Genomic DNA, 116,952 nt, shown 5'->3' on the forward strand with positions numbered 1-116,952 from the left:
AATCATCAAAATTAAACGAAATAAACATTTGAAATATATGAGTTTGTATGTAATGTATGAATATAATATACAAGTTTCACTTTTTAAATGGAATTACTGAAATCAATCTACTTTTTCATGATATTCTAATTTTATGACCAGCACCTGTAGATGTTATCACTTTTTATAGCCTGGTGAGAATCTCAGACATGTTAAGGGTGCTATATAACTTTATTATGTCTTATTTTTTATTATCGTTTTAAGGTTTCATTTTCCGTCCTCATTTGATCCAGTCATTCTGCGGTCAAAAGGTAACTCGCCTTGAATGAAAGTGGAAGCAGACTAACAGCTGCGCTTCATTGAATCTGTTGTAGTTATGAGAAAATGGTTGAGAAATAACTGTTGTTTTCGTTTCATAAACCAAACAAGATACTGATAAACCTGTCTGGATAATGATCTTGTTGCGACGTCTGGGTCATGTGAGGTCAGGTGCCCTATAGACTTACTGTAACAGACGAATGTGAAAGCAAAACGTGTGTGTGTCTTCCTTAAAATCCTAATGTTGATGGGAAGCACGAAAAAAAAAAAAAAGAAGATTCTTACTACAGGCTAATAAAACCTCTGGCACAACAATATTCCTATTCTGCCTGATGTTATACCAAATTATTTTCACAAGCCATAAATGTCTACCTAAAAGTGCAGTCTGCTTAAATCAAACTATGTTTGTTACGGTCACAATTTCAAAACTTTAAAGTAACTCCTTTTGCCATAACATCTGGTTCTTTAGGCTTTCCTTGACTTCATCTGTTTTCCCAGAACAGCCGCTTTTCGAAGCAGATACTCATCCTGTAGTAGGAAAAAAAAAGGAAGTCGCTGCATTTTTCCTAAAAAAAAAATCCTTTTTAAAAACTGCTGTGATTTCACAGTTTATTATTTGAAGCCTCATTTGTCAGCCCAGTCTCGTTGTCCTTTGTCCTGGAAACAGACGAGTCTTTGCTTCCTGTGCTCCCAAACCAAACAATGCGCCACCTTTAACACTCAGACTCCAAGACAGCAGAGAAATTCGACAGAAAGTGACTCTGACAATCATTGTTCACTTCCTTGGAGTAGGCATCTGGAAGCGATGAGCTTTGACGTGTCTTAACAACCAAGTCCCTCTTGCACATGGAAGATGCAGAAGGGCTCTTAGCAACTGAAACGGTTTACAGTAATACACCTGCAGCAAATGAAACGGCACGTTTACACGAAAAGTCAGTGTGTCTCCAAGAAACCAGTCAAACAGCACTGCTTAAGTTTCCCCTAATTCTGATGAAATGATCTCTGGAGAAGCATACACCCCCTTGAGAAGGTAACATGGTGGATTCAGCGATCCAGAAAACATGTTTTCCTCTCCTGCTAAGGCTGAGCTTTTATTTGTTTGTTCTGTTGGCATGTACGGTGAATCTCATTGGTTCAGACGCTAACGAACGCCACTCTGAACAACCTCAGTTTGTTAAAAAGATAAGAGTCTGAATGTGACAGGTGGGACGAGCTGACTGCTGGTCCGTGTTTAGCCAAGAAAAAGTGGATTGATGTGTCTTAAAGCAGCTCCAGTCTCAAAGATTTAACGGCGGGGTTCATGCGAACAATATTTTATAAACTTTTACACTGCCGTCAGCTTCACGCTGCGCAGTTATCCCAGCAAAATGATTGTGACGTTCCCACAGGAAGTGCTACAGCTAGCCACTGATTGCGCTGTTAGCTCTTGCAAATGACTGTAGAGTTATTTATAAATAATTGTGCAGCGAAAAATCAATGTCAACGTAAAGGTTTAAGAGCAAATTTTCAATATGAAATAGAGTAACAACAAGATTTTAGGGACTTGTATGTGACGTACATTCAAACATTTATCAGTTACTGTACATCTAATTTAAGTCATGGCTATGCTTACTTTATCCTCATAGTTGACCGTTTTGAAAATGTTTATGAAGACGAGGGAGTGTAATAATATTGGCAGTAAAGGATTTTAATGATTCTTTTCTATCAGTGTTTGTGTCACTGCTGTAGTAAAGGCCAGTGATAATTTAGTAATTCAAAAAATAATAGAGAATAACATTCATGCATCTAAAATAAAAACATAAACATAACTAGAAAAAAAATGAATAAAAAGAATAGAATTTATTCTAACTTTGCATCTAATGTAAAATACAAGAACTAATTCAGAATACTGCAAAACATGAAGTGAAATACTTTAAACACCTAGAGTACATTTTCAAGTGTTTTGAGTGAACAGATCAGAGTTTTTGAAGTTGGGTTTAGTGGAAAGCTCATGAACAATGAATGTTTTACTTTTTGCAGATATCTCTCTGAACAGCCTCAGATTGCAGAATAAGGGTTGGATTCTGACTGAACAGATGAGCTTACGGCTAGTCTGAGCGGGAGCCAGGGCCAAGGTGGGTTACTGCTGCCTTAAAACACGACTGCACTCTGAAAATTGTCACAGGAATGTATGCAAATTCCTTTTTTTTAAAAAAACCTTCACATTTGCCATCAATTTTACGTTATGATTTGCTTTTTTAACATGGAATTTTTGAAAGAGAAAATGGCAGCAGCAGCTAGCTGTAGTGCTTCCGGTCCGGTCTGGGGCACCTCTGGTAGGAATACAATGTTTCTGCCAGAATATGCTGATATATTTCTGCTCAGACTAGCCATTAGCTTGTCAATCGGTCAGAATGAAACTCTGTTTAGTTAAACAGAAGCTGTTCAAAGAACTATCTAATTAATTAGTTAATTTATAAAACGTTCATAAGCCTTACACACAACCCCACTTTCAAAGACCTAAACTATACCTTCAAGATACTAAAGTACACTTAAGAACTGGATTTTATTTAGTCACTTTATGCTCCTCCTGGAGGTCTGACTGTTGCCTTCGAGTTTTTGACAAATTACATAAATGATAACCCCTTATGACCTTATGTCCTGATTTTTATTTATTTATTTGCATCATTGCCTCCCAGATTTTCTTGACCTCATCCGACCAGTGAAAAAAAAAAAAAAACAGTTTAAAAAAACAAACGAAAGTTAAAGGCGCACACACGCGCCCACAAAACAATTACCGCGGGTTTTACTTAGAGCCCATGTAGCCATGTAAACAAATGAGAACGCTCCCGAAAGGTCCGGCCACCTGCTGAAAGTGAAATGAGTTGCTGAGATAAGAGTGGCGTGACGAAGAACTGAAAAAGTCGTCAGGATGAAACTGAAATCCTAATTGCTTACCAGTCTGTAAAGCTGGTGTTTTTTGTTATGTGGAATCCCGATGATTTGCAGTTTCCTGTAATTCCCGGACTCTTTCTGGGAAGAAAAGTTTTTCAGCGGCGAATCAGCTTCAGCTGAATGCGAAGGAAGCGAGGACAGAAAACATCAGGCTGTCAGCAACGATCTGTCATACTTGGTGAACGTATGCACTACTAATGAAACAGCTGGGGATGTCTCATTTATAAACAAAGCTGCATGTGCACAATCTTTTTTTTATTATACACGGTTTTTAAAAATCCCCACAAAAACAATATACAGTGCCTCTAACTGCAAACAATAACTGCACTTTCTGCACATAATTGCTGAAAGCACAAGTTAGAATAAAATAAGGGAATCATGCAGAAGCAATAAAAGAAACTCATTTATTTACATGTGCAGGTTTGTGCATGAATAGAATCTGTAACACAACCCCTGTAAAACTGTCTTTTTGCAGCTGAAACGCTCAGTTTTCTGGGAAAAGGAAAGTGAAAGTAACCATTTAGTTTGCCCTTACACCATAGCGACCAATGATGTAATGCCCCCTTTAAAACCTCTGATTGGCTTGTTCTCTTCTCGCTGCCTACAAGGACTCCAGGACAAAAGCAACAGGCCTGTAGAGTTTGAAATAGAAATGGGATTATGGCTCTTTAAAGGGATCCGGATCTTGCAGATCCGTGCCTTTCAGAGAGCCGTTCAAAAGAGCGTCTTTTGAACGATTAGTCACATGGTGCTGTCAGTGGTGTTGTGCAAAATACACCATTATGTACACATGTGGTTAGAGACATACCGTACCACATGACTTCCCAATCCCCTCCTGAGCACATCTTCATTATAACAAATGCTGCACTCCTCCATGTTGCCTGTTCTTCGTCTCAGTGGAACAGCAAAGGAGGATCGTGTTTGTTTCTGCATTTGAGGAAAACACAAAGAGGGGGGTAAAAAAAAAAAAACTTAAAAAAATAAAAGAACACCTATATACTGCCTGCGATCCGGCTCCCTTTGTTTGTCTAAAAGAGTCGTTCAGAGGATTCGGCTCGTGTGTTTCGCTTCCTAACTTTAGCTGTCAGACTGTTTTTAGTTTAGCGTTTATTTTGGGAAAGCAAAGGAGGCCCGCTCGATTTTTAAAGGTGTCATCTTTACACTGCATTTAGCACTGCAACTATGTTTTTAATTGTCGCTGTGCAAAAAGCCCTGCAGACAAGTCAAACCCAGCTCCAAGGAAATTTTACAAAAGCTATTTTTGTTGACACTGACATTCCAACTTACATGTGTAAGCCTATAATGACCTAATTGTTTCAAGTGTAATGTTTTTACGAGCCTGAGCACAATTATCTTTGTTTGGGTCTCTGCGATATGACTGTAAAATCCATGTCATCACAACATACAGACAGTCCCAGCTTTTGTTTGTCTCCGTTTTTTTTTTTTGGTTTTGGCCACTCGGGCTGACTTGTAAAGGAAAGGACAGTAGCAGTTACACCCATACAGTTCATGCAAGGTTTTGTGTAGACAACACCTAGGAGGACTTTGTGACAGGTTGTCCTGATGAGCAGAAAATGCGGTCAGAATGAAATTTGATGTCTCTAATTATCCGCCCGAAGGCAAAGGGCAGGACATAATAGTCTTGCTCTTGTCTGTCGGGTTCTCATGAACCTGCAGAACGTAAACACTGGATGTACATCTACAGCTGACTCGCTTTTAGAGTTCACAGCCGTTCAAGATGGCTGCCACAACCGACTGATCTCAGGAAACACAACATTGGCTACAACTTAGCCCAGCAGCATCCCCCAACACATACCTCAAGCACTAAACACTCAACAACTTTGCTCAACAACTTTGGCACAAACGGTTGGAGTCAACCATGTTAGTCTGTTAGCAAAATATCTCATGAACTGAGAGAATAAAAGCTCTTTTCCAATAAGTAGCCCAGAGAATAAACAAAACCATAAAAAAATACAACACAAAAAGGCCAAAATGGACCATTTCACCCTCCTGTAACAATTTTCATTCTTGTTTTGCTTTTAAATGCGTAATTTTCACATGAATGTATAGTCTAGAGAAAGTCAGGAGGTCACTGAATGAACTGCTCTCCGAGGTGTCCAGTCCATCCCGTCCCCTTCATGACACCCCGCAAAGGCAGCGAAGCTCCTCCTCAGAGTCACTCGGCTCCGCTGCCAAAGAGAGCGCTGCAGGAAATCACTCCCACCATTTGCAATTTCTCATCTCTGTCCAACAGATAAACACCAGCAAACAACAACCTTTTAATTCTGAACTTGTTGGCTGCTGGGACAACAATGACTAATTTTACTGTGTTATATACACCTACAGTTAAAGGGTACTATTAACACTTCAGAAAGTGTATGTGGTAAGCAGAATTATATAAAGAAACCTCATTTTATAGTCTATAAATATACTACATATATGTATGTATCATCACTGACCACATATTGTGGTTCTAAAAACAGCCAGGTATCACCCACCCACGCTAAACTGAATCACCATGTTTACATTATTAATGTAATAAAAACAACTTCTGCTTAAAAAAAGAGCATGTGACGCTCCTGGAATTACACCTATCACTTCCCAAGAAATTAAATCGCGAAATGAAAGCAACATCTGCGTCATGACTGTGAATCTTTAACTAAAAAGGGAATAGGCTCTGATTGTTGCAAAAAAAACCACTTGCTGTTATGATGGCTGAATAGTCCGTGTTTTTTTGTGTTTATGTGTCCAAAACCAGAAAAAAAAAAAAAAAGGAAATGATACTTCTCTATGATAATTTAGAAATTTGGAAGAAGAGGATGTCTGTGAAGCGTTTACAGTAAGGACAAGCAGACACAAAGAAATGGACACGCGCGCAAGCGCAGAAAAATTTGTATATGAAAATGTCGGGATTTCTCCGAAAGTTCTCCAAAAGTTTTGCTTGTGCTTCAGGATTAAATTTGAATTTTGTTCAGTGCCGTGACGTGTTGACAGAAATGTTCCAGATCATTACTCCCAGATCATGTTTGCACGAATCGGTGTGTGTGTGTGTGTGTGTAGTCCCTGGTTTGTGCATTTTCGTGTGGTTCACAAACTCAGGCTGTGTCTCATTCATTTTTCAGTGGCGGGTGAAGTTTTGTCACAAGCCTTCGAGAAAAGGACCCAAATGCAGGCTCAGGATCTCTGGACATAAATACAGACAGATGAAGCAACTCCACTGACTCCCATTGGCCAAATTCCTTGGAGGAGAGGGAAGGAAGGAGTCGGGAGAGCTGACCGTGGAGCTTTCACAAAATGTCCTGCGAAAACACGAGCTGGGTGCGAGTGTGCAGAAGAACCCAGTAGCATTGATCTCAGGATATCTGCCAAACTGACTGAGCTACAGCCATTCATGTGCTTGATGAGGCTGATTAATTGTGGCCGCCATCTTGATTCAAGGCGACTCCAAAACTGGACATGCAGGGATTATTTTCTCAGAGTTTTACTAAAGTTTGTCAAGAGGTTTATGAGATATTTAGTCAGCAGACAAACAGTGGTGATGCAAACAGTTTGTAGTGTAGAGTTTTGAATGACGCTTGCTTACTACCACACCAAATTTTCGCTTAATATTTGTAGAACTGGCTGAGTTATAGCCATTTTTGTGTTTCCTATGGCCAGTTGGCTTTGGCGGCCATCTTAAATGAGGCTGACTCCAAAAGTTAATGAGCTGTAGATGCACAACCAGTGACTGCCCATTAAAACTCTTCCAGTGGGTCATGAAATATTTTGCGAATATGACAAATGAACACACACAAAAGGGCAAAAAAACACACTCCTGCCTTCAGTGATCATTTTAAGTGAAGTCGTGCCATTTTTTCCCCGGGTAATGAGAGCCAGCTGCATTTATCTTGAAAAAGCCGGTTGAGGCCATCACAGGATTTCACACAGAGACACGGGTCAACACGAGCACCAAGAGTTTACTTTGCCAAGTGATAGTAAAAACCCCAACAGGTGCACCGGGAGATCATCAAGCCATGGTTCAAACCAGGAAGCTTCTAGTTTGACCTCTACGGTGTAAATCACTAATGCAGGCTTTAATGGACGGTTTATTAGATAAGGTCCTGTACGGATCAGCTTTCAGTTTGTGAAATTTCACACGACAGGGAAGAATGTGTGGCAGCGAGGACAAACGTCACGCTGTGTCTCCCTCTAGTGTCGTGTAACAGTACTCGCAAATCTGTGCCAAGCTCTTTACTATCTATTTTTACCATGCTGCCGCAGGCAAAAGGGAAATAAGGGTTTTTGCTCGTGGCTGTACATGTGTATGTGTTTGTGTGTCTGTTAGCAAAATAGCTCGTGAACTACTGGATGGATCCTAACATTAACTCTCAGAAAGTAATCACTGGATGTACTTCTCCAGCTGATTAACTTCTAGGGTCAGCCCGTTTCAAGATGTCCGGTGAAGATAAGCGACCTTGCCAAACACAAAGACTGATATAACTCAGTCAGTTTTACAGATATTGAGCTAAGATTCGGTGTGGTAGTAGCTGAGACTCATCTCTACCTTATACTCAGAGAGCATCAAATTGTGTGACGTCTTTGCGGTTTGATGTGGAGGTAATCAGAGTCATTCACAACAGATAAGATGATCTCAGTTTAACACTGGTAGGCAGTATGCACTCCTTCAAGGAAAGCTTTACCTTTACTTTGGTAGTTGTGTTGCTCTCACTTACTAATCTTTGGGCTGTTGAGTGTGAAACCAATGAAAAAGCAAAATGTACAAGTCGGTTGTGGCAAAACACCTGAAAAGCACAAAAAAACCTCACTTAATCCTAGAATTAGTGACTCGAATAAATGCACGTTGGAACCACTAGAGGGCACTGTTTTACAACTTTGCATCAACCCCTGAGCTTCAGGGAGGCTTTCAAACGAGAGAGATACTATTAGAGTGAAGAAGATTACAGGTCATAGAAAGAGGCTGTGTGGGTGGATTTTTTTTTTTTTTTTACCAGATGAGAAATGCAGATCACCATTAGGTTGAAAGTATTTAGTCACTCACTGTTTTCTCCTTCTGTTCTGCTCTTTAAGCTGCTTCTCTCCTGCCACTGAAGTTCAGTCTTTTCCTTTTACACCCCTAAACTGTATACACTGCAACCTCTTTTTGAGTTTTAGATCCTCTTCACACAGAAATTTTCATTGTAATAGAAAAATTAAACGGGTAGAACCAGGATTTGTCTAATTGTTTAATAGCGGCAACCAAGGACGGATATGTAGAAGGTTTGGTTGCAAAGAGGTAGCATGTCCTACAACAAGAACCAGAGGGAACAAGTGCCTGGTGATAGTGTTATCAAGCAGTTGCTGGAGCGTTCGGCAGTCGGTTAAAGCAAAGGATGCCTTGTAGATGAATTAGACTTGGTGGAGTGGGGTAGACGGGTATCACAATGGTCTTACATTGGAACAAGTGGGTACATGAGGCCACCCACACACATCCTGAAGGTTCTGGTCACCCACAACAGACCACACCGAAGGAGGATCACTAAACATTACAAAACCACAATATCTTCATCTGTCATCCAAACACAGGTACGTATTATCTTTGCAGCAACCTTGTGTCATCTCACACTGTCTCATCAGCTGGACTGTAGATTCATCGTCCCATGCTGCCGTTAACACCAGAGCAACAAATCGTTCCTTATATCCGGCCTTTAGGGGGTGTCACACCCTACTGACGTGAGACCAGCAGATGTGATCCATAAACATAACATATGACACACACGCTTTCATTTTGTGTAATGTGTTATGTCAATGAGAATAAATTCCTGAGAGGGCAGGGAAACGGGAAACGGGAAACCTTGCACTGCATCACCAAATTGAACCAAACAGGCTACCCAATTACTTCCTCCTTGTAACATCTGTGTCCTGTTTTTTTGGGGGGTTTTTTTTGGAACAGGATCAACACACCTCTAGGGTATTTAAAGCACCTCACCTGCCTGCTGCTGTCAAACGGTGAGTGTGCAACTCATAAAATTTTTAAATAAAAAATCAAACAAAGAGCTCACAGATATGAAGCTGCGAACAGGTGTCTTACCTTGTCCAGAGGACACGTGTTCTGTACACTCAGCTCTGTGCACGGTACTCAACCCGCCCCCGTCCCCATGGGAACGCTCCGGTTCAACAGGTGAAACAGCAGTGGCTGGAAGCAGGAGCATCGGAGCGGTACGGTTTTCTCCACCCGCCTCAGGACGGTGGTGGGAGGTGGCGGCAACACGAGCCTCCGCGTGAGGGGAGCCGGTGTGGGAGAAGGAAGGACGTGAGATGTCCTCCAGCAAAACATTGGCTTGAATGCGTCGAGCTGTCCCAGACCTGCCAGCACAGGTGTGCTGAGGAAGAAAAAAAAACCAAAACACATTCACTGTTGGTTTTTGTGGTAACACTTCACAGTAAGGTATGCAAAATGTGGTTATGCAAAGTGAAGCTGGCACTAAGCGCTTGTATTAAAAATACTTTGTCAATTAAAGGCTTAGCATTAGGAATGCATATCGCTCGTTGCCTTTTATGAGCGATTTAAACTTGGGTTTCTTGAGATTTCTCCGAGTTGTAGTCACTCTGCCACAAACTTTGAAAACACCATGATGCTCAAGCTCAGAGTACGCGTTATGAATGACTCTCAGCTACTACCACATCAACGTTCAGCTCAATTTCTGTAAAACTGACTGAAATGTGGCTATTTTCATGTTGACAAATGTTGATCAGCTGTGGCGGCCATCTTGAATTAGGTTGACTCCAAAAGTGAATAAGTTGTAGATGTTCATCTGATGACAACTTCTTCACAGTTTCATTAGAATCTGTGCGGTGGTCCGTGAGATATTTTGCTAACAGACACACAAAGTTGATTCCAACAACTAGTGCTACAATTTTAGGCAAAAATACTGTGCAATGTGTGGCACTTGGAGCCTGCGTTGTGAATGACTCTCAGCTACAATCACAGCTAATTTGAGCTCAATATATATAAAATTGACTGAATTATAGCCATTCTTATGCTTTCTAAGGTCAGTTGGCTGTGGCAACCATTAGTATGGATTGACTCCAAACGTTAATCGGTTTCACATGTACATTCAATGATTATTTCTTGAAAGTTTCGTTAATATACATACAGTGGCTCATGGGATATTTTGCTAACAGACAGTTAAAGGCAAGTATTTCCATAAATGTCTACCGCTGCTCAAAATACGCGTTGGGGATCAGTCTCAGCTACAACAACGCCAGAATTTAGCTCGATGTCTGTAAAACTGACTGAGTTATTGCTACGTTTGTGTCGGCAAATGCGGATTAGTGGTGGCGGCCATCTTGAATTGAACTGACTCTAAAAGCTGTTTTCCATGTCCAATCAGGGGGTTACTTTACGGGAGTTTTATTAACGTCTGTCCACTGGTTCATGAGATATTTTGCCAACAGAACACAGGTTGATACAAGGGATAAATGGTACCTGGCGGGTATGGGAGGATAATTTAGAGATTTCCTGCTGTGCAGAAATGAACTTCAGCTTTAAAACTCCGAGCTGTGACACTAATTAGCCTCCTAAAGACGAACGCTTTATGGTGACTCATGCTTCACGCGGGACTAATTATATCTCGGAGCTCTGATTTTTACAACACGCTCCAGAACTTGAAGAATCGTCTCCAAGTGATTCAGCGTTCGCGCAGCTTTAGAAAGAATATTATTACTGCGCTGATGATACGAACGCTGAGCTGAAAGGAGAAGGGCGATAATGTTTTTGCGCCCTGTCTGTGTGTGTGTTCGTTTGTCTAAAGAGTTAGCAAATTATCTTATGAACCACTGGACAGATTTTAATAAAACTATCAAAAAGCAATCATTGGATGCACTGCAACAATTCGTTCCCTTTTGAAGTCTATCAGATTCAAGATGGCCGCCACAGCTAATCTAACTTAGCAAGCACAAGGATGTACATTCGTCGGTCAGTTTTACAGACACTGAGCTAAAATGTTGCATGGTAGTGCTCTGAGTGCTAAGAAAGTTTTTGTTTAAAATTAGACGCATTCATTGTTGGAGCCAACTCTGGCTGTCTGTTAGCAAAATATCTCATGAATCACAAGGCAGATTTGAATGAAACTCTCAGTGGATAATCACTGAGTTCGCATCTACAACTGATTAACTTTTGGAGTCGACCCAATTCAAAATGGTCGCCACAGGTAACTGAATTTAGCCAACGCGAAAACGGCTGTAACTCGGCCGATTTTACAGATATTGAGTTAAAAGTTTGGTTTGGTGGTAGTTAAGTCATCCCCAACACATAATCTGAGTGCAAACAGATCGCAGTCCCATTGCTTATTTAGAACTTTGGTGTGCAATGCGAGCGACGACATGTAGTTCTTCGAAGAGTGCTGGTCACAAAAAAGACACACTGGAAGTATCTTATGTAACTGTTTTCTCGAAGTCAATTACACAGCAGAGTACAGTGTAAAAGCACAACAACCACCAAATAAAAAAACTTGAAATAAGCATCTGCCGCAGAGCTGCGAGAGCTGCTGCTGAAAGTTGTCAATCATCGACAGCGTGAATGACCTCGGCTGGGTGCAACGGACACGTTCGGTCCGCACAAAGACATGCAGTCATGCATGGCGCCACAGAGCCGAAAGGAAAGAGCGAGAGAAGTGCAGTTATGCAAATGCGGACGCGAAAGCAGACGAACAAGCTTGCGGTTCTGAGATCGATCTCCGTTCAAGTCACGTCAAAGAAGCTCCTCGTGTGAGAGACGAGCAGAGAGCAGATCTGATACGGAGAGAGCCACAGAGACGGAGAGGAACAGAAGTCGTCGCAGAGCGCAAGAAGTTACATAAGGCGGGCAGAGCGTGGAACGTGGAACAGAAAGGGACGCAGCAAAAACCGTGCGCCTGTTTTCCGTCTGCTTTTAGACAGGAGGGTGCATCAGAGTGAGCCAGAGGCAGATTATAAGACAATGACAGGTTTATGTAACAGCGCCCCCTTCCCTTCTGGGCAGAAAAAAACCCCCGACAAATAAAGAATGTTTTTTTCTTTCAGGAGGAAAGATCCTGAAACTGAGATCATCTTATGTTGAGAAATGATGGTCGTTTTGGTGAAACCCTGAAAGGGACGTCCTGCACAATCCCTCCTACAGGAGGCGCTCATCCTTTGTGGCTTCAGCTTCTGGCTTCCAGTCCTGTCTCTAACTGTTCTGCTCTAAACAACAACAACGACGAGAGAAAACGCCACAGGTTGGCGGCTACGTTTCATATTTGCTGAAACAGAAACACAAAACACGCCGCCTTCCTTCCTGTTTTCCAGGTGTGGCTCCATCCCCCGTGGCTCAGCAGCCCTGAGGAGAAGTGACGTCATGTTCTCTGGACTTAGAAAAATGGAAGGTATCGGCGACTCGGGCTGTATATAAAATGATGAGCTTAAACATACACACAGGTCAACTTAGGCGCTCTCAGGTACGCCACTTTCTGAGTCTCTTGATACACGTAAGCACCGAAAATTAGGCTGTCCTTCATCTTTTTCCAGCGGCCCAGAGGAGACAGTTATGTCATCACGCAGGTAGATGATGTCCGAAGGAAGAACAGGTGACGTGAGGGAGGTAATGGGGGAACCAGGAAGGGACCAGGCCGCAGAGAGGCGTTTCAACCGACAGCTAAATCTGCAGAAAACCCTGATTTGATGAGACCGAGCTGAAGTGCGCGCCCCGTTCTCTGTCCTGCAGCTAAATCAATCTCATTTAGGTCACTTACAGCCACATGAATAGGTGTGTGTGTGTGTGTGGACCAGTTGGGATTTCAAATAAGTTCCCGTGGCTCAAAAACATGAACATTTAAAGGCCTAGCATTCCTTAAAGGAGTGCCTATCACCCCCCACAGTTTTGGACTGAGTCCAGTATCTGTAAAACGGACGGAGTTATGACCTTTTGTGTGTGTGTTGCTCAATGTCAATAAACTGTGGCAGCCATCTTGAATTTGGTTGACTCCAAAAATTTAATCGGTTGTATTTGTGTATCCGAGGATTACTTTCTGGACGTTTCATGAAAACCTGTTTGGTGGTTCATGAAATATTTCGCTAACAGACAAAACCTCAACAATTATTGCTAAAGTTTTAGGCAAAGATAGTATGCAGTGGGAAGTGCTCTGACTATATGTTGTAAATAACTTTCAGGAACTACCACACAAAATTGTAGCTCAGTAGCTGTAAAACTGACTGAAATACAATCAGTTTGTATATTCTATAGTCTGCTGGTTGTGGTGACCAACTTGAGTTAGATTGACTCCAAAAGTTAATTAGTTATAGACGGACAACCGGTTATGATTTCCTGAATGTTTCATGATAATCCATCCAGTGGTTAGTGAGATATTTTGCTAACAGACAGACCAACCTGACTCCAAATAATAAATGAGAACATTTTAAACAAAATCTTGTGCAGTTCGTTAGGATACTGAATATTGGGGATGAGTCTCAGCTACTACCACATCAAATCTTAGGTCAATATCTGTAAAAGTTACTCAGTTGTTGCCATTTTTGTGTATTCTAAAATCAGCCGGCTTTGGCAGCCATTTTTAATTGTATTGACTCTAAAAAGGTAATCGGTTGTAGACGTACATCCAGTGATTACTTTCTGCAAGTTTCCCTAAAAATCGTCCGGCAGGTCATGAGATATATGTTTATTATCAAGGGCACACACAAACATGGGCAAATACACGGTCTGTCTTTGCCTTTCAGCAGCGGGTGATAAATGCACATTCCCCTTGTACGTACACCATTAAAGTACATGTACTTATTTACTGATCATATGCTTCGTAAATATGTGCAGTTTTTTTTTTTCTTTGCTTCGATCTCTGACGCATTCTAGTCAATAACGAAATGAGTCAGAAAGTCACGTGGCTGATGCGTCACGTTTCCAAAAATACCTTCAATGTATGTTTCAGGAAACTGTGGAACAGTATTTCTCCTAAAAGACGATGCTTCGAACCCCCTTTTTGAAGGCAGATTCTAACAGATGATTCAGAACTGAAGAACTGGGCTCACCTCGAAGGCCAGCACCCAGACTCTGAGAGGAAAACAGCTTTTTAAGACACGTCTTCTTAAAATTTGCTGTTTGTGGAATTTTGGATGGCGACCTCAGTATTTACGAGCTTAATGTTGACTGTGTGGCCACTCGTGGTAAAAGGAAAAGCCCACTCTTTGACAGTTTGAACATTTTGCGTATCAAAAGATAATTAAAAACCTTTCCCCTTTAAAAAGCCCGGTGCATGAAAACAAACGTGACCCCACACGGGCAAAATATTAAAACAGACAAGTGTAGAAAAACTGAAATCATTCTGAATACTGAGAGCTGAATGACTTTGCTGTAAAAGCTAAAACTGAATTGTTAAAAAAAAAAGAAAGTAAAGCAAAACAGTGGCTACATTTTGCAAAACAAATGAGCAAAACGGATGCTAAAGCTAAAACTGGCAAAACGGCTGCTAAAAATATCAAAGCAGATTGTAGCTAAGAGGGAAAAGTAGCAAAGCAGAAGCTAAAAAGTAAAAGTGGCCGAATGGTAGCTAAAAGTAGGGCAAGACGAAGACAGATGCTGAAGCAGGTTTAAAAATACATGTAGGAACTGAAGAGATCTTCATGTATTTTTGGGGGGAATTTTATTTCAAATGAAGTTAAATATTCTGTAAAGTACAAAAGTTACAACAAGCACGCTGAACTTTTCGATCTATAAAAAGCACAACGTATGCAGAAGTTTGATTTTTAAAAGTGTACGCAACAAATTCTAAACAGGAAAACAAGAAGCGTGAGTGCTGACTCGGCATTTACGCAATAAGGTAAAACGAGACGGTGATTTATTGATCCCCGGTTGGGGAAACTCTCATCCCACGGCGCCAACAAGACAACACAGACAAGTATATACGGCATATAAATAAAGGGTCCACTGTCACGGTTTGTAGAGACAGGACCCGGGCATGCAGACAACCACGGAGATGCTCAAAATAAAACCTGAAGGTTCATTAAAGAAAACAAAAAGCTGAAACTAAAGAAAACCCCACAAGGCAACCCTTGAAGCTCAACGACCCCCCCTCCCCCCCTGGCATTTCAAATCCTCAGCCTCAGCTCAACTCACACCCGTTGTTACTCAGCCTACGCCTACAGCCGGTTTAACTTTTGTGTTCAACCCAATTCAAGATGGCCACCCCTGCTGAGCAGCCTCGGCAAATTATCGGATCGTGGTGGAAAGATTGTGGTGCACCCAATACGCACACTCATCGTAAAATAAAAACTGATTCTTTAATAAACAAAACAAGAAAAACAAAAGACTGACGTGGCAAGGGAAAACATCATAAAGACAAGAACTGCATAACAGAAAGAGTGAAGCGGCGAGGAAGGGGAGAAGGTGACCAGGTTTTAAAGACAGGTAATCAGGGGAAGTGAGCACAGGTGAGTAATTAGAAAACTTGGCACAGGTGTAGATGGGCATGGCACGCAAACAAGTGATAACTTGAGGAGAAGTGGACGATGACAGGAGAACCAAAACAGGACTAAGACCAAACAAAACAAAAGAAAACATAAAAACAAAGCACCAAGACTCAAAGCCAAAACAAAAACACTCAAATTCACGACATAAAGGGGCCGTAACTCAGGCAGACCGAGCTACGGTTAGACGTGGTGGTGGCCAAGCAGAGAGTCTTCCCCGAGACACAATCCGAGCACGAGGCTGCAGGAATCGATACAGTTCGGCTGAAATGACGAACACTAAGGCGTGAGAGACGGCGGGCGATATGGGCGATATGCATTCACCCAAGGAAATCTGGTCACTTTCCTCAGCACCAAGACTTCCTCCCATTTTATTGCAGTGATTTAGAGTTCAGTGATTGTTTAATAATAATAATAATAATAATAATAATAATAATAATAATAATAATAATAACACACAACAGCCAGGATCTGCTTCAACTCTACCGAGGTCCAGGTCAGGCTGGTTTAGACCCGGTTCAGTCCAAGTCTCCAAGTAAGTTTTTGAACCTATGAAGAAGTAGGTCTCCGTCTTTCAGTCGCACCGCGTCTATCTCTCTCCTTCTCTCTCTCTCTCTCTCTCTCTGCTGCTTTGAGAAAGAAAAGGAGGAAGAGGAGGCAGAGAGAGAGAGAGAGAGAGAGAGGCAGCGGCAGGTTCTCTGCAGGCGGACAGGACGCTCCGAGCGAAGCGCTTTACTTCCTTTACTTCAATTATCTTTGTTCTACCTTTTCCTTCCTAGCCTGGCACCGGCAGCTTTGACTTAAATTCAATTCATTCATTTAAAAATAAAGAAGAAAAGAAAAGAAAGAGAAAGAGAGACAGCTCGGAGAATGGCAGACTCGGCGGCGGCAAACAGCGACGGCGAGGACGGACCCAAGCAGCCCGTGCGCGGCTTCGCGCGCCAGGGAGCTCTCCGGCAGAAGAACGTGCACGAGGTGAAGGACCACAAGTTCATCGCGCGCTTCTTCAAGCAGCCCACCTTCTGCAGCCACTGCACCGACTTCATCTGGTGAGGAGGCTTCTCCGTCTCTTCGGTGGTGAAACAGAATTAGGGCTCGCCATTGAAACGGCTGTGTTTGTTGTGAATGTAGTGTTAGCAAAATATTTCCTAAACCGCTGGACGGATTTTAATGAAGCTTTCAGGAGGTAATCATTAGATGCACAGCTACAACTCATTAACTTTTGGAGTCAACCTAATTTAAGATGGCCGCTTCAGGCGACTGATCATAGAAAACACAAACGTGTCTGCAGTGTAGTCAGTTTTACAGATACTTCACTAATATTTGGTGTGGTAGGAGCTGAAAATAAGTCACAACACGTACTCCAAGAGCTGCACATTGCGGAAGATCTTTGCTTAAAACTTTTGCATTAACTGTTGACGTCAACTCTGTTTGTCTGTTAGCAAAATATCTCATGAACCACTGGATGGAATTTAATGAAACTCTCAGAAAGTAATCATTGGATGTGCATCTACAGCTGATCAACGTCTTGAGTCAGCCTAATTCAAGATGGCCACCACAGCTAATTGACCTTACTCAACACAAAAATGGCTACAGCTCAGTCAGATTTACTGCTTCGGAGCTAAAGTTTGGTGTGGTAGTAGCTGAGAGTCATCGTAGGAGATTGTTCATAACTTCATTTCACAAGATCATTTTAGGCTAAAACCCTGGCGTGTAAGGCAGCGAGCGATATGCATTCTAGGCCTTTAATTTCAAACACTGACGTGGAGCAAACCAAGTGGGAGTGTTACTGGTTGGACACTTTTCTCCAAAATAGACATCGATTTCAACCTTACGCGCACCTCTTGTTGCTATATCTGCAAGGTAAGACAAAAAGACAAGACAGAGTGGGCTGCAAACGGAAAAAGAAAATAAATAAATAAAATAGCTGCAGACCATCGTTTGATGGGATGAAGTAGGCAGAGGAGCTGAGAAAATGTTTCTCCAAAAGCAGCTCTGAATAGAAGCCAGCTGCGAAAGTCTGAGAGGTAATTAAAAAAAAAAAAAAAAGGGTTTCAAAAGCTGACACCAGTTTAACCGCCCACTAATTCTTTTTTCCCTTCCTTATTCCTTTTCTGTCCAGGCATGTCACCATGCAGCCCACCTGGGCTCACTACTTCATCATTTAGAGCTCAAATTTGGTCCAATTTGTCCCTATTATTATTATTATTATTATTATTATTATTATTATTATTATTATCTGCACTATTTCCAGAATGGCAGCAAGCTTTTTAATATTCTGATGCCTGTCATGATTTGTCTTAAATAAGACTATTCGATCTATCTATCTATCTATCTATCTATCTATCTATCTATCTATCTATCTATCTAAGCGTAATGAAAATGGATGAGGGCGCTGAGAGATTTTACACTTGTAGAGATTATCTATTTGTAGCTACAATATGAAAATGAGCTGCTGAGTGTGTGTGTGTGTTCATGCATGCACTTACAGACATCTCAGCATTGCCCGTACCATTTGACTAGGTGTGGCTGAAACCTTTTAACCCGGCTACAGCTGTAACTTTGCCCAGCAGAGCAATAAGCCCGTCCAGCAGGCTGCTCCTTGTTTAATGCTCGGCCCTGCCGCGATGTCTTGAGTTGAAGTTTTGTGCCAGTAAAGTGTGCATACGATGTGTGTAAGTTGCTCACTGTTTATGTTTGTTGTTTTTCTTCCCCAGGGGGTTTGGCAAGCAGGGATTCCAGTGTCAAGGTAGGTCACGTGAAGCACTCACGTATGCACTGGTTGGTGGCGCCGTTCATAAAAATGATTGATTAGTTCTAAACCTAAATCATTATTTGGACAGGCAAGCCATTAAAAGCTTTGGAATTTTTCTAAATGCTGATGAATGCAAAAACATTGATAAAACAGTATTTAATAAAAAAATGCTTATGATTTTTATTTTAAACATATAAATGTAAACATTCTAATTTCTGGTTAAAACACGGACGTCCATCGCAGGGCCACATACAGACAAATGAGACAAACAACCATTCACACTCTCACTCATACCTAGGGACAGTTTAGAGTCACCAGTTAACCTGACATTAATGTTTCTGGGTGGAAACCCACTCATGCACGGGGAAAACATGCAAACTCCACCCAGGAAGACCCCAGATGAGAGGCGATCCTGCGACCTTCTTCAGGATCGCCTCTCGCCTGGTGTATCAAACAGAGTAAAGGATTTGCAACGGGAACAAAAAAACGTCACTTATTTCATTTCACCTCCTGAAATGATGGCCTTCATATACCGGTAACCTAACACTGTAGCATACAATACAAGATCTGAACACTGATTCTAGATCTGAGGTAAAAGACTAAATCAATCGATAAGTAGTTTATAAGTAGTTTACATCTTTGCTTTTTTCTTATTCCTCCTGTCAGATCAAACTGCCCAGCAGAGACAGACATCTTCTTTAGCTCCAGAAACAATATAAACTAAAACCAAGAACACGACAAATGTGGAGGAGCTATTGGCATTTATATTCAATTTGCTTGAAGTCTCTAGTATTTTATTTTTTGTTTTGTTTTTTTTTTTCCTTTTTTCCCACCGTCTTAACAGCCATTTAGATATTCAAGGATTTTCTCGTTTCTTAGCAACAGTGAAACATCCAGACGCGGCCCTCTATATGCGCCGAGATGCTTTTTAGCGCAGCAGTAGGTTAGCTACTAATTAGCACATGTGTTTACGATATGCATGGTGTGGAGAGTCTGCTGTCGGAGCGATCAGTGGCTCCAAAGGGAAAGGGTTTAGCAGAAACTGTTTTTTTTTTTTAAATCCACCCATATTGTGAGATTCTGATGAGTAGTTTAGGTTTGAATCATCAGCCTTAAAAAAAACAAGTTAGAAATGTGGGTTTTTAGCATATAGCAACATTTGGACATTAATTTGTTTCTGTGCATCTATGTGTTCAACCTGAATTATTATTATTATTAGTTTTTGTTTTTAAATTTTTTGTCTGTATAAGCCTTGTCGGGCAAAATGTTTTTTTTTTCTGTGAGTTCAAAAAGACACACACACACACACACATACACACAAAGGGAGTGAAGTAAGATATCAGTGTTTGGGTGTGCGTCTTCACATAGTTGTGTTGGTTCTCAAAGCTTTACTCGGCGAGTGTGTGAATGCAGCAAGACATTCGATGGGTGTATGCTGGTGCCTTTTTTTTTTTTTACACAACAAAATTCTTGTGTATAAATGCCTGTATTTAACAATTTAACTGAATACAAACTCAGTAATAGTTTGTACTGTGGTGGTATTTATTATTTCTTTGGTCTTTATTTTATTTTTTTGCGACATCAGGGTGGTAAAAAAGAAAAAAGAAAGAAAGAAAGTTCGTCTGCCTTTGCAACACAGACAATATCTGTTTGTTTTATTTCTTTACTTTAAGCTTTCAGAAGACTAAAATGATTTTAAGTATGATTTTGTTGTGACTCTGCAGTTCAGACAGAAGTGCTTCTGTCTCGTTCTCCAACAGGCTGAACAAGGCAGCTCGTCGTCTGGTTTTTAGAAAATAGCAGAGTCAACCAGCAGCAGCTTTGCACTGTGTGTAAAAGCAACAAGGATGTGGCGTAGTGAGTTTCCTTTTCACAAACATAATCAGTTGTTTAGATCAACTGACAGTCAACTGATGTGATTGTTTTTCCCTCCCCCATCGCTTCAGTTGATCATGTATTGTGTCGTTTGAAAACGTTTGAACAGTCATGTTTTTATTCAGACAGCATTATGTAACTAAAACTTCTGTAATAAAACTGCAATTATAGCATCTCTATGCACAGGCAGAAAAGGGTAAAAAACACAGGCTAATGACAACAGCAACTGCATAGATTTTATTTTTCTCTGGTATTAATTGTATAGACATGATAGTTTTATTTAAATTTATGTGTCTTACTTTGTTATTTTTTATTTTTTTGTCATGCAAGCCGTATTTTATTGTTGATTCTGTACAGCTCTTTGGTGCGCTGCTGTGTTTTAAAGTGCTTCACAAATAAGGTTGTATTGAATTGGAAATAAACATGGAGCATATAGAGAGTAAAGCAGAGGGCGGAAATGTGGTCAGTTTGTCCAAGTCTATAGCAGCAGAACTAAGGGATAGCTCAGGAAACCCAAGCCAACCCTAACTATAAGATTTATCAAAAAGGAAAGTCTTAAGCCTGGTCTTAAAAGTAGACAGGGTGTCAGTCTCGTGGACAAAAACTGGAAGTTGGTTCAACAAGAGAGGAGCCTGAGAACTGAAAGCTTTGCCTCCTGTTCTACTTTTAGAAGCTCTAGGAACCACAAGTAAACCTGCAGTCTGAGAGCAAAGTGCTCTGTTAGGAAAATATGACACAATAGGATCTGCAATATAAGATGGAGCTCGGTTGTTGAGAACGTTGTGTGTTAGAGGTAAGATTTTAAATTCCTTTCTGAATTTGTCAGGAAGCCAGTGGAGAGAAGCTAAAACTGGAGAAATATGATCTCTACTCCTAAACTTTTTTTGGTGCAATATCTAGGTAATAAGTTCAGAAAGTGGAGTACCCAGAGAAACCCCAAAGAGAACAGAAAGGCCCCCAGCTGGGACTCGAACCTGCAGCCTTCCGTGCTGCGAGGCAACAGTGCTAGCTCCAGTATTCCTGCTGGTTAAAACTTTCACAAGCGAACTGAGACCTTTCATCCTGATTGTTGCTCAGGACAGAAAGGTCGCCAGTCACAACCACCTCATGATGTCAACGACACATTTCTTCTGCAAAAAAAAAAAAAAAAAAAAAAACCTGAACAGAAAGGAACTTTTAAAATTTACTCCAATGAGTAAAACGTGCCCACATTCCCACAACAAAAAAATGTGCTTGCATAGTTTATCGTGGACTTTGTGGTGAATTCTGTCACCTTATTTGGGGAGGCTGTGGCTCAGTGGTTAGAGCGGTCGTCCTGCAGTGAGAGAGTTGCAGCATTGATTCCACCAGTCTGAGTCTGCGCATGTCGACGCGTCCCCGAGCAAGACACTGAACCCCAATTGCTTCCGATGTGTGCCCCAATCGGTGTGCAAATGTGATGTAAAGCACTGATAAGACTCTATAGAATGAATTATTCAGACTAGCTTTGTAGAGATGTAGTAGAGGGGCCGTATTAATGTGTGTGGATGGGTAAACGAGGGCACAGGCTGTGTTGTAAAGCGCTTTGAGTGGCCTAGTTGGGTAGAAAGGTGCTTCATAAGTACATTCCATATACCATTTATTTCAACCGTGCACAAAATGTCAGCAGGACAAAAGCTTCAGCTGCTGGTACAAACCTGCTGCTGTTATTAAAGTTGCATGTGATTTTCTCAACATTGTACGTTAAATTACTGGTCTCCGATAACCTTGTTAATTTTATCTGGTTATCTTGGGAAAACAGCTTTGTTTTTCTGGAGATAGCTATAACCAAATAGCTCGTTAAAACTCAGTAAATATACATAAATTTAGCTAAAATTTTGGTGTGTTGGTAACTGAGAGTCATTTCTAACGTGTACTCTGCTAACAAATCATGCAAGAGTTTTCTTCCGCGTGCAGTATGCATTCCTTCAAGGAATGCTAACTTGTTAGGTTTGTGTATTTGAAATCATTTTTAGTAATCACAAGATTAGCTTTCTATGTTTAAAATAAACAAATACTATCTTTTTTATCTCAAGGAAATGAACCCAGTTATCTGGAGATAACATGAAAATCATGCCCTCGCTTCGTTTTGGTACTTAATAATTAATCTGTTGGATTTTTCTCATATTATAATAATGTGACTATCCATCAAACAGCTAATTGTTCACCAACATTAACATTTTAGTTGTTGCCAATGAAAATGAGTTTGATAGTAAAGCTTCTTTTTATGGACTTTTTTTAAGTTCAGCTTTTATGCATTTATTTAAAAAAAAAAGTGAATGCATATTTTTACATACAGAAACAGATGTTTGACTGGTTTGTGAGTTAAACAGGAGTTGTGAAGCTGGGTTTGCACGTTTCACAAAGTGCTGTAAAACACCATAGCTCCAAGCTGCCGACTCCCACGGCTGTTGTTGCTGTAAACAATAAACTGTAAAGCCTCGATGGGATTCTGCTGTATTCGTTTCCCATCCTTTCTTTGGCGTTATGTCATCTTCATTCCTAAGAAATTTCAGTGTTTGAGTTTTAGCGCGTGTTTGGCCTGTGTGGATGCTTCGTGTTCCACTTAATGAGCTGGTGAGCTCGTTCATTTCCTTAATGGCTGCCTGTGCAAAGCTGCTCTAATGCCTCTGTGAGCGTTGCTTTTTGGGTGTGTGTGTGTGTGTGTGTGTTGGTGTCTGCGCACGCAAACGAGCGCGTTAATAATGAGTCGCGGTTTTAGTTTGTAACAGGCTGTCGAGTGCCCTCCACTGTCTCCTCGCACGGTTAATGGACAAATTATCCCTTTAGAGAGCTGGAGAGGGATGGAGGAGACAATGAGAGGCAGAAAGAGCAAGAAATAGCACAAGTAGGAAAGAGGGGACGGACGGACGAGAAAACAGATGCATGAAAAGATGAAGAACAAGAGGGTGGAGGCAGAAGCGAAGGAAGACACGGCGAAGATGTGGGGGTGGAATTCATTGAGGAAAGAAGGAGAGACTGAGGCCGGGAACGTGAGTGGGAAGGACATGGGAAGGACAGGAGGAGTGCTTATGGATTTTCTTAAAAGTTGAGTGACACTCAAGTCAAGTGAAGGGAAAAAAAAAATACAGGTCTGGCATTCCTCGGTGCCAAAGTTTTCAACTAAGATCATCAGTTGTCGACAAGGAGGAGTCATAGCCGTTTTGGTCAAATCGTGAAAATAATGTCATGTAATCTTGATTGTTCTCTTAATACTCAAAGTATGTGCTGTGATTGAATTCTAGCTTCTACCACGTCAAGGTTTTTGCTCAATGTCTGAAAAGTTGGCCAATTTATAGCTATTTATGTGTTTCCCGAGTTGCCTAGCTTTAGCGGCCATCTTAACTGGGACTGACTCCAAATGTTCATCAGTTGTAGATGCACATCCAATGACTACTTCTCGAAAATTTCATTAAAATCCATCCTGTGGTTCTTCAGATATTTTGCAAACAGACAGACAAAGTTGGCTCTAATAATTAAATGTAATTTTACACAAAAAATCTCATGCAATCAGTTAGTGCTCATAATATGTGTTGGGGATAACTCACAGCTACCAACACATCAAATTTTAGCTCAGTATCTGGGAAATTGACTTAGTTGTAGCCATGTTTGTTATTATTAAGGTCAGTTGGCTGTAGCGGCCATCTTGAATTGGGTTGACTTCAAAAGGTAATCAGTTATCGATATGCACGCACTGATGGTTTTCTTGGGAGTTTCATTGAAATCTGTCCAGGGGTTCATGAAAGACAGACAGACAAATGAACTCCGGTAACAGTAACAGTAACTTTGAAAGAACCCGCGTGTCTTTAGAGGACAATCACATTTTCTCTCTGGTCTTCTAAATGTAACACAATCATATAATGAGCACACTATAACTAGAAAGTCCAGAAAAGACGGATAAAAAAAAAGGGAGAAAATGTTCCAGAAATAATCATTTTCGAACAGATCCTTATATGTTGTGATGATGACTCAAAATTAAACAAGGCGGGTGGTTGAAAAGGAGTGAAAAAGCTATGCTGGTCTGATGCTTGAGCACAGAGGCTGAAAAGAGATGTATATAAATATATTTTTTTATTTTTGGTCAGGCACAAAAGATAATGGATGGGGAAGATGAGGTAGAAAAGAGGCGAGAGATAAAGAGGGAAGATAAAGTGGTGTAGGCGTGTATAAGTGCGGATTGTTCCTAAAACAAGCCGCTGTAGCTAATAACACTCTTTCAAAAGAAAAATGTATATATTTATATATTAAAAGGCACAATTTAGGGGCTTTGTTCCAGCTTTCTTTGACTGATGCCATCTTTAGTTTTTTTGAGTTTTGCTCTGATGTTTTCTGCCAATCACCCAGCTGCTGTTTGGGCTCGCAGCTTTTTTGGAATCGGATAAAACATTTTACTTTTATTATTTAATTTTTTTTATTTATTTATTTTTGCCTTTTCATGCTTCCGAGCAAATAAACTGCTGAATATTTGCAAACACTGCACGTCTGAATGCAGCTCAGGTGCTCCTGCAACTCCAACCTGTGTGGGCGGAGGGTCGCAGGATCCAAAACTTGCCTCCCACGCACGCATAAACACACACACACACACGCATATACAAAACAGGAAAATAAAAAGCGAAAGAAGTTTTCGCGTACAAGCACACCGAGCAAACGCTGAGGTGTCTCGCTGAGATTCTGGAGCTACAAAAGAAGGTGAAAAGGTTAAAATATTTGACTGTCATCCAGTCTTTTAGTTTTTCCTCCTGCTTTGAGCGTTTTGTTTTCAACACACGCTTTTAACTCTCTGGTTTTGAGCTCACTCACTCTTTCCTTTGTTTTCTACTTTCTGGCCGTTCCTGCTCAGTTTCTGTTTAGCTCTGTCCCATTTGCCATCCCTAATCTTCCTCGATCTTTAGTAGTGGGTTTTGTGGAAAGGATAGGAACAATTATTATTTTACCTAGTTCCATAGCAGTCATGAAAGATTCTAAATCCATTTTCAAATGTCCAAAATCAATTTTAATAACGTTAATCTATGCTGACACTTTAAAAGGATCCGAGTATTTGCTGTGTCATGCTGTTTGTCCCAGTAGAGTTACCGTACCTTCCTGTAGTAGTGCTTTCTCAAATTTTTCAGTTTTTCTCTGCTGAACTCTGAAGAATACGTCTGTTATATATATGAAGTTATCATATTCTTGCTGTTTTTAGTTATGACTTTAAAACATTTTATTTCCGTATGGATTTACAGTGCAAAACATGATGCTAATCTTGCTAGCTTTTCTATGGCAATTTCAGTGTAAAGTTAGCATCTGGGCTAAGTATTGGTCAGGTTTTTTTTTTGTTTTGTTTTGTTATTTTGCACTCTTTATTAGACATGAAAATATATAAATCAGTGTTTATTTATTAAAAATATACCAGTTATTTAGGTTTTAAGATAATCAAACAGTTTCAACAGTTGTTTTATTATCACATCGCAGCCCTCTTGATTGTAATCATACGAGGTCTGTAAAGATTCCCAGGCATAGTAGTTGGCTCTTTGAATAGCCTCAGTTCGGATGAGTCGAGTTCAGTTCTCATTGGATTGACGAGCTAACGGCTAGTCTGAGCAGGGCCGAGACCAAAATGGATTGCTGCCATTTTAAAACATTTGTGCAAATGCTCTTTTATAAACCTGTTCATTATTGTCAACTTCTCATTACATGGTTGTTTAGATGGTCTTTGGTCTTAGCCCAGCTCAGATTAACCATTAGTTTGTTAACCTGGTGAGAATTAAACTTGTTTAAAGAGCCATCTACAGCAGGTAAGATATTAATTGTTCAGAAGCTTTCCACAGAACCCCACTTCAAAAGACCGGCAGCATTTAATAGCCTTTTCTTACCTGCCATGTTCTGTTTTGCTTTATATTGCCGCTCTGTTACGCTCCCTCCTCCCTCCATTCCTCAAGCTCCCAACATCTTCCTCCACTTCTCTTTTTCTCTCTCCCCCCCTCCCCATTTTTTCTCACAAGTGGCCGTGTGCTAGAAGCTGTGGGCTTTGATGCTTTTATAAATAGCTAAAGTGTTCCACCGAGAGTACCACCAAATGGGATGGAGGGATGGGTGGATGAAGGGATGGATGGACGGGTGGTGGAGGAGGAGGCTGGACTGAGTGTGTAGGTGTGAAGGGAGAACAGTGTAAATCACCAGAAAAAAGAAGGCAGTGACTAAAAAGTGTCAAAGGCAAAAATGTCTAGTAGGAAACAAAAGGAAGCGATCAATAAAACAGATGCTGTAAAGAGTTTAAAGTACATTTTGTATTGGCTAAATGTTAACTGCCCTTCTACATGTTAATATTTTTATTTTTTGACATGGCAGAAAGAATTCTTAAAAAAAACATTTATTATCACATCATTAAGATATACAAGGGATTGATTGGACATAAAAATTAGAATGTGACCAAGAAGAGTTGAAGTTTTAATATATTAGTTTTTTTTTTTAAATAACCTCCTACACCTCCATGCTGTGTTTGACTTTATTTTTAAATGCCTTTATAAAAATCTGGCTTTGGCTGCAGGACTTATTGCTCAATTCAGATTTTTTTCAGCTGCTGTCTAATCGGGGCCTGACCGTTCGTCCAAACGGTAAAAGAGAAAAGAAGATAGAGAAGAAAAAGAGTGCAGATCTTGGCAATGACCTTTTTTTTGGAGGTGTGGTTGCTAGCTCTGTGCAGAGGCATGTGTGGCTGGAGAGTCAGAGCCAAGAGTGGTGGGACTCTGACATGCGGGACCTCCACCCTTCCATCTGACGGAAAAGATGGATGAAATGTTCACACCGAGGTCACTTTGAAAAACCTCGGATATGTGTCAGATTCAGTACCACATATGGAAAAGACCTGGGTCGGAGATGAAAAAATCTGATTTGTCACGTCCACACTGCTGTGAAGAAATCCGATGTGTCGCATTAGGGCAAAAAGAATTGAACTGGGTCACATTTGCTTGCAGTGTGAACATAGCCTTTGACTCTTCTTCACTCAGTAAAGAGTCCTGCTCCAAAGAATTACTCTGGCTTGCATGATTGAGCCATTTGGCTATGGTGCATTAACGAACAAACAAACAAAACATTTTTGAATCTTGGACTGGCTGGTGAAAAATTTATCAGCTAGTAACTGGAATCAGCCGATTTTAAGTTTGACAGGTTAAGCTCATTTTCTCATTGATGTTCTGTCTAATAGTTGTCAATATTTAGCATCTTATCAGCTTTTAAGCAAGCTACTACAGAAAGTGCCAGTTTCTTATTTGTTTGCTTTAAATAACATGCACCATTGAAAGCTCTGCACTGCAGCCAACGTGCTGCGTGAGTTCTATAAATCTGTCTGCTGATTATTGTCAGCAAAGCCGCGACCTCATCCGAGCAGCTTTTGAAGGGTTCATGTTATACAACCGTCACTCTGCGGTGCTCAGTGTCACACTGCTTTATGCTTTATAGTGAGCCTAAGTCGACCTATTGACGTTGCCAAAAATGTTGCAACATTTCGGCGCATTGATTTGTCCTTTGTTCCCTGCTGCTTTCGAGACACAAAAAAAGCTTTCAAACGAAACAGCTTGTGGTGCAGCAACATACTGTAAATCAAACGGTTTTAGGCGAGAAGTCGAAGTCTGAGCTTTGGTTTCGGAGCAAAAATTATATTACTCACAAAATAAATGTTTTTTTTTTCTTTTTTTAAATCTCTAAAAATAATTTTGCAAAGAAAACTGAATATTTACTTGAGTATTAGATACGTCTGTGCAGTAGCTTTATTTGTAGGATTCTTTTTTTTTTTTTTTAACCAGTTGTTTCTCAGTAACACCCAGTGTGTTTCCTTCCATAGCAGCTTCCTCTTCTAAGTTTGAATGTGTTGTAGTGTTAAAGATATGTGTGTGTGCGTCTAAACATGTTAAGAGTAGTGTTAATGTGTGACACTGTGCGTGCATGGTCTGTATGTCCTCCTCAGTGCAATCATACAGAAAAAGGAGCAGAAAGTCGAGCATCAGAGGTTGAAATGGGAGTTCTCTGTCATTTCTTATTTTAATTAGACCATCAGTTGTTATTAGTGATATGTCAGTATGTCTGTGTGTGTTTGATACTCCACAGGTGTGTGTGTGTGTGTGTAAGCGACAGTCTAATTTTACTCTGATCTACTTTCACACATTGAAAGACTCTGATCACTGACAGTGTGTTTGTTTGTCAGTATGTGTGTGTGTGTTTGTGTGTGTGAATGTGTTTGAGTTACAGATTGACAGACAATATTCTGCAGGGCTCGTTTGTCCTTGCCGCCGACAGTTTGTGGCGACGGTACGCCCGTTGCTACGGTGACACCTTGGAGACGTAACAGGACCGATCAGACAGCCAATGTAGGTCGAGCTGGTTTGAAACGCTGAAGTACCAACGTGACAACACTTCTACTGAAAAAAAAAAAAACAAAAAAAAGGGGGCAAAATGAAAGTTTCCCTCTGAGGCCCACGTGTTGTATCATGGCCATCATATGTTCTCATCGAATTACATGGAAGTAGAAAAAAATACACCAAAAACAGGAACAGAGATGTGGCGTAAATGCATAAAGCTTGGGTACAAACTCTAAACACCAAACCCAAAGTTTTTACCTCCTTCCATGTTTAATTTTCCTTTGTTGTGAGTCAATAAGGCGTATGTTGATCATCAGGTTTCTCTACTAGTTAAAGTAATACAGTAAGAAAAATTAGTTGTAGTTGAGCAACTGGATTCTGTAGCAGCTGCAGGACAAACACAAATATTACCTTTATTGTTGTTGTTGTTGTTGTTACCTGTGACCGTAGATTGTATGTGTATAGTGAGGGTTGTGGCTCATTGTTTCAAAAGGTTACATTTTGGCTTTCTACACCAAAACACCAAGATTTAAGAATTCTTTGCTCTGGAAATTTGCAGAAAATAAAGTTTCAGGGTTCCTGAAACATTGTTTTCATATGGACGCAAGGCTGAAACAATAAAAAAAATGTTTGCGTTTTCACAAAACACTGTTCTCTTGTGCACGGCCCCTAAACCTTGAAGAAACGGGGGGACTTTTCTGCTACACGCCTGCAGCAGACTGTTGTTTCTGTAGGCATCTGTGGGTATTTACCTGAAAGGCTGTCCATGATGAAACACTGTCTGTGGTTCATTGCAGCAAATTCTGTGTGAAACACAAGTTGCAAAATAAATTATTACGTAGCTTAAAATCTTTTTTTTAAGTTTTGTGTTGTTTTAGATGGTATAAATTGGTCTGAAAAGAGTCCTCTGCTGACTAACAGTTTGCTTGACTCTCTGATAAAAATAATCCTTGATTCTCCAAACTGAGGTCCCCGGGACTTCTGTCTACTGCAGGTAAAATACTGATTATTCAAAAGTGTCCCACCCACAGCCCCACTCCAAGCCATCTGGTCTATCTCTTTTAAATTGCTGCTTTATTGTACATCACTGCCTACACATTTACAATTTTTTTTTAAGAAGAAAATCAAACATACATCAGCTATGCGCCTTCAAACATTAATATAATACTTGGCACTTCTTAGAGTAGGTTTAAAAAGAGATAGAATCTATGTTGTAGTTTTAACAAGTAATGATAGCTGCTGCCCTCTTCTATTCACCTCACCAGGTAACCAGGCAATCTTTAAAGCCTCTCTGAGGAGGATATGAGTTTTTCACTTTATCAGCTGCTTGTGGTAATCACCCGGTGCCTTCACAGTAAATTGCCATCATTTTTATTGCACTTGTCAGATGAAGACCCAGTAAATATATATACGGTCAGGTGAAATGGCCCTGGCTGATGTGAGGTTGTCTGTGTTCCAGTCAGTCATGATGATGCTGAATCTTGAACTAAATGCTTCAATTTAATTCTCTCAGTTCCAGGTGGATGATAAAATAATCATAATAATTAAAATGAAAAAAAAAACTACCAACACACAAAAACTAATGTGTAGTTGTAGACAAAGTAAGCAGTTCATTTGTATTTATACACATGTAAACATATGTAAATTTAGAATCAAGCAGGGAGAAAGTTTTACTGAAGCCAGCTTGATGATATGGTTCTTCAAATGGTCATATTTTCTTTTTTGCTTTTATTTTATTTTATTGTAGTTTTTTTTTTGTTGTTTTTTGCATCTATCTCCTGACAGCAATTGGATATTGCCTAAAAAAACCTACAGTGGTAGAGAGGATCTTTGTACATAAATACTTGTGGTCCTCAGGCAACAAACTCTTATGACTTAAAGCGCTGATGATCATCTGACGGTATTTTTAATACTTTACAGCAGGGGTCGACAGCAGAATTCGCTCAGGGGCCAGAAATTGTCTGAGCGGATTCATAAATAAGCACAACAGTTGAGACGCATGATTTTAAGAGGTTAGCTTTTGAAAGAAAATGCAATTTCTTCCAGAAATCATACATGTATTTTTGCATTAGGAGGTTTATACACACCGTTTGTTGTTAATTTGTTAAAGTAAGACATTTTATTTGATGGACATATATATGTTTTACTTGTTTTCATGTTTTCACATAGATGGCATTTGCTGTGCCCTTGCTTTTCATGTTACCTAAAAGATTTTTTTCTTTAGTTGCTATTTTGCCCACGTCACACTGTGTGAATGTTAAATAAAAAACATAAATAAGGACATTTTAAAAAAGCAAATATTGATTACTATTACAAGTATGAAGTCAGAGAATTTGAAACAAAGATTTATGGGTTTTTATGTGTTTGACATTCTTACTCTACAAAATCAAGCCTCATAAACTGTAATACACAGAATAACATTTTAGTTTCAGCTCATTGCCGTTCCAAGAGGAACCAAATAGAGAAATATAGCCTTGAGGAATGATGAGGTTCTCTATCAAACTGTGTGCCGTTCATTAACCCTCACAGTAAATTTTTAATTCAAAACATTACTTACCTGATTAAAAGGGACCTTTTTTATTTAAACTGTTTAGTTTATTTTAAAATAAAAAAACATACATAATATCTCATATAGCAGCTAAATATTGTGAGGTGTGTATTTAATGTATCCATTGAACCAATGAATTTGACACTATCACACCATCATGTGGATGAATTGTAAAATATTTAATAATAAAACAACATTTTTTCAATTCAATACAAAGGAGCTTCTTCGTCAGCTTGCTCAGCTCCTTTAAAAAAAAAGTTCCATTACGTAGGTTTGATGGTATACTGCCATTTTGAAATCGGTTTAAAATTAATTTGTAATACCTCTTTTATCCTTCAGCTATGCATGCTGGTAAATAAACAATAAATTAAGTCTTCTTGTTACGTTCGGATACTCTCGGGGTGTGCTGGCGTTCCACCCACTTCACTCTCGACACAAAAATCAATCGCTCATTTTAAAAAAAAATTTTTTTTTTCCCCTTTTAGTTTTTCCACTGTTCCAAAGCTTGGCTCCTGCATTATCACAGGACCTTTCGGATCGCTCGGTTCTGCTTGTCTGCAGCGTAGGTGAACGACGTGCTGAACTCCATCCATTGTCCTTTTGCAGTCGGGGCAAATCACAGTTGCTAATGATGAGACGAGCTAAATGTCTAAAACTTGAGTCATGCTGTGTGGGCGTGATGGCCCACCTGGATTACTAACGGCTGAGGGAGAGGAGCTGCTGCTCTGCGGCTGGGGCTTTGAAAGCTCTCTGTGAAACGATCTACAGTAGTATGACGAGCACGATTATCAACTGAGGAAATGATATTATATCATTTCCAGGAGAGAGGGTCCCTTACTTTCCCTGTTGTTTAAAATTTTACCAGTTACTTGTACTTTTTTAGTACAAGTACTATTTTTATATGGCTGCGAATGTGTTGCTCTACTCCTTTTCAATGAATGTACATCTACAACTGATTGACCTTTGGAGTCAACCTAATTCAAGATGGCCACCACAGCCAGCTGGTCTTAGAATACACAAAAATGGCTATAATTAAATAAACTTTACAGATATTGAGGCTAAAATTTCATGCTGTAGTAGCTGACTCATTCACAACATAAATTCACAGTATCACATGAGATTGTGCACAATGTTATCTTTCAACTCCTGATAGATATTCTGGCATATTTATGTCCAAATGTTAAACTTTTATAGCATGTTTACTGAGTTGTGTGTTGACTTTATTGTGTGGAAGAATTTCATCTAATTTTGGATATTCAGTTTGTTGTGTTTGAAAATCACAAATTACTCTGATTTTTGTGTGTGTGAGACCAGCTAACTGTGTCACTGTTGCTCCTGAGATACTTTAACCCATTCATCTATGGATGGTAACCTAGCAACAAGGGCACGAGCCGACAGGAGTGCAGTCATCTCAGACCTCTTTTCTGTCTCGACTTCATCCATCTGTTTACTTTTTGACTTTCTGCTTTTCAGACACGTTCCCTGCGCTTCAGACTTCTCTCTCTTCCACATCTGTCATCCATACATTACTTATGCTTTATTTCTAGCAGCTCGTCTTATTTCTTTAGTGTTCTTTCATTTGTCCAACTATTAGCATTTGTAACTGCATGTTCTGTCCATGAATACGTAGGAAACTGAGTGTGTGTGTAGCTGAATTTAAGCAGGGTTTAGAACAAAAAAGGTTGTTTTTTTCCAGTAACACTTAAAACATTTCAAGTTGAGTTTGAAAGCTTGAGAGGAGTGGCACTTGGTCATGTAATAACTGTGAGGGTTTCAGTATTACAAAATTTATTTTTTGCCTCATTCCTTAAATGTATTTTAATTTGTATATTTGTACAGAACAAAAGAGTTAGCCATGCTCCTCTGGTCTGCTGTCAGTATTCAGAAACACACAGATGAACACAGAATGAACAGCTTAATTTAACAAAGGTTAACTTTGGGGAAAACCAGATACTGATATATTTGTATCTTCGCCTCATAAAGTCATGCTGCAGGAGTAAATGTACATGTGTCCTGCCGTGGGTGTGTGGAAGCAAAGCTGTATAACCTGTCCTTTATGCATTGTGTTCAGGTTTCTGATCTGTTTTCTCTCTTCAGATCATTTATCACAGGCCATCTTTGTGTTTCTGTTTACATTAGGGTTGGGCAACAGGCTAAATTTCTTCGATGAGCCACCATCAGTCACCCAAACAGTGGTTGGTGATAAATTTGTTCAGGTGTGCTTAAGTGTTTCTATTTGTGTGGCTGGATGGGACCAGGCAATCCCTTACTTTGTACAAATGTAGAAAAATTTGTAGCCAACAAGAACACAAAGTCACTGATTTGGGTTCCATTTGGTTTTAAACCAAGGAGTTACTGAACATGTTTGACAAAAAAAATATAACAAATCTGTGCAGCCAGTCTGGGCTGATATTAAAGCCACTATCTCACTGCGCTGCAACTGTTTGAGTCTAATCTACAACTCAAAATTATAAGAGAACAGAAAAAGGTTCCATTGCAGTCTCACTGAATTGTAAAGGCTTGCAACCATCGACCAGCGAGTCGTGTGGCTGCGTTTTATGCAACCTCTTTTTAAAAAATTACGGCCTACTTTTGTGTGCTTGGCTTTCAGAACTACATTCTAGGCTGTGCACATTATTTCTTCGTCCACCTCAGTGCACTTTGTACCTACCTCAGCTTGCTTTGCACCCACCTTGGCAGCCGCCTCCACGATCATGAGTTATTCTGCACTTCTGAAATGAAGATAAGCAGAGTTGGATCAATGTTTTAATAACTAGTATTTATCAGGAGCATGGTTTTTACACCTGGCCGTTCTGGGCTGTAGCCTTCTCTCTTCTCTCTGTAGATAGATAGACAGACAGAAAGATGGATACAGATTGATATATTTGAATATATTTACAGAGAGAGAGAGAGAGCTTGCTTAAAACAATGGCATTAATTGTTGGAGTCAACATTGTTAGCAAATATCTATTAACCACTGGATGGATTTTAATGAATCATTTAGAAATAAATTATTAGTTGTACCTCTACAACTGATTGGAGTCAATTCAATGTGAGATGGCTTCCATTAGAAAACACAAAAATGAATATAACTCTGTCAACTTTACAGATATGGACCTAATTCTTAATGTATCAGTACCTGAGAGTCATCCTCAACGCACACTCTGATCACTAACAGATCTCGCGAGATCTCGTATCATTGCATGGGATCCCACATAATGTCCTTTACAAGGTTTCCCCTAACTGGCTGTAACTCTGTCCCTTCTCATCATAAGATGATCTTAGTTTAACACTCTGACATAAAGGGCTACGAACAACATACGTAAATACACAGAACAGTTCAGTTTATTGTACTTGATCTTTTTTGTATTCAGCCCTCAAACATCTCATCATCTCTGTTGTTTCGTGCAGCTCTCCACTCTCCCCTCCATGTCCTCTCTCCCACTCTTTCTCCCTCGTCCTCTTCACACCACCTCTCCCTCTCTCACCGAGTTAGCGAGTAAAAAGCATAATAAGAATTATGACCACTTTTCAGCAAATTAAACACAGGAAACAGGAATATAAAACGCTGAACACACTCAAGCTTTCCGTTTCTCAAACTTGTTCTTTCTTATCCTCAATTTTTTTTTCTCTCTCTCTCTCTCTTGCTGTCTGGCCCAAAACAGCAGGTACTGTTTGTGGGGGCGTTGAGAGAAACCAAGAGGAAGTGGCAATGAAGGTTAGAGGGAGCGAGAGAAGAAGGAGGAGACAGTTGGAAGGTTTTATGTAAAATACAAAAGAGTTACAGGATTGTGTGCGCTGGCCGAACGTGTTCAACAGTTGCGGAGGTAGATGTACTTCTGCAATGAGAGGACATGAACAGCCCTCCAGACACTCTTACACACACATACACACTGACACACACACAAATCAATCTTTGTTCATGCAATTATCACAAGTGTGAATGCAGTAGCATTTTACATTTAATGCCCTCAGCCTTCTTGAGAAGAAAATATTTCACAAACACAAACTTGTAGAATGATAAGAGGCTCCCTGTTGACAGTTTTTGCATCGGAGTGTGTTTGTGTGTCTGTTAGTGAATTTTTTCATGAACCACTTGACAAGTTTTAATGAAAATTTCAAGAAATAATCATTGCATTTACGTCAACAAATGATTAAATGGGACCTATTATGCTTCCTTGAACAAGTCAGGATAGGTCTGTGGGCTGTACAAAACATGTTCAGTACATTTAATACACAAAATCATTCTCAGATATTGAGATTTCACCTGATCAGTTCTGCCTGTTTTGAGCTCTTTCCGAATGAGCGGTTTTAGGGCGATGCCACTATTATGCAAATAAGATACTGTTGGCCACGCCCCCCAACCCTGTGTCCCGTCTCAAAACGTAAAAACTCTCTGAAGCATCAAATGATGCACATTTATATCGTTATTATTTCACAAAAAAAAAAATAGGATAAAATAAGACCAGGATCAGCCTGGCCAGCAGCAGCAGCATCAGGGTCAGTTTAGTCAGACGCCTCCTCCTCCGAACACAAAAAGTGTCCAGACGGCAGCCTGGTAAAGATTAGTTAAATTTTTTTTTCAATTTTTCTTCTCTTTTATTAACATAGTTCTAATGTTAGTTTAGACAAACCTGCTGTGACATTAACAGAGACGTGTTTCAGGGACAGGTGAGCTGTTCAAACTACAACTGTCTTTGGCAATATCGAGGGGACATTGCCATCAAAAATAAAATGAAGCCACGCAGCTCTATTCTTTGTGACTGGGAGAACATGCGTGGACACATGTTCTATATTGCTGCTTTTGCAGCAGACATTGTTCAGCAGTAAAACCAGCAGAACAAATGTGATGGTCTTTATGTAATGAAGTGGGTGGAGCTCCATTTGGGTTGCTAGTTGAGGGGCTGGGCTCAGCTTGGGGTTGCTAAGTAACGGGGATTGTGACACAATAATACCAAGGTTTTTGAAATGGGTTGCTTTGCAGACACCAGAAAACATTTATTTATTGTCCAAAAACAGCTGGGTGGTTTTTGTTTTGTGCTTGGACTGTTTCTAGAAGCAGTAGGTACCCAAATGGAAGCACAAAAACATGCAAAAAGTGAAATTTGCATAATACATTACCTTTAACTTTTGTCGTCAACCCAAATCAAAATATCCACCACAGCTAATCAACCATAGCCAACTCAAAAATAGCTAAAATTTACAGATTTTAAGCTAAAATTTGGTGTGGTAGTAGCTGAGTGTAATCATCAACACATACTTTGAGCACTAACAGATTAGGCAAGATCTTTGTTTAAAACCTTGGCATGCGAAGGGTTGGGTGAGATCCAGTTTTTCAAGGACTGCTACTTTCCTTAAGATCTTAATTTTGGTCACCTGTTCAAGCTTTTCATGCAGTTCTGCTCTTTGAATAAAGCATAGTAGAGGTGTGGACTTCCTGGTTGCTCTTCTGCTTTTTTATTGTCTGGTATGTGTGTGTGTGTGTGTGTGTGTATTTTAGGCGAAACAAAAAAGTGTGAAATGAACAAGCATTAGAAGACAGATGAATATAAATTGAGAGAAGGCGATGGAGTGAGTGAGAGGCAGGGAGAAAGATGGAGAGAATAAGGGTGGAGGTGTTAGCTGGACCACATAGAATCAGCATGTGCCAGCACTTTCACAACGCTGGCACAAACCTGAGTCTGAAATTGAACAAGAAATGAAGCTGGCCAGACTAGTGTCTGCTGAAAAGGAACAATTGTACTGTAATGTCCTCTCTTTTTTTACATTATGTCCACAATTTTTGGCAGATGGTGTAGTATTTTTTTTATCACAGTTCTGCTGATTTAATTACTTTCCCTGCCTGACATCCCTGACCAGATTTTGAGTTTAATTTAAGGCTTTAAGGTTAAACCAAGCAGTCTTTGAAATCTGTGTATGGATCAGTGAATATCTGGATTATATATCTGGATCCAAGCTGTAGACAGCTGCTGCGTACAAAGTCAACAAATAACCTCAGTGTTAATTTCTTTACCTAAATTGGACTTAGAACCCAAAGTACAGCATTGTTCTGAGATGGTCCTATCCTTCAGTAGCCAAGCCATGATCATGTGCAGTTTTTGCTAATGGAAAATTTTCCCAAAACAGTTGACCTTGTTTTGTGTTTCTCTTTCATTTGTAAAGCCAGTATCTCATTGGGATGTGACTGTTGGAGACTAGCTGGCAACTCAGAATTGCAAGAAAATGTGCAAATTTTCAGTTCATCAACAGTTGCAGCTTGGTGAGATATTGATGTAACAGAAAAAGTTTAGGAAATTTCCCTTCTGGCATTGTTTACGGCTAACGGACATCTTGTAGCAGCCGGTGGAGAGGGGAAACGCTACTCTGAGTTTGATACACTGTGTCTGGCATTTCAATAAAAGGAATTTAAACTGCAGGGATGGTATGGCAGAATGTCAGTAATTTAAAAGACCATGTTATACCTCGAGACCAAAAACTGGCCTATGATTTTGCTTCATTGAAGGGAATGGTGTTTCATGATAAGATGGGAAAACAGTTATCGTTTACTGAACATTATATGCCCTAAAAACAATAAAGAAAGATAATATCACCAAGGCTCTTTATTCACTGTAATTTGCACAAATTATAAGCACACTTTTCATAATAATTTCTTCTAGCTCATCTTTTGGAAGCCTTGGCAACTTCAAAAGAACTCGTTGGCAAAAATGTATTTAATTGTTTTGTTTACAACATTAGTTATCTTACCATCATCTCCAACAGGAGGTCAATGTTCGCCTGCCAAGTAAAATCCTCTGTGCTTTTGTGTAGCAGCATTAAAAAATGGTACATGTAAAAACGGAGGAGGAGGAGAGAGGATTCACTGATGGAAGGGAGAAAGAGGAGGAGTGACATGGGTGTGCTGACTCACTGTGACCCCTATCCCTGCTCCACCAGCGGCATTGTGGGTATTTATACATTAGCGTAGGTTGTGTACCCCCTTATATAAGCCCTTACACACACAGACACAAGGGGAGGCGCACGGGGTGAATGGTGTGTTTTGTTCTGATCATTGACTTTGTTCTTCTTTCAATTCCTTATCATCTCGCTCCTCTTGTCTTACTCCTGTTGCGCATGCCTCGTCTTTGTGTCTTCCACCCCACTCATCGGGACGCTTCCTTTTCTTCGAGACAGTTGGAAGAGCAAGAAACAGAAACAGCAACAGAAGTGTAGCTCGCCAAGACCTCTCTCCACGCTCTTTAAGCACCGTGCCAGGTCTGCCGGGCTGCAGTCAGGGAGACAATCTAACGCAGGTGGTTTGTAGCTGAAACCAGTCAGTCGATATACTATCAATGTTAAAGGTTTTGTTTGTGAGATAGTTTGGTGATATGGTGAATTATTGGGGTGATTTGTGTGTCGTCTGAGAGTCTCTATTTGATGTTGGCACAACCTGTTTTTCTGCTCATTTAATTCCTCCCTTGCAGGTTGGATTGATCATTTTGAGGGGACCTTTGACATGTTTTAGAGCATAAAAACCCACACAAAGAAATGTAGACCAGACTCAACACAGAAGCAGCATTTTTTGGATGGAGAATTTTTGTCGCTGGTTCGGTTCAATTTTTAATTTTGGCTTAAAACATTGTTGCTTATAGAGAGCCATTCATTTGTTTTTAATGTCAAATATGGCACCTTTAAGATTAAAGTACTATCAGCTGCCAGTCTGAAGATATACAGGATCACCTGATGAACAACAGATGCCATTTCAGTGTTAAGTTTAGTTCAAGCCCTCATTGAACCCTCTGTTTTGGTTCAAATATAGTCTGCATTTATCACCAGTTTTAGTCCTTCTAGCTTTATTGCCAGAGAGTACAAACCAGGATTTCAACATTGGTCCATCCACAAAAGTGTTTTGCAATATGGCTGCAAAGATGAACCACTATTTAGGCCAGTGGTGTCCAATCCTGGTCTTGAAGGGCCACTATCTTGCATGTTTTTGTTGTTTCCCTGCTTCAACACACATGATTCAATGGTTGACTTACCCTTTCAGCAGGTCTTCAAGTTCTACAGAGGCCTGTTAATCACCTGTTCATTCAAATCAGGTGTGTTGGAACAGAAAAACAACAAAAACGTGCAGGATAGTGGCCCTCCAGCCATCTTTGGCTGTTCATAAATCCCCACTGGAGCTGGCCATGTCCCATGACAATGTGAGCTTTCAAATCACCAAAGGAGGCACGGTTCATAACTCAGCAGTGTTGACATGGCGTACTACACATAAAACATGTCTACTTTTTCTAAACCTCACAGTTGCACAGTCCTGTCATCCCTATGTTGCACCCTTGAGGGACAATGCTGACTTATTCTTCCACATATCAATCATTTCAGCTCTGTCACTACCTTGCTTCGTGGCTCAGAGGCATAACAGCCTTCAGTTGACTTCAACCATCTCAGACCATCTCAGTCCTTAAATAAAGTGCACCAAGATGGCAAGAAGGCATCTCAGGCCCGTCTTGAAAGCATTTTATGAAAGGGGCTAATTATAGAAAAGGTTAAATCACATTTCTGTTGCCAAACAATTCTTTGTAAAAACAGAACATAATTTAACACATACAGAAAAATCAGGGTCACAGAAATTAGCTATTCTGGCTGTTCACTGACAATAAGATGCTCATGAAATTCTAAAAGGACACAGCTGAATTTGTGCTTATGTTTGTCCTATAAAAATAGTATTTTTTCACTATAAATAGTGAATTACAACCTCAACTATTTTTTAAACTGACTGTACATGTTATAATACTTTTGTAGAGTTATTATACTTGTGCGGTTGCTTAGTTTGGGCTGGAAATGCAGAGATGTAGAGTTCAAGCCTCACATTGGAAATCCTTTTTGTTCTTGTCAGTCTTTGCAAAAAGCAGACGTCCACTTTTCGAACACATTTACGTTTTATACATCTCCAAAAGTTTTACTTTTAGACCAAATGTTATGAGCCTAAACATTTATGAATAGTTTACTCTAGGTGTCATTCAGTGTTGTTTCAACCCCAAAATGCTCATTGGGTTAATTTCATTTCCACTTGTTAAATACTTAAAAAGTGAACTAAAATCTTAAAATATTTAGCTTATTTTGAAACGAATGCTGAGACTGGACAACACTCAGATATTGTGTTAATACTGAACACAGATCTTTTTTTTAAACATCACTTGACTGGTGAATAAAAAAAATCATCCAAAACAAATCTGAAGTAAACTACAAGCTCCTTTTTTTATTAGCCAATTTCAATTCAAATAATGCCAAAATATTAGAAAAGAGAAAACCAAAAACAAAATTCAAGCAGATATATAGTGTAATACTGTTTTTTATTTACTACAGTCACTGATGAAGTGTTTAAATCTACAGCAGAGATGAAGTCATCAAACACAGTCTGCCTACCTACGTTTTATAAAAAATGACTGGTGACATTCCACCAGAGCTATAGGTTAATAAATATAATTACCCACACATCTCTGTCACCCTGAACATGGCTGCAGAATCTGACAGCATTTAAATCTGGGACATTGCTGTACAGCATGTCACTACGTCTCACAGGCACACACACAAACAAATTTCCAGGCACACACACACACACACACACACGGGCGCGCGTTGGCAGCTCATTAGACGGAAAAGACTGTGTACAACATCTGTGTTCTGCCAACACTTCATAAACAGAATATACTGGAACGAGGGAACAAGAGGAGATTGGCTGAAAATAATGAAAATAAAAGGGAGATCAGGACATGAACGGGGAAAAAAAAAAGTAAAATGTAGGCCACAGCATAAGAGCATGAAAACATTTCATGGGTCTTTTTAGTTGATACTTGGTTCAAAATATGGCTATTCCCCTCAAAAATGTTACATTACAAAGCATTAAAAGAAAAATAAAAGTCCGAACCTGTGTGGTTTAATTTTTCATTCATTTTTGAAATCTTATATTTTAGTATTACAGAGTAATGTTTAACACCCGTTTTGTACGATTATGCAATCTTGCTGTAATGTGAGACCGGCTCTCTTTGTTCACAGTGTATAAATACTGATGCACAGAAAGAAGATGCTGACTGATTGTAAGCTGTTACATAATCATTGGTTAATTGGTGGTGCTTTTTTGTCTTTGCTGCTGGTAAAACACTGCAGAAAACCAGATAATCGCTGTCTCTATTACAGTGTAACTGCTCCACCACATTAAACATGTTCATTAATTGTTCAAATCAGCCGGAGCTGACATAAATAACTCTTACTGAAGCGATTTATGTGACAATCATTCTGAAATTGTCTCAATTTCAATTCCAGTATTGCACAGTATATAAGTTTTTATTATCTGTAAAACAAGGAACGTGTTTAATCACGTAGAAACATCTGTGCAGGTGAAACATCTCATTCTCAGAAAGATCTTATCAACTAACCCAAAAGCTCCATCAAAAGAAATGACAGCAGTCCTTCTGCAAGACACTTCAATCCAAAACAACACAATTCTTCTTACAGTTTCTTTTACGTAGGTACTGAAGTGATTAAGGCCAGAAAAAGATGTAGTTAAAAAAGTTTCAGATTTTTCCATCTTGAAAGTTTCCTGGACATAGGAAAGATGATTTCTTTCCTGAGTTTTAATATTTTTATAATTCTGTAATGGCTTCATTGTAGATTAAGTTGTGTCAGAAACTCTTTAAAGCAGGGGTAGGCAATCCTGGTCCTGGAGGGCCACCATCCTGCATGTTTTACTTGTTTCTCTGCTCCAACACTCCTGATTCAGTGGTTAAATTACCTCTTCATGTCCTACAGAAGCCTGTTAATCACCCATTCATTCAAACCAGGTGTGTTGGAGCAGAGAAACAAGTAAAACATGCAGGACAATGGCACTCAAGGACCAGGGTTGGACACCCCTGCTTTAAAGGAAACCAGCAAATGTTCCCAGTAGCTAAAGAAATGTTGTTGAAAATGTAAATTTTTAATCTGTCATATCAGTTTAGTGACTGAATGAGTGATCGACTCAGTTCTAAAGCACAAAAATCACAAAGTTTAACTTCCACATTGTTTTTTGGTTTATTCATTGAGCATAACAGAATCCAAACTATCAATTAAATTCTGATGGTGACAAGCAGAGTGATTGCGCAAACAGTGGCATGTTCTCTCCTGGGGGGTGGGATCACATAAACCCCATTAAACGTGTTGCTTTTGGGTCAGTGGGATGTAAACACACACCAACACTAACAGAAAACACGAGCTCGAGCAGATAAAAGCTGGTTTACATGATGCAGCACCCTAATTTAATAAAGAAAAAGCTAATTACTAAAGCGCAAACCCACAAGGGTTTTTTTTTTAGCCAACGTGAATGTTACATGAAGTCCTCATTGTTGGAACAACAAGAGCAGAAATATGCAAAAATATGCAAGAAAAGTGAACGATTGTGAGCGAGAGTAGAATGTGCGTGGGAGGGAAAATGTATTTCTGTGAGGAGAGAAAAGAAGACGGAGCCAAAATGAACAGAGTGGCCCCTCACACCCTTAAACGGCCCTATGAGAGACAAGAGGAGCTAAACAGGAAGGGGGGGTGAGGCACTGTCACTGAGGAGGAACGGGCATGGAAAGACATTTATAGACAGAAAACAATTCAGGTGGGGCCTTGCTCCTCAACTTCTGCAAAATTAGTTTCATTTATATGTTAAACTGCTATAAACACTGACAAAAACTAACAATTTTTTTTTAAAAGCCTTATCAGATGGGACAGACTTTAAAGATTACCAAAAAATCGAACCCATTTTTCTATATAGTGTATTCTTATAATTTAGAGGCTGTGAAATAAAAATTAAAGACATAGTTTCATTTTTCTGGGCTTATTCAAGAGCATGCTTTATTACACTTCAGTCAAACCGATTCAAGATGGCCGCCACAGCTAATTAACATTAGAGAACACAGAAATGGCCGTAAAATTTGGCGCTTTAGTAGCCGAGAGTGATCCCCAACAGATACTCTGAGCACTAACAGATTACAGGAGAGCTTCGTTTACAACGCGATGTACGATATTCATTCCTTCAAGGAATTCTGCTTCCATTTATTCACTTCTTCACAGCATTTTGTTGCATCAACAAACATAACCGTTTTGAGACATCGGAAATGCAATATGGAGTAGGTTTTAAGTATTTACAGTATAGAAAAAAATGTTTTCTTGTTTATTTTTGTGGTGTATTTTCTGTCCAATAAAAATAACAGACGTGAAGCATGTGACCAATAAGCAGAATGTGACAAAAAACAGTAATTTTTTTTACCCAGAATCCATTAATCTGTCCCATTTTATTTTTCTCTAACACTGTATAATCTAATATTTGGCTCCCAAATTAGCGCCACTTCAACCAGTAGAGAATGAATATGGACATGTGTTTTCTGTAAACGTTTTGGAGAATCTCTGGTATCTGGTTTTTACATTTGGATGTCAGTTTAGTTTAGTTTTTGTTTTTTATTCCCTGTATTGTATAACACAAACAAGAACGGCCTGTGCTCTTTGATAAACGAGTGAACTGACAGATTCAAACTTTCCAAGAGAAGTACGTGGGTTAATCTCTGCCTTCCGGAGCACTGGCAAATGTCGAATCGCCTTTTTTTGTTTCACTGTCAATATTAACAACTAGGCAGCTAAGCGTCTTTCATTTCACTCGAAGGATTCACCTCCAACTTTTAGAAGATAGAACAAAAAAATAGAAAATGAACCACAGCCGTTTTGAACTGTAAATTGAAAGTACTTTTTGATTCGAGACATTTCCCTTTCACCCCCAGCTCAACAAGCCGCTCGGATCAGATCTTTTATTAATCTTTAAAGACCGTTGTTTTCTATGAACAAAGACATGCATGAACATTTGTGGAAATAATAATTAACTGGGGTATACAAAACTAAGAAGAGTACTTTTCGGTACTGAGGATATTTTTGTGAAGAGCTGTTATTTATTTTGGCCCTCGGGTCGTATTGTACAAAGGCCTATGGTACAATTTTGGTGCCATCTTTGTTTGTGTGTGTGTTTGTTTGGGGATTTGGCTGCAGCAGTCCTCTAAAGGAGCCGTTGCCTTGAAGCAATATGTGCGTGCAGCTCGCACCGATCCTATCTGTGCTTCGTATCCCTCCACCTGCACCCTGTGTGTTTTCAATCTGCGGTATCATTGGAATGAGTGGGTGGCTTTTGTGTGTGTAATGTGTGTGTGTGTGTGCGCGCGCGCAGCACCGTATCATTGCAGCGAGTAGGTGGTGTCACCAGAGAGAAAATATTGCGTGGGAGTCAAGTACCATTCAGGTGCACATGATTTTTGAGCGTGCTGGAAAGTGTTTTTTGTGGTAATTATAACCCCTCTGGTCAGCGCACATTTCCCAGCAGAGAAGAATTTACTTGAATGTGATACAATAAATCCCTGCTAATGGCTATTGGTGAAATCCAAAAAATGTGCTGGAAATTATAAAAATGATAAAAAAGCGAACCCTTTGAATGTTTTCAGGCCTTCTAACCACCGATGCCAGCGCTGGCTCTTCTTTTGCATTACACAAAAGTACTGTGAAAAATGAACGCTGTACAATATACCAAACTGTGGTTTACAGTTTCCTCCATGCTCATGTGACTGTACTTCCCTAAAGCATCAGTTATGTTATGTGGTAAGAAAAGTTTTGTAGTAAGAAAAGAACAATTTAAAAAAAAAAACCTTAGGGGTGATTTTTCTTTTTCCCCCAGCAAATATTTGACGGATGTTTAAAGTAATACCTCCATTCAGTCTTTGAACATTTATTTCATTGAAACATAAACATAAACTAATGAACTGTAATCTGTTTCTAATGCTAAACAAGTCATTTTAATTCCTAAACCTAATTAAGTAATTCCAGTTCATCTGAAATTAACAAAAAGATGGTTGGTGGGCATGAGTTGGTACGAGTTTTTGACAGTATCATGAAAAAAAATACTATTTTAGTGTTTCTATGTTAAAGCAAAAAAGTAAAAATGTATCTGGATGCTTTTATTTTAAACCAGAAATTAAACTACTGTTACTGATGCTCATGGGCATCACCAAGGGGGGGCCATGGGGGCTGTAGTCCCTACCTTCCCTGTTTTTACAAAATTTAAGACAACACAGCATTGATTAAACAATAATTACAAAATAAGAAACAAAATTAATCATGGTCTCTTTCAAACCAGAACTGTTAGCTAAAAAATCTAAGGAGCCAACAGAACATTAAAATACAGATGTTCACCATGGTGGAAAATGAAAAAAAAAGAAAAATCAAAAATATTATTATTTTTGGCCAATAACTACTTTATAAAGTAATATTAGGAGCCTGATGAGCTGAAATCGGCTCGTTTATTAGCAGGGTTATTAGCTTTGGTGGCGAGCTTACTGTAGTTTTTTTATTAAACTGATAGACTAATTTTATTAGCTTGTTGTAAAGGATTGTTTAAACAGAATTATCTTTTTAAAAAAAAGAGATTTATGGTGCTCACCTGGTAGCCATAGCCAACCTTTTTATTTGACTCTTGTATGTTTTTAACAGTAAAAACGTTCTGGGAGTCTTCCCTCGCTCCGCCATCGAACACAGCTGACTGACAGCTCGCAGCAACGTGTGTGTGTCTGTGTGTGTGTGTGAGGTGACCAGAGAAAACTCACACTGTTGTTTAAAATGCAGGAACGGTCTGATGGAAACCTTTGCTGGTTTTGAAACCATGACGTTTTAAGACTGTGAGATGCCTTAAAACCAGAAATTGGCCCACGCTTCATCACAGGTGAAAGAAAGACTATTTGTCTTGGTTTTGAAATATTTTTAACATGAAAGTAATAACAAAAATAATACACCTCAGTGTGTAGATGGAAGTGTTTTAAAATAGTTTACTTAACAGTCAGTTAATCTACCATGACATCAAGTTGTACACTTGAATACATTTGCAGCCATTTTACAGTTTAATTGTGCCTCTTATCATTTATATGGAGCCCAAATTTCTGTCCTAATGTAACATTTTAACAATTTAACACATGTCAGCATATGTATGCAGCTATCCTCTGAAACTCTCTCGCACATTTAGTTTAACTCTGTATCAGATTTGGCAAACACACCGCGCATAATCATAAGGACTGTGTTTGGGGTCTTGTGATATTTTTACTTCCTGGGTTTGTCTTGCCTGTCAGTGGAGCTGACATACAGTAGATCGGGGTGGAGATGACGAGCCCCGACATGCGTCAAAGCGTTCACGTTTCTGCACCGCTGATCGTCACCAACCTGGAAAGTGAAGCCGAGTTAACGCTTTTCATCTCATTTAGCTTTGGGTCGGAGAGGCTTGCAGAAAATAAGAGCACAAAGAAGGTTTTTGTGGCTGAAAATGGTGACTATCCAGAAAACAGAAAGCATTTTGGTGTTCATCGACAAAGACACGAGATTGAACTTAATGTTGCATAGATTTAGAAGGATCGCTGAGTGTCTAACAACGCATTAGCCGTGTAGGAGGGACAATAAGAAACTGTAGGTGGGGAAGACAGAGCCAAGGAAATCCTTTTTTTTGTGTTTCCTATCATTAAAGCTTTTAAATTTGGTGTGATAATTGCTGCTTCTAACAGTGAAGTGCTCACCTGCTAAGAATCATCAATTTGAGTGAAAACTGCTTCTGCGTGTTAATTTGTATCTTTAAAATCTGTAATTAGGCACATCGGAGTCAGCAGCCAAAGAGCTGTGATATAATATAATGAGCAACTAAACATCGGCGAAAATGTATTTGCATTTGAAACTGGCAGGTCCATATTATTGTAACGGCGACGTGGAAAGGGCTTTAATGAAATGCAGTAGATTTCTGTTTTTATGGTGCCTTCACTCATGGATTCCGACAGAAAGCGTTAATTTATTCCTGAATGCCAGGGCTGAATATTTGAGTCACGGATGAGAATTACAGGACATTTATAGCTGTAACATATACAGAAGAAGAGCTCTTTAAACTGCATAGATTTTTTTTTTTTAATCTCAATAAATTACAAATATTATAGAATCTGTTTTTAATGACTTTGAGGAGGTTAAGTTCATACTGATTATTGTCCATCACTGTGGGAGGCAGGTGATTGCCTGTGTGGATCTGTGCGTTTGTGTCATTTGTTGTCTGTTAGCAAAATTTCACATGATCATGAGCAGATTTTAATGAAACATAATCAGTGGATGAACGTTTACAACTGATCAACTTTTGGAGTCAGCCCAGTTCAAAGTGGCTGCCACAGCTATTTGACCTGGATAAACACAAAACCGGTTTTAACTCACTAAATTTGACAGATATTGAATTAAAATTCGGTGTGGCAGTAGCTGAGAGTCATCTCCAACACATACGCTGAGTGCTAACAGACTGGACAAGATGTCTTGAACTTCGGCATGCAAGGCAGCGGGCGACATGCGTTCCTCCAAGGAATGCAAGTTTATACAAATGATTTAATCATTAAAATTAAATCTGTTTAATCGTGTATCTTTTTTGCTGTCGGTTCAGCTTCAAATAGCAGTATTCAGGGGCAGCTGATGTTATCAGAGCAATGCAACCCTTCATCCAAACCGTGGGACGCTATTATGTGCTGGTCTGGATTCCCAGTCATCCAGGACATGGTAATCCTAGCAAATTAAATCAAAGGCAAATGGACTTTGTTTCTTTTCTTTTTTTTTTTAAAGAAAAATTAAGACGTTTCGCTTGTCATCTGAGGAGCTTTCTCGATTCAAAAGAACTGAATTTAAATTGACTTGAGAAAGCTTTCCAGATGACAAGCAAAACATCCTGAAGAATTAAAGAAAATGTCCGGTTTGCCTCAGGTTTTAATTTGTCAGGATGATACCGTGTGGAAGAAATAAGGATTCCTTCCCATCACTTAGGAACATATCTGTGTGTAATCAGACTGTGTACTGATGCATTTTCTCCTCCTTTTGTTCCCCTCTTCAGTGTGTTGTTTCGTGGTACACAAGCGGTGCCATGAGTTCGTCACTTTCTCCTGTCCCGGCGCTGATAAAGGACCCGCCTCAGATGTGAGTACAAACAAACTCATTATTAAAAACCCCCAAACTCGCTCATCGCAATGAAACTGGGTACTGGAAACTTGTGGGTAATGAACGAGACAGCGATTGCATAAACTTTTCCAGTTCAATAGCCACTGTGTAGAGTTGACAGAAGTGTTTCAGATACAGTAGAGCAGTCTACATCTGTGTCTCGTTTTTCACTTTCCTTTTCCGGTCCTGACACTTACTGTAACACAACTAACTATACGTTTTATTGATTTGACTCTGGATACACTTTAGAACTCAGTTAAGAATGTGAAGCTGCAGAGCTCTAACCTTAAAGCAGCATTTATTTTTTATTAAACTATTCTCCAAGTTTACTGTTTTGACTCTTATTTGTTTATTCAGGAGTATAAGTATAGTATAGTATAGCTCGAGGTCTGTAAAATTCACTCAGCTGTAGACATTTTTGCCTTTGCTAAGGTTGAGTAGCTATAACAGCCATCTTGAATTGGGCTCAGTTGTAGATGTACATCCAGTCATTACTTTCTGAGAGCTTTAAAACCCATACATATCCACAAACAGGCACATACGCAGACATAAGCAAATACATTACTGCCCCTTTGCTACTGGCGGCAAAGAGGTAAAATCCACTAACATGTTCCTCAAATGTGATCTGTAAGGGTCATGGCATTTTTTGACTTGGAGATAAATGGACCTATTGAAGTTGCTGCTACACAAATGCTAAAAGTTGTGCAGACCACACGTTATTAGGCTTCATTAGCTCTAATGATGTGGTAGGAAGGCACCAATGAGTCGCCTGGTGAGTCGGAATCAGACGCAGCTCATAGAGAGAAACTGGATCGGCAGGTCAGAGCTGGACAACACTTCAGAACCTGCCTACGACGCCATGTTCAATGCATCACTACTTCGAAGTGGTGCTCAATTATGAAAGCTTGAAGATGTGTTGCTCAAATTCCTAAAATGCAAAGGAAGAATATTATTTGATAATAATAATAATCCTTTTTAAAGTTCGGCAGCCATGTCTTCGCCTCCCAGAGTGCCCTCTCTGTCTGATGAGCAACCCACTGAGCTGCCTCCGGAGGAGACGCTTGTGTTTGTCGCTCGGCTTCCCGGCTGATGCGTCTGTGCCGAACCTCTGCTCATTATGTGTTGGAAAAAGCGCCTCGTTTATTTTGTCCAACTTCCACCTGACTGCTTCTCGCCTCTTGTTCTTGGTGCACTCATTCAAAGCCCCCTTTGCGGCAAAAGTGGCTCCCCAAATGTTTCTGGCTGCAATTTCCTGTATTTTTTTTTTCTCTCTCTCTCTCTGCTAATAACTGTTAGTAAAGTGTCGGGAATTAAAATTCAAGAAAAAACGTCCAATTGTATTGCAGTTCAAATCAGTACAGTCTATTTTTCTTTGTTAGTGTTTATGTGTGTGATTTAAGCTTAAATGTTAGATGCTTGTAACTATTATTTTAGATCTCTGCTTCTCTTTGTCTCCTCTCTCTGTTAAACCAGCAGAAAACTTCTCTTTTAATAGTAACTTGAAATGTCACCCTGCATCTCCATCATCTCCCATCTATTTTCCGCCACCGCCATCAGCCCCCCCTTTTCTGACGCTTGTCCATATTTCTGTCTTTGCCTCCCTGAAAGCCTCCCTCTCACCGTCCCAAACTCGTTTGCGCACCTTCTATTTCAATGCCGCTCCACCTGGGGACGGAGGGGGAGGTGGTGGGGTGTTCTGCTCTTAATTACGAAGCCCCGCCACCCCCACCGTGTCATCTCTGTAATGAGTTCATGGCCTTTCGACCTCAGTCCCTGGAAATGTAGGCTAACGCTGCTGTTGACTGGTTGCTCATTTTATAATTGAAGCCAGGAGAAATTGTAATTATAGATGAGAAGAAACCTCTCACAGCTGTTCTTTAAAAACAATGATTAGGATTATGATGGATGAGGGAAACCAACAGTGTACGTTGTGCTGTTGCTTTATGAAACGTGTGGCGACGCAGCTCAAAGCCACGGTTATTCTATTAACGTTGTCATTCTGTCTGCAGCTCTTTAATTCCCATTTTACCTCCTGCCTCTCCTGCTCTCTGTCAGCACTGCATGTTTAAAAAAAGCAGAATTCAATTATAGATCTGGGTTAATAGACTGGGCTCCTCGTGGGAGAAGTCGAGGGATGAAATCCTTTTAATGAAGCCTACATTTCAGGCCCACAGCCAGCTGACGGTATAGAACTCCGAACCACATATGCACACGTGTAGAGTCCTGTCCCTATTTGGACTTTGGGCAGGTGGTTCAGAGGACAGGATAAATATAGATGGATTGGACAGCTCATAAATAGGCAGGTAATTAAGGGGCCATCCACAGGGGGGGACAGTGTTTTCTGAATATGCAAAAGGATTTTTTTTTATGATTTCAGACTTGTCTCCACGCAGAAGTGGTGTTTTAGGAGTCCCAAAACAATTTAAAAGAAAGTAGTTTAGAGAAATCCCACACACCACGTCCTCCATTGCTAAAGAGAGGCTAATTATCAGCGCACAGAATGAAAGCCGGCCTCTCTGATGGTATGGGGGTGCATTCGTTCCTACGGCATGTGCAGCTTACACGTCTGGAAAGGCACTATCAATCCAGAAAAGTATATTTAGGTTTTAGTACAACATATGCTGTCTTTGTCAGGGAATGTCTTGCATATTTCAGCAAAGACAATCCTACATCTGCGTACTGTGTTTGTTATAACAGCATGATGTAGCTCACACACAAACTGTTGTTGTTCACAGTTGTAAACAGGACCCTGACCCCACTTTCTTTAGATGTGTTGCTTTCATCAAACTCAAAAACACCCTTTTTCTTTTTACTTTAAACATTTTATGTTTACTATCATTTATTGTGAAAACATGGGTTAATGAGATCATTGCATTCTGTTTGTATTTACATTTTACACAACATCCCAACTTTTTTTGGCACTTAAAAAAATGAAAAATCACACATCTAAACTACTGTAGACGATAGAAATGTATAAACTGCTCTATGAACAATAAAAAATAAAAACACAAACTAATCCTGCCATGGAGAAAGAGTTCAACTTAAACACACAAATGAAACAAATGATTATTGATAGTTTTATCAAATAATCTAAAAGGAAAACGCGCAGCCGTATCGATCACATTTTAAAGAAGTTTAGATTTTTAGCAACGATTATTCTAAAACCAAAATGAAGCATTCAGCCCTGAATTACACAAGTTCAGTGGGCTGTGGAGCTCAAATCTGTGTGTGTGTGTGTGTGCGGTTTGTTTAGGCTTCTTCGAGACAAAGTGTGTGAAATGTACTGTTTCACAAGGTCAGTCTGTGTGTGGGTACGGATTCTTCCAAAGAGGAATGGTTTAGCCTAAGAGCTAGGACCAGCTGAGGACCTTGTACTTTTCTGGGTGTGAAAATGGAGTGAAATTCAAATGCTCCTAAAGCGATGTCCTGACATAACTTCAGGAAGGTTCGGAAGGCAAACGGTAGCTTAGCATTAGTTATCGGAGCCAACTGTAACTCAAGGCAGATGTCAGAAAGACATTTTCTTATTTAAATATCTCAAAGATATTGTGAAATGTATGGGAACTCCAGCCTTAAACCTGCTGTTTTTACATCTTTTGTGGAGGGTCCAAGTCTTAATAAAGGACCCGTTCCCATCCATCCATTTTCTTTACCTGCTTCTCCATTCCGGGTCGCGGGGAGCTGGTGCCTATCCCCAGCAGTCACTGTGCGAGAGGCGGGGGACACCCTGGACAGGTTGCAAGTCCATCGCAGGGCCACATAGAGACAAACGAGACAAACAACCATTCACAATTTGAACCATAATTACAAATAAAAACTTCAGAAATCATGCTTTTAAGTTGCAACTTCCGCTTGTGTTGCATAGAAAATAAAACAGACAAATTACCCATCGAAGCAGATACGTTTCATATTTTCAAGTGCGGCCAAATTCATTTACGTTAACAGAATTTTCCTGTGAGCCGGGACTCCGCCGGCTGCTTCTGCCTGTCAGGACATCACGAACGACACGACAGGACGTGTGTGATTTGTGTGTGTCGGCGTGCGCTGTGACTGACGGGGTTGGCAGAGATTAGAATGAACGGAGGAGGGGAGCGTTGAAATAAAACAAAAACAACAACAAAAAAAGGCATACAACGAGGGGAGGGAAAGCGCAATGACAAGAGAACAAGTCAAAACAGCGGACCACTCGGTACAGGCGCCGTTCTGGCACAATGTGTGAGCAACTTTCAGTTTTGACACTCGGCAAGACAACAGATGTCACACGATCCGCTTGTTTATCCAGGAGCGGCACAATGTAGCATCTGCTTTAAAAACAAAAAACAACAAAGAATATGGTGTTTTTGTGTTAAATAAAGTGAAATTAAATGTGGACACTTAGCAGCCTGGACTCAAACTGTAGGTGGGACTCAAACTGTGTAAGAAAAGCGAAGAAACACAGCGTTCTGTTACAGGAAGGTGTATTTACGGAGCAGCTTTCTGTCGTAAAATCACTTTATTTTTAATAAAATATTTTTCATTGTTTTTTTTAATGAGAAAAACATTTTTTATTGCTCGCTGAGCACAATAACACATAATAAAATTGGGATAGAGTTTATTGAAACAAAATAATAACTGGATGTACAACCGACTACCTTTTGGTGTCAACCCGATTCAAGATGGCCGCCACAACCACCTGACCTTAGCGAACAGAAAGTGGCTATCACTTAATCAATTCTAAAAATACTGACTTCAGATTTGGTGTGTTAGTATCTGATACTGATTTCCAACAATTATTCTCAGCACTAATGGATTGCACAAGCTCTTTCATTCCAATTTTGCCGTTAGCCATTTGTAGTTAACTCTGTCTGTCTGTTAACAAAATATCTCATGAACCACAGGGCAGAGTTTAATAAAACCTTCAGGAAATAATCACTGGATGAACCACTATAATTGATTACCTTTTGGAGTTGAGCCATTTCAAGATGGCTGCCACAGCCAACTGTCCTAGGAAAACACAAAAATGACTAAAAGCTCAGTTAATTTTACAAATATTGAGCTAAAACTTGATGTGATTATCGCTGAACATCATTCATGACACATATGTCACATATGTGCTTCTCGTTGTACAAAATCTTTCCCTAAAACTTTAGCATTAACTGTTGAGGTCACCGCTGTTTGTCTGTTAGCAAAATATCTCATGGACCACCAGACAGATTTGAATGAAACTCTCAGGAAGTAACCACTGGATGTACATCTACAGCTGATTAACTTGTGGAGTCAATCCAATTCGGTATGGTTGCCACAGCTAACTTAACTTAGAAAACATAAAAATGGCTATAACTCAGACAGTTTTGCAGATCTTGAGCTTTTAAATCTTAAACAGATTCCAGATTCTTATTTCTGAGTTACTAATACATATTTTTTTTGGTTCCTCTGATTTGCCATCAGTCAGAGACTCAAAAAGCAGAGGAGACAGGAAGTCTTTGTTTTTATGCCTTTGTCTTCCTGCTTCTCGGTTTCCGATTGATCAGCGTCTTCAAGGCCGATGAAAGCAGCACATCATCATTACTGCTGCTGCAGAAGTATCCACCAGCCCCTAAAAGTCTCCCGGCGCTGTGTTTTCTCGTTTTTTTCTTTGAATAACGCCAAAGTCAGACAGCGGATGGTTCTGTCCTTGAGAAAGACTAGAAGCAGCCAAGGAGCTCGCCTGCAAACGTAAACACACACACACACACAGAGTTGAGCAAAGAAAATGTCAGGGATGCCAACCATGCAGACAAGCCCTCACAGACTGAGAGGCACACTCATTTCTGAAGGAACTTTTAACTAAGTTAGGTATAATTCGGTGTAAATCAGTCTCTTCCTGGACATTTCTGAGCTCAGAAAGTTTTGTCAGACTCATCAGACACCCTTTTTTTTGGAGTTTGAGCTCCTTCCTTCTGGCGGAAAATCCAAAAACTGAATTATTTTTTTACCAACTCATACGTCCAGGTCTATATGGCTTCACATAAAGTGATTTTTAAAAAAAAGGATCGATGCTCTGTTGTGGATTTTTAAATGCAACTCGACGTCGAATTCTCTTTAAAAACCTGCAACTGTAAATAATTAATAGTCCATTAGTTAGCTCCTGGCCGGGTTTAAAAAAAAAAAAAAAGACTCTGCATTTAAATAAACAATATCAGGCGCAAGCAAGCCAGATCGTCCTGATATTTCCTGTTGGCAGGTTCTAAAATCATTCAGTGTATTTAACAGCTTTGTTGTTAAAATACAGAATGATAAATGACCGGCATTATCATTCTGGCCTCTTCTCTCTTCTCTGGATGGGGAGAATGTGACTGAGATTTAAAAAAAAAAAAAAAAAAACAAGAAAACAAAGTAGTTTAATTTCAGATTTAGGGCTGACTTCTGTCTTTCGCACCTAAAAGGTTCGTATGCAGTTGTTTCACCTCCTGCACCTTTTTAGATCCATCAGCGCTCACAGAAAGCGTTGAAGACGACTCTGAGCTACTACCACACCAGGTTTTAGCTCAGCATCCGTAACGCCGACTGAGTTATAGCCGGTTTTGAGTTGGCTAAGGTCGCCTAGCTGTGGCGGCCGTTTCGAATCACCTTGACTCTAGAAGTTAATCAGTTGCAGGTGCACACCCGGTGATTCATTTCAGAGCGTTTCATTAAAATCCGTCTCCTGGTTTTACGAGATATTTTGCTAACAGACACAGACACGGGCGAACACGTTGCCGTTTTTTGCCTTTGGCGGCGGGCGACATGAAACCCGTGCGAGGCGTCACTTTCCTGCCTCCTGTAGCGATGGAAGCACAGCTGCATGTTTGTGTTTTCACCTTTGGTTCCGTGAGTTCATTTAAACGTCTCCCTGCCTGCAGTATCTCTGCGCGGGTTAGAGAGGCTTTAATGAACTTCGTGGATGACTGAGTCTGGACAACTTTTTGTTTAATATTGTGCATGCAAACACACACACACACACACACACACAACGGTTCATTGTGTAGCTGCCTTTTGTTGCCTTTCTAAAAAAACTCTTCTAACCCCCTCCCCCACCCCCTGTTAAACTTCCCTTCCTGTAAATGCTCTTTTTAGGCCTGTTTTAGTCACAAAAAAAAAAACATTGACAGGTTTTTTCTTCTTCTTCTTCTTCTTCTTCTTCTTTTTATAAACTGGTGAAAAGCCAGTATAGACTTTGTTTTAACTTTCCTTAAGAATCGTTACAAAAATCCTCTTCTATTTTTAATTTATTTGAAGTTAGGTTTTTTGTTTTTGTTTGTTTGTATGTTTGAGGACGTCGAGGGTCGAGTAGAGTTTGTTCAAGAGCCACATCTGGCCCTCAGGCCTTATTTTGCCCATGCATGGTCTATAACCCCTGATGTGTTTTTGTTTCTTTGCTTGTTTCCCTCCAGGACCCGAGGTCAAAGCATAAATTTAAGATCCACACCTACTCTAGTCCAACTTTCTGTGACCACTGTGGCTCTCTACTGTACGGCCTGATCCACCAGGGCATGAGATGTGACCGTAAGTGCTCTGGCGCACACGCACACACACACACATACACACACACACCAGACCAGCTCGTTTGCAGATGTCTCTGTATCTCTGCTGACTTCACCGTGTTTCTGTGCGTCCAGACTGTATGATGAACATCCACAAGCGCTGCGTGCCCAACGTGCCCAACCTGTGCGGGACGGACCACACCGAGAGGAGAGGGCGCATCGAGATCAGCGCCGAGGTCAAGACTAACGTTCTCACCGTTACCAGTGAGTCCGTGGCAGGAGCACGCGCAGACATGTGCGCTGCACGTGCACAAAAGCATCAGCAACGAATGTTTAGGAAAAATAAAACCTGTCGTTTGTCGCCCTCTGCTGGTAGACTTGCAGAGGTGTTCAAATTCAGAAATGAGCAAAAAAGTCAGTTTGTATTTTTCACTAAGATTTGATCTAAGTGCACAGGTTTGTGTCTGGTTGGGACTGTTGTGTTAAATAAAAAACTAAAGAAATACAGATCTTCAGTCCAAAAAATCTTCTAGCACAGATCTTAGATGTGATTTTTTCAAGATGAATTTACAGTTAAAACATATTTTCCTTCGTATTACACCATCCTTTTACAGTGACATTCACCACAGATGATGAGCTGGCTCAGCTGAATAGTTTATTTCAATGAGTTGGCTCAATCTTTTTTTTCTTCTCTTTTTTTTAAATGTAAGTAACAGGAAAGGACTTTGACAAATGGAGCCAGAAAAGCACAAAGTTTAATTTAGGTCTTGTTACAGAATCGTCACAAATAAAGTTCTGCTGAGTTCTTCCCAGTGCAGGCGAGTCATTTCAATGCTGTTGAAATTTCTCCAAGATGAAAATCTGAATTTGGAAGACTAAATAGTTAAACAGTGAACATAAAATGCCACGTCTCGGTTCATCTATGAAGTCCTGAGTTGAACATTTTAGACGTTTCTTATTATTGTTGAGTTACTGAGAAACCAAAGACACACCTAAACATCTGTTTATCAGCTGTGGACAGTGGGTGATTATGTAAATGCTTGTGTGTGTGTGTGTGTGTGCGCGCACGAGTTTATGTCTGTTTGTTAGCAAAATATCTCTTGAACCAGTAAATTGATTTTAATGAAATGGCCGCTATGCTGTTTGACACTAAAATGCTCAGAACTTAGTGAAAATTTCTGATACTGAGTTAAATCTTGTGTAGTAGAAGCTGAGAGTCACACCTAACACATTCTCTAATCTGAGATTATCGTTTGGAGTCAACTTTGTTTGTCTGTTAGCAAAATATCTGATGAACGACTGGATAAATTTTCATGAAAATCTCATCAAGTCATTACTGGATGTACATTGACAACTGATTGACTTTTGGAGTTAATGATGGTTGCCACAACTAATCAAACTTAGCGAATGCATAAATGCCCGTAACTGAGTCATTTTTGCAGATATTCAGTTAAATTCTGGTGGTAGTAGCTCATCACATACTCTGAGCGCAGCTTATTTTGCGTTGTTACCGTTGGCATCGAGGCAGAAGAAAAGATAGTCATGTAATTTAATTTATTCTATTTATTTAAAAACACATTCCTGGCTGTCCACCTTTTTGTGTCCTATTTGTAAATAAGTGAGTAAGTAAGTTTTTAGAAACACTAGTACTGAAACATTCATAGTTATTCAAACCTTAACAAAGAAGTCTGAACATTTAAGGACATTGTTTAACATGAAATTACCTAATTAAATAATAAAAAAACCCAATCCAAATGAAATGTTACAGATTGACTAGAGCGTTGCTGCGCAGATAGATATCTGTCTCTGTTAGCATATTAGCATCAGTACAGTTCTTAGTAGCTTTATTCTCTACATGAGTAAATATTTAAGGTTTAATTTTTAGGAAATCTGAATAAAAAAAAGTTTGGCCTGAAACAGAACACCTCAATGTGGATTTGATTTAAACTCACATTTGTTCTGTAGGACAGCATTATTTTATAATTATTTTTCCAGCAGTTAGTTAGGCTCCCATTAACTGTCTATTAAAACTGATTAAAGCACAAATAAACTTGTTAGTTTGTGAACAGTTTCACTCCTGATTCATATCAGAAATATTCAAAATGTCTTTGAAAGTGTTCAGAGGGTTCACAATTTTCTATTTTATTTTTAAGAACTCTGGCAGCCAAATTTCAAAAAATAATTATTCTAAACATATTCATATTTCTACTTTATATTGTAGCATTGGACTGATTGGCACCGCTGCTACTAAAATACGAACAAATAGTTAAAACTGTCTCTTACATCCATGAACCAACTGTTTTTTCTTGTTATTTAGTCAGACCTTTAAACCGAATAACCTTTAGGTACTTCATTACATTTTGGTTTGGCCTATTTTGTACAATTTAGAAAGGCCTATTTTTTGCAAAAATGTGTGTAACCTCGAAGAGAAAAAGCAGAGAACGCCATCACCACCCTGCAGGTGGCAGCAGAGATCAACATTAAATTAGATAAACCCGACAATTCTTACTGAAATGGATTTAAAATTAGACTAAAAGGAGGCTAATGAGCCTTATCTTATATTGTTGAAGGACAGGGCACATAAGGAACTTTTAAACCTGAATAATTTAATTAAGAGATATTCAATTTTATGTATCATTAGTTAAATCTGGGCACATTTGCCTAAAACGTCACATCTGCACTAACTCAAACTGTTGTAATTCATAAAAATGTGTGACTCACTGCTAATACATGTGCTTTTTTTGTCTTTGTTTTTCCTTCTCACTGGAAACTCTTTTTTTTTGTTTTGTTTTTTTGTTTTTCTTTTTGGCTGTTTAACCACTAACAACACAATTAGAAGGGTGCATGTAGGTTTTTGTCCCTGTGTTCGGTGTTTAACTCTGCTCCTGGTTCCCACGCTCACAGACTGATCATTAGCCGCTCGTTTCTGTGGGAAATGATAAGGCAGCGCACTTATCGCATACAGAACCGAGTCAGCAGTAAAATCTCAACTCCACTCAGAGCTACGCTGCAGAGCAGAATAATGAACTACGTCCAGTAACATTTCTTAGCAAATTTACCAGCAATTGTTTTTAATCAACGCAACTGACCTGTGAGTCATTATTGTGGTGCAGTAGCACTCAAAATCGTGTTTTAGTGCAGAGCTTGTTCATTTGGTAATGATATGTATTACCTGCTACCTAAGGTGAAAGGGCGATAATGTTTTTTTGCCCATTTCAGTGTGTGTGTTTGTTTTCCTGTAGTATTAGCGAAATATCTAATGATCCAGTGGATGGACTTTAATGAAACTCCCAGAAAGTAGTCAGTGGATGTAAATCTACAACTCGTTCCCTTTTGGAGTCAACCCAATTCAGCCAACTGCCCATAGAAAACACAAAAAATCAATGTAACTCAGCAAGTTTTAAAGCTAACATTAGGTGTGGTAGTAGCTGGGAGTTATTCACAAAACATACTCTGGGCATTAAATATTTGGTGACATCTTTGCTGCTAACTGTTAGAGTTAATACTATCCATCTGTTAGCAAAATATCTCATGAACCACTGAATGGATTTTAATGAAACTTAGAAAGTAATCATTGCATGCTCATCTACAACTCATTAACTTTTGGAGTCAGACCAAGATGGTGGCCACAGCTAATTGACCCTAGCAAACATATAAATGGCTATAACACAAGTAATTACAAATATCAAACTAAAATTTAGTGTGATAGTAGCTGATAGTCATTCTCAACTCATACTCTAAGAAGTACGGTGTTCAAATCCGTCGTTAGGATTAGATGTTTCTGTCAGCGTGCATACACACGTTTTCCAGTAAAGATTTAGCAGCACACATGCACAGAAACTCAGACAAAACAGAATCCCTCTGAAACTTGACGAGGCTGTTTCACGAAGGAAGAAGGCGCTCTGTGAACACCCACCCTGCTGTGAGCCGCTCTGCTGTTCCTGGCCCCCCCGAGCTGCACCTTCTCACACCCACACAGCTACACACAGACGAGTTCTGTCCGGGTCAAACGGAAGTTAGGCGCATCTGAATGCACATGCAGAACAACGGCGGATTCCCTCGCATTTACTCGCTGCTATTTACTCTGTGTCCTCTGAGACGATTTGTTGTACTCCCCTCTTTACGGCTCTCCTCAGTCAATATTTGATGGTCACTTTAACAGGCATCATCTAATATTTATTGACCTGCTCTGCTGAGAGTTGAATGCCGGGTCTGTGCCGTGCTTAACCTATCAGAGGTTAGTGTAGAATAAACCTGCGTTTCCTTGACATTTGGGGCTTTTTCCCACACTGGGCAGCTCCTCCTTTAGTCCTTTAGTATGTTGCTCCAAGATGTTTATTGTATTTATTTTTATTGTTTTAGTGGGACAGATTCACAAGGTAGAGTTATGTTTTATCAGGACTATTTTCCAGTTTTCTTGTCTTTTTCCTGTCAGCGTGGCAAAATTAAAGGACCAAGTTTTACAATTTTGCAAATGTGTTTCAGAGCGCAGCCTCGCCTTTATCGCATTTGTCCTGAAATCCCCTTTAGAGCTTATAGTTGATAGTCTGACATCATCATGTCAGGTATCTTCAAACATCGTCCTCTCCTTATGTTTTCATGTGCGTGTTGATAGTGCGATAACAACAAACCTTTGATATGTCACGCAGATCTACTTAGTAACTTTAATGCACCATTTTCTGCAAGAGAACTACAGTCATGGCTGCACTCCAAGTGCTGCTGATCTTTGTACAGATACTGAACTTGTAGTTATTTTTCTTGGAACCATGTTTAGGCAGAGAGTTAAACTCAACACTTGTTTGAAAGTGAGGTTTTCCGACATTGCCTTCGGTTTTACAGCAGTGCCAGAAAATGGCGACTAGAGGAGTCGTCCTCCAATGAGAGAGTTGGAGGTTCGATTTCTGGCAGCAGTCAAATGTTGAAATGTCCCTGGGCAAGACACTGAACTCCTCATTTCCTCTGATGTGTGCCCCATTGGTGTACAAATGTGATCTAAAGCGCTGATTAGCGTCTATAGAATGACTTATTCAGATTAGCTTTGTAGAGCTGTAGAAGAGTGCTGTATAAATATATGTGGATGGGTAAATGAGATTGTGTTGTAAAGTGCTTTGAGTGGCCTGGTTTGCTAGTAAGGCATTATATAAGTATAGTCCATTTACTATTTTAAATACATCCCAAAAAAATACAACAAAAAAACAAAGCAACTGGTCTATTTGCCATGTCCTGGGTGACTGAGAATCTACAGCAGCAGTTTTATTTATGCTATTTTAATTCTGCTGGAGAGTGTTTGTTTGTTCTCACAACATGTGCGTAGTTTACTACATATTGTAGTTTATCGCAGCTCCCGTTGCCACACTTTTGTCTGCGATTTTTAACGACACATAAATTCAGGCGCCTCACCAGCGCAGAGTGCCTGTGTATATGAAGTATGAAGTGCTGAGTGCTGCCGCAGCGTGCTGCCTAAAACACAGCAGCTATGCTTCTGGTAATTGATGTGACCTCACAACTTGACCAGAAGTGATAATTATGCGCGCACACACACACACACACACACACGCAATTTAAAACACACTCCATTCACAGGGGATTTTACCACACTGGAATACAATTACAGTCCATAAACAGGCAGTGACAAAAGAAGGATTAGTGTTGGAAATGGTGACCTCCAGTTGGTCTACATGGTCATTACTGTCAAATCTGACAACCCCAAGGCTGTAAATCCCCCCCTCCCTTCCCTATTACAGCAAAGGGTTAGAAAAGTGTCCCTCAGGTTTATCATAAATAATAAGATTTAGATGTTTCAAGGGAGAGGGTTTTTTTTTTTTTTGTCTACTCTGGCTGAGAGCATTCACATTAAGGTCAGAACATTTGCTCAGAAAAATGAAATAATTGCAATCATTATGAATAATTCAACACTTTTTAAAACAAGATGAAATCAATAGGATATAACCTGGAGTTGTGTTTACGTTGATGGTTTTGGATGTGGTGAATAATTATGGGTTTTAATCAGTAATATTTTTATGACACTTTTATTTAACAAATCAATCTAATGTCCCCATAGGAGCATGAAGTTATTGAAGTGGGTTTCTATGCAAGAGTTATGAACAGTTAATATCTTACCTGTTGTAGATAGCTCTTTAAAGACCTCAGCTAACAACGAGTCCGAGCAAACCCAAGACTGAAATGGATCTGTGCCATCTGAAAACAACTCCATTCTCAAAATCTCATAGTGGTTAATGTAAATGCTTTTTTATAAACTTTTACACTTTTTTCAACTAAACGTTACACAACTATTTACATGGAATTTTATGGTTATTTAGAAGCACAAACAGCAGCAGCAGCATCTAGCCTGTTGCTCTTCTAGTTCAGCCCGGGAGCCTTCCTGTATATTTGCAGGGGTCATTATTTCTTAAAGTTTGTCAAAAATAAATGATAAAGGCAGTTTTCTTTCTTAGGCTATTTAGAAACAGTGCAGCATATAACCATCAGTTCAATTTTTTGGTTTCAAAACATCCATTTCTTTTTTTATATTTCATCAACTTTAAACAATTTATAAATATTTTGAGATACTGACATTTTTTCAACATTTTTGTTTGCAAAAAAATTCAAATTATTTCATCTGTTTAAAGAATTCAGTAACTCAAAATGTTATTTGATATTGCAGAATGTCGCCTCTCCTCTTTCCTCTTTTTTTAAAATGTATTTTTCCTTCATTTTCTTTGTTTCTACTTTCAGTCAAAGAGGCCAGGAATCTGATTCCCATGGACCCCAATGGTCTGTCAGACCCCTACGTGAAACTTAAACTGATCCCAGATCCCCGCAGCGAAAGCAAACAGAAAACCAAGACTATAAAGTGCTGCCTGAACCCCGTCTGGAACGAGACCTTCAAATTGTAAGGCTTTTGCGTTTATTTATTAATGTCCATCTTTGCATTTCCCCTTTTTGTCCTTTCTTTGATCTTTCCCTCTCCTACTCGGTGCAGCAGCGGCTTCAGACCGTCACATTATGCTGGTCTATCCAAGAGTGTGGAACCGCCAGCGCTCAGATGAAAACATCTGGCTTCTTGTGTTTGTAAAACCTTGCTTCTGGGCTTGTTTTGATGCAGTTGCATTCTTAATAAGCCTCATCAACTCCAGGCATCTTAGTGCAGATGTTCTGGCTGCAGGGGACTAAATTCTTTTTCTTTTTAATTTTTTTTTTTTGCATTGATCCAACCAATCAAAATCTGGAGATATTAGGAAGAGTTAATAAACTGGTTTGTGCATGTTTTATGGCAGACACAGAGGCCCTCAGTATCGCTGCAGCTAGATTTTTATTTCTTATATTTGAGGAATGAGTAACAAATCAGACTGCTCTCATGCCGTAGAATAAGCTTATTAAAAATGACTGCAGATAACCCAACCTTGTGTCTCCTCCAGCCACCTGAAGGAGTACGATAAGGACCGCCGTCTGTCCGTGGAGGTGTGGGACTGGGACCTGACCAGCCGCAATGACTTCATGGGATCGCTGTCCTTTGGCATCTCAGAGCTCCAGAAACAAGGAGTGGACGGATGGTAAGATAAAGAGGCCCGAGTGAGTGAATCAAACAGAGGGACGTGAGGCAGAGAAATGCCACCAAGAAGCAGAAGGAGGGAGAGTGAGAGTGAAGGTGACCTTGTTCATTACCGTATCACAGGAGAAACACCTCAGATGGAACTTCACTTTTTATTCTGTGCCAGAACAACTCTACCCCATCTCTTTATCTCTGCTTCTTTATCGCCTCACCACTCCCACCCCCCTACTTCCACCGTTTTTATTTCTCTGCATCTCCCCCCCTTTTTTTTTGCTGACACTGCTCTGTCAGGGTTTTTAATGAGATGCCAGCTTTTTGAGGTGGAGGCAGAAAGACACCTTTTATACACCTGATATTCAGATCCAGTCTGTAAAAATGCAGGTTTTTCCCTCTAATCCACGCTTGTGTTGCTTCAAAGCCTCACACTCGCTGGCAGTACTCGGCAGAGAGCAGCAGGAAGTGAGAGAGGCATAAACACTTTGATTTGCGAGCTTCTACTCTTCTTTTTATACAATATTATTTCCTTACGGGTGGCAGAATTTGAAAGAATTTTAATAAGAGCGGAGCTTGCAACATGATTTTGCCAATGCATAGTTGGCCTATGTTTTTCTTTTTTCATTGAAGGTACACAATAATTACAAGACTGCAAATTCTGTTCATCTGATAGTAAAGACAATAAGTCTAAACTATGTGTAGTATTTCACTGGGCTGCAACTGATGGAGGCTAAACTTCTTCATCTTAACTCACTGATTTAGAATTTGCACACACCCCTATTGAATTTTTTTGAAATTTAAAATGATTTTACCCGCCAACCGGACCTGAAAATTGTACTAGCAAAATGGTTTTAAGAGTTTTATTTATTTAATTCATTACCAAATAAAATATGCAATGATTTTGTGACAATATATTTAGTAGCTCCTCCTGTGGCAACTTCATGCTAAACCTTTTCCACTCTAAGAAAAGATGTTTTGATCCGACATTGCCTGATAATACAATCCTGTTTGGATGGACATTTAACACATACTTACATAGGAGGAATGAGTCATAGGGTCATCTTGAAACGTTGCTGCCTGCTTCCACTCAGAGGGAAAAAGAATGACTGCCATGCAGCAGTAACTTGTTTAAACTCTGGATTTTTATATTCCAAAATAAGTTTTTTGTCTTAACATTTTTAAACTTAAAAAAATCCAAAAAAATTAGCACAAGCTTATGTGTTTTAGTTGAGAGATAATAACCATTTTTTATTAAAAAACATCTTTTCGACTCAGAATAACCGTGTAGAGGGAACGCCTTTTGAATCCCACAGCAATTTAAATGTCCCAGCTTTCCTCCAGCCCTTAAACACAACATGTATCTGTGACTCTGAGGAGCCGAAAGCACCAAAAAAATACTCTCAAAAGACCCAACGTGCGTCTGGAAGCTAATTTGTGCACAGATATAATCCAATCCGTGCATGTCACTCCATTTGTACACATGTATTTAACAATTTGTGCGCACGGAAACCTATTCAAGTGTGAGAGCTGTCACATTTGTGAAGTTAAAGATAAACATTTGTGTGTAATTTTAACATTTCTTCAATTTGTATTGTTTGAGTTTGTAAAGTCGTTGCTAAAGCGTGCTCAGATTCCTTGATATTTATAAGTGGGTTACAATATGCATTTACATTTAGCCAAACCTATTCACAAATATAGGCATTTGTAAAGCATGCAGTATCTATTTGTAACTATTATGAGACTTTTTTCTCTCCATTTGATTTCAAAGCATAAATTTTTATGGCTGAGACAAACTCAACACTTTCATTTCAACTAAAATAAGTGTGGTGGTTGTTATATTCTCAGGAAACCTTTATCTGATTTCATGGCTGCTAAAGGTGAAACTGTCTGCGAATACTTTTGGGGAAAGCAAAGGTGCTTAAATCTGTGTCATTAAATCCATTAATGCCCTGTGAAAGCACTCTGGTCCAAATGAGCTGGTGGTGCTGTGAGGCGTGTGCTTTATTCAGGAGTGGCATCAGCTGTTATGGATCAAATGTGCACCGTTATGAAAAACCGTAACCATGAAAGGAGAGTAAATTATTGAATAACTAACTGATTTTTCGTCAGCGCTTCAAGCTGGAGCACAAACCGCCACCAGCTTGAAGCTTTGCTTCATGGGATCAGTGAAGCATCTTAATTGTATGAAGTCATTAGGAACTGATCTGACTGTAAATATCCGTTGATTTTAGGTTTAAGCTGCTTTCTCAGGAAGAAGGCGAGTACTTCAACGTTCCAGTGGCTCCAGAGGGGGAGGAGGGCAACGAGGAGCTACGGCAGAAATTTGAGGTGTGTGTGTGTGTGTGTGTGTTTGAATGTGTGTGAGCAGTCAGCTTTGGGCACTCTGTGTGTGTCTGTGTGTGTCTGAGTGAGAGCCACTCTGGGAGAGCTGTTAGCAGTTGGCAGGCGCACTTATAGTACCATCCGGTCTGGCACACTGCAGGTCCAGACGTGTTGGTGTGTGTGTGTGTGCGCGTGGGCTGACCAGTAGGCCCATTCATTAACACATTTGGCAGTGATGAGGACAACCCCACTCTGTGTTTTCCTTTTTTTTTCTTTTTTCCTCCCTCCTATTCTGTCATGCTGACACCAAGCCACAAACATGAGAGATTCCGTTAAAAAATCTGTTAAAGTTCTTTTGTGTAACATTAAAGCTGGATGCATTCACAGACATGCGATCTATTAATCACTAGTATGATGACGTTGTTGTAGAATCTGGAGTTTTGTTTTATTTTTCTTACCTCAGAAGAAAAACACAAACAAGCCTAATCTACTGTAGCCCAGAAAGGCCAAACTAAACCCTGTCTAGAACAGGTCTATAAATATATTTATAAGAGGCGGGATTGTTGTTTTATGCAAAGGGTCAGGCCTTCTTCACCCTAACACAGATATTTTGCAAAACAAACCTTATGGGTTTTTGCTTCTCAGCCACATGAAAACATGGTTTTCAGTAAGAAAAGGTGAGATTTTAAAAATCTGCCTATAATGCAGAGATTTTACTGTGTTTATCTTCTGCATTCTTGTCAAGACTTATTATTTTTGTAAACAAATAAAAATATATTTAGTGTAGAGTCATTGAGGCTATATCCTCCTTGTCCTTCTTCCTTCCCTGTCCCCATGTGACATCCTTCATGTCTCAGATAGCTATTCTGTCCTCTGCCTCCTTCAGGACTCTCTTGTGAGGCTTTCCACTTTTTATCTCTTGTTCTCCCCCACTTCTCCTCAAGGTCACGGTCCTCTGATGATCACTGAGACACTTCCTCAGAGGGCCTGATGTTACACACACACACACACACATACAGTACATACACCGGCGCATGGTACCTCCAGAGTGAAGCTCCCAAGCAGATGTTAAATAAATGAAAAGACAAAAACAGAGAGATTTTACTTTGGTAACATGAGTTGCTCGTCTTCATGTCCCACCATCCAAAATCACATACATCCATGAGGTTTGGAAACTCTTTTCTGTGGAGTAATCAGCCAAAACATCCTCAGGTTTTCAAATATTTTCCAAAAATTGGATTAAAGAAAGCACTGAAACATATGCAACAAAAGTATATTTTTGTGTAACTAGTCAAGACTGATTTTCTTTGACTAATGAAAGTATATAAGCCTTTAGGGTTAGCACTTATTTTGAAAACTAAAATTACATTTATATGTTATCAATAAAAGCATTAAAGCTTTGGTAGTGTTTTAGATTTCCCTCAACCTTTAGGATTAAGCTTACAGACCTAAGCATGTGTGATTGGTTAAGTGTGTGTAGCTTTTTCTTTTTTCCCCACTCTTTTGTCTCCCATTTAACCTTCACCAGAACTTGTCAGGCTGTAAGTTGCTCTGCAGGAGCAGCTGTTTCTGTTCGCAAGCACACGATTTCATCTTAGCCCTTTTATGCCTGCTTTGGTCACCTAATAAATAAAGCTGTATATCCGAGAAATCAGATGTCACTCTCCTACATTTTCACTGCACTTTATGTTCCAAACCACACACACAAAAAAAAAAGCTCACAACCTTGTTTGGCTGTTGCAGAACTTGTGCGGCGCTTTAGAGAGGATTTACGTTTCACACTTCAGCTGATTTTATTTACCTAATCTACCCTGTTCTTTGGTGAAAAAGCAAAAGACCCAGAGCTAAAATAATCTTTGAGCTGCTCAAACAAAGCCTCTGGCCTTTCAGTTTCTAGGTTATTTTGGTTTAAATGCATCTAAATGTCTCTTGAATGTTTGCCTACCGACACAACAGTCTTCCCATCAGTGACAGAGGCTTATTTCTTCTTTATTTTTTAGTTTATTTCAGTTTAATTTCATTTGGCAGAATAACATAACTAATATCTGGACTGGAAATGTGTGTTTAATGTCTCTCCCTTACTCAAAAAAACAAACTAACACAAGTTTGTACACCAGCCAAGCTGCAGTAGGATTGTTTTACACATTTTGGTGTTTTCTGATTGAAATGTTTCACACTGATAATGACTCAAATGAGGGTCCTGGATCTGGAACTACAAAAATCTTGCTGTTTAAAATTTATATGTGTAGCCTTTGCAAAAACAAACACATTAAATCTGTTTTGTCTTTTGCTTTTCCTCCCTTTTTATGGCAATGCCTTAAAGTGGCCAAGCAATTACTTGCATGCATGAACCTCAACAGGAAAAGAGATTTTGTGTCAAATCCATTAATAGGTTATAAATTATAAGGGATGCATTAAACATGTGCACGTATAAAACAACAAAAACGGTGCAGGAAGCTGTAGAGAAGCTGAAATCTTTCCTTTTGTTGGGAACTGACGGTGGAGAGGTACTGCAACTGCACAGGATAGAGAAAATGCACAAAGCCTCTGGTTGGATCAGCAATCAGAGATAAGATCCGAAAAGATAAGTCGTACTCGTCCTGTACTTCAGTTCTTAGGTGTTTCGTCATGTACATATTAAATAGGCTTAATGGAAGGTGAGCATCCTAAAAAAGGTAGGTAAAAATGTAGAAAAATGTGATTTTCCTAGCAGAGGCAGGACAAGAGATTAATAAAGTTAACGTTGAGAATCAATTGAAAACACTGAAGTACAGTAGAGAGTGAACTGGAAGAGATGAGTTATTAAACATAAAGTTGGTATTTCACAGTATAAGATGTTTCAGAGTCAGTGAGAGTCCAGCTGAAGCAGAGAAACGAGGGACATTCATAAAGAGGCAGACTCACGTGGAGGAGGGACGTTACAGAAAGTGGGACAGATGGGAAAGTTTCTGTGCAGAATGAAAGAAACTGAATAAAACTTAAGACTCTTAGCATTTAGAATATAAATGCGCCTAACAACACACCTTTTGTTGCCTTTTGCTAAAAGAAAAGTTGCGGTTTGTGTCGGTTTTCTGTTCTGTTGAATCTGTTTCTTTGTATAAAATCTTTGTGTTGCTTAATTCAGGCTTCTAGCATGTTTTGCTTGTTGTAGCAGAACAGATTTATCAGTGTTGTCTTCTGCTGCCCTGATCTCATTGGTGTTAATGTTGTGTACATTTAAAAAAGGAAAAAAATCCTGTTTTTATTATAGATTTTAAAGCACAAAACTCATTCTTATTCCCCTCCACGATATCTCCAAAATAAAATCAATTTCCTTTAATTATATTCAATATATTGGCTTTTAAATGCGACAAACAGCAGCTCTGAAACCAAATAATCACCAACTTTATCTTAAAGGGATAGCTTAAATTTCTTTAAGATGTATTGCTTGGTATGTTTGTCTAAATTTTATTTTATTTTTTTAATCTAACATTGTTCTTTCCCATCTAGAGGGCAAAAATCGCAGTTGGCAAGAACACAGAGGGCAAGTCGGCGAATGCAGCATCCCGGTTCGACTCCAACGGCAACCAAGATCGCATGAGGCTGTCTGACTTCAACTTCTTGATGGTGCTGGGGAAGGGCAGCTTCGGCAAGGTGAGAACAAGGTGTTCCTGTGTGTCCATGCCCCTTTTATCTGTTTAGGTGATACTCTTGTCAGGATATTGTTGTTTATGTTGCTCACAGTGATTGGGCACCCTGTTTATGCTGAGCCCAATGCATTGTTCTGTGACATTCATACACTGTTCAACAGCATAACGTGGTGGAACCGTGTAGCTTTGATTGTTCCTAAAAGAACAATATTATTTGCACGCCCAAGAACATTTTTAACGTAGTGCCGCAGTAAATATCGCAAAGACTAAAAGAACAAAAAGTTGGACAAAACAGAAAGAAATGGGTAGGATTAGGACTCAGGTAGACAGAAATGGATGGAGGAAAGGAGGCAAAGAGGAGGACATGACAAGTGGTGAAAGTGATGAAAGGAGAGGAGGACAGCGATGAGATCCATGGTGACAGGGCTGACCTGAATGAATTGAGAGAGAGGTAAAAACGTCAGGGTGAATGAAAAGCAGCCGAGTGAGATAGGTGGTGGTGGCGGCGGTGGGGAGTGGCATGAAAGAGTGAATGGAAATCAAGGCAAGAAACATAAAAAATGGGAGGATGTTGTGTGAGAGGAACTGAGAGAAAAGACTGAGCCGAAGATGAGAGGAGCAGCGGGGTGGAGGAAGACTGAAAGTGACATAAAGAGCACGACAGAAAAAAAGAGAGGAGGGAGAAAGAAAAAAAAAAACACGACCATTGTGCTGATCAGACCTGTGTGGCAGCTGCCTGTTTCCATGGTAACAGGCATTTAGGGCTACACGTATGCGTCACCGTGGAGAGCCTGAGTCTAAGCTTATTCATTAGTGGAATCGTCATCGCTGGAATACCAACGCGAAAACATCCATGAAAACATTACTATTTATGAAACGTATGAAAAACACGAGTGCGCAGCGTCTGTGGAAATACAAAGTGTGGACGAAAATGTGCAGCCTGTGTTCAGGAGCAGGCACTCACTCATGTGATGTGTGTCATCTTAAATGTTCCTGACTTTGTGTGGGAGGCTGGTGTCTTCAGAGGACATCTGCATTACAATTCTGCAGCCTACATTTCTCCAAAGACATTCTTACGGTGTGGTGAAAGCCCACTCATACGTGCATATATGATAAACAGGAAAGAGCATCGCTCATTTTCATCTATTTTGTCATTTTCTATACCTACATTCCCTAGTTAAACAGAAACAAGTGCAAAAACAGGTCTGCTGCTTTAATTAGTACGATCCTCGTGTCTTTAACTACACTCACTGACAAAGTTAAACACTCAGAAGAATTATGTCCAATTTGGACTTAATTTGGTCCACATGCAGAACAGTGATGGTTTGTAAATTATTCTTTTTTGCACATCTGGAATAGGCACCAGAGGGTATAAGAGATGGCATCACAGGTGGAGTGGAGTGTTATCAGACAGTTGCCGAAGCATCTGGCAGTCATTTAAAACGGTGAGAGAAGGTCAGCAGGCACAGAGGATGCCTCGCAGATGCATTAAACAGCATAAAACTCTTAATGTAGATTAACAGGAGTTGCATTGTGGGTTTGTATGTTGCCGCATGGTTGTAATTTGCAATTATTTGGCATCAGGGGCAAACAGGTGTCACAGTGAACTATCGTTGGAAGCGATGAGTGCATGAGAGTATCCACACATGTGAAGGTTCAGGTCACACAGGTCAAACAGACCACACTAATGGAGCATCATCGAACTGTGCACCAAACTCTACAGAACTACATTACATTTGCTCTTGACAGTTGGACATGGCTATTGGACACTTAACAACATCCCAGGTCACCCACAGTTCTCAACAACTGGCACTGGCTGGACTACGCCCTATGTGTAAGCTGTCATTAACTCTGTAACTGGGAGGCATGAACTAATGACGAGTGGTCTCATCTCACGTTCAGTAGCAAGGAATTTCAGTTCTGCATTACTACATATGCCTGTTGTGTACACAAATAGTGATGGTAAAGGTGAAGGCAGAGGGTCGATCCTGCCAATGTTGTGAAGAGACTCCAGTGTTACTCCTGGCATTATGGTGTGGGAAGACAAAAGGTCTGACTTCAGGTCACCTTTGGTATGGATTCAGGGAACCCTCAAGTACAGCGTTACATCAGTGACATGCAGGTCTTACCCATACCAAGATGGCACCCAGGTACAGTCTTTCAACAGGATAATGCCTGTTCACACATGACATGTGTCTGCCTGCGTTGTGTTGAGGTCCTCCTGTGATCAGCCAGGTTCCCTGATCTTTCCCCAGTCAAACATACGGCATCAGCTCGGATGTCATCTCCAACCCAGTGTCAAACAGCTGGATCTTAAGGTCCAGTTCCTTACTTGGTCTGACTTGAAGCAGGAAAGGAAACGACATCTTTATGACTTTGTTCTGTGCTGAAACTCCACTTGTGTCCACGCCTGAGGGGTCGGCACACCCTACTGACATGATACCAGCAGTGGGCCTGTACTGCCATCTTTATTATCCATTTGATCTGATATTGTAATCATTACAATACAACTACACGACCTTTGGACACATGCAGTTTCATTTCATTTCCACAATTCCATCTGAGTGCTTATCTTTTATTTTATTTTTTGTCAATGGGTGCATGAATACTGTCTGTATTTTTAAGCACCGTTCTAATCCCCCGTTTCCTGGCATTTTAGACAGTCATTCAACTGAATAGCTCTTTAAAAAACTGTAATATAATGTTTCTTCCAGCTTTATTTAGATGTGTCTAACATGAACGGGGAGAATGAACTGTACACAAATCTACCATTCTTTTGAGACCTAACATTAAACTCAGTGAATGAGGTGAATGCTTAAGGTCAGAGTTTTCCTATTGCAGTCATTGTTATGCTCTGTGGTTTTTAAAATGTTCTGAGAAGATTTTTCTTTTTTTAGTTTTGTTCCTGGTTTACTGGTATGTTTGCTTTGTTCAGTCCCTTCTGTGCGATTGCAAATCAGGGTTTTAGTTAGTGTTTTTGTTGTTTCTTGTTGGTTTGGTTTTTTTAATTAAGTTTTATAGTTAGATTGTCCACATATCCTCTAACTTCTACATTTTATTCTTTCTTTTACTATGGATTACAGTCAGGTTGCCAAAGCGATTCAAATGGCTTGACAAGGATGCTGTAGTTGTGTAAAACATTGCCTTAGATGAACCTTTTTAAGTCTTTGTAATAAAAAAACTAATGACTTCTTACTTGGTTTTGACTTGGATCAATGAGCCCAATTTACTGTCTGCTCTGTGAATGACAAACACTTAGGAACGGCTGCAAATAGAAAACATTCATTGTTTGCTTTTCTGTTCACTGAGGTCAACTTCTGTGAAAATATTCAGGCTCAGCCATCGTTATATTGCATGTTAGAAGTGAGAATGAGATACTTCACAAATATTACTGATAAAAATATTTCAAAGTGAGCTAAGTGAGCTACCATAGTTAGATATGAATCAATTCAGGTTGTGATGGGTTTTACAATAAAACATGCCAAATTGGTAACATATCTCAGTAGATTAGATATCAAGCTAAGATACTGGAGTTTAATTTGGACCCAGTAGTTTCTAATGATACATGAAAAAAAAGAAGTATAGCTGTATAGACTTTACACAGTATATAACAGTTTTCAAAGCTCAGTAGCACAACATCATGCAGTGCCTGCAGAAAGCGGTTTCATTTATTTTGCCTGAATGAACTCACTCTGCAAGGTCAGCAGAGCAAATGTGGTGGCATTATTTACGTCACATGACGGCTGACCTCCTCTGGACAGCTTTGTGGGGAAATGACCCCGAACAACTATCTTTGATAAACCAGTGACACATGCCACAGCTCATAGTGCACTTGTCAGGCTTTGAATAGCTTTGCAACAAAGTTTTTTTTTTTTGTTGTTGTTGTTTGGGTGGGGGAAAGAGGGCGCTGGCTGAGCCTGGGAAATAAAATACATCGAGTCAATAAAATTAGTTGTAAAAGAATGGGGGGAAAAAAGCTCAAACTGAGCTTCTTAAATTTGAAAATGTACTTTGAAGTGGTGCCGAAAAGCTCCTGTTTTTGAGCTGTGCATCTTCAGTCAGTGTAAATATTTATTATTGATGAACATCTGTGGTTTCAAGTCTTTTTCTCTCTAACACTGATTTTGTCCTTGTAGTTGTGAAAAGTGAACTTTGAGCCAGATGGTGTCTTTTCTCTTTGTTTTAACTTTAAAGGGTTTGGATTAACATAGAGTCACAGTACCACCATATGTGCTGAGTCCACACACACACACACACACACACATATACACACAAAACGCCACTCAACTGTAGCTTCATTCTGTGCAAAAATCCACAAAGCAACACCTTCGTCTTCACACATTTATATGCGTCTGTGCTAAAACACCGAACCCAGTCACCCTTTCACATTATCATACCTGAATATTTATAAGACATAAACAGCAAAGTTGCTAATTTTCTGATATCCTTGGGTAAAACTGTTTATTAAAACCCCTGAAGCCCAAGTAAATTTTTGAAGCTTCCAGAGAGGATCATCAAAGGATATTTAGAAGCATCTTAATAGTTGTAAGGCAAAACTAAAACCTTGGGTTGTAAAATTAAGATAAAGAGATGAAATAATTTATTTGTCATTTGATATATATTAATATATATAATGAAACTAAGCATTTCTTTTGTCCTGTGTTAGTGGTGCACAGTCTGGTTGGTTCTTGACATGATAACAGTATCATCTTCCAAACTGCGGGAGGTTTAACAGCTTGTGAGTTGGTTAAGAGAGATCTTTAATAAGGATGAGGGTTTCTTTAAAATATCTCCTTAAAAATGAACTCTATGGGAGGAGGAGGGGGGACCTTGATGGCTCTGCCAGGAAATTTTTAAATACTTTGCTGAGATCTCAAACCTTAGATACACCTTGCTATTTCATATAAGGAGCTTTTTGTACCAGTCTTAACATCAAATATAAACTACTTTTCTGTGTGTAGTAAACTTGCTCATGTTTAGGTTTAGGAGAAGACTTTATCTGCCTGTGCACATTATCGCTGTTGGGATCACAAGGAGAAATGTCCTTGGATTCCTCCGATTAAAATCTGAAACACGTAACTGCTGCCAATCTCTTCCTCTTTCATTCTTTCTCTCCTTCCTCACCTTCTGCCCTTCTACACACTTTGTCAGCCCTCTTCTTACTTTTAAATCCATCTTTTTTCCCATTCATCTGCTGTCTTTTACCTCAGCTTGCCCTAAACTGCTCGTACCAAAGTTTCTGAAAATCAAATGTGATCTGTTTTTTTTTTCCTTGATGTCCTCCCAGTCGGTCATGAGGAGCAAAGAAAAGCTGCACAGCTTGTTCTATCCTGATGACAGTCAGCTTGTTTCCACACCTGTAGATGAGTTTCTGTTTTTTTTTTCACAGGACACACACTGCATGCATTACTAACAACTGGATCAGGTGTAAAACATAAAATCTTTTGCAATTCTAAAATGAATCATTGTTTGTTTAAAATGAACAAAACAAGTTTCTCTATTCATGAGCTAGGGCTGCATGATATTAGAAAACAGGATTGTGCTAATACTGTTGAATACTGCAGTAACCCCACATTTTTCTTGTGCTTCTCTGTTTGTTTTTATCAACACTCTGCGTGTGATTTAGTATCTTGTTTCACCAAAACAGGGTGCGAGCGTCAGGAACAGCGAGGAGTCCATCAGATGAGCCAAATGTATTCTTGGCATGCAGATCATGAATGCATGGCACTCAGTATATAATAGCCTATGATTTATTGCGATCCAAGTACTCCTTTTGCATCGTTGATATTGGTCATAAACAACTTCCATCTGAGGTGTCTTTGCAAGATCTGTGGCATCTCCTGGATGGCCAAGATACCCAACTCTGCAGTTCTGGAGTGCTGCAGGATTGAACAGAAGCATACCTCATAAAAGGTCAATTTTGCTGGGTAGGACACTTGGTCAGACAGCGATTTAGCAGATGGCTACTAATGACAGAAAGGACAGCTCAAGGCATACAAAGATGTGCTCAAGTCCAATGAAGAACTGTGGTATCTCAGCGGAAACCAGGGGGCCAGTGATGGTTGCCTTAAGTGGCTCTCTATGCACTCCGAGGTGCGTAGGCCTCTTTCAGGGGTCTTACAGAACCCAAGGCTCATGAATAATGATATATTAGTCCATAATAGCAACAAAGATGTCACTCACAAATTGGACTGATCAGCCACCAAATAACTCATTGATAATAGTAACTCACAGAGAAGCAAAATCCAGCAACAGCCCATGCTCTGTCTCCCAGGGCTCCAAGAAATAAACTCGTTTTTTTCTTGTAGCATTGGTTCAGGAGTTTGTGCACCTTTTTACAGGTGTCCAACAACTGTTGTGTGATTGGTCAGAAATTTGAAATGAGCACGGTTAATGTGGAAAAGATGAAATGCTGACATTCCCACTCTGAGGTCTTCACACTGAGGTGACCGAATACATCTTCTGCTCATGTTCTAATGTTTTCATGAGGTGTATTGGAAACAAATTGTGTATAAATCACTGATTTATGGTATCTTGTTTTTAAGATACCTTAAAATTAATGCGGACGACAATAATTAGCTAATTTGCAATATTGTCTCAAGTACCATAAGGTGTTGTTGCTGGAATATCCTTCAAATCCACAAAAATGTCATTCTGTATGCTTAAGCATCATTAGTAAAATAAATAGCCCATGTTATGCTTGTGCTAAAAACTCATTAGTATTATGATAGGTACTAAAACTTATTTTCATTTTCATTTTTGTAATGACAAAAACAAAAAAAATGTCATCACTGTAATCATTCCTCTTTGTTTTCATGATAAATTTAGCACATTTGTACTAAACAATAATTGTTAATCTTTCTGTTTTTAATGCACATTTTATTGCCTGAATTTTGAGGCATTTCTTATCTAACTTCCCCTGCACCTCAGTACATTTTTGATTTGTTAGACTTTACACTTTCACCCACATAGTCATCTAACCAGACATTTGTGGGATTTCCTCCGTCTGTCTATTTTCTTTTCAATTTTATTGTCATTTTATTGCAAAGCACTTAACCATTTTTATTTGTAAAAAAAGTGCTGCAAGAATAAATTTTTCTTACTTTTTTTTTACCAGTTAACCTGACCTGATGTAAATAAATTCTGCAGTTCACCACAGACTGCCAGCAGAGACGTTTAAAGTGTCACAAGACTGTGTGAAGTCTTTTATTACCGCCTTTCCCTCGATCTTCCTCTCTCATTTTTATTTATTTCCCTCTGGTTTCTTCCCCCTCTGTGACATCTTGAAAAGTGATGAATCAGTTTTCACTTCACCTTGTCCCTTTCCTCTTTATTTCCACCTCAACAGTTTAACACAAAACTGTCAGAGAAGCTTTTCTTTATCACACAAGGCTTTGGATCTTACAACACTGTTGCCACTTTCTCTATTTTATCCTTTCTTTGCCGTTTTTTTCACTCTGGCCTTTCGTCCTCTCTAGGTGATGCTGGCTGAGCGTAAAGGGACAGAGGAGCTGTACGCTATAAAGATCCTGAAGAAGGACGTTGTTATCCAAGACGATGACGTGGAGTGCACCATGGTGGAGAAGAGGGTGTTAGCGTTGACTGGAAAGCCCCCGTTCTTAACGCAGCTGCACTCCACCTTCCAGACTATGGTGAGCTGACCAGCCGAGTCCTGCAGGAGGATTGGTAGTGTGGTTTATTTTGTTTTTCACAAAACACATCAGGTCAGTGTCAGTTCTATGTCCTAAATTTGGAGCAGCATCTTACTTCAACCTAACCAGGTTAATGAAAGTGATTCATATTGAGGGTAAGGTTTGGATTTTTGAAATTGGAGGAGATTTCATCTGACTTTATAGACACTAATGATGAGAGATTATAGCAATTAGCAATGTTTGTACTCTTCAACTTAAAAAAGCAATTGTAATTTTGTTGGTTGTACGTTGTAAAGCCATTAAACCAGGGGTCTCCAATCCTGGTCCTCGAGGGCCACCATCCTGCATGTGTTACTTGTTTCTCTGCTCCCACACACCTGATTCAGAGGTTAAATCACCTCTTCATGTTCTGCATAAGCCTGTTAATAACACACTGATTCAAATCAGCTGTGTTGGAGCAGGGAAACAAGTAAAACATGCAGGATGGTGGCCCTTGAGGACCAGGGTTGGAGACCACTGCATTAAACTATCATGTCATGCTAGCATGATGTTACCACTACAGATATCAAATCTGTTCTTATTTATTTTCTTGACCTTGTCACGGTTACATTCATATCTTAAGCACAAGGCCACGCCAGTTTGTGCTGACCCCATGTTATGAATACGCTGCCACCCCACCCCCACTTCCACACCTCTCCTTAAATTACCGACCTAGACGCATAAAACCATTTCTATGATATTTTAGATTAAACTGCAAACATTTTGTGTATAAAGCTGTGTTGTTTTAGGGATACAGCTGGATGGATTATGGCTTCCTGTTTAATGGACAGTTATGTGGATTGTAAACACATATGGACGACTTCCTTTAAGTGTCTCTACATTGTTGATGTGCAAAAAACACCAGCTGAAGGATGGCTGGGTGGGCTCTGTGGTCTTAACAGCAGCTCACAGCTGGAAAACACAGCCTGAATTCATGTTTGATTCATGCTCAACTTGTGATGTGTAATCCGTATTACACCGAAGATGAGTCAACAGAGGAAGTAAATATAGCTCGCCGGTTTCACGCGTAGCCATCAGCGCATGTCATTTCACTTCACATGTAAACACACTCAGTGATTTCTGATGTTCTGTCAATTAGAGACCACGCACAAATAAAACTGATCTGATCTGTGACACGTATACACTACATCCTGCCCTTCACCCGACGAGGGCTTTGTCCATTAAATGCACCAAACAGGTGTTACACACACTCACATTTATGTTATGTATATGTCACTTAGTGCAGACATGCAAATACAGTTTAATCAAACACACACAGGATGCACATGCTGCACTCAAACAGGTCTTTCTAAGATCTATCAGGCAGTGCACACGCTATATTTTGTCCAGAACACGCGCACACACACACACACACACACACACACACCAAATCCCTTTAAATTTCCCACAGACTGAGCCTTATTGGCAATTTCTGTAGATAACAAAAGACAATAGGTTCTTAAATTGATGTCAGAGTTTTGTTGGCTGAAGACTGATTGGAAGCACTTACAATAACCCAGTCACCTCTTTCTCTCTGTCCTCGTCCTCCTTTCTTATCCTCCTGTTTTACTTCTGTTATTTGTTTTTCAGCTCCTTATCTCTTGGTTTTAGCTGATGTGACCCGTCTACCTCTGGATAACCTCTTTCCCTCTGTAGTAATTGACCTACCCCACTGTGTCTCCTGTAGGACCGTTTGTATTTTGTCATGGAGTACATCAATGGCGGAGACCTTATGTATCAGATCCAGCAGGCTGGCAGGTTCAAAGAGCCCCACGCTGTGTGAGTACACCTCCTTCGTGCCACGTCTGTAAAGCCTCAGTCCTGAGCAGATAGTGCAGATGCTTTACAGTTTAGTCATTCTTTTTGATTCTCGGGAAACAAGCCACCAGCATGCTGTTTAATTAGTTCCCAAAAGCTGCACACGTCACAGCCAGGTGTGTGTGTGTGATATGAGTGTGTGAAACTGTGTCTGTGAGGAAAAACTCAACCTTCCCGAGTGGCTTTCTTTTTTTTTTTTCTTCTCCTCAGGCACAAATACACCTGAAATGAACCAGTTTGTGATGACCACACTCAGCAGGGCCAGTGTGAGGTGGTCAGGAGCTGCTTTAGTTTCGATTAGTTTAGGTGGTTTACAATAATCCCAAAAGTCCTCCGACAAGTTTCCAACTTGCTTATTTATTGTTACTGAGTGAAGAACCTCCATTCCCTGTGCTTCACTGTAAGCCTGGTGTTTTCAAGCTGATGAGAGATGTTGGGTTTGCACCATTTGGATCATTTTTTTTGTTCTTGTTTTGCCAAAAATTATATTTTAATCTGAATTTATGACATTACCTGTGACTAGATTATACATAGTTTGGGAGTCTTAATAAAACCCAGCATCATTTCTAATTTTTAGAATTAGATATTCAGAATATTTGATATATTTTTTTTAACCCAGCTTTTCTTGGTACTTCTCCAGGACTTTGTTCAGACATATTTAGAGAGGTTACAGCTTGTTTATTGTATACTGTGAGCCCCTGTGAATAGTAGGATTTAACTGAGCTAATTTTGTAACTTCTGAAGGTGATTAGCAGCTTCAGATAATAAACTGTTGTTTCAAAGAATGTAGTAAATACATATGCAATAAATTTAACATGTTTTTAGATTTTATTAGAACACATTTGGAAAGATTCATTACTTAAAAATCTAAAACGTATAATAATTATTATAAAAAATAACTTCAAATTAAAGTCCTCCATCGTTAACGATACAGTCTTGAACTTTGTGTAAAATCTTGTTTTGTGTGCTTTTAGCAGACGCTGTTTATTTTGAATTGTACTGATGTCCGACGTCGCGCCAATTTCATGTCTGAAAACAATAAAAACAACACGTCTAGCAACCACAAAACCAACTCTGCATGTTTAAATCCTTCACAACGCGCCCTGACATCTTTTCATGTACGAACTTCACAAAGACATCGATTGGGAACGACAACGCAAACACAGCTCACTGCGTGGTCAGTCTGTAGAGACCCTTCTTGTTGATCTTATCAGCTGCTCTCTGGCTCTGAGGAGACAGCACTGACCTTTATGCTGACACACACACACACACACACACTCTAATTGCCCCTCTGTTGTTCTTTCTCTCAGCCTTTCTCTAATTGGTGCTGTTTCTTCTTTTTTGTTTTTCTGTGTTGGTTCTGTAGCTTCTACGCTGCTGAGATAGCCATCGGTCTTTTTTTCCTCCATCAAAAGGGCATCATCTACAGGTAACTTTCATACTTTCATACTGAATAAAGTGAATGCATGGCAGTAGCAATAAATCAAACTTGGGTAAGATCGTATTTAGAGGCAGAAAAACGAGTGTCACATCTTTAAACGTATGGGACTTTCAGTTGATAGAAGACAGAAGAAGGTGCATGTATGTTATCCACCTGCTTCACATAAAACCCTCAACATTTTCACAGCAGCAAGCTGTTTTATTTTTGTTTGTTTTGTGTGTGTGTTTGTTTTTTAAGAAGAAAAACGTGCATCTAACATATTGATTAGATTTTAAAAAGATAGTTCAAATTTTTGAAGTGGAGCTGAATGGAGTAGTTATTAGTTGTCAGGATGTTACCTGCAGGAGACAGCAGCCAGAGCGGTTTTAGTTTGGAGAATCAGAGAGATTTTCTGATGAAGTCAAGCTATCAGCTGCCCCAAAGAGGGTCATTTAAGAGTGATTATAAGCTATCTAAAAGTACTCAAATCTTAGCAAATAATATCTTGTGGATTACTTAATACGTCACTTTTGCCTCAGATTCTTAGCAAACTTGTTATTCTTAATATGATCCATTTTGCCACCTGATGTTGCATACAGACCGCAGACTATGTTCCAACACACAGTCTCCCCCAAACATTTCTTTACCCCAAAAAAAGCATTCATTTGAATTTCTTTGAAATGTTTAAGATTTGCGTTTGCAATGTTAGAAATGTGCTTATAACAAGGCCCCTTTCTTAAAAATGGTCCTCCGTGTGATTCTCTCCCTGATTCTCCAAACTGAGGTAGCTTTGATTGCTGTCTACTGCAAGTAAAATACTGACTATTCAGAAATACTTCATACAACCCTTCATTAAAAAATATATCCCCTCAATGATAAACATAGCATGTAATGAAAAACAGACATTCTTAACATAATTATCTTGTCCTTGTAAAACTTTGCATACCCAACTCTTTAACAAAGTTTCTCAGTCTTAGAGAGGCTTAAACTTTAGTGGGGTTTTTACCCTTAATATTCAGACAAGAATGCAAACATTGCATCAGATTCAGTAGCCACTCAAAAAAAAAACAGACAAACAAAAATACTAGTTTTAGATTTGAACTACGATGCATGTTCGAAATGCCACCTTTAAATCAGTCAAGCAGTGGAGCTACTGTATAGCTTCCTGTTTTTGTGTTTTTTTTTAATTAAGCATTGTTTGATTTTTGTGTAGAGACCTGAAGCTCGACAACGTGATGTTAGACTGCGAGGGCCATATTAAGATAGCAGACTTTGGCATGTGCAAAGAAAATATGCTCGATGGAATCACAACCAAAACCTTCTGTGGAACACCCGACTACATCGCTCCTGAGGTAAGTGAGGCGTGACTGCCTTCATGCTCATTAATCGCAGCAGCATCATTGGAGGCTGGATGAAGGGTGGATTTAAATATGATCTGTGTTTTTTTTTTTTAGGTTTTAAATTCAAGTTGTCTCTTTTTTGTGATGAATCCAAGTTAACATGGTATTTATTTCAGATTATAGCTTATCAACCTTATGGAAAATCTGTGGACTGGTGGGCCTTTGGAGTTTTGCTGTATGAGATGTTGGCCGGACAGGTTGGTCCCTGAGTGCATGTCTGTGTCAGTGTTGAAGCGTGCAGGTCAAGTCTTAGTGGTACTTCTATTTACCACTGTAAGACTCCTGATAGTTGTCTGCATAAATGAAATTTGTGCAGTAAAGGGGTATTTGTTAAATTATATCTATAACTTGTTTTTATTGGCATTAATAATATGAAAGAATTGATGTGACTTCTTTAATTCATTCAGTTCAGTTTATTTATATAGCACCAACTCACAACCCAAGTCATTCCAGGGCCATATACAAAGAAAAAAGTCCAGTCCAGTCTAAAACAGATCCAGATTCAAACCCAGTTACAGTCAGTTTATTCCAGTTATGTTACTATACGTTCACATGCAGTACATTATGAAATGCCAATTACTAAAAGTTATCTAAGGAACCCAGCAAATTGTGTCGAATGTGCACTTTGTTGCAATCCTGCAACCTGAGCAGCACGATGGCAACAGTGGAAAGGAATGACTTCCTTTTAACAGGAAGACGCCTCCAGAAGGACAAAGTTCCTCAGAAGAGAGGAGCCCCATTCTACTTATAGAATCTCTAGGAACCACAAGTAAACCTGCGGTCTGAGAGCAAAGTGCTCTGTTATGGAAAAATGGAACAATAAGATATTTAATATAAGATGGAGCTTAGTTTTTGAGAGCTTTTTATGTTAGAAGTAAGGTTTTGAATTTTATACTGAATTTGACAATGGAAAGAAGCGAGAAATTGAAGAAATATGATCTCTTCTAACTCTTATCAGAACTTTAGCAGCAGCAATTTGGATCAATTGAAGACTTTTTAGAGAGTTTTTGGTCACCTAGATAATAATAATTACAATAGTCCAGCCTAGACGTGATAAATGCATGGACCAGTTTTTCTGTCATTTTAAGGGCAAGGTGTTTTAAATTTTAGTGATTTAAAATGTTAAAATTATATAAATCTTATTATAATGAGAATAGTGCACTTCAGAGGAGTTGTTTATGCACAACTTGAAATTGTGAATCAAACTTCAACAACAACAGAAAATGAGGTTCTAACATCACTTTAGTAGCTAAAGTTAAAACAATTATTCTTGGGCCATATAAGATTTTTAATAACTGATTAAAAGCTGGAATATTACAATTTCTTTAAATATGTACTGTGTTGTAATTTTCCTTTATTTTAGACCAGGATCATTATATTAGCTAATTGTGTATACTTCCTTTTCTTCCTGTGCTGCCTCTTCCTCTCTCCTTTTTCCTCCGCAGCCTCCGTTTGATGGTGAAGACGAGGATGAGTTGTTTCAGTCCATAATGGAGCATCATGTCTCCTATCCCAAGTCAATGTCTAAGGAGGCTGTTGCCATATGTAAAGGAGTGAGTACACAACACACACAGACACGCGATCTGTCTGTTAACTTGTCATGTTCGCAAACGTACACAGAAAGAAACAGAGTTTTACATTTATTTGTAGAAAGAATGCAGACTCAAGACCAATAGGGAGATAAACTGGGAAACAAGGAGAATAAGACATCCAAATATTCTCGAGAATTAAAATCGATTGTGCTTGGAGTGAAACGCTCGTGTTTAGTATTGCCGTCTTGTCCTACTTTCTGTCTAACTTCTCCATTCTTTTCTTTATTTTTGTTGAATTTACCCGTAAGCCGCTGTTGTGCTTTTTAGATTCCTCTCAATCTCCCATCACACTCACTCTGTTTTGGTCTGATAGCTTGAGCCTGGGCGGTGTGCTCAGTTAGCTGTGGAAACACACTGCCCAGGACCAATAGCCGGCTCTGACGCTTCCCAGCTGAATCAGGCTGATATTTGTGTGGGTGGGTGGGGGAGGGGGTGGGCTGATTAATTCGGCAAACAGAGACGCTCCTCTCCATCAAACCTCTGTCTCATCTTTGAACTCTAAGCTTCACTGACTACGACAAACAATGCCCACAGTCTTACACACACACACACACACAGGCAGACGTATGGAAGGTATACGCATTCGCTTATTTAACACAGAGCAGATATTCTGGATTTAAGAAATCTCACGTAAAGAAAAAAAAAATGGCATTTTTTGAAGGAATGCATATCGCCTGCCACCTTGCATGCCAAAGTTTTAAGCCAAGATCTTCTCTTGGTGTTCTACTACAACACTAGATTTTAGCTCAATAATTACACAAATGATTGAGTTATGACCATTTTTGTGTATGCTATAATCAGTTAGCTGGGGCGGCCATCTTGAATTTGGTTGACCCCAAAAGTTAATCATCTGTAGATTTACATCCACTGATTTCATTCGGAGAGTTTGATTAAAATCCGTCTTGTGGTTCAGAGAAATTTTGCTGACAGACAGAGACATGCGCGCACACACACACACACACACACACACAGTCACTGGCAGTTACATTATTGCCTGCCTTCCATGGCGGGGGACAATAACAAATCAACCAAACATGATTGGTTTACCATTTTCTAATGATAGCCTTCTAGTTATCATTTTAGTTCAGTTTTATCTGAGTTTCTAAGAATATATTACTAAGAACAAGAGTTCTTAAGTGAACGTGTTTGTGCAAGATATGCAGTAATGTCCTTTTAGAACACACACACACACACACACACACACAAGCAGCAGTACCTTCAGTCTGCAGTGAGTTAGGGTGTGTGTTTATTCTGGCCTGACTTGAGTCATACTCACTCCTACTAAATTTAAAGACAAAGGCATTCTGAGGTGAATTAATGGAAAATCTGTTCACTGGGATGTACACACACAAACACACACACTGTATGTTATGTATTAGTGATGATTACTGAGTTGTAGTGCTACAACGGTGAATCTTCAGTGGAGCATGAAAGCTCGCCTCCATCCACCCCCAGAGTTCCCACTGCACCCTGCCAGCCTCAGCGAGGTTAAGTCTCTATGTATTTGTGGATTTGAAGACAAGATGAAACTTTACTGTTTTAGTGTTACACAGTATTTCCATTTTAAAAAAAGGTAGAGTAGGTAGACTTTCTAGTGTACACAATAAAATCATTGCATTTTGTAAACAAATTAGATGGTTTTCAACATTTGTAGTAACTAAAAAATAAAAAACAGTAGCTGAAGCTTAACGTCAGCTGCTAAGGATGCTTTTATCTGTATCCAGTTTTGTTCACTTATATGTAGTTGGGTCAAAGAGGTGACAGGCCCAGGAGGAAAACCCGGACATGGCTCTCCCCAGCGACACTCTCCAATTTTTTCTGAGTGAGTAGCCCTTATGTCAGATGACAGAACTCCTTTCCTTATCTTTAAGGCTGAGCCCAGTCACCCTCCGGAGGAAGCTAATTTTAGCCTCTTGTATCCAGAACCCCATTCTTTCAGTCATGTTCCATGTCTCATGACCATAGGTGAGGGTTGAAATGTAGATGGACCAGTAAATCAAGAACCTTGCCTTTTGGCTGAACTCGTTTTTCGCCACAACAGACTGGAGCAACGCTCTCATAACTGCAGATGGGTTCATCTCTCGCTCAATCCTGCCGTCAGTCATTAACAAGACTTTAAGATACTTAAACTCTGTTGTTTGAGACAAAGACATCCCTTTTCCTGCTTGAGAACCACGGCCTCAGAGTTTGAGGAATCATCTACAAGCTTCTCCTGTATACTTTTGAGCTTCTTCCACTTCTGAATAATTGCACCAACAGTTGTCACCTTTTTATGAAGGTTCTTGCTGATTGTCTCGTCATCCCTTCTAGCCTTGTGTAGATCTACCATCTTGTACCTGACATTCCTTGACAGCTCTTTAGTTCTTCCCAAAGTGGTGGAGAGGTTGGATAGGGAAGAAACTGGATATTAATTGATTGATAGTGTACCATATGGGCACATGACCAATCTGTGGGAGCCGGACCTTTGGCTGGATAGTAGAGGATCAAATACCCATTTACCTATTTTAAAATTCATGCAGTGTGTTTTTCAGGATTTTTAGTCTCCATCTCTCTGTTAAAATGAAACTACCATAAAAATTGAAGACTGTTCATTTCCTTCTAAGTGTGCAGACTTAAAACACCAACATGGTATTAAATAATAATTTCCTCCACTTTAAGTGCAGATTGTTGTGTGAGGAGACAGAATGATCAAAGACATTTCCGCTCCTCTGCTTCAACCTGTTATGCATTCATATTTTATAGTTACCAGTGCACACATAAGCTGCTCCTTGTTTGTATTGTATTGTAGTGTTGTAGAAACACAATGTCTTCAACATCATTTGATAATGCAGCAAAGAGCAGTCACACTCACTAATACAAAACCAGGCACACACCAGATGGATGAGGGGATTAATATACCATTTGATAGGTGGTTTTAATGGGGTGGCAGTTTTACATTACAGGTATTTAACCAAACTAGAGATGCACTACAATGTTCCCAAAAAAGCAATGAAATAGTCCTTTTTTTCTTCTTTTTTTTGGCTGTACTATGAGCACAAGTGGGTGGGAATTTTATTTAACATGTTTATATTTAACTAAATAATCTCATTAAAAAGCAACCTAATAAATTTATACAACAGTGAAGACATATGTACATATTTACATACACACACTCACTTATATACACACAAATCTAACAGTAGTAGTAATAAATCACTGAAATACCACATTATCAAGTACTGATGTGAAAGCTCTATACATTTAATCTGCTTTAAAAGAGTAATAATTGAACACATATAAGAAAATAAACAAAAAAATTCAATAAAAGTACACAAACAGATGCTTATTAATCATAGGTCTCTGAAAATAGTTTGTTTTTGAATGCAGACACAGACGTAATCGATCTTATTTAGCAGAGACCTTGATCCAGAGAGGACCACGGTAACTGAAAGCAGCCTCAGCAGACTTGGATCGAATTTCAAGAACGCTTAAAAAGCCTGAACCTAATGACCCGACGACAAACCCTGTCGATTTTGCGCAGAATATTATTATTTCCAGGAACCATAAACCCGCATGTCTTCATCTGTTCAAATGTACCTTAAAAACTGTTCCTGCGAGCACATGTCAACATCCTGAAATAAAAAGCATGTAAGAATGGGGATAACATGGGTGAAAAAAAGAGAGGCAGGTTGGATCAAAAATGGGAATGGGTTTATGTCATGCACAGAGCGGTAGAATAATAATAATTCAATAGAAAATCCCATAAATCATTACATCTTTTAACCAAAACTAAACCTAACTGGAACAATGCTGGTTAATTTTGTTATGTGAGTGAGGCTGCTTGTTTCTGAGAAGTGTGTTTGCATGTGATGAGTTATGACTGCTTCTCCCCACCTACACACACTCTCTCCGTGACATCACTCACCTTGAAGGTCATGTTTGGACACACTTTGCAAACTGTTCTTAATTATGCCAGCAGACAACTGTTGTAGTAAAAGAAGAAGGAGGAGGACGCCTTCTTCTTTTTTTTTTTTGTCTGTGTTGTGGGAAATTTACAAATTGGGTTAGGAAATCTTTGTGTCTCTTCAGGATTTAATGCTGGGAAAATTAATACAAAGCAGCCCTTGTAAAAAGGGGTCAGACAAACATTTTAAACCCCGTGAACCAAGAAGCTGCTCCTCGTGTTGTTTAAACTCAGATCCTTTGTGTTCAGCGGGACAGAACTGAAACAGGATGTAAAGTTAACTGGTTCCACTCCAGGCCACATGTTGTTTTTGGTTATTTGTTCGACTGAAAATAATTTAAAAAAGCAACCAGACAACTTTATTGATTGCAGAAGAGATATTTAGCTTTTCCTCAGTTGTTCACAACACTCTCAGCCGGTCCACCAGCAAACGTTGAACACCCTGTTCTTAAGCTGTATTTAACCAACCAAAGAAAAAAAATAGACTACTGTTTGGTCATTGTCACCTCTGAGAGTAAACATTATTAAGAAATTAGTGTTAACGCCTTTTTTTACTACAGCGAAGAAGCGAGCTTGAAATGCCTAATGCACAGTTTTTGTATTGATTCTGAATAAGCCCGAACTGATGGTGATACAGGCAAGCAGAAAAGACTCTGAAGCAGCAGCCATTATCAATTCTACCCCTGCTCTCTGGAGAATTGTCTGCTACAATGCCAGATTTCTACAAAGCAGTACCAGTAAAATAAAAGTATGTAATGTAATGAAAAAACTAAAGTGATTGCATAAATATTCACTCCCCTTTAAAGTACCTGTCCTAATTTAACTCAGAGAAAAGATTATTGAAAAGTACAAGTCAAGGGGTGGATACAAAAGGATTTCCAAGGCCCTAAACATCCCAGGAGTTTAGTTAAATCTATCATCAAAAGGAGGAAGGTATATGAGATGTCTGTAAATCTACCAAGAGCAGGCCGTCCTCACAAACTGAGTGCAAGAAGGAGAATAGAGAGAGTCCACCGAGACACCTGTGATCACTCAGATCACTCAGTGTTAATGGATTGCACGAGATCTTATGAGATTGGGCATAGTGTTATTTTCCAGATCTGACCATTGCTTTGGCTCCAACTTCATCATTTCTCAACAGGAGATGATCTTAGACCTTTGGGTTTCCATTAGTTTTACTGTCCTTGGTCTGACCATTTAAACACCCCCACATTTTCTCAGAGGGGGAGCTCTCTGGCTGTCAACTTCTCTTGTTCAATTTTAATTATACAAGTTCGGTAATGGACCGGGCTGACGTTCTGCTGCGCTGAATTGTTCGTCTTCATTCAGTGCGACAGTAACACTGGCAAAGTGTTAACAATGTTCATGCTGCATCAGCTGCTGAAGGGTGAGCTCACACACACGGCAGCGTGCATTTGCATCGGAGCAAGTAGGACAATGGAATCAGGCGATAACCTCTAGACAGGCGGTTTTCATTGTACGACATGAACAGCTGCAGATAAATTGCAATTCATTAATAATAATAGAGAGGACAGTGAAGGAACGATGGGAAGCAGGAAAAACAGATGGGTGTTGGCAGCTTCTGCACATATGCAAACAATAAGATGTGAGAACGCAGATAAAGAACAGGAGAGAACTGTGAAATTAGGTGGGGGAAGGTTGGGAAGGTGCAGAAATCATGTCCGTTCTCCCTTTGTGTCCAGCTGATGACGAAGCATCCAGCGAAGCGGCTGGGCTGCGGTCCGGAGGGCGAGCGAGACATCAGGGAGCACAGCTTCTTCCGCTACATGGACTGGGAGAAACTGGAGAACAAGGAGGTGCAGCCGCCGTTCAAGCCCAGAGCTGTAAGTGTGATGTGCAGATCAAACGCAGGAATGTGCAAATCACACGAAAACACTCCTCCACCTGAGCAGAGAGCAGGAGTTTAATCCCTTCTGCTCAGGCTGAACGTGCAGAAACTTTACACCACCTCCGCCTTCTTCTACTCTTAACTTTCTCTTTATATCTCTGTGTTAATTTGCACGTCTTTTCGCTGTCGCCGTCTCTTTCCTCCTCTCCCTGTATGGCACATTCCACACAGGTAAGTCGGAACATCCTGGTGTTGGTGCTGAAGGAAGAGAGCAGGGCTAGGAGCCATTATGACAGCAGAAATACGAATGGTTCGTGGAGACAGACGTTTTTGTCCATTTTGTGTAAAAAATTGGTGCCTGAAGTTTGGTGCAGTTGTGTTCAATGGGAGCCGAGAGGTTTTTTTTTTGTCTTTGTTGGGTTGAGACAAAGTTTAGAAAAACTCTCCAGGGAGTTTATGTTTGAAGTTACAGAAAAAAGTCATCGAAACAACTGTGTTCGTGTTTTTCTCTCTTTTTTCTACCTATGACAAAATGGGTTTTATCATGACTATAGTGAGAATGATGTCATCTATACTCTCTCTCTATTCCTTCTCTCTCTCACACACACACACTCACACAGACACACACAAAACATGTGTGCAGCCTCAGGCCACTCTGCTGCTTAAGAATTTTTTTCTTGAGTTGAGCTTTTGTGCATCTTTCTCCGCCTTCAGGGGTTTTATATATATTTGTGCGTGTGTGTGAGAAGGAGAGTGTGTATGCATGCATCTATGTGCATGTGTTGTTTTGAGTCTACAAAAAAAAAAAAAAAATAGAGGTCACTATCTGAACCTGGCTGCTGCAGCACAGAGGAGTCTTCTGTGAAGTCCTCTGATGTGACGACTGACATGAGTTTTCTGATCTGTTCTCCTCTCTGCCTTTTCTCTCCGTCTGCTTCTGTCTCTTCTTCCTGTTTGATCGTGCCTTTCAGACGCCTTTGTCTCTCAGGCCTCTTGGTTTAGCTTTATTTCTTCTGAGCTTCACGTTTGGTTCGGTATCTCAAGGCGGTTCTTTGATCCTTGGTGGTGCCAGGCTTCTCTGAGTTTATTTTTGCTTTAGTCTTTTTTTTATTTATTGCTAAAAACACCCCAGACCCTTTCTTTTTTTCCTTCGACTGCTGTGTCATGTTTTTTTGTGTTAATAGCTGCGTATGAAGTATATTCGATGCAGTCTGGTTTACAGTCAGAAATTAGCTGTTCTCTAATGTTTACTTCTGGGGTTTCTGTGCAGTACTTTGTAGAAACAAAAGGTTGAGCATTTTTGAATGCATGACGGACCGTCAAACCAAATAACAAGACCAACTGAATGGCTGGTTCATATATCCAACAAATAATATTCATCATGTCATCAACCTGAAATCTGCGTTAAAGCTATCGCTGTGCATCCGTCTTCATTCATGTGTCCTTTCAGCCATCGATGGCCTCCTTCGTCCTCCTGAAGATGTCATCCATGCATCTGTTCAGTGCTGCCACGCATCGACCCATCTGTTCTTTCATCTGCACATTTTATTTGTCCTCTCCGTGTTCAGAGTTTTCCAGCCTGTTTACGCTTATTTGCATGCTCTGGGTCTCAGTCTCAAATGAAACCTGTCAAGGAGTGCACTACGAAATCCGTAAAACCACGTCGAAATCTCGCAAAATCCAAAGCCTGTGGCTCCGAGATCAGAATGTTTTTAATGCAAGAAACAAACTAGCTCCTTATTTTTCTAAAAGGTCATTTTACCTAAAAGAGATTCACTTACATTCCTGATGTTGACAGTTTTCATGTCCTTTTTTGTTGTTTAAGATATTGTTCACTGAACTGATTTCCAGTCCAGACGCTTTTAAATTTCTATATTTGTGGTAATTTATGATAACACTAACTGCAAATTGACCGCAATGCATTCGTTTTTTTTGTTTGTTTGTTTGTTTTTGCTTATTTCCCCAAACTCTACACAGTCTGGCTAAATTTCAATAAAAAAAATTTCAATTACAGAGATTTAATAACTCTGCCGTCCTCTGGGTGATGTCAGAGAATACAGAATCCTTGTTGGGTTAATTAAATCTTTGTGTTGTGATGGAGATGAAGAGAAACAGTCCCTCTGGGGCACTTTACGGGGGAAAATGTAGTTTTCAAATTAATAACTTGTTTAATGCCCTTAGAGCAGTGTGCATCTGAAGCACAAGTGCTTTTTTAGTTGCTCTGCTGTGGTCAAAAGGAAGAAATCAGTTATTTTTGGGAAAACAACTTAAGTGTTGCAATATAAAAAACAAGTAAAACAGGTCTTTCATGATCATATAGCTTTTATTGAAAAATAAAAATACTATTACTCCTGCTTTGTTGTCACTATAATATTGATAATTGCATTAATTTACTTGAGGCTATAACTATTGTAGCCATATACAGCTATAATATTAATAATAATAATTGAACTTTACTGAAGACAACCCTGTATGGTCTCTCTGGTATGTAATTTAGGAGCTTAAAGAAGCGACATGACAGAATATTTTAGTAGTTTAGAAACTGTGACTATTTAAACCACTGCATAGCTTGAAACCAGCCTTTGCCTACAAGTGAGTAGTAAATATTTAAAAAGATTTTAAATTGTTCGCAAAACTCTTTTGAGTTCATTTATCACATCTCAGCAAGTCTCCACAGCTGCAGCAAATAATTAACCTACAATTAACCCATTGCACTAATAATTATCTTATAGCTTTGAGGCTGTGTGAGTATATGTAGAAATCCCGACTAATTCCAACTCCTGAAATGATTAAATAAATTGGGTTTAGTTTTGGATGTTTATGGAATAAACGCTGGTTTTCCAAACACGCCTGACTCACACGTGTGTGGTTGCCAGTTCACCTCGTAGTGCACTGCTTCAGGATGTTTGAGGCGTTTTGTGTTTGGAATTTGAGAATCTGCTTCAAATATTTGAAAAAGGAAAGCTCACATGAGGCGCGCTTCATTTTGGGTCTCCTGCCGGATTCGGTGAACGGAGAATCAAACGAAGCTCGCCTCAAGTTTTTTTTTTTTCACTTGTTCTAATATTTGAAACCATTTTCAAGTGATGTCATCTCACACCTTGGTTCAACCTGCCATCCCCTCCCTCTTTTGTTTTTCTTCTCCTTCTACTTCCCACCCACTCCATCCATTCCTATCCACCCCTCCCCTCCCGCACTCCAACCCTTCTCCCGCCCTCCTTTAACAGTGCGGACGGGAGGCTGAGAACTTTGATCGTTTTTTCACTCGCCATCCACCGGTGCTGACGCCGCCAGACGAGGAAGTGATTCAAAACTTGGACCAAGACGAGTTCCAGGGGTTCTCCTATATCAACCCGGAGTTCCCAGGAAGCGCCGCCACCCCCGCTGCCGCCGAGCAGGCTTGATTTCAGCCCGCGGACGGATACGTGGACGCACAGAAACATAAACGACTCAGTAAACCCGACACAGAAATACACCTGAAACATCCTGGGGATGTGTTGTGTTGTCAGGGATGAAGCTCTGAGAACAAGAAGCACAGATTTGTTGTTCACACTGTTACAAGTTGGATAATGTGTCGATCCTGACCTGTGGGGGTGGGGAAAAAAAAACTTACTGCATGTACTGTAGCACTCTGGAAGAATGGAGGTTTTAGTTGAGGTAAATACATTTCAGCTATTTTTATACAGTGGATGTAAAAAGTCTACACAACATTCTTCAAATGCCCATTTTTGTGCTATAAAATGTGATTTAGAACCTGTACAGTTCGATTGAAAAACAAACAAATCTGTTCTGAGAAAGGAATAAAATACAAAAGGTAAGGCTTGTTGTGTACGTGTGCACATCTTGAAACTAATACTTTTCTGAGGCACCTTCTAATCAAATTTAGGTGTATAATCTGCCCGGGTCGCTCTGCGACTTTAATTTTTTTTCTGGTGGCGCCATTCTTCTGTTGATTTGGGTATTTTGCTTGGGCTCGTTGACATTTTTGAACAATTAAACTCCTTCTCATCCTCAGCTTTCTAGCAGACAGCTCAAGACTTTAGGCCAAAGTAAATAAAGTTCTTTGGAACTGTTCATAATTAGTAAATGCTACCCCAGAGCATGATGCTGCCACCACCATGTTTTACTGAGAGTATGGTGATTTTTGGTGATGCTTAACACATTTTCCCACATGCTTTTGGTAGACATAGTGGTTTTGTTTTTTGTTTTGTTTTTTTGGCTAAACTTAGTCAGGTCTGGATGCTTTCTTTGTAAGAAAAGGCTTCCATGTTGAATCATTACCTCACAGTCCAGACATAAAGAAACTGGAAGACTACAGTCACATGCATGTACTACACAACCACTACTTTCTTTCCCAAAATTTCTCCATCTACTTCAGTGTTGCTGCAGATCTCTTGGCAGCCTCCCTGATCAGTTTCCATCTTGTCTTTTGGAGTGACGTCAAGTTCTTGTCTTATTAATGTTATGTTATCTACTGACCTAATGTTAACAATGAAGTAATTTTAAAGCTTTGTAATCTTTGGTTAAACCTTGGCTTTTGCTGGAATAAGCAACTAAGTAAAAAGAGCCACTTAAATCACATTTGTTTTCCCGAGAAGACTAAAGATTGTAATTCAACCTTAAGGTGCTTCACACCAAATAATAGTTTGAGTGTGCAACTTTTCCAGTACAGGTTTGTTTTTCGGTTGAATCGAACATGATATATGTTACATTAAAGTTAGAAAAAAGTTTTGAATAATTTATTATGGTCTCTTTTTTATATTATCCAAATCCCAGCATTTTAACAGGGTTGTGTAGACTTTTTATATCCACTGTTGGTTCTAAAATTATTGCTACATCTTAGTTAAAAACAAACAAACATATAATATGCCACTGGTTTAAACTTAGCTTTGTTTTTAAGAGCTTATTGCTATAAATTAGTGTAGTCTGCATGATAAAACAGTGCATAATATTATAGAGAAACAACAAGCATGAGAATCTGACATCATTTACTTTTCTTTTAAATAAAATTCAGCTTGTGGGTTTTTTTTTTCCAGTGTGAACAAAAGATTTGTTTAATTTTCTCTGCATAATCAGAATTAGGACTGCAAATTATTGGTGTGCTTTTATTGCTCAAAAGTTAGACAATTTTATTAGGAGCAAAAAAAATGTTGGACCATTTAGAGGAGCATTTTTCCATGAGTGAAGAGTAATAAAACTGGCAAACCATTACCATCTGACAACAAAATATCATCACTTAAAGCTCAAACACAAGGCAAGTTAGAGATTTCCTCTGTAAATACTTTTAGCATTTCACATTATTACTTTATTTAGAGGATAGATTTGTGGTTTAACTTTTCATTTTCTCATTTCAGCACATTTTAGTAAACTTAATATGCCTTTTTTTTGCATATATACTTATAATAGTGTCTATATATTTCTCCTTATCTTAGCAAAAACTGGAATGCTTTATATAAATGCATGAGTTTCTATATCAAGAATATCCCTAAATCTTGTCTCCTAACTGTATTTTAGCATGTCGTCGTATGACGTTTTATTTTACCCAATAGGCCAAATCACGTCCGATCGGATCTGTGTTCCAAGTATCTGAATTTCCTCTCTAGCGTGTGTGATTTTTGTCGCTTACCGGTAAAATGCTGTTTGAAAAACGTTCATTTTCAGACAGCTTGAGTTAGACGCTCTTTCTCATACTCTGATTTGATCTGTGTTATTTAGTATTTCAAGCCGTGCAGGAGAACAGCGGTAGTTTTTTATGTTACAAAAGCACGACTCCTGTTGTATCTGTTTACATTGCGTGTGCACACGTGTGATTTTTAATGTGTGCGGATGAGTATTACATGCAAAAATGTTTAGGGGTGCCAGTGCATAAGCATTAAAGTACCCTCGCTCCTATTTTCCTGTTATTCTTTCGTTTCCGTTAAAACTTTCTATTTGAGGTTTGGAAAAACCCATAAAGAAATATATAAAACACATGGATCAATTAGGAATAGTGTTCTCGGACTTTAGATAGTGGGGCTGACAGTGTAGATGAAAATTTTTTTAAGAAATAGAAAAAATGCCCCCATAGACTGCAATAACATTTTGACGTAACAAGTGAGAAAACCAAACCCTCTTTAGATCTCTGCAGCTCAGACATACTTCACAGTAGAAACATCGTTCCAAGTTTAAGCAGAAAGTTGGACTTTACATTTGTACCAAATGTTCCCAACAACTTATTTTAGCTTGCAAATGCTTATACACCATCCTCCTTCTTTGGGTCAGTTTAGCTTTTGCTTCCCACAACAAAACTCGATCTTAGGCCAGAATGTAGGTCAAGAGTAGCTTAGACAAGAGTTGGACAAGAGTTTCTCAGAGTTCCACTCTAAGAAATCAAGTCCCAAAACATTTTCAGTGGCGACCATGTTTCCTCGCTTGTTTCTGCATCGAAATACAAAAGAGCAGTTTACGTCTCGCCTCCATCATAGTTCAAGCTGTGTTTGCACCCGCCCTGCAGTCCTGTGTTATTCTTGAAATGTGTCCAAGCTGTGGATTGTGAGAACAAAAACATCCACGGGGTTTGGCTCCTGTCTTCTTGCGGGGGATTTCCGTCCACTCGCCGAGTAATAATCAATGGGCGAGACAATGTGCAGCCATAGCAGCTATTATTTAGGAGCGTTTACAGCTCGTCTGTGGCCACTTGTAAGAGTTACTGCTGCGTGTTAAAAGAACAGAGACAAAGAGGAGTTTTTTTTTTGTTGTTGTTACCGATGAGTGCAACGATATTCGCAACGGTTTTTTTTTTAAACTAAATCTGTGTTCATTTATGTCATCTCCATTGTCACTGTGTTTTTCACTGCTTGAACTCTAACAAGAAGAAATACAAATATATGGTATACTTATACAGAAAACATTAGTGTCAAATGTTAATATATATATATATCTACATATAATAATACGTGGTCAGTATTGTAAAGGAGATTTTTACTTAAAGATTTGTGTATTTTTTTTTTCTTGTTGCATGAAAAAGAGTTTGTCAGCAATTTTTTTAATCATTTAGGATTTATTCACTTTGAACGTATTAATCCATGTTTTCATGTATCAGCTGCGCTTCATACGTGTGATCTAATCTACTCTATATGTGACGATACATATGAAGACAAAACAGGCTTTTTACATCGCTGTTTATGTGCCAAATTTCTTTTTTAAATTCTTTTCAGAAATGCAAACATTCCTTAAATAAACAACATAAAAAAAATGTACTTTCAAGTTCACTTTGTACATTTTTTTTGTTTGTTGGTTGGTTTCTCCACACTTCTGCGTCCTTCTGTGGTGTAGCTCCTTTATTTTTTCTGGCTCCTAATTTGTTTCATTGTCAAACAAGCACACAAACACTGCTGCTGCCCTTGGACGGCAAATTGATTTGATTGTAAAAGAGAGTAAAGAAGGAGTAAGCTTCCAAGAAATGAAAACACGGTCAGAAGTAAAAGACTGTGACAGGCAGGAAGGTGTCTAAACACTTGAAAGAAAGACAGAATATTTCATGAAAGAGAAGAAGGGGAAATCAACAATAAACGATGGGAGGTGAGGGGAAAAATTGGTTTTGAGAAGGGACAGTGGGAAGGAGAAAAGATGGAGGGGAGGGGACGGAGGCTCCATGAAGCGAGCACAGGCTGTGCATATTTCATGGCTGCCACTTATCATAAGAGCCTTTCCATGATGGGGGGGGGGGGCGTAGGCCTGATGACTTCAAGGAAATAACATGCAGAACATGGCCTACATACACACAAACCTGCTGAGCCACTCAACCACTGCCTCCAAAGCTGCTCACAAACCCACAAAACAGTTCTGGTGCTGCTCTGACCGGCTGCGCGATTACTTTAAATAACTGTACCCTGCATCGTTTCACTAGCCGTAGCACCTCGCAGTGTTAACAAGGATGGACGCAAATTAGGTGCAGTGGTTGTGTCTGAGCCGGCGCGCATCACATGAGTGGAAACGGCTTCTGCATTGGTTCACGAGACAAGCAAGGCTCCAGTTCTATAAATGCGAGGAGAACGTGCACGCTTGTGAGGTTGACCGGTGTATAGAGCTGGCGTTTTTGTGTGAGAGTGTTGTAGAATCTCAAGATATGTCAAATGATATCCAACATGTCACATAAAAGTGCTAATCCAATATCAGCCTAAAAAGGTCAAAATAACAGGGATTTTTTTGTTTTTTCAGTGAAAGACATCAGATTCTTTACTACATGAATAGTAGGATTATTTTCTTGTGCAACCGCTGTTTTATATTCTTGCTCGGTTTGGAGCTTTTGTATTGGATTTATTTGTCTCATAATCAATAATCTTTCAATTTCCTGCTGCCTTTTTAATAGTCAGGTAGCGCGAGGCAACAGGTCCGGGAGGAAAACCAGACATCCCTCTTCCTAGTCGCTCGAAAAGAAAGGATACACTATATATTTCTGGTGAGTTCTGCCCCAGGTTCTTCTCCCAGTGGGATGTCCCCAGGGAGCATCCTAATCAGATGCCCGATGACTCTTTTTGATGCAGAGGAGCAGCAGCTTCTCTCTTAGCTTCTCCAAAGATGACAGAGCTCCTCACATTATGACTAACGGGGAGCCCAGCCAGCCTGTTTCAGCTGCTTGTATCCAGGATCTTGTTCTTTCAGTCATAATCCGCACCTCGTGACCATAGGTGAGAGCTGGAACAGAGACCAGCAGATCGAGAGCTTTGCCTTTTGGCTCAGCTCTTCCCTCACTTCAACAGATTAGACCAGCGCCCTCATTACTGTAGATGAGGCCCCATGTCATTAATCCATCTTCCACTTCACCATCACTCGTGAACAAAACATCAAGACACTCAAACTCCTTCACGTGAAGTAAAGACTCGCCCCCAATCCGGATGGAGCATTTCACCCTTTTCTGGTTGAGGACCATGGGCTCAGACTTACAGAAGCTGACTCTCTTTCCTTCTACTTCACACTCTGCTGTGAGCACCTTGAGATCCTGTCCATGAACACCACAAACAAGACAGTCCTGGCAGAGTCCAACCGTCTCCGAGAATGAGCTCGACTTTGTGCAGAGGATGTGGACGCAGCTCTTGCTTTGGTTATACAAGGACCGGGTGGCTCTTACAAGTGACCCCAGTATGCCATACTCTCTCTGCACCCCCCTACAGAATGCCTCTGGGAACACGGTTATAGGCCTCCTCCAGATCCACAAAGCATCTGTAGACCGGAGAGTCAAACCTTCATGACACTCCACAAGGGTAAAGATTGGCTCCACTGTTTCACAGCCAGGACAAAAACCACATTGTCAGAGCCTCCCTTACAACACCCTGGAGTAAACTTTGCCTGGGAGGCTGAAAAGTGTGATCCCCGATAGTTGAAACACACTCTCTGGTCCCCCTTTTTGAAAAAATGGAGAACACCACTCTGGTCTGCTACGTCGCAGGCATTATTCCAGTCCTCCACGTCAACCACAACAGCCCCACAATGTAATCAATCTAAATTAAATAAACAAGTTTTGAATTTGTGGCAGGCCTGGACTGCGTGTAGATCCGCTTAAAAACTTAAAGCAATAGTTTGTATCTTTTAAAACAAAATTATGTGGAATGGTGTCAAAAATTTATAGCAAAGGGAAGTGCATTTTTGTCTCCTTAAACAGGCATGGCACGGGTACACATTCACAAGAAAACCAAAGATTTGAAGGAGAGTTTAGCTCATGTTTACCAGTGTGGAAGGGTGACGTTTTGCTGCTGCCTTAGCCAACCACTTGCACAGAGGACTAACCCTCTGTTTCTCTTTAACTGCATGCTAACACTGTAGCACAGCTGTACTTGATGCAAATTTATTGTAAAGCAGTTCAGACTCTTCTGTAACAGTAAGTTGCAGCACATAAGCTCTATAAAAGTTTGTATTTGGGGTGGATGTAATAGCAGTAAGCTGCAGCTCTGCTGTAGTGTGTGATAATTAATTCCAAATATTGCCCCCCCCCCCTCAAATTAAAGCCAGTGGCTTCAGCACAAAGCAGCCTGCTCTTATCAGCCCAAAACAGGTCAGCGTTCCACACCGCCTTTTTATTCACCCTCCTCTCCCTCTTCACCTCCTCTTTCCTCAGTCCCTCCCACTCTCCCCACAGCTGACATCGGCTCGTCTCCCACTAATCCTCTCGTTACTGATGAAAAGACACGGGCTGACAGAGAGAAAGAGAAGAGGACGGGAGTGGGGAAGGAAAGGAAGGAGGGGGGAGAAAGAGAGGAAGAGCAGGAAGGGAGGTGTAAAGCGGCAAAGAGTAAAATTGCAGACCGGCGGCCATGTTTCTCTATTAAAGCCTCTGGAACACAGTGATGTGAAAGCTAATAGTGTGTGTTTGCTCTAATGCCTCTGTTTATTCTGGGTGCTCTATCTATGCATCAATACCAAGGGCCTGTTCAATGCTTTTCCCTTCATGCCTCGCAGCATTAGCTGCAGCTGAAGCGTGCTGAGATGGAACACATTATGATCTGGCCTACATTGCTGGCAGCTGTATGTGTTAGCGTGTGTTTGTACATGCATGCATGATAGGTAAATGTGCAGAAAAACTTCTTGGGAAATTATTAAAACATAACACATAGGTTACATGTTTAGTAACAGAGTTGACAAACATAACTGCTAATCATCAGCCTACTGACTTATCAAGATTAATGATTACTGACACCTGGATGCAGTGTTGAAGTGATAATTCAGTGGGGTTTTGTGGAAAGCTAAGGTAATATGTTACTTGTTGTAGATAGCTGAATTGCCTCAGTTTGGAGAAATAAAATTTAACCTGACGAACAAGTTAATGGCTAACTCAAACACAGCCAGGACAAAAGGGCAAAACACACAGAGCATCAAAAATTACGCCTCCATCATTTTCAATAACACGCCACCAACTGCTCCTGAAATAATAAATTTTTTGTGTATACTCTCCCCGCTTTAGGGTTCCCATAGCTGCTCTTCTTCTATGCTTTTCTTGACAGTTCTTCTCTTGTTTAGTTGTAGCATCGTTTCATATCAAACGTATTAAAATGAATAGGAAAGATTACCTGGTGAGGTTGGGAAACATTCGGACACATACTGTGTGGCCCAAAATCACGTCACTATAAGGGCAAGGGCAAAAGATGTCTGCCGATCCTTTTCTCGAGAGACTGGCTATTATGATTTTAAAAAATGTTAAGCTTTTGTTTTAGTACCATCAGATGGTACGCTTCCAATGATGCAGTGTTGCAAGTTTTCTGCTTAAAACAGATTTCTGCTGTCTTAAAACCCCTTCAATCTCACCAGATTTACAGCAGTTAATGCTAACGCTATCATACAAACCTTTACACCATCAATAACTTCACATTACCTTGTTATTCTGGCAGAAATATAATGAGAACAAAATATCATTCTGCAGGAAGTGCCCCAGGCTGCACCAGAAGGGCTACAGCTAGCTGCTGCTGTGGCTACTGGTGTTTGCAAACACAGAATTCCTTGTAAATAATAGTGGGATGTGGAGCTGACATGGATGGTTTATAAAAAAGTGTTGATATGACCTTGGTTCCTCTTGGATTTAGCGTTCTAGCTCATCGATCTGATCCGTTTCTCTCAACAGGCCGTTCAAAGAGCTATCTGCAACAGGTAAGATATTTTTTGTTTATCATTTTTTGACACATCCCAACTTCCCAAGATCCAAATGGTTGCTTTAACCATTTTGGTAACACTATGAATGTAAACATTTCTGTGGAAACCCCAGTGATGACTGGGTTTTGGATGGATTGTGTTTTCCAAGTTTCTCTGCTCTGAGTACTTCAGGTAGCCAAAAGAAACAAAACCAGAGGCAGAAAAAGTGCTTTGATTTAGCAATAATAATAATAAGTAAAGGGTTAAATCCACTGGGTGATTTAGATGGGGGGAAAGTATGAAGCGCTGACCTTTTCAAGTCTGAGAGGGGAGGTTACACAACAATGGCTTTCTAATCAAAATCACTGTGAGATCTTTACAAGTTCTGAAAAATACATATTCCTCTAAGAAGCATTGCTCCCGTGTTGTGTTGAAAATTTAGCACCTCTGTTGGTTGAAATATATAAATTAAGCTATACTACAAGCATGTTATACACAGTTTTTTTATTCTTTGCAGTTTATTGGGTGTTTAATCTGGGAAATGGCTTCTAGGGTGAGAGATTTTGTTTGAAGGTTTGACATAAATGTTTTTTTGGGGATTTGTAATCAGGTCTAACCTAAAATCATTTCTTACATGTGAAGTCAAACTGAGGCCAATCTACGGAATTAATTGTATCGCTGTTTTATTGTAACAGATAGCAGAATTTGTAAGTTTGTTTGTTGATAATAACTATTTAATTTAATAATCTTCTGTTTACATTATAAAATAGCAATCAGATTTGAGTACTTTTTGCTAAAAAATAAGTAATATATTACTATTCTAAATTGACCTTATTCCCCTCTTCTTTTTGAATTCAAAAGGTGTTTCTTTTCCTTGTCGACAGGTTTGTTTAATGTGTAGCTCGGCTAACAATATGGCAAAAATGACCATATGTATGAATCAAAGTTTTTATTATCTGTCACCAAAAAACACATTTTACGTAAAACCTGATAAAGCATCTGTAAGTTAATCACATCTGCACAACAGCTGGTGCTGAAAGGGGAACAGCTCGCTCTTAGTTTGGAGAAAACCATAACTCTGAAGGGACCTGATGAAGGAGCCACGACATTAAAAGATGAATGAACAGTACACCTTCAGTCCTCAAAACAATGTGCCCGCAAATCGTTTTTGGTTGAGCAGAAATAATATTCCATGATTCTCAGCAGGAAACATTACATGAAGTTATGTTTAATTAATGTTTAACATTACCGAGCTCGGCTCCTGTTCTGAAGGATCTCCTGTTCTTGGTGGCATGAATGTCCAAATTAAAAATATATCAAAATATGATGAAAGAACATGGCTAGCCTCTCCCAAAACGCTTGTATTTTCTTTGAAACCATTCATACTTTCCTCTGTTCTCAACAAATTTTGCACACAATCAAATTTTGATATCAACAGGGTCAGGCTGAAATGAGACGGACGAGAAAAACTAGTAAAAATGGCACAAAGAGAAAGTGGGCATGTGTGAGACAGGTTGCTTTGTCATTGTTTCTGAGAAGCATTTTTGAAAAATCTGTTGTTTTTTTTACTGAAAACGCTAACTAACTTGTGACTTGAAGTCAGCCATGTTTTTTTTTCCAGTCGGAGCTTTAATTGTAAGTTTACAGAGCAGTTTCAAGGAGTGATGGTTTTAATGCACAATAGGGACTTTCTGCCATCAAAATACCTAAAGGATTCAATAAAAAGAACTCTACAGTTGATGAGACTTCTTATATTTTATATGAAATGGGAATTAGGCTGCATTCATGTGAGTGTTGTCCCACCCAGAAGTGCAGGCCCCTCCTGAGAGGAGGCCCTACTGTGGATGTGAGGGGCTGATATGTGCCGGCTGGGACAGGTGCAGATAAAGGAAGCTCCCTTTAGCCCAGCACGGGAAAGTTGGCAGTTTAAGGTAGGAAACGTAGCATTGCCTTGTGGTTTCTGTGATCCTCCAAACTCTCCTGTCTCTAACTGTCCTCTTCATTGATGTGCAGACTCTTGACTTTGTGGGGATTTTAACGGATTTCCCCTGCCGTCTTTTTATACAAAATATTTTTGGACATTGCCTCTTGTGAAATTATCTCTGTGACCTCAGCCTTTTTTTTATTCTATGTGTGACATGATGTGGCCACTTTTGCATTTATTTCCAACTCATTCTTTTCTTCTCTCTTCAAAGTGCTTTAACCAGTCACGTGTTTTATTTGTATACTTTTTCTCACCTATTCTGTGCCTTTACTTACACTCAGCCACTGACAAAAAAAAACAACAACTATATTTATATGACACCAAGTAATTGTGGCAAATTTTCTGTGTACTATTGAGATAAAAATGATCTAACTCCCTTTCCAAAACACAACAATAAGCCTTGCTGCACTGATCATTCAGTTAGTTTGTTTTAACCTTTTTTTATAATGCAAGCAGGATGTCTGACAAGGGCTGAAGCCCCCATGGGCTTGTTGGTTGTTGCGGTCCAAACGATCTCCGACCAGGTTCCAGCTCGCTACTGCAGAAAAGAGGGGGGAACTAATTAGAAATGAACCACATCTGTGTTAATTAGTTTCTGCTGCCACTGTTCCCTGAAGCATTGCCAGCTTGTCTCCCCCTGCAGCTGAGCAATAACTTCCACGCTGTCACAATGACAGAATATGGTAAACATGCCATGAGTACCTTTCAGTGCCGTTTATTGCTCACTACGGAGTAAAATGAGATTGTGTTGTAAACTCTGACAACCACCTAATGATTATTGGGGGTCACTCTTTTGACTGAAAAAATAGCTCTGACAAGTCGGGGCATGGATAGAAACTCTCTGAGTAACAGTGATGAAGATGAAACTCTTCTTCTGCTTGACTGTTAAACGTCTCAGTAAATAAGAGATCAAATGTTGTCAGTGGGATTTAATGTTGAAATAAATGCAACATTTTTATGGGCTGTGTAAAGACAGCTTCACAGACTCAAAGAGACATTTGTTCCGGTTGGTGATGTGTGGATCAGAAGCAATAGATCCATTGTTGGACCATTTGAAACAGTTTTTGATGGGCCCACTGCTGTTTTGATGAAATTACTTTTTGTAAAGTACTGTTGCAACCCGAGGAGGAGGGGGATTGGTGTGCTAAATGCTAAGGCCCCTTACTCACTGGACAAAGGCCCTGTAAATAATCAGCCAGAACAGCAATCACCTTTGCAAGGTCTTGGTGAGTTCTTCAGGTGCATATTAAGCGCTCATAGGGTGTAATAGGTCAAGACTGCAGACAACACTTCCATAACAAGGTTGTGGTGGTTTATCATCCTGGTGGCAGCATATCAGAGAACAAGGTGGCAGCAGGAAAGGCTATTTTGGAGAGTACCAAGAGAACAGCAGTGCCTTGATCAGCTTAGCACTGAAGGTTTTCCAAATTTGCCAAGATCCAGCCCAGTTCTAATTGGTGAGTCATGTAGGTTGTTGAGAGGATAGTGGGGATATCATGCACTGTAAAGGGGCCTAAAGAGGTGCCAAGTGCCAAAATAACATTTAGGGTTTCACCTGAACATTATTGCGTAGTTTAATAATAGGCTGTGTTTGCCACAACTGTAAATGATCTTAATGAATGTCTTACACTTTAATGAAGTGAATGAGAAAACAAGGAGTTCATTTATGACATTTTTACAGCCATATTGGAGGTAATGTGGATCCCAAGCCTGATTTTCTGTCTGGATTTTTCTTTTTTGCTGTTTGACGGGCAGTCAGCTGAGGCTATTTAGCATTTAAATCTTCAACAATTTGGAGTTTTGAGTGGATGTCTTGGTGTCTGGGTCTATGTGTGTGTGTGAATCGAAAGACAACATGTTACACTCTGCGCCCCTCCCCCACTCACTAGCGTACTCCTCCATCTTTAACAGCCCGTTCGCTCCTTTCTCTCTTCAATATGCCAACTGAGCCAAGCAGTGCAGTGACAATTCCCTGTCCAAGAGAAACCTTCTGTTACTATTACTACACCACACACACACACACACACACAGACAACCGTCACCTCCCACGCTCAGTCACAGTTCCCCTTACTTCAGTCTTTTGAGTTTGTCTCTTTCCTCTCTTGATTTTCTGTACGTTGCCTTGAATCTTTCTCTCATGCTGCCATTTGTTCTGCATATCATTTACCTCGGATTTTATTTAACCGTGTTCCAGCTGCATGTTTGAAAAACCAGTAAGATCTGCTAACTGTTGTGCTCTGTGACCAGTCTAACAACCATTAGCAGTATAAGCTAATAATATATTTTTCAACATTTTACATGTTTGTTAATAGAGCATGTGGAGTACTGTGTGTGTCTGACTGAATTCATGAGATAAAAACTAACAAAAGTGCAAAAAAAACAATTTATTACTGCAGTAATCACCACTTCTTATTGTGCAAGACAGCCATGTTGGATTTTGAATTTGGGTCCAGTGATTATCTATTGACTTCTAAGTCAAAACTTGGACTGTTTTGGGCTTTACAGTTGATTTATTTTCCCTGTCATGTCATTTATTTTTCACTGTCTGCCTTTTCTTGATAAGTTAGCTTAACAGTGGTACTTATGCTGATATTTAAACATATTTACTAAAAGAAGTTTAATACTAAAAGAATACAGCAATAAATGACCATAGATATACATGGTGGCATTTTTAATCACACTTTATGCAGTATTGTCACCTTATGTTGGGAAATCATCACTAAATCAATCAGCCATCTTTGTGAACAAGTGTTGTGTGTTGCTTTCTGTGGTAAAACCGGTATCTCTCTTGGCTGCGACCGTTAGCAACAAGTTGATGAACGGCATTCGAGGGGGAGCCCCCAAAAAGGTCTCCAAGTGTTGCAGAGGTTCACAATTTCCTCATGGTTAGCGGAGGTGCACAATGCTGTTGCTTGAATTTTGAACGCATACATAAAAATTTAGAGCGGATGCCAAGGTGGTGGGTACAATGTGGGTGAAGCAACAAATGTGCCTAGAATCCAGTTCCGCACACTGCACAGAAAAATGGGTCAAGACTTTCAGAAATTCATCGAGACTGCAATTAAAAATTTGCCTATTTTCTTGCAATTTTGTATCACCAACAAGTCTGCAACAGTCACAGCTCAATAGATGCTGTCTGAAAGGGTAGAGGGGAAGACGTGAACTGGGATTTAGCCTGTGTTTTTATAATGTGTTGAAAAGACCAGATTGACTCTGAAGGAATCTCTCTGTGTTGATTTGTAAAGCCTGATTATTCACCCTGCCTGAGTAAGAATGGGTTAAAAATGAACAAGCAATAGGCTGTCCTTATTTTCTGTGCAAATACCAACAAGAAGTGGAGTACAGAAAAAAGACATTATTGTCCCATTTTAGTACTAGAGCTCTAGTAAAACACATTATATGCATTACATGTAAGACATGGTCTAAATGTTATTCAGGCTTCTTTAGAAATGCCATTCTTTGTCTGGTAGTAGAGTGGTCTCTGTGAGTGTTTTTTTTTTTTTTGGCTGCTACAATAGACCACACTCGTATTTAATTTGTAAAAATATGCTTTTGTTCCAGTATAAAGATAAACATGACATTTGCTGGTGAAACCAAACTGAAAATGTTTTATTTTCAGGTGAGGAATAAAGATGAATGCCACAAGAAACTTTTCAAACAAAAGTCAAACTCATCCCGTATGCTGTGTCTGTGCTATCCTCCCGACCGCACACTCCATTGTCCAATCATGCATTTGAATGCTAAATGAAAAAGACTGGCGGTTTAGGTTGATAAATCACAGAAAGGTATTTAACAGAGCTGCTCTCTCTCTTCTCCCCCCACAATTCATTCCATTTTTATCTCCCCGTCCCTCCCACATTCATAATCTCCAAACGCCACTTGCAGAAAACCCGTCGAGACACCTGCAACTTTGACAAGGAGTTCACCAAGATGCCGGTGGACTTGACGCCGACAGACAAGCTCGTCATCATGAACCTGGATCAAGACGAGTTCCTCGGCTTCTCTTACACCAACCCTGAATACGTGGCTCCCGCTAATTAACACAAAATTGGACTGGAATGTAAAAAAGGACAGGTAGGGAGGGGACAAAAAGCACAAAAATTGCAATTATTATCTGTCTGTTTGGTGAATATTTGCTTTCCTTTTAGAGAACATTTTGGTCCGTTACAATTATCCCAAGAATTTACAACAGCAAACAAAATACACAAAGCACAACATTTTGAACTATTTAATGAGAAATGTTCAAGGTGATTTAGGATTTTATCTCACTGGGCTGCAGCTGCTTGGAGCTAGTTGGAGAACGTTCATTTCAAATTGCACTGAATTGGTACTTAGGACACATTTGCCCAAACTCTTGGTATAATTTGGCCCAAATTTCACTAGGATTTTGCATACGCTCAAGACTGACACTCCACGGCCACATAAGGATTGTGAATCTCACAATTCACAAAAAAATTACCGCTCTAGCACTCCAGAATTATGGGAATTAAATTGAGAAGGGTTTGAGACAGATTCCACACTCCTGCAACAGCTCTGTGACTAATTTGAGGGTAAAATTTGTCTTGCAAATTGTTCAAAATTGTTCAAAAGGGACACAAAACTCACAAACCATGAGGACATTGAGGACCTCGTTGAACATTTTGGAAACTCCCTTGTGATTTCTGTTCGTGGCTTGTCAACAGCAGTCACAGCCCAGTGAGATTTTACTTTGAGCTTACTGTTTGTGTAGAGCAACAGCTAGTTTGTCCTAACAGGAGACGGCGGTGACTACTTGATGAAACCAAAAGTGGCTGACTCTGCTGATTAATCAACTGTCAACCTGTCAAATACCTGTTTCACATGATGACAGTAAAAAAAAAAATCTCATTTAGTTTGCTCCTATATTTGTGGCATTGATCTACTCAAACTCTGCAACTGGTCTCATCAGCATTATTTAGTATTTTGAATTCAACTATTGTGAAATTGTCTCTTGTTTCATTTTATGTACATTACTCTGACTGGATAAAAAAATCCAGCCTCTGTCAGCAGGCTGTGATTGTTCTGCCATTCAGGACTTCAAAGCACAATATATGAGATTAGAAAATGTTTTTACAACAAGTGTGCCATGGTGTTATGGTAGCTTTGTAAAGTTTTATATATTTTAATGTCTTTGTATAAATGTATAGAAGTTTAACTTTATAACAATAAGACGCATCCATGTCTTTATTGGGTAGAGTCAGTCGTATTTTCTGCAGCCGTATCCTGTAGAATCTTATCAATTACACGTTTGTGTCTTGACCATCGCTCTGTTTAAAGCACAAACCTGTGTGCTGGTTGCACCGTGAAATCGATGACTCAGTTACACTGGACGTCTCACACCGGCCATGATAGCAGACTGTGTTTTTAATTTATTATTTCACTGTTTTGTTGGCTTTAATTCACTTTCTCCCGAGGCCTCAGTGCGAGCTCAGTGTAGTGTAGTGTGGTGTCACAGAGGAGGCAATGCAGCAGTCGGCTGAGAGGCTTGCACGCCAAAAAAAACGCACACGTGCAATGATGAGATGTCCCAAGTGAGTAATTTCACAAACAGCAATAACAGCGGCAGTGCTGCTAGTCTTCAGTTTTTGATTCATTGAAGAGTTTGCATATTTTCAGTTTTACTTTTGCTCATAAATTTAGGTGCATATATTGCCAAATTGACTATGTTTACATGTACTGTATTTCAAGAATATATGAGGGTTGTGCATCTCTGGTCTGTAGCCAGCATGACACACATCTCGATACACTGCCAACAACATGATACATTAAACACACATGAGAAGCAAAAAATCAATGAAGCAGGATGTGAATGTCCCCTTCAACACAATATATTTTATTTCAATTTGAGGTTTGATTCAATGCGTTGACATTCAGTGCAATACAGTACACCGGGGCTGTTCAACTGGTGCCCTGATATTTCCATCCGAGAGGTGATCCTGTTATATAGATGATCTATGACAGGCCTATACAACTCAGCCCGCCTGCCAGTGAGTTTGTTAAAAATAAAATATACATAATGGCAATAATTGCCGGATGTCCAGTGCCTGAGCTGTTGGCTCTGCAGTACACCGACTCAAAGTAAAGATTTTATTTAATTTAATGAGCGTAATGTTTTATTACCTACTTTTAAAAAATGATGGTTCACAAACAGGACCTTTTTTAAAAATTGCATTTTATTAAACCTGATTCATGACAAACAATACATAAAAACGATGAATGACATTTAAAAGAGAAGCTGGGGGTTTTCTCACACAAAGAGTCATATTGTCCAGTCCATGACGAGGGTTTGAATTGTTACTGTAGGTGAAACAATGAAAACAGTGACACTTTTACTGCAGGTCTGTTACACAGGCCTTGATGTTTTTCTCCTTAAATTAAGCACAATTAGTACCTCATGTGGAGTATGTTAAAACCATTTGCCTGTGTTGTACAAATCTGTACAAACACACATCCCCTTTAAGTAGTTTTGTTTTAGGGAAATTTTACTCTTCAGTTTTGTTTTGTTTTCACTTAAATGTTGTATATTGTAAAGTAATGATATTTTAGACAGTCAGATTTGGCCTTTTTCAAGTATACAGCTGTATATCTTGCCGGTAAAGGGTGTAAACATCTCCTGATATCACAGTTCAGCCGCCGACAACCGCAGACCCTGAATCAGTCACGGCTCCTCCACAGCTGCCTGTGTCTCTGTGAATATGAGTTTCAGTGTGACTCAGACATGTTAAGCACTGTAGTTCTGTCTTCATTTCTAGCATAAAGTTGAACCTTTTTGAGAAAGGAAACGGTCTCCGTGCCACCAGACTGAACGGAACCAACTTCAGACAGGACATAAAAACTGATGCAGATCTGCAGAAACAAACTCATGGACCCTTCAGGACCGTAGGGAGTTATACTATGCATGCATGTGATAATCTCTCTCATATCTTGTTCCATTTAATACAGATTTATTCTCTGATAAGTGTTGAACTGGTGTGCAATAATTACTTAATTAGTTATGAATAGATATAATTTATGTTGCCTAATCTGTGATTGTTCTGCTCCATATTTACAGATATTATTAATTTGTACATATGAATTGCTTTCGACTGCATAGGGGTAAGAGTCTTCCATTTCTGTAGTCGTTTATATGCAGATAAACTGATGTGTTTAAGGGTATAGAAATGTGTTTATTTCTAAACCATTCAAGTTCTGTTTAGTTTTTGTCCTCGATGTCCTCCGTCCCTCTCCAAACTGACCTTTTCTTTGATTATGCCTTTCAATCTTCATTTCATTTTTTTTTTCTCCTGACCTTTCTGTCTTCTCCTTCCTTCTCCTCAACTTCCTTGTTGTCTTACCTCATGTTTGTTCTTTTTGACCTTTACTCCTCTCTAAAGTTTTTTTTTCTTGATTACTGTTTTCACTGACGTCTTCTCTTCTGTTCTCTTCTCTGGTATAGACCTGATTTTTAATTTTCTTATATTTTTCCCCCTCTCCATTCGTAAGCCTTGTCTGGGCTACTTGATGATAAACTTTACGTGCTATTTCACAGCTTCCACTTGAATTTAGCTCTGCTTTGATTTTAGACGGGATGACACGCAAAATCAAATCTGGCACCTACCTAAGGATCATTTTCAGGGAAAATCCAAAACAGTATGGGAAAATGTGTTTTGTGGAAATGTTAACTGATAGGAACTCTTGTAATGTGATGTTTTTTGGGGAGGAATGTAAAATAATAAATCACGTTGCAAAACCACGAGCTGTCTCTTTGTTTTTTTGTTTTTAATTTCATGAATGTTCTTTTCAGATGAATAATGTTGAATGAGTGTCTGTATTAACACAGAGTAACCAATCGTGCACTGTACATTATCAACAAATAATTAAAATTTAAGGGATTTGATGCAGAAAAGGGTTAAAAATTTGGTCCTTCATACTGGTTATAAACGTTTCTCTTCTTTTTAAATGGGACATACTCCAGAAAAGATAAACAGATAGTCTGTGGTTCTGTGGAAAAGGTTATGAACAATATCTTACCTGCTGTAGATACAGTTGAAACCAGATGTTTACATTCACTGCATTTTTTTCCCCTCTCTGTTTGACTTGAAATACAAGTCAAACAGAGACTGTTTTGGGTGAGTTACGATTCCCAAAATTGTTTCCGTTTCTTAATGTCAGAAAAATGAAAGAGCTTTTCTTTAAATACTTTTTTCTAGTTTAACACTTAAGCCCAGATGATGATGTTATGGCTCTGGAAGCTTTTGATAGGTTAGTTGACAGTAAATTGGAGGCACATCTGTGGATGTATTTTAAGGCGCAGCTCACACACACCGCTTTCTTTGTCTGCCATCTTGAGAAAATCAAAAGAAACCAGCCAAGGTATGTGCTGCTCGTTGCACAACTTCCTTGCTTAAAACTTGAGCATTAACCGATGACGTCAACCCCGTTCTTCTGTTTGCAAACTATCTCATGAACCACTGAGTGGATTTTAATAAAACTTTCAGAAAGTAAACACTGAATGTAAATCTAGAACTGATTAACTTTTGGAATTAATCCAATTAAAGGTAGCTGCCACAAATAATCAACATTAGTCTACGCAGAAATGGCTATGATTTAGTCAATTTTGCAATTTCCCCCCGGGGATCATTAAAGTATTCTGATTCTGATTCTGAATTTTACAGATAATGTGCTAAAATTTGATGTGGTAGCAGCTGAGAGTCATTCACTCTCTGTGTGACATTTCACAATCTTGTATGCCATTGTGCATTACAGTATTTTCAAGGTTTGACTCTGGCATAAAAGCTGCGGGCGATATGCATTCCTTCAAGGAACATTCGGCCTTTTCATCTTTTTCATTTATTTTGTGTAAACCTTATTGAGTTTACAAGTGATGAAATAGAGAAATAAAATTGCCATTTGCACTTTTTTTTTTCTTTTTGTCAAATGAAACCATGCCAATTTGACAATATCTGCTGTACCACAAATCTGACACACAGAGAGCAAAACACACATATTTGTTTACCCCTTCCTTGGGCTCTGTGTGCAAACGTTTCATAAATCACAGATCTGACATGTGAGCGTCATGCCAAAATCATGCCACATCACCATATGTCCTCCCTCTGCCCTGGAGTCATCTCCATCTGCTAACACACATACACACAAACCAATATATTGACACAGATGCAAACACATCCAAACACACATGCACGCACACTGATTCACAAAAGACAAGTCAAAAACCTTCTTTTTTTGCGTGCGTGTTTTAAAAAGTACAAGTTTCTAAATCAATCTGCAAGTCAAATTGCTCTTTCTTCATTTCCCAAATGGTTCATCTTCTGCTCTCTAATTTCTGTGTAGTTGTCAGTTTCCTCTAACTTCTTACTCTTCTGTCCTCCCTTCTTCCTCCTCCATATCCCCGTCTCTGAAGACTGGCCAGAGGCGTGAGAGGGTTTCAGTTCACTGAGCAAAAACCCTGCAGTCCTCCTCCTCCTTCTCCTCCTCAGACACCACTTCATCTCTCTCTCTCTTCCTCATCCTTCTGCTGTTGTGCAAATAACTGAGAGAAGAAAAGAGTGAAAACTGAAAGAAAGAGAAAGGGCAAACAAAGGACACTTCGATCATTATAAACTTCATGTCCCATGATGCCGTTCTCCACAGGGGTTCTTTGCTGCTTAGCAACACCAGGGCCCTAAGCCAAACGGGTATGGTACCCTGTATCTTGCTGAAAAGTTCCTGTCAGCAGGCTGCTTGTTACTGGATCCATAAGTGAGCACTGAGAACAACCAGAAAGGAGCCGATAACTGAGTGAACACATTATCATCTTCATCACTTCATGGCATCAGAGTGAGGTTTTGGACTTGTTGCAGAAGCAGTGGCATACGTAACTTGACACAAATAAATAAATAAAATTGTTCACCCTTTTATAAAGCCATTAAACAACATTATGCACATGTCACGATAATATGGATCATTATTGATGGCTGGGTTTTGTAACAAGCGGCAATTAAAATATGCCAATATGAAGAGTTTGCTACATGACATTCCTTTCCTCCCTTTTTCCTGTATTGCTCACCTAAATTGAACGAAACTTCCTATTTTGCATAAATTTGAAAATGCAGAGTTGATTTTAAATTGTGCCATTTTTCAATAGGATGGTTGTATTTTCATTTCAAGCTTGGGTTCTCCATCAGAGGCCGGGGGGCTTGAGGGTCCTGTGCAGTATCTGAGCCGATCCTGGGACTGTGGGAGAATCTGTCCACAGGACAACTATTAGTCATGCTCCACAAATCTGGCCTTTATGGAAGAGTGGTGAGAAGAAAGCTGTTGATGACAGAAAGCCATACAAAGTTCTGGTTGCAGTCTGCTACTAGCCATACAGGAGACCTGAACTTTTTGGTCCACATGCAAAACACTGTATGTAGCGGAGAACTGCTAATCATCCTGAATGCACTGTTTCTATATTGAAACATGGTGGTGACAGCATCATGCTGTGGGGATGCTTTTCTTCAGGAGGGACACTGAAGCTGGTCAGAGTTGATGGGAAGATGGATGGAGCTGAATACAGGGCAAACCTGGAAGAAAAGAGTGGAAACTCGCCTCCCAGCAGGACAACAGATCCCAGGAACAACCTCAGAAATCTCTGTCTGGAAGAGTGCAGTCTGAGGAACCACTAGGTTCTGCACAGAACCCTCACGTTCCCAGACTTCTTGTAGAGGACCTGAGCTTGAAGAGAACTGGAACCTTCTCATTTTCTGCATTTTTCTGGATGAAAGGTGCACAGTTTTCCAAAACCCTGAGTGCTTTTGTCTCCTAAACTTGACCTAAACTCTTTTCATAAACTGCACAGCATTCAAAAATGTAGTTTCTGGAAAAACAGAAATATTCACTGAATGTAATTTTTAAAGCATGTCTATTTTCTCTAAATGTTATCCGACAATGTTCAGTAATGTCCCATCATTAGCCTGCTGTGTCTCAGTGCAGTCTCTTCATGTTTCATCCTTTTCTTTTTGCCTTTTTTTTATTCCGTCCTGCAAGAACTTTCTGCCTCCCTCAGTGTCTCGTCCTTCTTATCTCACCACACTTTTTCCTCTCCTTCCTTCATAAATCTAATATATTTCTTCCTTTTTTTTCCCAGTGCCTCTCTTCTTTCCTCTTGTGCTGTCATTCCTTTATCCTCCCCCACCTTCTTTAGCTCACCTCGTTCCCCCTGTTTCTTACCAAAGGTGTAACCCTCTACTTCTCTTCCCGAAGTCATTTCTATGTTAATGAGTCTTCTTGAGAGATAAAATATAGGAAGTGAGGGCCTTCTTGGACACACACACACAGAGATGCACACATAAGCAGGCAGACTAAGGAAAAGCAAGTGAAAAGGTTGTGAAGACCTGTCACTGTTCTCTCTTTTGATATGCATTTTAATCTTGTTTTGTTTCAGATTGCTTGTTTGTTTGTTTTTACAGTCAATACAGCCCTAACCGGTACCACCAGCTCAGCAGCACCTGCCAGTCAGATAACTCCATCTTTAGGCCAGTTTCAGTCTGTAAATCAGTCAGCAAGGCTGAAATAAACCTGATAGCCCCTGTGGCCGAGAGGGGTTTGATCACTCAGCTAGGAAACATTGTCCACTCACCTGTGCACTGTAGGACAGGCGTTTATGTTGCTGTCGGAGTGTAAGAATATCTTGGTTCAAATTTGCATGATGCAGCTACTTGCATCTATGTACTCATTAATAATAAAAGAAAAAAAACAGAAGAAATCCAACCCGTGAAAAAGTAAATGAATTAAAGGCCTTGCATTCCTTGCAAAAACGCATACCGCCTGCCACCTTTTAAGCCTGTGTTTAAAACAAAGATCATCTTATGGTGACTCTCACCTATGACCTCGCTGAATTTTAGCTCAGTATCTGTAAAACTGAGAGACTTGGAGTATTATTTGTACTGCCTGATGTCAGTCACTTGTGGCGGCCATCTTGACGTGGTGCGACTCCAAAACATAATCACTTGTATGTGTATATCCACTAATTATGTTCTGAGAGTTTCAATAAAATTGGTCCAGTGGCTCATGAGATATTTTGCTAACAGACAAATAGGGTTATCAGAAAGATCTTAAGCAAAAGTGTTACACAATATGTAGCACTGACAGTATGTGTTGGTGACAATACGCAGCCACTACCACAACTAATTTTAGCTCGTTATCTGTAAACCTGGCTGAGTTATAGCTATTTTTGTGTTTCCTAAGGTTTGGTGGCTGTGGCGGCCATCTTGAACTGAGCTGACCTTGAAATTAATCAGGTGTAGATGTAAATCCTATGAAAACTTTCATGTAAATTTTGTTGTAATCCATCCACTGGTTTGTGAGATATTTTACTAACAGACGGACATCGTTGACTCCAACAGTTATTTGCAAAGTTTTAAAAACAGATCTCATGCAGTCAGTTAATGCTCAGAGCATGTGTTGGGAATGGCTCTCAGCTACTACCGCATCAAATCTGTGAAACTGACTGAGTTATAGCCATTTTTGTGTTTCCTAAGATTGATCAGCTGTGGCAGCCATCTTGAATCAGGTTGACTCCAAAAACAAATTAGTTGTAGATTTTAACCCAGTGTACGCCATCTGAAAGTTTCATTCAAATCTGTTCTGGGATTTATGAGACATTTTGCTAACAGTACAGACTAAAGAGCGTAAACATGGTTCGCCTTTGGTGGTGGGTGACAATAAAAATACATCCGATCAAGCGAGTTGACACTGGGCTAATGTCATCTTTGTTTTTGTTGCCGCTTGACGAGCCAATACGCTGATGTTTAAAGCAGATCTGTTCAATCTCTGGTTTCTAAACACACAGCACGGTCACACCCACATGTCATACAGTGTGTAAAGTGGAGTGTGAAACGCGGAGCACCTTGTGTTGCAGGCCCTGCTGGAGCGGAATCATTAAAAACGGTCTGTGGCTCTTTAAGTGGCGTCTCTACTTCTCTCCCGGGCGCGATTCTCCATGCATCGCTTGCCAATCTTTCACTCCCCCTCTCTTCGAACTAATCAGTGCGGTGCAGGGGCTGCTGGCGCTGTGCTGCCAGATGAGAGGGGGGGAAGAGAGAGAGGAAGGAAGGGAGGGAGAGAAGAGGAGAATCCAGAAGTGGTCTGAAATCAGGGACCAAGGACAGCAACACATTCAGCACCAGGGACAGCTCTGCAGAACCGCAGAGCCATAAAGAAGCATTCATTTAGGACAAACACAATCAGCTAAACCTTTTTTTTCTTTTTCACTAACTGGACTGTTGATCCTTCTGATTGCATGTTTGCAAAGACACACATCTTCCCTTGAGCTTTAAAAGGAATCAGCCATTTTGAAGTAGTGTTCTGTGGAAAGGTTATGAACATGTAATATCTTACCTGTTGTGGATAGCTCTTTGAACAACGTCAGCTTTGGCAGGAATGATGAGCAGATAGTCGTTAAATCACTCCAATTTCTAAAGGTTTTATAGCCGTTCATGTAAGCACTGTTTTATAAATCTTTACAAACACAACAGCAGCAGGTAGCTGTAGCACTTCCAGCAGGAACATCATAATATTTCTGCCAGAGTAACCATGAAATGCAAAACTGACCGTGGAGTAAAGGTTTATAAAACAACATTTGCAAAAAATATCATTTTAAGGATTTGTTAAAGAAAACTGTGAGGTCAGAGTCTTCATTGGCGTCTGGAACAAACTTCAGTTTAGTTTCCATGAGTCCAAAAGTGCGAGAAACGTGAGACAACTTTCAGAACAGTGGGTGACCTGTGAAACTAAATTGTGACTGATTAGAGACAACTTTAAGAAATGACTCTTTGTGGGGGACAACACTTGTTGTCTGATGCCAAAATGACTGCTGGACTGAGGAAATGCTCCGTATTTAAGTGGTTCGGATTCCTCAGTTGTCATGCGCAGCTACGGTATGGCACTGTTGTTGAAACAGCCATATGTCATATGGCGAGAATGGGATGCGGAAATTGCGTAACAGTGATGCCTGACGTGTTCTTAGAGAGAGGAGATGTTTTAAGATAATAGAAATTCACTTTGGTTTTGGTTGCATCCAAACTAGATGTCAGCTCCTCAGTTTAATCAAACCTAAATTTTTATTGCCTAAAACTGAGGTCGTTTCAAGAGCTATCTACACCAGCTAAGATAATAATTGTTCATAACTTTCCACAGAACCTCACGTCAAAAAGGCTGAACTGTTACTTTAAATGTTTTATTTCTCGTTTTGAGGGCCCTTGTATCTATTTATATGTGTATATACATGAGTGTTTGCTGCGGTGGGCGGCCCCTGCAGCGGTCGGAGCCTCATGATTAGCCCCTGAAGGACGCTGTCAGCCACAAACCCAATCCGAGCCGAGCCGCGCCGCTGCGGGCGGAGTTTGGAGACGCGCGGTTAATTTTAGTTTGTGTTGGTTGGACGGAGG

At 39.7% G+C, this 116,952-nt stretch overlaps 1 protein-coding gene across 2 annotated transcripts; it reads left to right on the forward strand.

Annotated features, from left to right (window-relative positions):
• Positions 1-16,382: 16,382 nt before the first annotated feature.
• On the forward strand, positions 16,383-110,573 carry prkcbb (protein kinase C, beta b). 2 transcript variants are annotated; one of them, XM_017416732.3, is made up of 17 exons: positions 16,383-16,745; positions 18,414-18,445; positions 48,150-48,232; positions 55,645-55,756; positions 55,870-55,998; positions 62,470-62,626; positions 63,153-63,287; positions 65,512-65,608; positions 69,092-69,235; positions 76,710-76,883; positions 78,610-78,701; positions 80,107-80,169; positions 81,374-81,512; positions 81,677-81,757; positions 83,006-83,113; positions 88,799-88,939; positions 106,412-110,573. In XM_017416732.3, exons 1-17 carry the CDS (start codon positions 16,567-16,569, stop codon positions 106,565-106,567), a joined length of 2,022 nt encoding a protein of 673 aa, XP_017272221.1. In that variant the 5' UTR covers positions 16,383-16,566; the 3' UTR covers positions 106,568-110,573. The 2 variants fall into 2 exon arrangements, with proteins under 2 accessions (XP_017272221.1, XP_017272220.1); XM_017416731.3 differs by lacking the exon at positions 106,412-110,573 and adding an exon at positions 92,172-96,182.
• Positions 110,574-116,952: the final 6,379 nt, after the last annotated feature.

This window comes from Kryptolebias marmoratus, linkage group LG12, assembly GCF_001649575.2.
Source record: "Kryptolebias marmoratus isolate JLee-2015 linkage group LG12, ASM164957v2, whole genome shotgun sequence".
Taxonomy (NCBI): Eukaryota; Metazoa; Chordata; class Actinopteri; order Cyprinodontiformes; family Rivulidae; genus Kryptolebias; species Kryptolebias marmoratus.

Coding starts and splice junctions, on each gene's coding strand:
- prkcbb (XM_017416731.3), top strand. CDS start 16,567: ATGGCAGACTCGGCGGCGGCAAACAGCGACGGCGAGGACGGACCCAAG. Junction 55,757..55,869: donor CCAGGGCATGAGATGTGACC/GTAAGTGCTCTG, acceptor CTGTGCGTCCAG/ACTGTATGATGAACATCCAC. Junction 63,288..65,511: donor AAACAAGGAGTGGACGGATG/GTAAGATAAAGA, acceptor CGTTGATTTTAG/GTTTAAGCTGCTTTCTCAGG.